Source organism: Apteryx mantelli, chromosome 4 (genome assembly GCF_036417845.1).
Source record: "Apteryx mantelli isolate bAptMan1 chromosome 4, bAptMan1.hap1, whole genome shotgun sequence".
NCBI lineage: Eukaryota > Metazoa > Chordata > Aves > Apterygiformes > Apterygidae > Apteryx > Apteryx mantelli.
Window position 1 is genome coordinate 77,972,924 of NC_089981.1, and position 142,790 is coordinate 78,115,713.

Sequence of the window (142,790 nt, forward strand, 5' to 3'; positions counted from 1 at the left end):
TGCTTCCAATTTTGTGGATTTAAATCAGACCGATTGTTGTGTAACGCGATGCCGCCCTGCAGTTTCCTATGCGGGGCCGGCACGCAGCCCTACGGCTTCGCTTCCCGCGGTACTCTTCACATGCAATGGGCACGTTTCTCCCAACGCAGGGCAGACACCAATTAACGGCGCTCATTAACGGGGACGCGGTCAACTTGGGTAACCTTGAAACCCGGCGCGTACACGGAGACGTACGCAGGAGAGGCTAACGGCAGATGACAGCTCGTTTCCTTTTGCTCCTTTGCCCAGAACAGCCTGGCCGTGCTCGCGTTGCATCTAGAGGCTTCCTGCGGTGGCAAGAGGGGCACCGCAGAGGCGACTTGGGAGCGACTGCACAGCATTCGGGGTTTCGCCCTTCATGCTACCTATCTCCTGGCTGGGGATCGGCCGTTTGCCCCGAATCCCCACAGCTCGGAGCCCCAACCCCAGCCGGGCTCTGCTTGCCGAGTTGGAAAGTCGAATGTGGGGCAGGTTAACTTAAAAACGTGCAGACGAGGGCAAGCGGCGTGTTTGGCGGGTGAGAGCCGCCGGGGCCCCTCCAAGCCACAGGCCGCCGCTGGCCGCACCGTGGCATTCGGGACTCGTGCAAGCGCTCGCTCGCCCGCCCGCCGCAGCTGCTGTCTGCTGCTTTTCGGTGCAACGCGCTGCGCCGGCTATTCGAGCCCCATCAGCATCCTGCTCGCTGAGCTCTCGCCTAGGCTGTGCCCCATCCGCGTCCTCTCTGCGGCAGATATATTTGCTTGCTGTAAGGAGCCATCTAGTGAGGGTTTACTGCACAGAAAATCAAACTAACCGTTTCTTCAGTGTTTTGGGGCAATACCGTAAGAAAACGCGAAAATGTGTTATTCCCCCCCCCCCCCCCCCCCGGCAGGTGCCCGTGCTGTACCCCAGCTGCAGCTGGAGCAGGCAGGTCCAGCGGGCCGGGCCGTGCTGCGCTGGGCGCTTCTCCCTCCGGCCATGCTCTTCCGTGCCCGGCAGCAGTGAAAGGCCTTAGCGCTACGTCCCGCTTTAGCTCGCGGGCGACTGAAGAACGGAGACATCTGATGAAGCGCCCCGGCCACGCAAGCAGTTGTGGCTTAGCGGGAACTTAGCTCGATTTGCGACGGGCCGAGCCGGGGCCTCGGTCGGCAGGCAGAGGCAGGGAGCAGCGTGCAAGCGGTGGCCACCTTTTGGCTTGCCTGATTTTGTCTTGATCTTTGAAGATCAACGAACTTCAGCGGCATGAAAACGCAGGCTTAGCGCTGAGAGCATCAGTGCATTACGGAAAAGGAAAGTTATTGCTCCTGGAGCATCAAAAGCACGGCTACACTGCAGACCTATGTTCTCCTTCTGCGATGCTCCTGCAGAGCATTGCAGAAGGTGCTGCACACACCGAGGCAAATATTAAGCACTCAAGTGAGCCAGGAGCATGAGGGCTTTTCTACAAGCTAGAAGGCAGATTTTGCATTGGCCTCTGAGGCCGTATGCAGCTGCACAGAGGGAGGGGTGTAGCGGCAGCATCACTCGTTTCGGTTGTCTTCAAGACTGAAGTGGTTTCCCAGATAAACCCGAGCAGCCCCAGGCAGCAGGTCCGCGTCGGGGGGTGCCCGGGGTGCTCCCCGGCAGGCGGCGTCCCAGCGGCTCCAGCGCATCCCCGGCGGAGCCGCTGCCGCTGCCTCCTCCTCCTCCTCCTCCTCCTCCTCCTCCTCCGGCCCCTTGCAGCCTCCTGGGGTGGGAGTTTGCGAGGGGGCGAGAGCGCGGCATGGCTGAGAGCAGCCCCACGCTGCGCTGGCGCTGGTGCCCTTCTCCCCATCTCCTGCCTGGTGTTTCCAGCGCGATTTTCCGTCCCCAGACAGCTCCGCTCGGGGCTCTCCGGCCCGGCCGCAGCCAAATCCCCCCGGAGCCAGCCCGTTCCCGAGGGGGGAGGCCCCGGCATGAGGGTCCTCCACGGGGCTGAGAAAAAATGGCTGGCACGCGGGAAAACGCTCCGCGATGTCTGACGTGGTAATGCACAATAAACAGGACAGGAATTTTTCATAGCTACGACACATGTCAGGATAGGGAAAGTAATCCAACTTTTATAAACAAGCCTTTTTTCTGCAGAACCCAGACACTGTTTCGTGCACAAGGCAAGGCTGTGAATTATGAATGTCTGTCATTTTACAGTAACTATTCCTTGCCATTTTTTTTTTGAAAATGCAAATAATGAAAAATATTCTTTTTTTGCAGGGACAAAAATCCGCATTCTTAGTAGGTGGAAAGTATTTGACTACATCAAAGATTAATAGGCTTAATGTAATAGCTGAAACTGAAATTTAAAAAGCAAACAAACCGAGCAGTGCGGAATGGATTTGTAATAATGACTTCATTACGGATTTTAAAAAGTTTGCTTTATCCTTGCAGTTTGTTGTCAGAAAGAATTGGCTGAATTCAGTCAAAATGGTTTGTTCTTTGTCTGGCTGTGGTCACCATAGCTACCATTTCAATCTGTTAACATATGTGGTATTATTTTGTTCCTTTCTCTTAACCTCTTTATTCACAGATGCTGTCAAGATTTTCCTTTGTACGTATCTGATCTGTTAGTGCCAGATTTGGCTCTGTGCCTTTCCAAATGAGAGACGCTATGATGAGGACTAGCTGGTTGCACACTCAGTACAGTAATGGAGATGGTATGAGAAGCCGGGGTGGGACCGGCTCCTGCTCTGCTGCCGTGGGGATCTGCTGAGAAATACCTGCGGAAGTGGTTATCAGAGGTGCATCTTTTTCGGGAGCGGTAGGTATTCGTTGAATGTGCTGTGCCAGATCCTCAGCTGCTGCAAATCGGTATAAATGCATTAATTTTAGTGAAGCTGTTGTGCCTGCTGATGGTCAGGCCTTTGATGTTGCTCGTTACACAGGTTTTTGGGGAAGGAGCCAAGAGATGAAGGGAGGCACAGTTAATACATTTGAATAAATAAGCAATAACATTTTATAGCCTCTATTCTCTTGCTTTTTCCAGCTTTAGAGTAGGTTCAGGTTGCCACTGAGGTTGGACATGTATCCACTCTGTACAGTGTGGGTGACTGGAATATTTAGTGGATATCAGATTATTCACATTTCACATTTTAATTGGTACTGAATGGAAAAAAAAAAAAGTAGTTTCTTCTACTGCTGAATATGAAAATGATTAAGACAACTTAGTTTTCTTTTCCAGCAGTGAAATGGGCAGGTAAATGTATCGATGTGAGTATGTATGTGGCATGGTTTGTAGTGGGGAGGCCATAAGAGAATTCAAACAGTCTGGAAAATACACTGTTCTCCTTCACAGCAAAGCTCTCACAGTAGAGAATAAAGTTATGGTGAGCCTGTCTTTTTTTTTTTTTTTTTTTTTTTTTTTTAATAAAAGCCTTTGTTTAAAGCTCTGTGGGTTTGATTTTCAGAGCTGCCGAGCACCCCGCACTCCTATTTCTTTTAACTGGAAATGTAGGTGTTCAGTGTTTCTGGCAGCCGGGGCCCTCTCCTAATGCCTGCAGAGAGTAGCTGGAGAAAGTGTGAGGAACATTATTGTAATGAGGGGATAATTCCGTCTCTCCTCCTGCCTTTCAGAGTAGATGAAAGAGTGCCTGGGAGTCATGTTGTACGCACTGAAAAAGGGGATTCTGCTGTACTGGTTCTGGCTCCCCAGGGGCGGGGGTGCTCTCCGATCACAACCCACACTAAGTCACATCTGCATTCCCAGTATAAGGCCCATTTTTAAGGACTCCTAGTTCGGCTATAAAAATTCACTTAGCATGCATGAATAGAAACCAAATTGACAAGATAGACCATAACCACTCTGAAAGGGCCATTAGTTCCTCTCATATGAAAAATCTACGTTTTAAAAAAGCGAGTATTGTTCAAATTTACACAATGGGCTGTAAAGTTCCTTCTGAAGCATTACAGCCTATCTGGAAAAAATCACTATTGGTACCTACCACAGGCACAGCAACAGCAGGGGGCAGATCCGTGTTCCTGGATATTAGCCTGATATTAATCCAGAGCCTTCCCGTGTCTCTGAGCGGGTCTGGAGCAGTGAAAACTCCAGATTCACACCGGTGTCAGTGAGAAGGGGCAGACCACGGTGTAAAGACCTGGTCTGAGGAGCGAGAAACATGAGTCCCAGCGGCGCGGCGGCTGTGCGAGGGCACCGGCAGGCAGAGCCGCAAACGCAATGTCCATGGAGAAACGTCATCCGTCGCCTGTGCTCAGCGCTATCGGGGAGGGCATGGGAAGCGTGACTGCGTTTGGACCTTGCGGTGTGCAATAAGGGAAAAGCCCGGTGCTGATGGGAATGCAGCTGTTGTGTTTTCTTGTGATTTTAGGAGGTACTAGGTCATGGCATTTTCAAAATTGTTTTTTCTCCTAGTTGGTGATTAACACTTCACTTGACACCAGATTAAACTTTCATTGAGTTTTTTTTTTTCTTTTCCAGGTTTTCTTGTGTTGAAGGTTTTCTTTAGCAAATAGCAGTGAGGAACCCACTTTGACTCTTCTCTCCTCCCCCTGAAACCCCTTTCGTCTGAGATTTCCAGGTTAGATTTGGGATAAAGGGAAGAGAGAGGGTAAAATCGAAGGTTGGCCCTAAAGTCCTGATGAGTCCTAATATGCCTTAGGGGTATGTTCATGGAAATGCTGGGCCTGATTCTTCTTGTGCTGGTTTTCCAGCGAAGGGAATTGCCAGGGTCTTCGGCTGAGTGACCCCCGCGTACGGCGGTGTGAATAACAGGATCGCCTCCACTCCCGCATATGTGTGTGGGCATATAGGCCTACGAATTTTCACTCTCACTCATAAAAGTTTCCTTGGACCTATGAGTACATATTTTGAGAGCAATTTCAGATGAATTTCTAGGAGTTCCCTCACCGGTAGGAATGGCAGTGGCCAGAGACCCTGCAGGACAGCCCTGGCTGAATTTTCCTAAGGGCAGCCCATGTCACGGGGAGCGCGGTGGAGTAAAGGGGGCTGTGCTGGGAGAAAGTCAAACCAGGGATGTTTTTCAGCGGGATTTTAGGAGCAAGCGGCTGCCTCTCAGCTGGTCCTCTCTTCCCAGCCACTAGGATTACCACAAAATCAGCCAGTCGGTGACAAATGTGCAGATGCCCCCGAGGGAGCCAGGAGACTCTCTGCGCACCTCTGTCCCCGGGCTGCCTTTGCAGCTCTTGCCAGCAGATCCCAGTGGCGAGGGCACCCGGGAAGCCTCCGCTGCGGAGGGTTTCACATGGAGGAGTTGTCCCACTGGATGCGGCCGGCGCTTCCCTGAGGCCGTTACCCTTGCCGCTGGCAGCGCGCTTCATAGGGAATAATGCCACAGTGCCGCCTGAGCAGCTGCTCCTGGGGAAAAGCTTCCTCCATCAGTCAGAAAATAAAGATTGATTTAAACACTGGAGCCTAAGGGATCGGATTCCTTGCAAAGCTCTTCTTTAAATTAATATCTACTGTTAGACTCCTGGATCTCTCTTAATGTACAGCATCCAGTCTTTGTCCCACCAGCTCCTGTGACACAGAGCTCCCCAAAGGGATGGTGTGGCTTTCTTGTTCTAAATCTCCTGTGAGAAAAAATAAGTTATTGGACTCCTGGTCACCCTGAAAACCCACAACTCTGCCTCTCCTCACAGACTTTAGCAGGGCCGGGATTTAGCCCACACTGGCTGCCCCACTGCTGAGACGATGATGGGGAGAAATGAAACGTAAGAAGTTTATGGACAGAGAGTGAAGGTCTCTTCAGACCAGCTCTGCTGCGATTCCTATGATGAAGCAAAGCCTGGGAGGAAACCTGAGTCCCCTTGTTTATTTTGTTAAGGAATGATGAATCTCTTCTCACCTTGTGTTTCTGTTCTGATACAGAGATTTTCTCCTTAAACACAGAACTGAGTGGAACAAAACCGCCCGCTACCCAAGGCTGCCTGCACCGGTTTGGGTAAGTGCCTCTTCCTGGTCCTCAGGAAGGGAAAAGATGCCGTCCTCCCCCATAACGCAGGGCTTGTTTTCTGGGAGAAGGCTCCGGCTCTGGAGGGGTTAATGCCACAGCCGAGCTCCCTAATCACCCCGTCTCCATGTCCTCCCTTCCCGCTTTCTGCTTCTGATCTCCTTTGCTGCTGCTCGGGGGTGTAGGGTGGGGAGAAGCATAAAGGAGGAAAGGCTTTTAAAAAAAATCGGCTTGCTTTTGGGCATCAAGCCAAAAAGAGGTATTATTAGCCCTAAACCGCGCAGGAGCTCACAGGAAAGCAGGGTTACTGCTGGCTGCCCCAGAGCGCCTTGCGTTTTCCCTTGAACGTAACCGCTGTGGGCTGGACCCGGGCAAAAAGAAAACCAGACAGCAGTGGTATTTCCTCAGCGCTTGCAGGTTGCATTTGCTCTTAAAACACGGCATGCAGGCGAGCTGCAGCAGGCGGCGGGTGAGCTACCGGCTCGGGGCGCCGCTCGGCGTGCGGGGTGACCCCTAACGCCCGGCCCCGCCGGAGGGAGGCGAAGGGGGGAGCAGGGCGCAGCAACGACCTCAGCTTTCATTAGCCGGAGCAGCTCTGCGGAGGGAAGGGAGGGCGGGAAGCCCCGCGGGAGCAGTGGGGGTGCCGGGGTGGGGGCAGGCCATATGCCCCGGGAACGAAGTCCCGCTAAGGGAAGGCTCCCGGTAACTCGTACGGGCGCGTGACCCTCCGTCCCCTCTGGTTCATGAGCTGTGAAATAGCTCCCAGTGCTGACGCCGAGACAGACTTCGCCGGCGTTTGCACTCGCACCGCGCCGGGATAGATGGGATGCTATCTGCAACTCGATCCCCGAGAAGGTCCCGTGCCAAAGGGAGGTCTCCGGAGAGCGAGGCAGCACCCTGGTCGCTGGTGTCCACCATGCAAAAGCTCCTGGGTCCAAGTATTTGTCCCACCTTTGCCCTGGCATCGCTGGTCTCTGCCCAGGCAGGATTTATTCCCATCCCCTCCCTCACCCCCAGGGCCAGCCGTTAGTTCGTTCCCGCTGGTGTCGGCCAGGAGCCACGCTTGGGGCCCAGCCACAGCATCCTTGGCTCCGGCTGCCGGGCGCTCCGCGGTCCTTCGCTGCGCCTCCCCGTCGGCGCTCACCCCGTCCCCCCAGCCTCTCTGCACCCGCTCGCTCCCACCAGCGCCCTCCCCGCGTTTCTCTGCTGGCCTCCTGCTCAGTACGGGATATGAGCCGTTCTCCCCAGTGGGAAATAAAGATCTGGATTAAAATTTGCCTTACTGTTCCTTCTCCAAAAGCAGCTTTCAGGCTGAAAGGTTACCAGGGAGAATTTTCAAAGGGCATAGGAGATTCAGAGACAGACTTTTTTAAGGTCTCCGTCTTAAAATGAAATTAGGTGCCCCTTGGAATTTTTATACAGAAATAGGTGTTTTTGAAAATTCCTCTTGATGTCTGTTTACATCTTTAGGCATCTAAATGCCTCCAGAAATTTGGCTTTTGAACACCTAAGTCCCCTTGAAACGGAGGAGAGCCAGGCATCAATTCCTGTACATTCCTTTTAAATTCCAGCCAAAACTGTTGCCGAACTCGGAGCATGAAGTTCTAATGTAGGAGATTATAAACCCGATTTCCGCTCTGCTTTAACAGCAGCTTAGCACCAGGGGGAAAAAAAAGAAAACACAAAAAACCATAGTGTTGACTGTATAAACATCTTGTTCAAAGGGCAACGTTTTTCTGATTAATAGCCTTTCAGTATTAAAAGCAATCAGTCTAGAGAGTGATTAATTGTCCCTTCTACTACGAGTAACCAAATATATGGATATATATGTATATACATATCCATGTATAAACATACGCACATTCTCACTCAGGTAAGCATTTTTAGCGTGTCTGTTTTCAAGGAAAATACAATATGCGTGAAGTGAGAGTTGCTTTTTACAACTCAGGCAAATGGGATCAGTTTTGGTTTTTGTAACCCTTTGCTGCAAGAACCGACAGCCATCTGGATGTGACACAAAACACGGAGGTGGGCAAGGAGGAAATCAAGACTAGACAAAAGACAGTTTGCTTTTCATCAGGAGAAAGACCTCTGCTCAGTTGTCTGGTATCTCTACTCCGTTATTACTTCCTCTGTATTCTACTTGTGGGACTGACAGGGTTAATGGCAGTAAAAAGTTTTCATTTAAAAGTTGGCAAGGAGAGAAGACTTTCCCTTGACAAAGATAACCAAATTTCAAGAAATTATTTAAAAAGGCAGCCCTGCCTGGTCCAACCTGTTAGGCTACAGTAAACATGTGCAGCAGTGACAGTGTCTTTATAAGGAAAAGACTTATTTTTCCCTTTTGCTTTGATAACTAAACTGCTGACCACATTAATCATTTTTAATGTTAAATAATCTAAATTACAGTTATGTCCAGAAGCACCAGCCAAGCTCAGGGGCTAGGAAAAACGCTGTCCTTGCATTGTGTGACTCACAGTCTGCTACTGATCGTGTATGAAACTCCTCCTACTGATCCTATGTGTGGCTTCATGAACCTCAGCTGGACATATGGGGAGACGGGTGCAGTCAGCTGTAGGATCACGGCCTCGTGTAGCAAACCGACATGTCATTCCAGGTAAACAAGACCCTGTGCCTGCTGCAGTCCCTGCTAGTGCTCCTGGGGTTTCCTTCTCAGCTGTCTCACCTTGCAGAATTAAGATTTAAGCACAGTAAAGTCTTCAAATCAGGTATTTCCAAAGCGAGTGGAACAAGCTGGAGAAAGAGCATCTGTTGCTTCAGACTTTGCTCATTTGGCACTTGCAGTATTCAGAGGCTGCAAAACGTGCACTCACTGTTGCTGCTGAAAAAATAAAATACAAAATACAATTCTGTATTTTGTGCACAGTCTCTGCGTACACCCTCGCCTGCACTCTGGGAAGAGTTTTCTTTATGGCCAGAGAAGAATTTTTCAAAGTTCAAGAACGACACCAAAATCTCCAACGCTGTGTTGGGGCATTCTCTCAAAGCTTTAAAATAATAAGAAAGCAGCCCAACATCATTTTTAAGGTAGCAAAACAAACACAAAAAACATCCTGCCCAGAGCCAGGGGCCAAAGTTTTAAGGAAAACAAGCGATTCATGCAGTGCCTGGTTCAACAGCTGAAGAGAGTCACGTTATATTTGAAACCTTCTGTGCGTGTGAATCCGGAGGCCTCAGTGGGTGACAGCTCTGAGCGCGGGAGGAGGAGGGAGGGAGAGGAAGTGAAGGAAGACCAAAATTAGGCCCTGATTTGCAAAGTTACACACACGTGTCTCCCTGTGAGCACGACTGCGGTCACAGGTTCAAGCGCAAGCTGAACACTCAGGTGTGCTTCAGTCTAACCCCTGGGTGAGCTCTCTTTTTCAGGGCTGGGGCCTGCAAAGTAGATCGAAAAACCTTTTGAATTTAACTCAAGCTCATTTTTTAAATGAAGAATTGGGTGCTAAGGTCCTCCCCTTGCATTTCTGAAGCAGAAGTATTGGATTGCAGAGCAGGATAATGAACGTTCTGCCATGTTTGCATTTCTGTCTATCATGAAAATGTACTCTGCGCTGCAGAACTAATACACTTTGCACCAGGAAATATTTGCAGCTGTCAGTGCTGAGGTTTAAGAGCATCACTAATTATTTCCATGATTTAGAATCAATGTGTTTAAAGACTGTAGAGTCAGAAGTTGCTATCATAAAATTCAGTTTTGTGAGCTACAAGTTATCTTTATGTAGTGCAAATAAATTTATTTTTTGTGCTGCAAATCAATAAATACCATATAGATTTTATATTCACATGTACATACATGTGTACATTTAGGAAAGCGATAATGCATCTGTCAGCATACATGCACGATATATACATACTGAATATAGAGGAGAATGGAAATATTGAAGAGAGCTAACATACATTTCAAAAAGGTTGATGTATTTCTTTCCCTAATTTTAACGGATTAAGCATTGCACGAAAATTAAGGACCCTTCCTGGTGAGATAGACTACCATCTAGAAGTAAAACCATCTTGATAAGAAGAGCAATACATGAAATGGACCCATAAGCCCAATATTAAAAACTCCAGCTCTTCACCAGCAGCCCTTTCCCCCTCCCCCTCTGCAAATTCCCTCGGATTAAAACGGCAGAGGGTGGAGGGGAGTGGCTGGGGACAGTTTGTCTGATATGAGATAACTGCTGCTAGTCAAACTGCAGTTTTAATTGCATTGGCCAATAATAAAAAAAAAAACTTGCTGCAGAAGTTAATTTGAATCAAAATAAGAGACACACCCCACAAGCTGCTTGCCATGATTATGCATTGTTTTACCTCACCCTACTGCACAGCTCAAGCAGGAAATAAAACCTAGCTGTTTGTACACTTCTGCTGTCCTTTTTTTCGTTAGGACAGGTCTGGTCCCCCCCCCCCCCCCCCCCCGCCCAGTCATTTTTACCCTGAAGCGTACATGGTTCACCGATAGGAGCTTCGTGAAACACGGACAGGAAAAGTGGTCTCACTTCCTCTTTTGTTTCGTTCCTTCACCCCTTTCACAGACCCTTTCCCCATTTTGGTGACTGCTGTTGTTTAAAACTGATCTTACAGGAGTAGGCACGTGCTCAGAGCAGACTCCGGGAACGCACAAGCATGAAGGAAGATGACTTTTTTCCCTCGACTCTTAAGAATTTATAGTCTGGAAGCCTCATTTTGCAACTGCAGCCACGCGGGGAGGTTTCTGCGCTGCGCGAGGCCCTTGCAAACTTCGGGGGCTCTTCCAAGGCGCGGGGGTTTCCCTGGGTGGTGGCGGGACCCTGCCGTGCTACCTGGCTCGTGGGGGAGCCCCACTCCTGGGCCGGGCTCCCAACACCGCCCGGCTCGCAGGGGAGCCCCACTCCTGGGCCGGGCTCCCAACACCGCCCGGCTCGCAGGGGAGCCCCACTCCTGGGCCGGGCCCCCAACACCGCCCGGCTCACGGGGGAGCCCCGCTCCTGGGCCGGGCCCCCTGGCTCGTGGGGGAGCCCCACTCCTGGGCCGGGCCCCCTGGCTCGTGGGGGAGCCCCGCTCCTGGGCTGGGCCCCCAACACCGCCCGGCTCGTGGGGGAGCCCTGCTCCTGGGCCAGGTCCCCCAACACCGCCCGGCTCGTGGGGGAGCCCCGCTCCTGGGCCGGGCCCCCAACACCGCCCGGCTCGCAGGGGAGCCCCACTCCTGGGCCGGGCCCCCAACACCGCCCGGCTCACGGGGGAGCCCCGCTCCTGGGCCGGGCCCCCTGGCTCGTGGGGGAGCCCCGCTCCTGGGCCGGGCCCCCAACACCGCCCGGCTTGTGGGGGAGCCCCGCTCCTGGGCCGGGCCCCCTGGCTCGTGGGGGAGCCCCGCTCCTGGGCTGGGCCCCCAACACCGCCCGGCTTGTGGGGGAGCCCTGCTCCTGGGCCGGGTCCCCCAATGCCGCCCGGCTCGCCCAGCACCAGCCTCGCACACCGGGGCGCGAGGTGGGTTGTTGGCACTGCTGATGCCAGGCCCAAACTGCAGATCTGCGCTGATGAGAGCAGATCCCAAGGGGCAAGGGAAGGGAAGGGGGGGTCGGGAATTGGCCTCCTGCGGTTACGCGAGGAGACCCTGGAGACAACCACCTTCCCAGCAACAGCCCGCGGAGAGAGAGGGCTGCGGCGGCTAATTGTGACTGTGCAAAACATCCCCGCGGGCAGCGCTGCCGGGGGGGGGGAGCTGCAGCACCAGGCGGCGGCGGGGGGGGCCTCGCCCCCTGCTCGGCCGGGGGGGCCGCCGCGGCAGGGGGGGGACCGGGGGCAGTTTCGGGCCGCGGCCCCGCTTGGCAGGGTCCGGAGCCGGGGGGGGCCCCCTTGGGGGGGTGAACTTGGGGCAGGGCCGGAGGGCCCTTCGCCTTCGCGGGGGGGTCGGGGCCAGCCGGGACGGAGCCGCGGGGGGAGCAGCGGGGCGGCCGCGGCTGCCCCGACCCCCCCCCCCGGGCCCGGCGCTTTGTATGAGTTCCCATTCAAACTGTTCGGCCGCGCCGTAACCTTCCGCCGCGCGCGGGGGGGGGGAAAGTAGTCCCTCGCCACTCTCCCTCGCGGCCGAGTGCCCAGCGGGGCGTTTGGACCCCTCATCCCGGCCCGCCCCCTCCGCCTCTGCCCGGGCCCGGCGCGGCCGGGGAGCGGCGCTCCGGCAGGGGCGTGCGAGCCCGCCTCTCCCCGCTGGGCTCCGGAGCAGAGGTATCGCTGGGCGGAGAGATCGCGCCTCCCGCACCACGTACGGCCCGGCGATACGCCTCCACCTAACCTAGCAAACGGAAGCGCCGGGCCGCCGCGATGGACGGGCCGCGCCGGCCAATGGGCGGGCGGGCTGGCCTCCCAAAATGTAGGTTCCGCCAATGGGAGGGGGCGAGCGCGGGGGAGGCGGGGCCGGGCGCAGGCAGCAGCGCAGGTTGAACGGAGTCCCAGCGCAGGGCTGGGATGAGCCTCAAAGTTCGGGGCGCCCGTCGCGGGGGATGTAGCGCTGCCGCCGCTGCCGCCGCCGCCGCGCCCGGCCCGCCCCGGTCCCGGCCCCCGCCCGCCCGCGGCTCGGCCCGCCCCCGGCGCCTCCCACGGCCCGGCCCGCCCGGCCCGGCCCGGCTCAGCCCAGCCCCCCCCCCCCCACCACCAGTTTTTAAACTCTGCTCTGCCTCTTTCTCCGCTCCCCCCCGCCCCAAATGCCAGCCATGATCGAGAAGGGCCCGGAGGTCTCAGGGAAGCGCAGGGGCAGGAATAACAATGCCGGCGCCGGCGCCAGCAATAACGGGAATAACAAAAGTTTGGCCGCGGCCCCCAACGGGAACAGCAGCAGCAACTCCTGGGAGGAAGGCAGCTCGGGCTCCTCCAGTGATGAAGAGCATGGTGAGTGCGCGGGGGGCGGCGCGGCGGCGGGGGGCGCCGGGCCGGGCCGCGCCGCGCCGCGCTAACGCCGCGTCTCCCCTCTGCTCCTCAGCAGGCGGCGGCATGAGGGTCGGGCCCCAGTACCAAGCCGTCGTGCCCGATTTCGACCCCGGTGAGTCGCTGGTACCGGGGGGCGGGGGGGCTGGGCTGGGCCGGGCCGGGCCGGGTGGGGCCCTCCCGTGTTTGGGCGGGGGGGGAGTGGGGGGCAGCAACTTTTTTGTGTGGTGGGGGGGTGCTCGCCCCACCGCCCGCGGGGGGGGCAGCAACGAGGGGGAGACGATTTGGGGAAGCGCGTCTGGGCCGCCCCCCCCCCGCCAGGGCCCTTTCGTGTTTCCCTCTCCCCCCCCCCCCCCCCCCGGTGAGGTGCGGAGGCTCCGCGCTCTGGTAACGGGGGGGGGGGCACAACAATACCCCCCCCTTCTCCTTTAAAATCTTATTTTTTTAATACTCCATTCTCTCCGGATCGGGGATCCAGGGCGAGGACAAGGACCCCCTCCCATTCCCTCCCCCCCCCCCCCCCGGAAAAAGCCCTAACACACACGGTTCATAAAAGAAGTCTCGATGCTTTCCAGAGGGCGCTTTGCAGGCAGGGAGAACAGGGAAGCTCTGGGCTAGGAGAGGCTGGAGATGGCAGTTAGGTTTCTTTTTTTTTTTTTTTTCCTTCTTCTTCTCTCCTCTCCTGGACTTGTGTGTTTGTGGGCTCGATCATATGGGTGGAACTAAAAAAGATCAAGTTGTAAATACCCATTTATCTATTAAATGTCTTGGTTTTGTATTTTTTCTTTCTTTCTTTCTTTCTGAGAAGCCATTCGGCTTCCAAAAATATTTCACATTCCAGCTATTTTGCTGCAGTTCTTTGTAAGCTAATTTAAAGTGGTATGGAAGCAAATTTTGAGCAAACAAAGGAATTGTGGCTGTACTGAAAGGCAGGTGCTTAAAGCATGTTGGTATTGATGTATCTCCGTGTATATCTGTGTATATAAAGACAGACTGTTGACCTCCTTAGTTTGAAATGTAAGCAAATTTTTTGCATTGTTCCTTTGTAACTGTAGGTTAAAGCTAGTGAAAACCCTCCTCCCATCTGGAGATCGTAGCGTTTGGAGTTGTCTCTTGCCTTGCCCAAACTTAATTGAATTCTCTGTACCTCTGCTGTTAAGACAAAAATAATGATTTAGAAAGCTACAATATCTCCTCTCAGAATAATTCTGAGAGTAACTATTGTGTGAATTCAGAAAAATGTTTCCCTTGGATCATGCTCATATTGTGCACTGATATGTTGGTGTTTTTTTTTTTATTATTAAATATAGTTTTTTTTTGTCTTAATTGTTGTAGTCTCTGGAGCTCAACAGGATTTTTTTTAACTTCAGCATTGCTTATATTTGTTTATAGAATCTTTTTCCCCACTTCCCCCCTCCCCCCTGCCCCATTCATTTTCTTGACAAAATAAGATACAAGGTCTTGGCACATGGGAACTCCATTTCTTGGTTGACCAGGAGGAGGAAGGGAGGAAAGGGGGAGGAGGGAGAAAAAGTGTGCTGGGGGGAGGGGGGAGCCCTTAGTTAGGCAGCAGTTGACACTGTTTTTCAATCGGTAGGTCAAATGCAACATTTCTGTAACACACAACAGGCATCTTGCTGGCTATTAGCCAGGTATCACAACAATACTTAGGCTTTTCATTGACCCTTGCAAATTGCACTCTTTTGTGCAATTCATTTCTCTAACATAATAGATGGGGGGGGAGAACTACGTGCCCCTTCCTCACTATTATGTCTTCAGCATGCATTGTTCTGGTTTTAACTTATAGAGGTACAGTGGCCTATGCAAAGGTTATTGCCTTCTTCACTGTGTCTGGTGGAAGGGAGGGGGAAGTGTGTGATGTGGCTGGAGAAACAAATTTTTTTCTGAGTAACATGTACCCCAACACAGCTTCAACAGAAGCTCTTGTTTGAGTACATGGTGTAATACCAAGCCCGCAGCAGATTGGCCTAGAGTAAATAATCAGTCTTCTGATGACCTGAATGGGCGTTGGATCCTTCTTTACCAGTCTGTCTGTCTCTCTCTCTTTTTTTTTTAATATGCTTGTTAATTAAAAAGTTTCAGGTGAACTTTTGTCTGCTCACATATTTAATTGAATGAATCTAGTGTTGGTTTCCTGGCCTGTGGAATTACTCAGGAATATTTTTGCAATGAAACATTATTCTTGAGTTCTGTGATCTCTTCCTGTTGAAAAGCATGGCTAAAAGGCCATGTTGTGTTTGATATGCCTCTTTTGTTTCCACTTTATTAGAATTATTTAGGATTTTCTTTTTAAAAAAAACTGCAGTGTAATGCATTTTCAATGCAACTGCTAAATTGTCCCATCTCGCTGGTAATTTCAAGGTTAAATTGATGGAACAGTGTTATCAAAGTGCACAGATGCTGTATCTCTTTCTCACTAGAAATTTTAGGGGTTGGTTGACCAAGGGATCCTAAAGCTTGGAGGTTTAGTGTGGAGTTCTGGAGGCTTTCACCTTCAGATTAGCTGGTTAATAAAATGCAAAGGGCTCATGCCACTGTAGCTGTATTTGAGCTGAAATAAGGCATGGACTAGGCCTTGTGTGTTTTTTTTTTTTCTTCTTCTTTTTTTTTTTTTTTTAATGTTCAGTTGTAGCTGAGGTTTGGCTGAGGTATATTTGTAATTGCTGATTCTTACATCAGCATTCTTGTGTGGGTGTTTCTCTGTCCCCATATATAAGGGCAGAGAAAGCATTTAATTTTGTTTCACTCCTAAGCCATAAGCTAGCTGTAGTAAAGAGCAATAAAATAAGGAAGGCTTTCCTGGAGTTCTTATCTATAAGGCTACAGGAATAAAGAGAGGTAGATACTCAAGACAGTGGTGGGATGTTGTGTTGGTTTTATAAATTTAGTATCTAGAGAAGACTGAAAAAAATACTGCATTTGTGCAGCCTAAAAGCAAAGAGTGCCTCCTTAATTGTCATTTAGATTTATGGAGGGAAAGGACCATAGTTTCAGTTAGCGTGAAGGAGAATAGAGAGTGGTTGTGCATCTCTTCTTGTTTGAGCAGACCATGAAGAAAACTGTCAAGGGTTGTGTTTCTTTGTTTTACTTAATTCTTAGAACCAGAAAATAGCTAGCTTAATTCTGGATTAAAATATCTTTGTGCAAGTTTTTATACTCTTTGTGGGATGCTTGTGGCTGGGAATCCTCTTTAGGAGGTGGTCATTACTTGTAAGCTCTCTTTATGGTAGGAAGGGCTATTCCACGTGCTGGCAGACCCTGTAGGGTCTTTGCCAAAATAACCATTGCTGCCTTTCTTCTTTCCTATCTTGTTCTTCTCTTACTTTGGAAAATAAGTTCTCACTGCATCCATCCCACTTCTAGTTTTATCTCAAAAATAAACATACACCTCTATTATTGGTATAGTAAGAATATACAGTAAAGGCAAGGTGTGTGCAGAGGCAACATTTTTGTTAAAGTTGTTTAACTGGGGAAAAGAACAGGCAAACTTTTGGGCTGAGAATTTTACAGCAGAGCTGAATAGAATCAGTAAAATTTAAGTTGTGCTTCAGCTATGTTTCACTGTTTGGCCTTTATTTCATAGATGTAATGTATTGTCTCTCCTATGTCATTTCTCACTAATGTTAAGAGTTCAGAGTGAAATATTTGACTGCTACATGAAAATTCTGTGTGACAAACAAAGGTCAGCATTTCTTGTGAATTCTCCATCTGAGAAAACTCTTAGAAAACTATTTTGGTTCTTCTAATCTGTACAAATGAAACCCACATGTCCTGTTAATGGAAAAACTCAGTGGAAGGAAACATTACATATCCTAAAGCTAAATAAAAATCTTTCATATGGGGAAGGACTGATATTGTACTTCACCATTTTACTTGTTGCTTATTAATTTAGACTCCTTTACTGTTGGAATGTTGAAAATAAGAGAAAACACTTTAACGTAGGTAGTGGATTTACATAAAGTTTAAAGCATTCATAATTTTGAAGAGTGTTAAATAACTCCCTGAAGAGAACTGCCTGCCCCAAATTTCTACATGTATTTATGACAGATAAGCCTTTCTTTCTCCTTCATACCACTACAGCTATAGATACCACCCTTCCTTGTGATGGCAGTAAAAATATGACTCAGATCTTATACCTGTGGACATCAGTTGTCAGTCATTTTTTTTGGAAGGAAGCTTCTGGGGGCCTTTCTTGTGGAAACAGATGAGTGAAAGTTGGTTTGATTCAGCCCTGTTGCAGAGATCCCGAGCTGGAGTGCATATAAGTTGGTGAAATTCAGCCACTTGTTTGCGGGGAAGCTGATCTCTTCCCAGTTTCTTATTTGTTGTATTGTAACAGTTAAAGTGGTGGAAAGAAACATTTTGTAGTACTTTCACCTCTAGATGCAGAAAAGCCTACTGGAAAATGCTCACTGCCGGGATGTCACTGAAATTCTTGAGAATCCCATTCCTGGTCCACATTGGTTGCGTTCTGCATCCTGCTGCACGAACACTTAAGATTTATTGGCTTTCCTGGATGGCAAGGACTGTGCTGTTTCAGTGTTACCAAAAAACCGAAAAACTTTCCGATGTAGTCAGAGACTGTCAGTGTAGTTGTGTCTAAGGGGGTGGTGGTGGGGAAATCACTCTTTGCTGTCTCTGATCTGGAATGTGTGATAGGGAGGTGGTGGTGATGCCCTCTCCTGGGGAAGGAGATGCCCAGAGGAGGCTTGGGTATGCATCCATCACACTGTGGCTGTTAAAATGCACACCTTGTCTGTCTATTTAGGACCAAAAGTGAAAGCATAATGGAACTGGTTGTAAAGCCCAGATTTCATTAGACTGTGTCATCTTCAGCTACCTCACAGGGTTTTCCAGAGGGATATAGCTGAATTGTGTCAATAGAAGCACCTATTGGCCTACACAATAGGGACTGTAACTCTTTAACAAGAGGTTGTTGAAAGGCCCCCTTATGACATGCGCTTGGCAAGTCTGACTCCTAGCCAGCTTGTTGTGTTTCTTTGTTTGCAAATAGTCCTGCTCCTAACAGTCCTAATAGTTTGCAAATAGTCCGAGTCCCCAACCGCAACAGAAAATGGTGTTTAGATTAATGGACTCATGAGGGCGGGGTGGGGGAGAGGAAGTGTACTCTTTCAGTGAGACTTTGGGACCTCCATCTAAACAAGTGGAAAAGTCAAAATCAAGCTCCTGAAACTGGAAATACTGGTGTCCTGGAAAGCTATCTCATTTCCTCAAATGACTTTGCCTTAAACACAACAGGCAGGAACTTCCTTAGTGCAACAGTCCTTTTGGAAAAGAGAGAGTAATGAGGATGCTTGATCTAATCAGAAATACCAAGCTGTAATGTACTAATTCCCAACATTTTGAGTGACGGAGGCTGTATGGTTTCTTGATAAACCAGGTGTGCCTTGATCCTTTTGCTGTCATCTGAGGAGACATGCATCATTCCTCAACAAAAATGTGGTTTCCCTATTAACATGGCGGATGTGTGATTGGAAATGGGAATGTGGGACTTTTGGAAAAGAGGGAGTGGGTAGAGAGCATTGTGAATTTCTCTAGAGAATTTATTTGGGTTATGGGTTTGATTAGAAAAGAATGGGAACTTGAAGCCCTGAAGCTGTGCTATAGCATAGTTTCCTGCTGAAATGGCTTTAGGTTTCAGATAAGAATTTCAAATACTAAATACTATTTATTTTATTTTATTTTTTTAAGGAAAATTTAGGCTCTATCAGTTTTCTCTTAAACTTCCTGGAAGAAGAGGAGCTTTTCCCTCTGCTTCTAGTCTGCTCAGCGCCTTACTCCCTTACAGGCTATATTTGTCTTGCCCTCTTTCTTCCACGAGTCAGAGCCTCTCTGTACTTGCTGTACTGCAGAGCAGATGTGAAGCTCTTAACAGGAGCTCCACTGAAAGCTGTTATTGAAACCTAGGTTTTCTGGCTGTCTCAACCCCATGGGAGCTTAGGTACAAGCAAAGGTGGTTCTCAAGGTCAGACTGGCCCCTGGCAGCCCTGAAAAAGGGGGAGATGGTTCCTGTGTTCTCATCGCTCTGCCAGTGTGTGGGTAAATCTTGGTCTCGTGTCTCGTTTCTTCACTGACGTGTGCTGTTGGTCCCGTTACTGCGGCAGGAGTGGGTGCAATCCCAGTGGTTCCACAGGAGAATGAAGCTGACTTGATGATGCTGACATTTTAGCTTGCACTGTGTTTTTTACATCCACCCTGGAGAAAAAGGAGAAGTAGAAGAGAATAGTGCTCAAGTTGGAGAGTTTATGATGTGTACCTTGGGCACCTCAGCAGGAATGCAGCTGTTGATTTGGTGCTGTACCTTTCTTACCTCTGAGCTGCTCGTCCAAGGGAGACCGTTTTTAAGCTTGCATGGCTCCTTAGTTAGCTATTGCCCAGTTTGTTTGCCCGTCCTATACAGGGGTGTGGGTGGTTGCTGGGGGTGAAGAGAGTTCCTATTCCAGCTTATTCCAAGGAATGGTTTCAGAGCTTTCTTGCTATTTAGCTAGTACATTTTTCTGAAACCTGAATGCTGTAGTAAACAAACAAATCTCAGTACAGCCAAAACCTGTGGCTTCCTTCCCTGCCTGGCACATGCAGTGTTTGTATGTGGAGGTAATAGCTGTCTCATGCACTGACAAATGTATTAATGGCTGGACTGGAATTAATATTAGGTAGAGTGAATGCTTTGTTCTTCATAGCTGGTTCCTGCTGCTTAATGAGTTGCTCTTAAAATTCTTGTTTTCAGCCCTAGTTAGTTCTGTGACTTGGCCAAGTGAAGGCTTAGATCTCCCTGTGATTAGTCATTATAATTAGCTCGGAAATCTTTGCCTCTGTGATCAAGGTGCACTGTATAATGCGGCTTATACTGGGCTCTAGAGTGGTCGCATGCCTTCAGTGTAGTATAAATGACAGTGCTTTATTGGACATCTGTATGCACCTTTTTTCTTTTAACCGTGCATTTCAACTTTAATATTAGTTTCTTAATATACATTAGGCAGGTAAATCTAAAATAACTGGCTTCGCAGAAACTTGGAGTTAATGCTAGTCACCACTTCCACTTCCCTCTGATATAATAATTGTTGTTGGTGGCAAAGGCTTGCCTTGCCTGTTACAAGTCTAAGGTAAGATCAGTTTGAAACAGTGTAACTAGTGATCTAACCTCCTAAGTGGCCAATTTCTTTAATGAGTATAGAGACCAAATCAGAAAGAGAGACCATGCTCCCTTCCTAGGAAATCTGTACCCCTTTCTGCACTAGGTGACCTTTTATTTTGAGTCTTTGACTTCACTGTGTAAGAAGATGAGCAATTCCACGTTCTTAAACTTTTAAACTTGAGAAAACGGTGTGAAATTCAGTTCCTAAGAATATAAAAGTTGCTTTGTAAACTAAACTTGTCCGGGGTAATGCTTTATAAGGAATCTAAGATCAGTTTTCATTCTCTTAAACTTTACAAGCTCTTAACTTCTAGTTCCATATGAAAGTGTTGACTTCTTTGTGCTTCTTGAAACTGCAAGAGATCCTGGATGTGTGAAGCCTTAGTGAAGGCAGTGAAAATGTTTCTTCAACATGGTCTAGAACTGCACTTTTGTGCTCCTATTGCTATTTGTTTTGAAATGCAGGAGATTGCGATGTGTCGGTCTTTAGTGGTTTTGACCTACAAAACGTAAACTTGCTTCACCTCTAAGTTTTTGAGGCAAAACGAGTGTGTTTAACCTACCTTGCCACATACCTTCAAAAATTCAGCTCTATGCAGCAGCTAGCTCTTTGAACTTCATAAAGGAAGTATTGGTAAATGTTGTCTCTCTCGGGGGGTGGGGGGAAGGAGGCTGCAACAGTATGATAAAATTGCAAAAATCCCCTCTCTGGAGGAAATTCTGGTCTATGCTTTCCCCCTTCAGTCCTGTCCTCTTATCATGCAGGTACCTCTAGGGGACATCAGCAGGGTCTTGTATATACTTTATCTCTGTGTTTGTGTGTGTGTGTATGTATATGTAGGTATATGTCTGTTTAAAAATAAATAAATAAATATTCTGCCCCCTTGCTATTAGTGGCAGTAGGATAAGGATGTGAGTTTCTGTCCTCAAGAAGTTATTTCAACCCCCTTACCTCCCCCTTCACCTGGATGAATTTCACAAATAATGATCATCTGAGAGTGCCTCTGGCTTATTTTCTTAGTGTAGCTTTCCTGTTAGAGGAGTCTAACCACATGGCTGTCTGTAGCAGCTTTTCAATTCTGCTCTCTATAGGTATCTGTAATAGCCCATCATGATAGCGTTTGCATGTACTTTTAGACAAGTAGATGTCTTATCAGATTGGGATTTAGTTTATATGGAGACTTGGATTTGGAAGTTGGGTATTAAAAGTAACTGTTGATGTATGTGACCTTGAATCGGTGTCCTAGAATTTATAACCTTCATGTGAAAGCCCAGCTTAACAAATGTGTAATGATAGTTTCTAGGCTTCTAGGTTCAGAATCCCTAACTAACATGTATAAACAAAACTTACACACACGCATAATGTCTGGCCTCCCTTGTCATTAACTGTTTCCTGGCGAGAATCCACAGAGATGACACTGAAGACTTTCAGTTCCATGGAGGGACTGGAAATAGTCAAAGGCTATGAAAAAGCTCTGCTAGTAGGAAATGGTCTTAATTCTTGAACTGAAAAGCTAGGACTGGAAAAAGCCTGTTTCATATAATAGTGTTGTTCTTGAAGCAGCCCTTTGCTCACAACTTGCACTGAAATGTAGTCTCCCCCTCTTCCCCCCCTCCCCCTGATTTCCCACCCACTTTGGGTGTCTAAACTTTGTCCCTCTGTTCTCATCAATAACACCAGTTTGAGGTCTGTGTGTGTGTGAATGGAGGCAGGGGAAGGATTTTTCACCTATTCCTCATTTTAAATGTATGAAAAGCTAGTTGCCCCACGTAGCAGACACCATTTGTCAGAGTTAAATATTGTTAATGTTTAGGTTGGTAGCAGCTGTGTAAGAAGCTAAAAGTGCCACACATCTGTAATTCAAGCTTTTTTGTGCTAACCAGTGCAAATGTTCTGCAGACACTTGCATGTGTGTTTATTCCCCCGGCTGACATGTCTCCATCCCTGGCTATCTTGGGCATTTCTAGGGTGGAGAGAGGGCTTGTGAAGGAAAGTGTACCAGGTGCAGCATTTGTACTTTCTTGGGTCTGTTTTCTGTCTTGGAACCTTAAAGATGTCCCTTGTGGGACCCTGTTCCTGATTTGTGCAGCTGCCACTGTACTGTTCGTGACAGTAGCCATGGGAACACAAGTAGGATGATACAAGTTTATAACTTCAACTTGTTGCTAGGCAGACCCAGCTCAATGTGAGTATTAAGTATCTTAACAACAAGAAAAAAACCCTGTTCTAATATTCTGCCTCCTATGTGGGGGAAGATAATTCTGCTTTCCCCAAATTCTGGGTTTTTCTTTTGTCTTTAGACAAGTAGAATCAAACCAGCAACAAAAAGGTCCTCTGAAAACAGCCAACCTTAGGGGAAACCCTTCTTGTATATCTGAATAATGAATACATAGTGGCTCACTAAGCAAGAGCGGAGGGAATGGGTGGTCGGGAGTTTCAGCAGGTAGGTTTCTGCCCAGCCTTTTCTTATAAATGAAGTGTTGCAAAGTAATGCGGTGTGTCATCCAATGCAAAATTGTTGCACTGCTCATATAGTCTAAAAGATGAAGCCTGCATTAAAATAGATACTGCTAAAAGTGACATACACTCTAAACAAAGGTCACGGGCTTAAAATATCACAAGATCATTTCTAAACTCTGGCTGTAAAAAACCTTAAAATTATGACTAAGGCAAGGTAAACATATCTTCAGAACTTAAAATGCCTTTGTGGACTCTGTTCATGTAGATGCTAGTATGTGCTGGATGAGCACATAGACCTGTTAACTCGAGCATTCTTTTGTTGATAACTTGCCTTGTCCCAAGTGTGTGTTTTGGCACTTCCTGTTCACAAAATAAGGGCAGCTCTTTCCCTCCTGTTACTTTCGTGGTTGATGCCTGACAAGAGACATGTGGCAAATTAGAGGGTCCTGAAAGGTGCTGGAGACCCAAGCTGCAAGGGAGACGTGGGTCACGGGTGCGTCTGGCGGGGTGAACTCCTGCACGCCTTTGTCTCCGCAGCTGTTGGGTTCCTGTATCACAGCAGTCGTTCATTATGCTCTGGCCACTGGCTTAAATGGATCTTTTTATTTTATAAACACTGTGCAATAACTGTCATTCCTGTTGGAATAAGTCGTTTTCTAGAGATGCTCCCAGTTACCACCTGCTCTTCTCTTTCTTAGCAAAATGCACTCTTACCTAGCTTAACCTCCCACAGCAGCTGCTTTGAAGTTGTTTTTTCCTCCTTGTGCTTTGGTTCTCTGCTACCCCTCTTCTCTCTGACCACCCTAACAAGCTGCAGCTATCCTTGCTTGTCCTTCCAGAAATTATCTACTGCTGTGGGTAAAACTAGTTGCTTGGTTTGCCCCAAACATTTTTGTAATCAATGCTTCTAAAAGATTGCTCTCCTTTAATATGTCCCAGTCTTTTTTTTCTATCCTAGATTGTTGTTGATGCTTCTCCTACTTTCATTATATTTTGCATACAGCTTCTAGATCCTATCTGTCCACCTTCTTATTAACTCAGCCCTCCTGATTTCTGCTCTTCTCCATGCTCCTAAGACTTCTTTCCCAGTTTGTCATCCCTCTAATGGAGACACCTCTTCTGTATCTGAGCCTTGCTGTGATTATTCTCTGAAGCTCCCTCTCAGACTGGAAGAAAGTGGTCATGATTTTTACTCTTTGTTATAATTTTCTGCTAAAAGAGGGGAAAATGTAGCAGAACTCTGCTGCTTAACAACCTATTTTACAACTTGTGTGCCTCTCTGTATGGTATCTGAATGCTTATCAAGCGTTTAAATAGCAGTGATATTTTTGCCTTTTCAGCCTGCTTGAAGAAGTGGCTGGCTCCTTTGTGCAGGCTTTTGTGCATCTCTGAAGAATTTGTGCCCCAACTTCTCCTGCCTCAAGAGAACAGCTAGGGCACTGCTAGCTTGTGTAGGAGCTGACCTACGCTGATTTCTCCACCCACCCTCCACTTTGCCGTGGTTGAGCACCCCTCTTCTTGGCCAGTGGCTTCACTCTTCCCCTGGACTGTTGCTGTTGTGAGAAAATAGAGGTGTGAGAAGGGTGAGAGATGGTTAACCTCTTGTGCAGCCAGGGCTGCCCTAGGGAACGGCTCGGTGCTCGGATAGAGCCTTCAGCCCGCTTTTGTCTGCTGGACATGGTTGGTCATGGAGTTGCCTAGATTGCTGTGAGTAGCTCTGTTTGCCTGAAACCTATTCTAGGTGGATAGAGAGGAGGGAGGGGAGGTGGTCTCATCCATTTTGTGAATAGAAGTGAACCTCAGAGTTGCTGTGTGACTCAAATCTGAGAGCAGGGAGCTGTGATAAAGTGAGGACAGGCAAGTATTCTAAAGTATTTTTCTGCTCTCTTTTCACTGTAGATTCCTTCTTGGGCTCAGCTTTCTTTGGGCATGCTAAGTTTGGTGGTACTGAGGGGGTTGGGAGGGGAGGTACAGCTGGATCTCATCTGAAGTTCTCATCGCCTCTCTTCTGTTAGGTTTATACAAATCTTGAATAATTTGGGGGAGAGACTAGCTGGTGGGAGCATGGTGGCAGAGGATAGCCCTGAACAATTCTCCCTCTGGCTTTCAGCCTGAGATCTGATTTGCTTGTCAGATTGGTTCTTTCTGTGTGTACTGGCTCTGAGAGGGGGGGTCTGCTCTCTGGGAAACTGCAGCATTGTACTCTAACTCCTTCTGAGTTTTGGGTGGGTTTTTAATCCTCTTGGTTTAGTTCTTAAGGTTCTCACCCCCTCGTGTGTGGGTGCATGGGATCAGTTTCTTTTCTTCCCAGGCAACTTCAAACAAAACAGCAGTCTGTCTTCCATACGCAGTTCATAAACTGTCCTTATGGTGCAAACAGGGCAGGCACAAATCCAGCAGTCCCCTCCATTCTTCTGAAAACTGGCAAGGTTATCTAGTCGTATGTTTGTGGATTTGAGTGAAAAATGACCATTTTTCAACCAGAGCAGAAGCCAAGGAGATTGTAATTTGAAGGTGTTGCTGTGCGTATACACAGCTGTTTGACTGCTGTGGTGCAGCTAGTGATTAGGGCACATCCATGTGCTGATCCAAGAGCAGAGATGGGCAGAACTCATTCTGCTGACAATCTGAGACTGGTTTCTACTGGTGTGAAAGAATGGCTGGATATTGAGAGGACCTTTATAAATGTTTAAGGTGTTTGAAGCATGTGTGTGAGTAGCTACTGTGGGCAAATTGTTGCGGCCTTTATTGTACCTGTCTTGCTGAAGTTATTTGGGAGGATGGGAGAGAAATAAAGACAGAACTTAAACCTCTAATAAAAATATTCTTAGAGGTCATAAAAAAAAAAAAAGAGGTGTCAGGGGAATTAGGCTTGACAGCAGTCCTCATTGCTCTGAAACTTGGTGGGAATGGGACTGTTTCATGTCCTCTTACCTAAGCCCATATGAAGAGGCTCTGGGACCAGACACTGGTCTCCTCTTGAATTCAACCATCTCCAGCTCAGTTTGGAGGAATGCTGCCCTGCCTGGATATCGCCTGCTCAGCGGCTGCTGCCGGGTTGCCCAGAGCAATACCCTCCGGAGCAGCTGTGTCTCCTTTTGTTACAGCTCAAGACAAGGAAACTACTGGGTGCAGTAGTGTTGCTTGCAAAATGATTTTGGTGTCTGCTGGGGGAGGGGGAAGGAGGAGATGTGGTGGAGACTCTTTATCAAAGATCTGGGTAGGCAAAACCTTTCTAGTGACTATACAGTGCCTGTGTAAATGAAAGCAGAAGGTTTAATTCATGTCATTAGTGCTTGGACAAAGCTTGTAGCAGGTGTACAGCCAGAGCTTGCTTAAGTTGGACAGATTCCTGCTGAAATGTTTATCAAATACGAGAATAAAAGGAAAAGGATTGTATTTAACCTCTTTGATGTATTTTAAAAATAACTTGCGTTTCTAAAGTAAGCAACAGTTATAACCAGGGTTTGAAAAATTGACTTGGCATGTAGAAGCCACAGTGGGGAAACACCTGTGCTGCAATATGCCCTGCGGCATAAAGGGATAAAATGGTTGGGTGCTGCTTGCTTACTGTGTGTGTTGGCCGTTGCAGTGGGGTTCTCCTTGTGTGCTAGCTTTGCCTTTGCACTCTTATTGCTACTCAGTTCTTGCTCTTCCATCAGCAGAAATAATCTGGCTTGATATCTGTATTTCACTGCCATTCAAGAGATTCTGAGCCTCTGGAGCAGGAAAAAAATGAATTTAGTTTGTCTCAGCTCTGTTTTGCTCAGGTAAAACTGTGGCATACAGAGGCACTGAAGCTGTCTTCAGACTGAGGAAGACACTACTGCACTAATGTGCTAATTTTATACTCTTGCTTGGCAGGTTGCCTTTGTAATCAAAGGTCTGGAAATTTTTCAGTTTGAACAAAATGTTCTAAGTAGCTGTTCTCTTGGTGGAAATGGATTTGATATGGGATACTGCCTTCAAAAGAAATCCATCTTTCCATATCTTTTTGGGCATAATTATTCTAAATAAAATTCTCTTTCCTGACTAAGTGAAGCTATAGTGAAAACCTGACTCAAACTTACCTGTGAAGTTTCATTAGCGGAATTGTATCTGATCAATCTCTATGCTTTTGTGGGGGAGTGGAGGGAGGAAGGGAGATGTTTTCAGAAAGTACCTGAAAGTTAGTTTAGGAGTGAAAGTTATAATGAAGTTCAATGGAACCATTATTATGTGTATATATATTTTTTCTCTGTTTTGGTTAATAACTGATATACAGGATTGTTAGAAAACATGGTCAAAATACAAAAGTTTGTTTTAAGCAAGTTTGGAAAGTACAGTCCTGGTTACTTGCACATTGCCTGGCACGTGGGGATTGTGGAGCCTAAACTTACAGATATTGTCATGCTAGAAGGAAGTGTTTGCTTCTCATCAGTATTGCATATGTCATTAAAACACTTTTTTTGATTCACTTGGGATTTTTGTCCTTTGTTTTAGGGAATCAATGAGCACTGACTAAAGAACATATGTATCCAGACTCTACTTCTTGCCACCCAAAATGGCCACTGGAGCAGAACAAGCATAGAGCAATAATATATTTTTAAAGTGGTTTGAAATGAAATGTTAATTCAAAGGCCATGTTGTGTTACTAGAAAGCTTAAAACAAACGGCAGAATTGCTTCCAGGCTGTATGAAACTTTTGCCCTTCTGTTTCCTTTAATTTTTTATTCTTCTTTCTGTTTTTTAGTAGCTTTCAGTATTCTTAAAGAATCTATATAGAATTTTAAATTATTTTTCAGTGAGCCTAAATCTCAGCTTCTGTAATACTACAATGAGAGCTGGCTGCTAAACTTTCTTGCTTTGAGTTTAAGATGAAACAAAACTCTGTATGCCATATGTTAAGAGGACAAGCAGACTTGACAATAAGAATGTGTTTTATCTTCTGGTTTCCTGCATTTTGGCAAGGCTCTGTAGCCTTGAAGGGCAGGGCCCTGTAAGAAGGGAGAAATCGGTGAAGATGCAAGAATGATGCAAGAAGGACTTGTGAGGTCAGCAGAGCTGGAGCCTGAGTGTCATAGATGGGGAGGAAACAGGAAAAGAACTGGCAAAGAAGGGCTGAAAAATGGCAGCAGGGAAAGAAAATCTTAAAAATCTCATGCTGTTAATGTCTGCTTCTGAAGATATTTGACTCTCTTTCCTGTTTTTATCATTTGTTTTGGTCATGGTACTTGGAAAGATTAAATACCCTAAATATTAAATTAGAATTTTTTTTAATATATATTTAAACTTTGGAGAGTGTGGAATTGAATTCCTGGGGTGAAAATAGATGATCAGGAGACATCTGGATACTGTTTAGGAGGCTGGCAGGGGATAAGAGGAGAGCTACATTCAAGGTAGTATCTTATTAGCCAGAGGCTGCTGCATCTGAAGACCTAACGCCTACATGCCAGTGCTTCCTCTTTTTCTAAAACCACCTGGATGGGTGTGACTTTGTACTGGTGACTTGGCTACTGGAAGGTTACTATTAATGTGGCTGCATCAAGACAAAATATCTTACATAGCTTATACCTTCTCTAAGCTACTGCTTCTGTTTACGGCAGCTGTTCTCGTATGCGTTGGGGGTTTACGTACACGGTTGGGTACTGCTCTGGCAACCTGGGCAAATATGCAGCTTGCCTGGTGATGGGAGAGCCAGAGCATGCCTGTCCTTTCCTGCCCTCCCAGGGAAGGAGAGCTGTGGCCTTCTCTGTTCATGTGCTTTCTGCCAGCCCCACAGCTGCTCAGGCCTTTATAAGCTGAAACCTTTCCTTGCTGCAACCTTGTTCTTGCTTGCTTAAAGGCAGTTTATGGTGGTCCCCAACTTCTGAGCAGTGGAACACAGGTTGGCTTTGGCACCTGCTGTCATTGCTCAGTCACCTGTAATTTCCTGGGGCCATCTGCAAAGTGTGACGTCCCTCCAGCACACTGTTTACTTGGCCCTGCTGTGCGAGGCCTGGTGAAGCTTGGTTGCTACGGAGCTAATGACTTGCTTGCCATAACCTGTGATAAAGGTGGTGTGGGCATTGCACATGAGCATTTGGCCATCCTGGCAGTATGTTTTACTAGTCTGTTGGTTGTCCTGTCTGTGTTTTGAAGCCAGGCAGTGACCCCTCACACCTCAGTCAGCTTACAGGGACCTTCTGTGTGATTACCTTATGCTGAACTGTAGCAGGCCACTGTAAGTGAGCGTGCCAAATGAACTGTCTGCTCTGTGGAGGGCATGTCCAAGACAGATGCAGGAAGAGCCAAACACCATGAGCCGTCATGCAGGCTGGTTCTTGGTACAATACTCAGCTAAGTAAAGTTGTAAGAATTATGCCTTCCAGGGTCTGGAGTCTAAATTCACCTCTGAATGGAACTTCTCAAATCCTACTACTTATTAGACATAGGCTTTACAGTATTGACCTTGTTCTTCTGTCTCTCTGCATTTTACTCCATAAAAGTTCTTGTCTAAATATTTGTTTGGTTTAAGAGACCCTCACAGCTTTCTCTCTTCCCATCTCTAACCTCCCGTTTTTTCAGGCTCCTTGTTGTCTGTATGTTGCAGCTGCCATTTCATCCCCAAAGTGGACAGTTGGCTTAGTGCTGTGTGAGATCGGGTTTGGATAGCAGCTCAGATGCACGAAGCAGCACCTCTTTCTTTCAGAGGTGGAAATGCTGCAGCTCCCTGCATTCCTGGACACCTCTGAGGATAGGACAGGCCTCGCCTAACTTGTGTCTCCTGAGCCATGCCAATTCCCGTTACTTGTTTCATGTGAAAACTCAGTCTCCCCCCTCTAAAATACAAGTAATACTACAACCACAGCCTGTTGCTGTGCTGCGTATTTAGAGCAGGAGTCTCTCCCGCTGTCGTGATGTTCTTGCTGCAGCAGGTGGTTGCTCTGACTCTGAATTTGGCCTAAGCGTACCCAGAGCACTGGTCAGTGAGAGCTGGCACTTTGTGCTGGAGCTGTTGTTAGGTGGGCATGACACCCTGCCATACTTGGGTCGCAATACAGTTACACCCTGTTATTTCACAGATGTGTCCATGTCACACAACAGTAGGGTGATAAAGATCTACTTGTCAAAGCAGATGTTTAAATGGCTATTTAACTTGCATTATAATAAACTATCTGCTTGTAACTACTATTGACTGGAGCAGGAGTGTTGGCTAACACTGGGAAGGGGGGGGGAATACTGCCTGCAAACAGCCGTAAATAAACAGTCTTTGGTTGTGGCTGAACAAAGTTAGAGAATTAGTGAAGCGAGTGAGGGAATGAACGAATGATCGTGGACAGACCGGGGAATGAATCGGACTGGGGAAGCTGTCGGCTCACCAGAAATGGCCCTTGTGTGCAGATGTCTAATTGGCAGTGATGGGGGAAAGAGCACGTAGGATGTTGGGACTTGACACTAGGCTCTGAAGAGCTCTCTGGGGCGTACTTGGCCATTGGAGGTGGCTAGCGAAGCTGGCTGATAGGTTCCTTCTGGGTCTTAGAAATGTAGCAACAGGAGAAGGTTGTGGGGGGGGCAGGAGGGAGTTTTTCCCTCTTTCAGTTTCTAGAAGCTTTGGACTCTGGCCTGTAAGAAACAGGCTTGTGTGGGATTGGGGAGAGTGAACTCTATCACTTGCAGTGTTTGTGGCTCTTGGCACTTCTCTGCAAATGGGGGGCTTGGGATAGTCATGTGCCACGGGGAATGTAGCCCCTGTTCCCATTTAGGGCGGATCTTTCAGTGGACAGCTAATCTGGGTACTACGGTAAGTAATTAGCACCTCTGGTCTGCATGTGTGTTCTGTATAGCTAGGCCTTAGCTGAGTTTTTGGGGTCTCGTGTTCTGTAAGCCCCCAGCTGGGTCACCTCCCTTAATGCTTTTCACAATAGAGTCTGAACTTAAAATGAATGAGAAACCAGGTGGGAGAAGAGCCAACCTAGTGTGCAGATAATATGTTGATATTTCCCCTTCTTTCCCCTTTCACTCCAGTGGCTTAAAACCTTGCTCTGAAAAAGCATCTTCTAGTTGGTTTACAAATGGGGAAACAAGCAAGTTGTCTTTTGATATGGACAGGTAGCCTTCTTTTGGGTTACTTTGCCCTGCAGCAAAGAATGCTGGCATCTGAAGGTGAGGGGAGAAAGCTCTGAAAAGAGCTTGATTTCATTCAGCAAAGTCACCTAAAATCTTGACACGTGAGAATCATTTCCACTTGGCGTAAACTGTGACAGGTGTTTCACCATAGGAGACTCATTGCTTGACTTCCAGTGTGACCTTGGGCAGAAAGCTGAACCTTTCGGTTTTCTCTATTTTATGTTAAAGCTAATTGTATTGTTCAGCATTGGGGTGAGTGTGGGGTGGAGAAGTGTGCATGTGTCAAGAGACATTAGAGAACAAACCAGCAGTGTGAGTATAGCTAATGCTTTGTGAGGCAGGGCTGGAATCCCCCTTGTCTAATTTGGTGATAAGGAAGATGGGATGGGGGGGAGGAGGGTGTCATTCTCTGGTCTGTTGTGTTAGCAGAATTGATGCATCTGAAGTCTGGCCTGACCAAAGTGTTTCATTCATGTTCTGAAAGTAAAACAGGAAGAAATCTTCCTTTGTGATCTGTCCTCCAAAAGTCAAAAGTGTTTTTGACTGCAGGGTAAATAAGGTGCAGTAACTATTCCACTGTAAATTCCTTGTGGAGATGGTGCACTCTAGCTTTACTGCAAAGTAAACTAGGTGCAGCCAGTGCTGGGCTTGCCTGGCTATCTCAGGGAGGGGTTTGCATGCGTGTGCTGTAGCAGGGAGGAGGGGATAGACGTCTCTCTAAGCAGGGAAGACAAGCTAAATGTACATTTTTGGAGTCACTTTTTTTTCTTTCAACCTGCTTGGAAGGAATATGTATATATAGCAAAAAAATATCTGTTTGGATTAGACTCTGTTGTTGCTGGAGCTGTGCTATACTTTAAGAGCAACATTGACATGTCACAAAGTTTAATTCCTTCCCTCTTCTCATAATGGAATGATGACAGACCAGCAGGTTTCCTGGACCATGCAGGGCTACTCGTGTAAGGACTTATTTCTCCAGGTTACCTTGCCTTCTAGTTCTTGATGCTCTCTCTCCCACTTGTTCCTGCAAGTGGAACTGTTCCCAGGGACCACTTAAGTGAGGGACTCCTCTGTTCTGACTGCTCTTCCTTTGTTCCTTGTTTCCAAAACGTCACTCCAGTGGGTGAAGGCTTGCACGACTGGAGCAGCTTCCGCCCTGGAGCAGGGGGGGTTCAGCAACTCTGGAGAAACCCTGTTCCCCCTTAAACAAGGGGGATTGGAGGATGTGACAGTCACAGAAGAAAGTGTGGAAGAGAAACTGCCGACTCACAAGAGGGTTTCTGAGAATCTCGAGGTCTGCTCTCTTAAAGTCTCAGAGGGGAACAGGAAATGTCTGAGAAAGTAAGAAAACTCTTGAGGCAGTGTGTTCTGGCATGCAGGATTCAAGCAAGTGCCTGAAGCCCAGAATTTCCCACACTCAAAGACGCCTCATCTACTGCTAAAGCTGGAGAAGTATATGCCAAGTGATGCTAACAGGAACATGTTCAATTCTCCTGGACTCTTCTCTAGCTGCCTAAAAAGCCACCCTCTGCATCAGTCACACCGCTGTCTCATGCCTCTGAGCTAAACTAATTTTCCCTGCAATGGTGTAAAATGAGGAATGAATTCCAAATCTTTATTAAATGACAACTCTGGCAGTATCCCCTGTGAAGAGATGAGAGGACAGCTGGTCTATGGAGACACCACAGCATTTGTCATTCTGCCACATGAAAGGTAGCCGGGGTGGGGGGTGCTGAGTGCCTGCTGCATCCATTGGAAGCCCTTAGTAAAGGCAGTTGTTCTGAATTGTTCCAGTCCCCTCTGTGCAAGGTGTCTGTAAAATATGCAAGTAGCAGTTGTTTGGAAATCTTAACAGAACTTGTATTCAGTCGGCTCTTGGAATGGAAAAACTAGAAGCAGGTACTAAATGTGTCTGCTGTGGCCTGTGAAAACCACCTCTATTGGATGCTGGAATTATTGTCCTATGCTCAGTTACAAAGGAGCCTTAGGGCATCCTGAGTGGAATAGTCTCCATGTGGCATTTTGTTGCTCTGATATGGAGGCATAATTTAAGGATACCCCTCTCAGGGTTCAAGGCCTCCTGATGACCTGCTTTACAGTTGAGATGCTGTCATGATATGGACCTACCGAAGCTGGTCCCAAGGCTATGACCAAGTGTGTCTTGGCAAAGTTTGACACGTGTATTATGACAGATAAACAAATAAGCGGAGAAGGGGATAAGAGGTCAGAGTAGCAATAAGAACTGATGGTGGAGCTAGCGGTCATCCATTGACGTAATCAGCACATCGTGGGAATGGACTGCGGGGACAAGGATGGCTCAGCAACCTGCTTGGTAGTGTGTGCCCAACTGTCTCAAATATCTTTCATTAAGGTGTATCGCTAGCTGTACAGAATGTTTTGCCTCTCACGTTTGGACTCTGCAGGCACTTTTTGCAGGGTCACACATTAATACAAATCATCCAAGTGCTATATCTAGCAACAAAAACCATGACTATTTTTTTCCTGTAAGCTTGCTTCAGAAGTGTCGCAATAATCACTGTGAATACTTTGCTGGGATAAGAAGTAAATCTAAAATGTGTGGTGCCAGCTTAGTCTCTACTTGGTGCAGTATGTTTGAGGAAGTCTGGATGGAGTCCCTGGGTTCAGACTACGATCAGGACCAATTGCCACATCCTTCTGGAAGCCCAGTTCTCTGCGGCTCAGGACTTGTGTCTTCTGCATACTCCAGAGTTATGCTTTTAAGCGAATGATCTTTCTAAGTAATTGTTTCAGAGACCTGGAAGAACGAGGTGTGCAGCACCATGTTCAGGCTGTAGCGCTGCATGTAGGGCAGTGAAGACTGCTGTTACTGGTTCTTGAGGCCCACTGTTCTTAAGCACCTAGTGACTGGCACTGATTGAGGGTTTGCAGGGCAGCTCTACATTGTCCAGGGAGCTCTGCCTCTAGGTAGCAATGTTCTTTCCTCATGCCTTTATCAATTACAGCCTTACAAATAAAATTGAAATTTCAGTATTGGTTATGAGCAGGCCTGCAATGGCAGCATACTCTGATAGCTCAGCTCTGAGTTAGAGGGGTGGTTAATCTGCTTGTGGGTAGAAATCCCTAGTGCAGATGCAGTGAGGCTGGCAAACTGCCCCCCTTCTACCAGCAAAACTCATTGGGAAGTGATTTGCTGTAGCAGTACAAAACACAGCTGTGCCAGTATAGCAGGATACATACTGGGAACACTGTGGTGGGAGCAGTTTTGTACTACTGCTGGACCTAATTGTGGAACAAGCCCTTTTAGGTCTGAGGACTGTAGGCTGGACCTTATATTGTCTTTGTCCTCCAATTCGTAATGTGAAAGGACTGTCTTTTTTTTCCTTCTCTCACTTTTGTATTTTCTTTATGTAGTCAGATTTAATCCACAGTATTGTCTTACCCTATCACTCACAATTCTCCAAAATTACATATTTGCAAGAGACTTCATTGAAGCTTAGAAATATGATAAAAACTGCTTTTTTGGTGCTCTAGGAGATTTTATAAGAGGAACAAGATTTCTAGAACCTAAATGTCTTGTCTTCATTTGTTTAGCTTTTCTTTTTAACGGCTGTCTCTAGCAATCTCTTTCAGCCAGTTAACCTGGTACTGGGGTAAGATTTGCTGTTTTGGACGATTCAGAATCATTTCTGCCAAGCCTGCCTCTTAAAGGCTTTACACTAGGTATCCCCCAGTGCAGTGACTAGTTATAGTAATTTGATATGGCACATGTGGAAGGAGGGATGGGGAAGTTGGGAAGAAGACTTGCATCCAAAACTGTAAAGGCAAACATACATAACATCCTGTTCTGATGGCTAGTAGCTTTTTTAATTTGTCAGTTTGTTCTTTCATTTAATTTCATCGCAATGCCTGTGCATTAGTCCTTGAAATATTTACTGCTAGAAAATGATAGGCATAGATGCAGTTTCCTCTGTTTTGAAGTCTAATGAAGATAGATCATTAGCTTCTCTGTAACTAATTTATCCTCCTTAACTACTTAGTGCTTTTTGTTCCTGGGTTGTCCAGAAGATCTTGCTGACTTGCATCAAAACAGGAAGTCTGCAGTGCTGTAAATAATTGGGTGGTTCACTCTGATTTTTTCCATCCAACATTTTACCAGCTAGAGTTGAGATTCCTTTTTATTGGCTTCAGTTATCCTTAGCTAGGTTTAGACTTCCTCAAGATACCCTCTTGATACATAATAACCTATCAAGTTTCATTATAGAGAAATATGTGGGGTTTGAGGGAGAGAGAGGAGTTGGTTCTCCCTTGCCTTTCTGTTGTCTGATAGTATCCCCTACAGAGGTACAATGTGTGAAGAAACTGCAGAATGTCAGAGCATCCTTGGACTCAGCATGAAGTTTGCTGTCTTTCTTACCTGACTGTAGAAAAAGAAGGCAGCTTCTGAGGAGGAACGTACCAGATGGATACAGAGGATTTCAGTTTCCTTGTGAAGTTCTGCTGCTGCTTTAAAAAGCCTTCTGGTATAGCCAAGGAATTCATTCTGGTATAGCCAAGGAACAGCCTCTGCAAGAGAAGACGTTCAATTTGGTGTAACTACTTTTCCATTGAGTGTAACTGCTCAATTTAACTTATTCTCATCTTGCATGATTGTACAGGGATTTGAGTTAATGGCATGATCATGACTGGGATACCAGCTATATAGGTGGGGTTACTGTGCTCTGTAGTAAGATCCCTGGATATAGGAACTTCATGAACTCCTTTTTGTAGCTCGAATATACAGGTATCATCCTCCTGCTATGTTCTTTTAGCAGTTTGTTTTAAGTAAAGGCTGAACTGTGTATTACAACTCTGACTACAGATCTGCAGATGTATATGATTCTAATTTAGTCCTTGTCTACACTAAAATTTTTCCTGTATGAGCTGAGGTATGAATTTATGGTGCTGTAGTTATGGTTATATTACCCTTAAGGATGAACTCCAGTCAATTGTGAATGACTTGCTTTCTCCTTCCTCTCATCTCCTTTCCTTGGGATCTTTTATTTAGGAAGGGGTTTTGCAAAATTTTGAATGCTTTTTGGGAAGCTGTGGGCTTTCCCAGGTAGGTAAGGCATCTCATGTCCTACTAGAAACAAATTTGAGGTTGTGATTCCAAGGACACTTTCCTTTCATGGTGGTGTTGGAGGAGAGAGTTTCTGCCCTACAGAGTATCCCATTCTGCCCTTCTTTGCCCTCTCATGCCAGTAACCATTTTACGCAGCCCCCTGGTATCTAGGTCACTGGAGTGGCCTGTTTCAGAACCAGAAGGGACCCTGCTACCAAGAGACTTGTCCAAGTAATAGTTCAATCTGCTGTGGAAGCTATTCTTCAGCAAGTATGGTGATCTGCCTGTGGTGGCAAGCTTTTAATGTCCAGAGATACTTTTAGATGTGGTGACTGTAAGCCTCCTATTGCTGCTATTACCTGCAGGAGGTAATTTTGTTTGAGCATCTGTGATCTTTTCACTTTGAAGAGTACCGTGATAAGAATTCCCCCAAAGGTGTCTCTTTCCCTGGTTTGTGCACGTGCAGCAATGTTTTCTGCTGTAGAGTCTGGAGGGCCACGCTGATGACCTTGCACAGGCTTTCCAGCACTCTGCATGTGTGCCTGCAAGAGTGCTGAGGATCACTGCAAGTTGGAAGGCAGGTGGCAATGGAGACATGGAGGCAAAGTGACTTGCTTCTGCCTCTGGGGAACAAAACCTGGGTTCCTGCATACCATCCCTGCTCCACATGGAGCGCTGCTGTAATAATCCATTTTTATACAGCCTTTTCTTCAGATTTGCAGTGCATGAGCATTGTAACAGACTGTCTAGGCTTTTGGTGTAACGGTGTTTGAGAGGAGAAAAACATGGGGCTCTTGGCTGTAAAGCAGCTTAGCAGGGTAAGGTATTCATAAATCAGTGATGAGATACAGGGATTCCCATTCCAAGGAACAGATCTTTAAGGTCCACAAGAAAAAAAAATATATTTTTTTGCTTGTTTGCTTTATTAAGTAAATAAAGTGGCTCTATGGAAGTCTTGTCAACTTTGGTGTCAAACAGGGTCAGGAGGTCAGACTAATGAAGAACCTAAAAACCAGAAGTAAATGCTACCTGGGGCTGGTTCATGGGTAATAGTGTTATGTTTCATGAAGACCATATAGTTCTGTAGGGCAAGATTCAGTACATGCAACAATACTTAATTTCTGTGGAAAAGTCATGGATAAGATGTACTAAATGTGAGGACTCGATAGGGGAAAAAGATTAAGTTATTAGCTCTCAGAACCCACTTTCCCCTTGCCAAGTCCAGTATGCAAAAATCAGAAAGGAGATTCTTGAGGGGGGGGAAAACATGTATACAAGTGTGTGTGTGTGTGTATACACATATATTTCTTAATGCTTTTTTTTAAAATAAATTATATTCTATATATATTTTATATACAAAGGTTTTCTTTAGGATTAACAGTGAAAAGCTTTAAAAGGAGATGGCTGCTGCACTTAAGTCCTTCAGAATGTTTTGTATAACTAATGAATTCAAATGTACTTTATTTAAAAAAATCTGTACATATGAATTCTAATTACTAGTAGAGTGGGATCAGATTTACTTACAGTCCTTGCAGTTACCATGTTACACTGAAGGACATTTTTATGTAGACAGGGATGTTGTGCTTGTTTCTCTGTTTGCATTATGACACTAGGTCTTTATTTACATACTATTTCAGAGCCCCAAGGATATCTAACCTTCTGCTTGAGTTAACAGTATTGATACTTTATTTTTGATGCTTTTTTCCTCCCTCCTTTGTCTCATTTTAGATATCAACTAGCAACAAATACACTTGCTACTTTAGTATGCTGTGACATTCTGTTCTTACTTTTGAATAGTGACAAATATACCTTGCATTAAAGAGTTTTGTTTGAAAGCATACCTAATGAAACTTGTTATGAGCTAACTCAATTATGCATGATACGTTTCTAATTCTTAGATTAGCAAATGAAGCTTAATAAGTACCTGCAGCTGACTTCTTCCAAATCTTTTGGGAAAGGGCAGGTAGAAAGAAAAGAGAACTCTTTTCCACTTCCTTTATTTCAAAATTTCAGGAAATATAACATCTTTGGGTGATACGCGTGATGAACAAGACTGATCTTTATACTACAATGTAACAAGATAGGTGTCTAACTTCTCAAAACACAGGTTATGGCACAAACTGTTCCAGTTGCCCTCTGTTTGTGCACCCAGTGCTGCCAAGGATTTGGATGGTTGGGGAAGTTCCCTTTCTAATTCACAATTATTGTTTTTAATGGCAGGGCGGTGCCGAGACTGATAAGAATATAGATGACCTTGAAATCACCAGAACAAAGAACAGAGGAACAAGGGAAACTCTCCATGTTTTTTGAATAGCAGCAGAAATGATAGGGTTGTGTGATGGTCCCAAATAAGTTTTCTACAGAAGAACTAAGCTTATGTAGGGAAGAGATTGCTGGTGTAAATAAATAGCAAACCTAGGGGTGATTATTGCAGCTTCTGTAAACAAACAAAAAAATTTGATTTTTTTCCCCCTTGTGGCATTATTTCTAGTGGCTGAAACTGATGCTTCTGTAGGTACACCAGAGGAAGAACTTCTGTATCAAAAGTCTGCTCTCCTAGCAGTGTTGGTAGCATATTCTTGACCTATACGTTTGACTTGAAACCTGTGTTCAGAAAAGTTCTGTGTCACAGGGTAAAGTTAGACATGACCAATCCTAAATTCAAGGTAGGAACAAGGACTGGCCCTGTAGAGGGTCTCTGTTTCACTTGACATTGTGATGGTCTGGGCCTTGATTTCAAGTGAGGGTGCATGCAGCTTGCTTGTTGGGGAGAGGGGCAGATCTGCTTTTGCAGTATTGTCTGTTGGTAGAAGGCTATCAGAAACAAATGTCTACGTTTTGTCTCTGCATACCATACCCTGGTGTGCTCCCTGTTCCTTTTGTCTCTCCCCTGCTCTTACAGGGGAAATAGTTTCTTGCAGGAGGTGCAGTACAGCAAAGGCATGGTGTCCTTGCCTTACCTGAGTTACTGCAGGGCACTAGCTCAGCTTGCTGGCAGGTGACCTTCTATTTGGGGAGAGGCAACCTAGAAGTTTTGTATAAAAGCTTTAACTTTCCAGCAGCATGACCCTAATAAAGGAAGTGAAGCTTAGAAGAAAAAGATGTAGTGATTCTGTCCCCTTAGATTGCTGGTGGGATCTTCAGAAGGGCTTTGCTCTCCACTAGGATGTTGGGGTGGGTGGTTACATCACCAATCAAGTGTCAGATGGAGACAAATTGTCCAGCCCTTCTGACTCTGCATTAAAAGAAATATCCAAGGACAGTAAGCAGGAGTTGTGGAATCTGTGGTGCTATGGTGTCATCTTTCCTAGAAATTGCTGCAGAGTTCTCTACTGATTGTAGTAGTGATATTTAAAAAAAATTGCTGTGTAGAGGGACTGCTATTTTTTTTTGGGGGGGGGGTGCTCTTTTTGGGTGTTTTACTGTAGTCAAAGGCGCAAGGTTTCTCAAAAAATAGAGGCCAGGTACCTTATTAGGCATTGCTTAGTTGTTCCTTTTCTTCTGCAGGAGTAACTTAAAACCTGCTCTTCCAGCTGCTACACTGCGGTCTCATGTGACACTTCCACATGCTGACTGGGTGGTTGTGGGGGAACATGCCAGGGATCTGGGTTCCCTTGATCTGGTGTTGGACTGATGTCTTTAGATGAGGCTGTTCCTACTTGAGGATGAATTGTGGTGTTCTGTTAAGGTAAAATACTGACTTTTGGAGGGGACTTTGTTTGCAAGTATGGACCAAATTCAGCAGGCCAGCAGGCATCTAAACTCTCCTGCATGTAAATTAATACCTGTGGTTCAGGACAACACCAGATGCGATGGGATCATCTTGTTCTGTAAGCCTGGAACAACTGCTAATGGATCTGGAATATTGGTATTGGAAATAGGACTTTTAAGGACTTGTGTAAGGAGCTTCCTTCTTTCTGTGTCCCCATAGAAAAAGGGAAGGCCACATAAGTCAGAAGCTTGGTGCTCTGAAGTACCATGCAAAAGCTGGCTACAGGTCTAAGGCTAATGTTTTGGGGACTGTGTTGCTGGAGGCCATGTGAGTTGATCTAGCATGTGGCTTACCTTCCTGGGCATAATGCTGGTATCTGTGATAACAGCTGACCTAAAGGAAACGAGCACCCCAAATTTCACAGGGCTTATTGAGGATACTTCAGTCCTCCTGGCTTGTGCCAAAACCTTGCAAACATGCTATCTGTAGAAGATACTGCTGAGTTGGTTTTCAGACCTTGCTGGAGCAGAAAAGCTGGTGTTTGTAGTTTATGCTGGATATACTGGAAAAAGTATCTGAATGCTAAGATCCAGCCTGGACCATATTCCTGCTGAATGACATGGGTTTTGAAGTTGGGGTTTGTCTGAGGCTTTAGGGGATCCCACCTACCTGCTTCTTCTATATCTTGTCTTGTGTAATGGCTCCTGTCATTACGGTTCTTGCAGGAAGTTTCAGCAGCTGTTGCAGGATGGTGGGAGATCTGTCTGCAGGAGTTTGGCTGGGTGGAGCATGCCACAGAGCTGCAGCTGGATGTCCTGCCACAGGGCCCTGTAAATAGGGAGGCAGAAAGTTTTAGCAAGAGTGAGCTTGGAGCATTGCTTGTGTTTAGGCCTGGTACTGACAGCTAATGCCTTGGGTGGGCATCACTGTGATGGAATCTTATGAACGAGTAGGATGTGCTTGTCATTCTGCAGGGTAAGTGCATGCTGCAGAAACCTGCCGTAGGGGAAGAGATTTAAATTTCTCGTTTGCTGAAGTAGGTTTACCCTTGAGTTCAAGTGATTATTTTTTAATAGAATTTGATATCGTTTGCAGGTTGTGGACTCTTCCTCCTTTGCGTACTCGAGCCAGCATGTTGTACAGTCAGGCTAGGTATTAAGGAATAAAACTATACCACAAATCACTGCCAGAATCTGAATGTCTGGCTACAAATAGTTGCATCATTAGAAAGTGCAATCAGAGCATGCCGTGAAGGGAGCTGAGGCTTGCAGCAGTGTCCCTGGCCTTGCAAACAGGTATTGGTTTAATATGCATAAGGCTTCTGCTGAAGGGATGTGTGCATGCAAGGCAGGGAGGTAAGACTGAGGGATTTTTTGGGGGAGGAGGAGAGATAAGAGGTCAGTCTGTGGCGTAAACTTACCCTGAATTATTTTGACACTCATACTTTGCTTTCGGCATACGTATAACTGGACTTTTAGCAATTCATATTTGAGTGGTGCAGGGGAGAAGGTATCTCAGGCGAGACTTTCAAATACGCAGGGTGAAATCTATATTGCAATAGCATCTACAAGTCTCAGTCATGGATCAGAGCTCAGCTGTGCTAAGTATGGTGGTTGTTAATCATTCTTTGGTCCCTGTCTTGTAGTCTGTCCTTTAGGTAGCAAACTCTACTTGAAGTAGCAGCCTATGAAATCCAGACATCAGGGAAAACTGTCATCTTTCAGTAAATGCCATAACTTGCTCTGGGAGTGTTGTGGAGAATGTGTAGGCCAGGATAGAAAAGAAGAGGAGACACAGCCTTCCTGGTGAGGAAGGTGTTAAGTGTCTCAAAATGCTTGGCAAAGCCCCTCTCCATGGGTAAATGGTGAAGCCTGCCTTGCCTGGCAGTGTTCTTCGACAGTCAGCTTTCCTCTCTGGTACCAGTGCCTCTCCGCTTTTCTCTGCTCCAGCCTACATCTACATCCTTAAGGCTGTTGTGGTCTCCCACGTCCTCTGCACAGAGTTTTCCCTTTGAAGGCCCAGTGACCTTAGCATCCTTTAGCTTCTCAGTCTCTTACAACTTTGCTCTTCTAAATACTGTCCCTCCTTGAGGCTCTCGGTTCTCTTTATTTACATCCTTGTGTGTTTTGTTTCCCCTGCTGCCTTGTTCTTGTTGCTGCTAAGTTTCTTTGTACAGATGTGTGAGACACCCCATTGTATACTTTTCTATAAGTAGGGGAGCTGAGGTTTGGATTTGAAGTGACTTCCTGGTGGCAGAACAAGAGAGGGGTTGCTTGGGTCACTGAAGTGGGAAGGTGATGGTGTGGAGAAAGTGCTCCAGAGCGATCAAGTTAGTAGCACTGGATAGAGGAGGACAGGAACAAGTGTGTAATGCCTCCTTCAGAGCCTGGAGCTCCATATGGTGCCATGAGCAGAGCTGGATGTTGCTTTTATGGAGATAGTGACCACTGGATAAAGAATATGAGCTTGGTAGCCACATTTTGAATTTGCCCAGTACAATGTGGGGCAGCATAATTGATGACTGAGGAGGCACAGCTGTATTCCTGTCGAACAGCTGCTGGGGACTGGCTGTTCCCATTATATAATTTGTGGGAAAGGAAAATGAGACCTTTAGGCACTTGCACAGGCAAGGATGCTCTGTGAGTTCTTTGACTCAGATGAGGGTTTTTGGAGAGAAGGAGAGGGGTTGTTTTGCCCTGAGCATGAATTAAACCTAAAAGGGATATATTTTTTTAATTGGAGAAAACTGAAGAATTTTCAGCCTCAGTAAAGAGGCATTTAAGTGCTGAATAGGATCTCAGTCCTCAGATTGGAAAGACTAATGGCCCTGAACACAGTAAAATAAAGTTAATTTTGTGTCTGTGTATCAATGTGTGTGTGAGGGAGGACCGTGTTGCAGTGGTGGAAGAGAGGTGCTACAGTGCAGGTAAATGCTGTGCAAACCAACTTCATTTGCTTTGCCTGGCGGCGGCTCCTCCTCCTCCTTCTCCTCCCCCTCCCAGGGTAGAGCCAAAGCAGGTTCCACCCTCATCTTTCTACCAAACCGCACTCTTCTCCTTCTAGCAGGGTCTTGGATCCTCCATTTATCCACATGGCCAGGCTGGTGTTCTCTCCGGTTTCTTATCTGCGTAGCCTTCCTTGGCCCCCTTAGTGCTCTCTTCCCTGTAGCGATGGCTTGGGAATAAGGCTTGGTTTCCCCTTCCCCCTTTTCCTGGCTGCATGGGCTTTTCCAGCCTTCTCCCCTCTGTTTCGTGCTGCCTGTTGGCTCTTTATGCAAGTTCTGCTCCTGATGCTCGCCACGTGGCTATTGCGTTTTAGAGTGCTTGTAGGGCCTTGCTTCTGCAAACTTCTACCCTCTTCATTAAATGAGGAGGGGAAGGGGATTGTGCTTTATATGTTTATAAGTCTTAACTGGTTTGCTTTTCCCCAAAGCATCTAAGCAGGGCAGAAAGCAGTGTGCTTTTTTGGTGGAGTGCCCCAAGCATTAGTGTTCTCTTTTTGTGTTCACCTTCTTGTGTCCTAATTGATTTCTTTGTAAATGCTGCGGTATGCAAATACTGGTGCTGCGGAAGGAACGCTCCTAATCCTAAAGAAAAGGCATCTCAGGAAAATCCAACATATTTGCAGGGCTGTGTGTCCCTCTTCTGTGCTTCTGGTCTGCTCTGAGCTGCTAGTGCCCTTGCTGCTGCCTGTTGGAGAGAGCATGTGTTCTCCAAGGTTTGGTTCACTGTAACTTGGTACCTTTTAGGGTCATTTATGTTCAGTGTGAGGTGAGAATATGAGGAGAACAGCAATGCAGAATGAGGGCAAGGCACCGCTTGCTGCAGAGCAATGATGAATTAAGGGTTTAGTGTCTCTTGTAGCTATCTTACAGTTTTCTTGTTCTGAAATTCATGTAGGTGCAAGACAAACTAGTTCTGAGTCTTTTGAAGGTGAGGGGAAAGAGAGGGAGAAGAACCAGGAAATTTGTTTTGGATAATGTTTGAGTTTTACTAAAAGACTAAAAACAAAATTATAGGGTCCATCATGATTGTTAGGTGCATTTTAAATATAGCCCTTACTAAAATGTCTTCAGGTTGTCAAAAATGGGGAAAAAACAAACTAACTTGTGAAATCTGTAGGAAAAATGTGGTCCAGTAGCTTTCAAGGGTTGCCTGCATTTCAAGGGCATGTTAAATCTGACTTTGTTTTGGGGAATTAATATTATCATTACAGCACCCAGTATCCTGTTGAGCCAAGCCCTGTGCAGATGGAACAAAAAGGGCCTGTCTGTGCCTTGGAGTTTGCGAGCTAATGAATACAACTGTCATTTCCAAAGAGAGCTGGAAGCAGTTTGGAATTTAAAAAAATTGATTTGTAATATTAAATGTGTTATTTATGGGTTCCTATTTGATTTCAGCATTTCTGAGAGTGGGATGATGGGGAAGGATGTCCTGTAGCGAGGGCACTAGCACAGGGCCCAGGAAACCTGGCTCAGCTTCCCGTGAGCCAGGCACTCAGCTTTTTAGTGCCTGTTGCTAATAGCTCTCATATGCTGGTAGGGGTATTGTGAGGATAAAGACCTGGAAGACTGTCATGATGGGGGTGAGAGGAGGATATATAACTGTCACAGATGTTTGAAAGTCGGATTTGTGTGGGTTAAACCGGGCATGTTCACAGCCCTGTTGATTTTACTTGCGCACTGCATTGGTGCATGACTCAGATTGCTGGGTGGGATTTGATATATAAGCTTCTCTTATGCTTATGTTGGCCTGAGCACAGGTGGCTTTTTCTGGAGACTGCTGCATTGGTAGAAGCCTGTGCCCCCTTGTCAGAGGTTACTGTCTCTACCACTCCGCCAGCTGAGCCACTTGCATGGGCTCTACAAAACTAGCTTCAGGTATCATTGGCTGGATTAATGTAGGTCACTCACCTTGTAGCATTGACTTTGCCAGCTGGGCCAGTGGATGGCTGCAGTGGTCCTTGCCCCCACCTCTCTACCCTGAGCTTGAAAGTTCCTATTTCTGCTGCTGCAGTGGTTGAACCACTGCAAATTGCAGCCCAAGCACTGGGGTAAATTTTTGAGTCTTTCTTAACTCACTGTTACATCTTATGTTTCAGCAGCTGTTAAGCAAGTGAGCCATCACTGCAGAGGGGGTCTCATGGGTAGCTGGGGGTGGGTGGTGGGAATCAGCTAGCCATTAAAAAGGTAGGACTTCCCTGAAGGCAGCTCATATCCTGGGAGTGCTTCCAGGGTCTAATTCTGCCCATCTTTGAGGGTGTCACCTCCAGCAAGGAAGTGCAGTGATGTTACTGTTCCTGGCTGTTCAGCTTCTTCCCAGCACAGAGCTGGATTTGGAAGATGCGTGTCTACAACTTCCATGTAATGGGTTTTAGCACTATGGCTTGTCTGGTTAGGGCCTTCCAAAGTGTTGGTATTTGACCTGGCTTTAAGAGAATAACAGCTTAGCTGATTGACTCATTCTGCTGTGTGAAGTGATTTGGTACTGCAAGAGTACAACAGAATGACATTTCTCTGTAGTTCGACCTTTTTGATGGATTCTTGTCCAGACTGAGACACCAGAGCATCCTATCTGCATGTCCTTCACAGTACTGTCTTTCCAAACAGTAACAGTGAATGATGCATTCCTCCAGCAGCCTTCATTTATAAGCCTTCAAGCACAGCTAGTTACGATTTTTCTGAACTCCTAAGATGCTAGGGAGGGGAGGAAGAGAGGTGCCCACACCCCATACTTGTTGGACTCCAGGATCTGGTTAGTCAGATCTGCTTTTGATTATCCCTTGGCAAGGATTTTTGAAATGTGATGAAAAAAAAAAAAAACAGTCACTTTTTGTTAAGCAGAGATCTGCATGTTATAACACTGGCACTTTCTAGGCACTCCTTACTTCCACTTATCGGTGTAAGCTATCTCAAAAGGATGCTGTCATGTGAACTTTGGAGGGGTGAGAAGGGAAGAGGTGTTGCTAAAAATACCAAAAAGTAATCTATCCGCTTTGCTAACACTTGAGACTACTGTGGTGTGTTTTTTTTTTTTTTTTTTTTCCCCCCCCTCTTGCATTGGGCAATAGAAACAGGCCAGCTGGTCCTTAGTGTGTGGGAAAGATGAGTAAAATGCTGCATGTTTGGGTTGCCAATGCTTGTGCAGGCCTATGAGGCCAAGTTCGAAGCTTTACAGGGGAAACTGCAGATCTGTTCTATGGATAAGGTGATTCAGTGCTTTCTAAAGCTGGGTGTATCTTTCCTGAGCAGAAATAAAAGCTCTGTTCCCCTCCCCCCAATTCCTGTTCAGACAAGCAGACTTGACACCCACAAATCCATGGGTCCTGATGGGATGCACCCACGAGTGCTGAGGGAGCTGGTGGATGTTATTGCTAAGCCACTCTCCATCATCTTTGAAAGGTCCTGGAGAACAGGAGAGGTGCCTGAAGACTGGAAGAAAGCCAGTGTCACCCCAGTCTTCAAAAAGGGCAAGAAGGACAATGGTATCCTGGGGTGCATCAGGAAGAGTGTTGCCAGCAGGTCGAGGGAGGTGATTCTCCCCCTCTACTCAGCCCTGGTGAGGCCACATCTGGAGTACTGCGTCCAGTTCTGGGCTCCCCAGTACAAGAGGGATGTGGCACTACTGGAGCAAGTGCAGCGAAGGGCTACAAAGATGATTAGGGGACTGGAGCATCAGTCTTATGAGGAAAGACTGAGAGAGCTGGGCCTGTTTAGCCTGGAGGAGAGAAGGCTGAGAGGAGATCTTATCAATGTGTACAAGTATCTGAAGGGAGGGTGTTAAGAGGATGGGACCAGACTCTTTTCAGTGGTGCCCAGCGACAGGACGCGAGGCAACAGGCACAAACTGAAACACAGACAGTTCCATCTGAACATGAGGAAATACTTTTTCACTGTGAGGGTGACAGAGCACTGGAACAGGTTGCCCAGAGAGGTTGTGGAGTCTCCTTCTCTGGAGATATTCAAAAGCCGCCTGGATGTGATCCTGTGCACTGTGCTCTAGGTGACCCTGCTTGAGCAGGGGGGTGGGACTGGATGATCTCCAGAGGTCCCTTCCAACCTCAGTGATTCTGTGATTCTGTGTTCCAGCTTTGCTGCTTTAACTGAAAAGGAGATGGGGGAGCTGCAAGGTCTGTGAAACCCTCTGACTTTTTGCTCCTTGCCCCATGTCTTCCTCTGGGGGAAGAAGTTCTGGGAAGCCAGAGGTGTCCTGGAGCCTGGGGTTGTAGAGGAGCCACTGTGCACTTCTCACTCTTCGAATAAAACAGCTCTTGTGTAGTCTCCATTTCAAATGACAGATCTTTTTTTGTTTTTTTTTGTTGCTTTTTTAAACTATTAACAGCTGGATTGTCCTTTTGTCACAGTGTAAAGAAGAAGTATGCGAGAGAGGGGAGGGGGTAATGGGGGAGTGTTGATACTCAATGGGGAGAATGGGCAGCTTCTTCAGTCCTGTGACAGCGTGGCAATAAAAATGAAAGGTGACACTTATGTGCTAAGTTAGTATTTGGGGGGGTGGGGGTGGAACAACCCTTAACTACATGTATACAGTAGTGGTCTCTAAATCAGCTGTTGCTTTTCCAGATAAAGATCTTGGGAGTCATATTGGCTTTTTCATCAACTTGATGGTAATAGTGAAAAGGCAAGAGTATTGTTGAAAGCTATTATGAAAGCATCTGAAAACAAAACAGAGCCTCATTATGGCATGTTTTATAAATCCTGTGGTGTACCCTCTTCTTGAACACTGTATGCAGTTCTGGTTGTGCCCCATTTCCATCCCTTCCCCACGCATACATGCTTCTCGGAGCTCCTTCTCTCTATAAGGAGAGACAGAATAGTAGTCTGTTTTCCAAGCCAGTCTGGGCTGAGATGAGTGTGGCAGAGGGTCTGCAAAGCAGTAAGAGACATGGAGGAGGTGAATAGGGCACAGTTATTTTCTGCTTCTCATAAGCCAGGAAATGGGGCCACCAAATGAAATGACTGGGTAGCAGCCTTAGAGCCGAGAAGGGAGTGCGTGCATGGGCTGGCTTTGTTCTTCTTCAGACAATAAACATATAATTAAATTGTAGCACTCTGCCACAGGATGTTGTAGATGCCAAAATTACAAATGGGTTCAAAAAAGGATTAGACAATTTGATGGACTCCCCACCCCCCCATGAAGGGTCGTTAAATCCAATGATGCAGATACAGTGCCAGGCTGGGGAAGTCTCTCTGTGCTTGTCCTGGTCTAATACTTTATTCCTAAGCACTGTCAGTGAATACTGGGCAGGACTGGGCCAGAACAGCTGCCCTTGCTGGGAATAAGGGAACATGATGGAGGACCCTGTGCAATGGGTAGGAAGAGCTGAGGGCTGGCTAGTAAAGAAACGGGAGACTGCATGAGCGTGGAGCTGCGTCTGTAGGAGTTGGTGACTGTCAAGGGACAGGGGAGGGAGCAGAATTAAAATCTGGTATGGTGGAAAGAGAGGAAGATGTTTGCCTTATCTTTGCTCCTTCATCAGTAAGCCTTTTGGCTTCAGATAGATTTGGCAGTGCCTAGATATTTGTCAGCACCATGAAACATGGCTCTTGAGGGAGACGTGCTATGTTATTGTCTCTTTTTTTGTACATTTAGACTCTGTAGTTGAATCTTTCTTGCATATGTGTAGCCATGCCTCTGATTTCTTGGTCACCTAAATGAAAGTGGAAAAGGATGATCTGGAGGGAAGGAAGGAAATCTCTTCTTGTTGGGGCAGGGTTATGAGACTGCTTAAACAGAAACCAACAGTTTGTTGCTTGGCTCCTGGAACGAATCGTGTGTGTGCACACTTACTTATTTTTAACAAATTTCAAAATGGCTCATCGCATAGCTCTCAAGGTCCTGCTTTGTTTTTCTGGCATGCGGTGGTAGTGGTGTGGGTGGAGGGGGGGGACCCACCTGCCAGGGCTTCCTAGTTCCTGCCCCGCTGAGGTGGTGGCAGGGCATGGGGCATGCGGGGCCCCACGTGGCAGTCGTGGGGTGTGGGGTGGTAGTGCAGCACCCACGAGGCCCTGCTCGTGGCAGTTTCTTTTGCTGCTGCTGCTGGCCGGTCTGCCCAGTCCCAGTTCATCTGATGGAGCTTTGGAGCTACTGCAGGTCCGAAGCACAGTCCAGGGAGGTTGAGGTTGCTCTTGATAATATTGGAGGAGGGAGAAACGCACTTCGGATGGGCAGGTGTGCTTGGTAGCTCCCACCTGATGTGTGAACTGCAGGCTTTTGCATGGTTCTGCCTGTGTTCTGTCTGTCTGTCCTGTTCCCTCCCCCCCCCCCCCCCCCATATTCAGGATTGCTGTAGTATACAGTTACTTGCTTTCCTCTTTAAAAAAAAAAAAAAAAGATGAAAATCTTTACATTTTAAAAGTCTTCCAAGGCCCATTATTATAAAATCTTATCCAGACATCCATTTTCACCTCTTAATTTTATCCTTCAACTGTCTCTTTAAACAAACTCAAGCCCTTTCCCCTTTCAGTATAAAATCCTGGCCATGTCTAGACAAAAGCGTGGTGTGATTAGCTGAGGTGTGATCTTCAATACAGAGGAGGGCATGCTCATGCTTCTGGGGTTATGATACTGTAATTCCCTCTCCCGTATGGGTTGTGGGGCTTGTGCGTGCAGAACTCGCTGCATGGGTTGGAGTTGCGTGCATGTATAAAAAATAATTTTACACACCTAGAGTACATATTGAAAGGCTTTTTGCTTGTATTGTTATTCAGACCTCATCTATGGCTGCACATTGGTGCCACCTGCTTGCCGGAAAGAATGAGTGGACTCATTCAGGAAAAAAAAAAATCAAGGCGAGGCCTCAACATCTGCTCTGGCTTTATTGTTCAGTCTGGCCTGGGCTGTGGGCAAAATGTAGGCCAAAGCTCTTGCTTTATTGCTAGCTCTTAAACTAAAAAGGCATCTTGGATCACATATGTTTTTTAAACAAACAAACAAACTTGAAAATGTGAAGTTCAGACTTAATATAGGCTGAACTTCTTTACCTTAAAAAGGGAAACCATTGCTATCCACTTTTTTCTCATTTTCTCTTGCAGCTCTTCTAACGGTAATAATTTTTATCACTGCAAAGTGACCTTTGTAATCATTGCTGGATGATTAATCTTTAACTGGGTAATTTTAAAGCAATATCTTTCACACTGTTGTAATGTGCAATACTTTTTTGTAGTGCAGCACCTACAGTTATTCTGAAGCAATAAGGCCCCTTTGGTCTGCATTTCCAGTGCTGCTGCTCTGTTTAGAAACCTAAATAGTAGCCTTTGTTTCCCTAGGCGGATACAAAAATGCCCTCAGAACTTTATTTGCATATAGATTATAGCATCAGTCGGGTGTATTCATGTATAGGAAGAGCTAACCACTGCTTAATTTATAACTTCTTAATTAAAAAACATTCCCTAACTTGCAGAATTCCAGTTTAAAATGTTCTGCTACATCTAATGCTGCTGCAGTGTGTACAAAGAAGGTATTTCAATGAGGTGCCAGCTACTAAATTGAGGCAGTTCTCAGCAAATACAAATGAAAGGGGGGTCACAAGCATTATCTGCTGACCTGGGGAAAAGTCACATGCAAAAGGAAGCGGAGATGTGCAGCGGAGTTCTCCAAATGTCATTGAGCTGCTGCTCGAGACACTCATGCCACCAACAGGGAAGGAGGGTGGAGAAAGCTTTTCTTCTCTCCCTGTTTTGTTTGAATTCTTTTGTGTCACATAGGCATTTTGCTGTAGTGCAGCTGGACCTTTTCAATTACAGTGTGAGTCTGAGTAATATCAATGAACCAGAGCAAGTTTTTCAAACTATGGGAGCCAGCGCCTCCCTTGTCTTATTTTGTTTAACAGTCATCATGGGTACTGTAAACAGGGGTTTTTACTCTGTGCGATAAGTATAAGGACTGCACGGATAAAACAAATAGAGTTGGGAATGGAAGCACTTTTCTAATCTCACTTCACTGGAAGTGTACGAAACTGCATTAAGCAATATTCAACATCTAACTTATTATACACTAGCTCCAGCTTTTCCCCAAACAATAAAATCCATGCACCTCTGAGTATTATACAATGCAAATTTTATATATAGTGGTGAGGGTTACATATTAAAATTTTTTTTTTTTTTAAACCCTGCAATATGGGATTTAAAGATGAGTTAATACCAGATGTGGAAGGATCAGTAAGTGCTGTTAGTAATGCAATAGCCTTTGTAGGTGGGAATCTTGCCACCATGTACCTTGAGGATTTCGATCTTAGTTGTGTAAAGTTTCATAACTGTTAATGAAATATATTGTTTATATTTGGAAATCTTTTTTTTTTTTTTTTTTTTTTTACTTGTTGCTTCCCAAAAGGACCAGCACCTACGGAATGCCCCATACTTCTGTGGGAAATGTTTTTTAAACTTAAGGTGATGTGCTGATGTTTGCCTTCCAAAGAAAGTATAGAAGTATGTGTCTGTATCAAGCACCAGACAGTGGCCTTGCTTTTCTGAGTTACCTTTTGCTGTTTTAACTGATGGGGGAACTTACTGGCTGCAAATTCCCGCTTTTCATGATGAGCATTGCAGTGCTCTCAAACAGTGATATGTGACAGAGTGTTCTGCCTTCTGTGGAGCTCACAGAGGTCTTCAATAGCTCTCAAATGCCTTGTGCAAACAGCAACAACAAAAAAAAATCGCATCTGAGACTCTTCAAAGGGCTTTGGAGAAGGAAGAAAGCTGGGAACCCTCCCGGCAGAGCTCCTCCCTGACTTCGCGAAGAGGGAACTGGGAATAAAGTGTGTCTTGGCATCGGCAGGAGACTGGGATCGTCTCTCTGAGGGGTCAGAATAGGTGCCAAAAGGGAAGTGCAGAGCAGCTCTTGAATGGCTCCCAGCCACAGCTGGAACATGCAGCATCCTTGGAGAGCCGCGAGACGCAGCAGCTCCCTCCAAGTACAGAAACTCAAGCGGGAGCTGGCACCGCTGTGTTGCACAGAAGCAAAACACAGGTGACAAAGTGATCGGTGGCTCTTTGAGAGGCCTCAGCTCTCCCTGAGTTTATTCTAGCATGTTTCATCTCTAACTTGGAGCAGAAAAGTGCAGCTGGAGGCATCAGCAGGGAGCCGGGCAGTGCTGGGCTCTGCTCAGGTGGCCGGGTTTTCTCGCCCTGCTGCCTGGCTCCAGGGACCTTCCTCCATCCTTCGTTTGTGCTGTAATTCCATGGGCAGCTCTTAAGGCAGCAGTGTGCACCAGTGCTGCTCTTGAGGGGAGGTGTCCTGCCTAGCCCTAGCTTCTCATTCCTCTTCCTTGTTTCTTAGGTGTGCGGTAGAAAATTGGGAACTGATTAAAGCTAACTGCTGTTTTGTTGGATTAGGCTTTTTTTTTAGCCCAGGTAGATTCCCTGCTCCGGTTTGTCACATGACTCTGTGGCTGTTTGTGCTGACATAAGGGGAAAGAGAGCCTCCCTCCCTCCCTTTGCAGTGGTGCTGCCTGAACTGTAGTGTCCGGGTGAAGCTTTGCGTTAAGGCAGAGAGAGGCCCCCATCTGCGTGGGCCTGCTCCTCCCTTTGCGCCCACTCTGGTGTTTGTCTGATCTTGTAGTGAGCTATATTTGATTTAGTAACTCAGAAAAATGCTGTTTTGCTTTTTATTTTGCCAGGTTAGTTTGGCTTGGGACAGATAAATGCTGGAGTCAACACAAGTTGGGGAGGGAGGCAGGGAGCATGTGTCAGGAGAGCAGAGAAACGCTGGCTGAGCGGGACCTCCTCTCCCTTTGGAAGCAGTGAGGTGCTGGATGGATTCAACCTGTGAAGCATAGCTTCACCCTTCGGCCTTGTGACTCAGTTCTTCAGGGGCTCTGAGTTCATCTTTCTGGGAAGAGATGTGGGTGGGATGAAGGGGATGGTACTAATGCCAGGCACCGCTTTCCTTCTGAACTGAGCATAGCTGCTTTGTGGCTAACTTGGTATTGGGAGGGGTCAGAAGGGTGAGGAAGGTGCTTTGACCTGGAAAGGAGCCTGAAAGCATGTGGCACAGCTTATGTGCTAGTGTCCTTAGGTAGCATCTGTTTGGAGGTTTGTTCACTTCCCTTCCCCGAACAGGAGCCTTGACTTCACAGCACCCTGGCGGAGGCTGGGAGAGAAGTGCACTTGTTGCTTTTGGTCCTGCTTTGTTGTCTGTCTGTGGAAACTCTGCCAAGTGTGGTGGCTGAGGAGCCTGCAGGGCGCACACGCATGTCTTTGCTCTCAGCTGGCCCTGGAGAGAGCCTGAACAAGGATCTGTGGTTTCATGTCAACACAAATGCATTAATGATGACAAACTCTGCTGCGCATTCAGCACTGTGCTTATGCTTAAAACCTGACTCCAGCACCAATACAGCTGAAGTTTGCCTAAAAAAAAAAAAAACTACAGTATCTGCTGGAGATCCCTTAAGATGCGAGATGCATGCCTATCTTGTTAGGCTGTATATCAGGTTTGGGTGCTGCTCAAAAGCGGTGGAGCCTGATCCCTCTGCTATTGAAATAGATAGGTCTTGTTGACTTCAGCTGGAGATGGTGTTCCTTGGTGTAGGAGGGGGTGCTGACTCTGGGCTGAGCCCTGGTAGACCAGGAGACGTGTTGGAGGATTCCCAAGGGCATTCAGGGCTTGGTGTTCTTAAAGTTCTTTGCAAGGAACTTGCAAGTGGCACTTTCTCCTCTCTTTCCCCAGAGGGCCTTGGCAGGGTTGAACCTCTGTGCTCTGGCTTGGAGCAGATGGAGCAGAGGAGTGTGCCTCTGCGAAGAAGGGATGGGTTTCATCGCATTGGCAGAAATCTCTTTGTTCTCACTTTATTTTTTGTTCTCTTCTTCCTGTGCTAGCTGGGATCGCTCAGGTATGGGGTCTAAAGTGAGTTTACCCCTGAGGCGTTAAACTTTATGGTTGGTGGTGGGAGAGCGGTGCTGACACCTTTCTGTATCTGTATGCAAGTGAAAATTGGACAGACAGATGTTTGGGAGTAAGACTGCTCCTGCTCTTTCTGCTGTGCAAACAGTGCGTTCCTACATGCAGTGTTACATGCTGTTGTTGAGATGTGACTCCACAGCTTTTACCAAAAAAGCTCCCCCCAACCCTTTCTTTTCCTCCAGGTTAATGCTGGCTTAATGACTTCCTGCCGTGCCTCATCTTGTCTTTTACCAGCTGAATTGTTTGTTGGCTGGGCAGTAAATCAGACCTGTAAATGGGCCCAACTCTCAAAATAACCTTTTCTTTACAGAGTTAGTTTTAACCTGGATCAGTTTCTTCTTCTGGTTCAGTGTACGGTCCCTCAAACAGCTGTCTATGCAACTGGAGAAATGAGGTAGAGGTGTGTTCTGGGGATGAGGGAGGAGAGAAGGATGGGAACTGCTCTGAGGAAAAAGCACTGTGGTGCTGCGCCCAGAGCGGGGGTACACCTCTGCTTGGGGAAGGGCAGTAGGAGCTTGCACCCCTGGTGAATTTTGGCACTGGGACAAAGTTTAGGGGATGCTTGTTGTAGCAGGAGATGTTTCTGTTGAGGTTGTACAAGGATCCACAATTCTTCCCAGATACGACTCAGGACAAGCAGGAGAGGCAGCAAGCTTGCAGGCCCTGATGTGAGCAGCAGTGAGAAAAGGATTCGGAAGTGTTTGTTCCCACAACACTCGTGATAGGGAACTGTTGGCTATGGCAGAGACTTTACAGGTACCCAGTGGTACTGTAGATGAAAGTGCAGGATTAACTGAAATGTCAGGTGATCTTATCTGCTAATATATGGCTTCTCTGAACACAAGTTGCACTGGTTTAACTGCAGCTGCTTAAATGAGCAAACCTCATTGATCTTAAATTGATCTGTTACTCTAAAAAAGAGTAACCCTTGCCCTCCTTATGTGAGTATTTTTATATAAAATGTATAATGGGTTATGTCGATTTAGCTTTCTTACTAAAATGTAGAGCGAGTTCACCCCACTGTGGTATCCTTTACCCAAAGCCTGGGGCCTGGGAAGGATAGCATTGCTCCGTGTTGGCATGCCCTGTGGCTTGGCTGTGCTCAGAAAGATATGGACTGTAATGACTGCTCTGCAAAACTGTGATATAAGCCCCCCCCCCCCTTGGGTATTACTCTAAAATAATCATTTTAATAGGCTTCCAAATTCTGAGCAAGCTCTTAAGCTGTTCCTTGCTGTGTCACGTAGCAAGAATACATGTGCGATGTGAATTGGGGAGCGGGGCAGCACTGGACTCCCAGGAAGAGAAGGCAGCTGAGCCTGTTTCGCTTGTCTTTGGCAGGGAACGCGGGGTCCGGGGGCTTGGGAAAGGGGCGCTGGGGAGAGTGTGATGTTGGAAGGTGGAGGAGCTGGGCAGCTGGGGATAAGTCACCTGTGATGTTTGGGGGAAGGGGGATTCTTGGCCTCTGTGGATGTTTGGAGGGATCCCCCACCACCACATACACCCCCTGTGCTTCTACCTTTGTAGGCCCTTGTATCCTTTGCAGAGAGGAGAAGCATGACTTTTAACTTAACCATGCAGCGTGTTTCACGCTGCCTCTACCTCCGCTGAGGTGGGAAGGCTGAGGAATGCATATGGGCTTGGGTGGGCAGGCAGGGGTGGGAGAGATGCTGCAGCAATGCCGGAGGTACTGTGATACACCCCGTTATGAACACTGTGAATTGGCTGGTTGCTGCTGCGAAGCTGGAGGAAGGTGGAGGGAAAAAGCTGGGAGGGAGAAGGGGTGTCCTGAGAGTTGCATAAAACTCTGCATCTGCATTAAGTTCTTGTTTAAGGGAGGCCCAGGAGAGTGCACTGTCCTGGCGCGTAGAGGAGATGTGAGGCTTGAATAGAGGTAGCTGCTGACCTGAAGTGCTCCCTTTGCAGAGGGAAGGTCGTAGGTGCTCACTGGGGACTGAGCTCTGGAGGATGAGGAGGGTGTTGAGCAACCATGGTTCCTTTGGCGCTGTGGGGCCCCGCGCACCTCTCCATGCTAGCCGCCAGCTTCCACGCTGAGCTGCTGTTCACAGCCGGGAAGGCTATGAAGCTCCCTTTGTAATGCCCCAGACTCTGACACGGTGTTTTAACTGAGCCGAAATTCCACGTTACAGGTGAGCCAGACTGACGGCTTCCCGCTCCTGATGGGGACAGCCAGGCTCCTTTGCCCTGGCCGTGGCATTTGCCTGACACCTTGGGGAGCCAGTTCAGCATGCTAAATTGGCAGAAGACCTTTTCTCTTTCCTGGGTTAGGTGTATTTTGCCAGTTTAGTGAGCTGGACTGGCTCGCTGAGGAGTATAGACACGCACCAGGAGCTGGGGCACGAGAAGCGACAGGGACGTGCGCAGTGGAGGAGGACCGAGGCGAAGCCTCACTGGCGACTTGCTGTAGAGCGAAGCCTTGCCAGGGAACGGGGGCAACAGGCTCCTAAATATTGTCTGGTGGATTAGAGGTTACTAGGGGTGAGGAAGCGTATTAGGATTTGTGTTGCAAATGTTTAACTGTTCCTGGAGACCTGATTGGTGATTTCTGCCTTTTCTTTAGGTATTTTTATGGAACTTGCATTATGCTGAAAAGCAGTTTCAAGGTGGAGAGTCAGTCTTTTCTCTCCTTGCACGTTTCAAATATGTTCAAATGCTAAGCTAAATAACAGGCCAAACTGTGGTAGGGAGAGTGGGGAGCCGAAGCTGATGAAGGGGAGGTTTGAGGTTGCCTTTTTCTTTGCATTTCTGATCTATGACTTGAATTGGGGGAGCAAGTAAAATTTAATCCCAAATGTTTCAAGACTTTTTTTTATACAGAGTTTGACTATTGTGATTTTTAAATTCAGACACTTTTTGCATTCTACATATAAACCTGGTCTCCACCCCCATCTTTCTCTACCAGAGGCTGTTGTCTTTTCTCGCTTCTGTTTTTCTGCCTAGTGTAACAGTAATGAAAATGCACAGTGCACAAAGTATCTGGTATGTGCAGTTGCTAGTCATTTAAAAAAAACCAAAAAACCACCCAACTATGTATGTATAAAAAATATATAATCGTGATGTTTTGCCATGAAAACTGAGAAATGAGTGAAAATAAACTTCCTATTTCATTTTGGTAAGGCTTGAGAAATAGGGTAAATTACAATGTTTAGGCAATTGGGAGTAAAAATCGTTAGTTTAATGTGTAAATAAGACCTGCTGACTGTTTGGTTGCGTGTGTGTGTGTGGGGGGGTTCCTCTCGCTCTTTTTTTTTTTTTTTTGTAAATACTATTTAGACTTTAATGTTAGATTATTTTCATCACCTTGCCCTGACTGCTCTTAGGCTGAGCAGATTCGGTGTTAAAAACAGTCAAAACATGAGCATTCATAGTATTGTAATTGCTAAGCTTTCTGATCTCTTTGGAGGACCGGAAGTTGGGTGGTGACAGGCTTCTGCCTCTGCTCCAGTAGAAGCATAAGAGCAGATAATGTTCTGGTTTTATTCTCTGTGACCCGAGACAGGAGTGTCCTGGCATCGCTCCCTTTTTGTTGCTAGATCTTTTCTCACTTGTGTTTTTTTAGGTAGCATAAGGTGATGGTTTCTAGTGCAGTGCAGAGAAAATAGCATCACACTGAAATATTGTGCAAGCCTTTAGCATTGCGTGAAGCTTTGTAGTGGAAGCAGTCATGTAGGCACCCATTCATAACCAGACCTGCAAGTTTCTCTTGGCCAGGGCAGGTAGTTGAGCTGGCTGTGCATGCTGACTCAACACAGCGAGTTTCTCTCTCTCTCTTCTCCTCCTTCTCTCACGACTGCCTTGTTCTGGAAACTCTCTTACTGTGTGTGCCTGAAGAGCAGCAGATTCGCAAGAATTTGCTGCTTGAAACTTACCTTAGCTTTGACATTGCTCTTTCAAGTTAAGTGCAGCTGTGCTTTTTGACTTAAGGCTTTCAGTGCTCTCATGCTGAAGAAGTGTTATGTTGGTTAAAAATGGACCTGTTCTCCCGAGTGTGTGTGCGTGTGCCCACAGAGGGTGTGAATGCACCAGAATTTCCCTTGGGCAGTTGAGCGAAGGACCCGATTCTGATCCGAGACCCCTGGTGTTGCTTGGGATGACATTCCTGCCTGTATGGGAGATGGAGGGGCAGGAGGGCTCTGTTGGGACAGGGGAGGAGACTCAAAGTTGAAATCCAGGAGGTTTGTGCTTGTGCTTATCCTGAAATGTTAACCTAAGTGCATGTTAAACTCACAGCATTAAGGGCTTGGAGCCTTCTGCCTGAGCCTAACTCCTCCCTTTTTCATTTAACAATGGCTGGAAGAAAAATAATCAAGTATGCTGGAAGAGAAACACCAATTAACTTTTAATTTAGATCTAACTTATGCTTCTTAGTGTAATGCATGAAAGAGGGTGAGTGTGCTGTATCTGTCATGTTATATATAGGGTGATGTATTGGAGAAACGAGGAAAGGCCTCAGGTCTGAATGGGAAGATGGGGTTTTGACTTTACAGATGGGTTTCATAGCTTGATTAAAAGCTACAGATGTCTAATAAGTCACTTCTGTATCCATTTTGCATCTGAAACAAGACTTTCTCTGTAACTTGGTCTGTATCTGTTTTCTCTTCAGCCAAACTTGGAAGGCGAAGTCAGGAGAGAGAGAATCTCGGCATGCTGGTCTGGTCACCTAATCAGAATCTGTCTGAAGCAAAATGTAAGTCTCTAAGTTCTGTTTCCCCTCCACTCCCCCCACACCCCTTCTCTTAAATGTATCATTTGAAGAATTTGAAGGTGCCACTTTTAGCAGAGGTTACCTCTATGACCTTTTCATCGTGCTTTGAAATTAATTTGAGTTGGAAAAAAAGAAAAGCCAACAAAGCAATCCCCCAGAATACCTGTGTTCCCAGCTGGGCACCTGCTCAGAATGCCAAATCCAGGGAAATGAGGAAAGCAGGGGAGAAATGCAATGCTTTTGCTTCCTTGGTATGGATTCTTTAAGATACTTATCCTTATCTGCAGACCTCCATGTTCACCTGCTGTAGAAGAAGACTGAAGTAACTGCTGAGAGCAAAATGAAAAGTATTTGGAGGGAGGGAGGAAAATCTGTGGCAACTTGTGGTACCTTTTTCCCCCCACAAAGATACAAAATGCACATCTGGAGCTCATGGAGATTTAAATGCTAAAACAATTGCAGTGCTGTGGAATTCCACGTGAGGGCAATTACCGGCTCTGTGCGTGTCTGGGAACAAGTCTCAGTGCTGTTGCCAGATGGCAGAACTAGTGTTTGAAAGGTTTGTCTAGCTACAGATCCCCTCATGAATAAGCAGGACTCCTTGATTAAAGGACTGCTGTTTGAATGCAGTAACTAAACCTAAGTGCTTTCGGGGAGAGGGAGTTGAAAGTTGTTTTTGACTTTGTGCTCTGCCCCCTGATCCTGGGACTAAGATCAAGAATTTTATATCCCTCTCCTCCACAGTTGTCCGTGGTGGCCCCATCAAGTTGACACGTGGTTTTCCCCTGGACCCTAGGGATAAGATGCATCACAACACAGGTGTGAGGATGTAGTGGCCTTTGTTAATTAAGGCAGCAGAGATTGTGTATAAACTGTCATGAAAGGGTTGGGCTCTGTGCTGGAGCATTTGTTTCACTGAGGAAGGTGCCCCTTAAATTGTAAAAGGGTGATGGTACTGTGATTTACAGAGTATCTCATACCAGTGGTGTCACTTCTGCTCCCTGCTGGCTATTGTATGCTTAACCAAATAAGACTGAGGAGAGGGATACATTTGACAGTTACTCCTCTTCAGAGGTTTAGAGAAGTAGGTAAGAGCAAGAAACTGTCACCTCTACCAAAAGAAAGAACTATATGGGTAGTCTGTGACACAGCAGAGGATTCTTGTAGCTGCTTCTCAAGTCGTAGTCTTTTGGATCTTAGTTGTGCTTTCAAACTTTAAATTTTTGCCTGATAAGCGGGTTTCTTGGAAAGGAAAGAGAGAATGGAGGGGGAAAAGGAGTGACAGTGTACGGAATTCAGTAAAATAGCCTGTGACTGAATATTTTGTAGCCACTGGCACAAAAGGATACAAGGATATTACAGAACATAAAAAGGATATAATGGCCTGCTAAGATGATGTCACAAATCTAAAAGATTACAGTTAATAATGTAATATGACAGATTGATTAAAAAAAACTAGATAGCAATTGACTTGTAGAATGCTAGTACGGCAAAAATGTTGGGGAAAAGTCCATGAATATGAGAGGGCAAAGAAGTGTTGTGTTTTTTTATTGTAAGACTCAAAAAACCCCCCAAACCAAACAAAAAAAACACTAAAACCAAAAAAAACCCCACAAAAGTGTAGGCCCATCAACTATTTCACCATCCACAAAAGATGCGGAAAATGTTGGATAAATATTTCATACAGTGTTTAGGGGAGAGGAGAAGGATGATGCTCTTGTGCCATGCAAAATATCTCCCAGGCACTTAATAGGAATAGAGGGATGTGGTTGCCATATTCAGCATCTACTAGTAATAAACATCAAAGGAGTATTGGAAGGGGTGGTTCAGGAGATCTTGGAATGGTAAGAAAACCCCAAAAGTGTGGGAGAGGGCAGCTGCATGGAATGGTAAGAAAACCCCAAAAGTGTGGGAGAGGGCAGCTGCATGGGGAGTGAGATAACAGCGTAACCATAGGCCGATGGGTCATCCTTTTGTCAAGTACTGACATAAAGTGATACTGCAAGAGATTTCAGTTATTCCTGTCTCTACCTGGCATTAGTTAAAAAATGAAATATGAGAAAAATCCTGCTGAAGAAGGCTGCTTTTTTCTTTTTGAGACTACAAATGGATTGATTGGTAGAAATAACCTCATAGCTAAGGTGTTCAGTCAGTAGGTAGACATTGATTTCCTGCTGCATGACAGTCTGACTCAATCCCCCTTCCTCTCAAAAGACATGATTGTCCCCCAAAATTCCAGAGTTCTGCAATGTCTGTAGAGCACCTCTTAAATGTATTATGAGCCGAGTTCCCTAATCTGTTCCATGATTTATGAGGAAGGAACATCAGGGGACAGGAAGTATCTTCGGCTGTTTTGGAGTTCACTGATAAGTCTTGGCATTGTAGATGGTGAATCCTAATTAAATGGGGTCCATGGGGATGTGCAGTAAGACTGATGATGTTCAACACTTCCATCAGTGTTATGGAATGGATATACAACTGCTGTTGAGAGAAATTAAGGATGAGCCATAGGTTGACAAGGTGGTAAATAAAGTGAATATGGTAGTCTTGTAGAGTGCTTTGGGTCTTAATTTGGACTGATGCCAACAAAATAGGTTCTTAATTGCATTAAATGCAGAGTTATAAATCTCAGTTCAGAAAGCTCCGGCCTTATCTTCTGCATCAAGGATGGTGTTTGGAAAGAAGTAGCTTGGAGAGGGATTTTTAGGGGCACAACGGGCAGGTAACTCCACAAGGCTTCCCAATGTCATGCTTGGACCAAAGGGTGATGGGGGTGTAAAGAGGGTGCGGCAGTCAGTGGAGCAGTCTGCTACCTCTGAAGCCAGCATTTAGGAAACAGAACGTTAGAATAGCGGCATCAGTGTTGCAAAGGAAAAATTGAAATACTGAGAGAAGGATAGAGAAGAGAGCTACTGAAATGTTTTGGAAACTGAAGACTAAGCAAACTCCATCTGTTTAGCTTACTGAAAAGAGGCTGAAATGGGACTACTAACAATTACTTTTTCCAAAGGAAATTTTGACATAATAAAGGAGACCTGTGTAATACAAATAAATGGCTGCAAGAAAAGTCCATGTGAACTGAAATAAAATGCCTGAGTGTGTGGGTTTTTTTTTTGTTGTTATTGTTTTTTGGTGATTGACTGTTGGAAGTTATCCAGGAAAGTGATGGATTCCCTATTTGTTCATGTCTTTTTAAACTATTGATTTTTTTTGTGATGTTTTACACTTGGTGAGGGTAATCATTGGCCATGTGAAGTGGCAAGTGGAAGGGCCTTTGGTCTCCAGGAGGCTGGTGTAGACCCTTGGGCTATAAATGCTGTGGATCCTAGCTAGCACATCCACTTTTAATATTGCTGCTGTGCAGGCTGAAGTGTGGGTGAGTAAATCTTTCCATTCAGCTGCATGTTGGTACCTGTGTCTAGTTGCTTTCATTTGCACTCCAAAGCCTTTAATTCATCCTGTGTCTGTTCTTGTGGTAAACTCTTTTAAAGTTGCAGGATTTTTTCTGTTCCTGTGGCTGGGCCTCAATGTGAAGACAGAAGTTAGCGCAGCACATGTTAACATGTGGTGAGCAGAATAGATTCCAGTGGCCACCTCTGTTAAAGGTGAACCTGTGCTGCTAAAACCTGTGAGCAGGTCTCCGATAGTGCTCAGAGAGCAGTGCAAACTGTGGTGTGTTCAGCAGAGGGCTGGCCAAACCAGCAGCGACGGTGGGAAGGTCCTCTGTAAGCTGATTCCTGGAAAGACCAGTGTATCAGCCAAGACCTGGTGGATATCTGTATACCTGATGATCCAGGCTCATACAATCAGTTAAAACTTGTTTAGGTCCCATGTGCCGTATAAGCTGGAGCAGTGTTTTAATCATGTTGGAGAAACCTATTGTCTGGGTGCCGTGAGATGGCATGGATATGTAGAGAGAGCGTGAAAAAAGAAAAGTACCTGTTGCCACATTGATCACTACTCCCCCCCCCCCCCCCCCAATCTTGTGCCTTGTTAATCATTAATCCTGGGTACAAACCACTTCCTCCCTTGCCCATATTAATGCCAAAGTTGAAAGCTGCCAGCGTGTTCCACATCTCAAAGGCAAAGGTTTGGCAGGAGGGGTCACTTGCATAGTAGTTGCCACCATCAGTGAGTTTGCGAAGGTAGCCCAAAGCCAGAAGTTTGTATTGCCTCTGTTTAAGAGGAAAGAAAGAAAGAAAAGTCATTGTGCAATATCACTGAATGTTTGGACTTGAAATAACTGTGCTCCTCTTCCAGCTGTGCTCCGTTAGGCCTGTGTGCTGTGGCTGGTGTTGCACCTCTTGCAAAGAGCTTGCTTTCCTGATGGGACTTCTGAGTGGTTCTGTGCAGAACTGGAGCGGCTGAAAGCAGCTGTCGTGGCTACGCTGGGAAGCTGTCAGGGATGGTGGGGAAGGAGACGAAAGAAGGCGAGCCAGGCCCTGGGCAAGGTTGATGCTGTGTAGCAGAAACCAGCTAGGCAGAGGAGAGGCATCCACTCTCTTCGAGTGGCAAGTGGAAACTGAGTGGGGAGGGGGGGGAATATTGAAAAATGCATTGTAACCATTCTGTGGAAATCCTGCACAGGACAGAGCTGGGCCAGCACGAAGCTATTTATAAAACAGCAGTGTCTATCTCTGTGCCAAGTACTCCAATGGGTGGAACCATAAAAATGACATTGGGTTGGTTTAGAAATAAGCAAGTGCTGGCATGCTGCAGCTGCCCAGGAATAGGGGCTAGAAACCAGGCGGGAGAATAGGATGTGGTGATTGCTTTTGTGCATCTGTAGTTCAAAGGTGAACTGCAAGAGGAGAAAGATGTATTGTTTTGCTAGTGATAAGCTCTGTTTTTGAAAGTCGTTTATCTGCCTGTGCTGTTGCTGCCAGAATACACGTGCCACTATATGAAAACTTTGGTTTCTTACTGTTATCAAGATATATGGATTTCTTAGTGGGTATCTCCAGTGGATCCCCCACTTATGGGGTGTCGCTGAAGAGGCAGGTGCTGCCCCTAATACCTGTGGGACCTTGATTACAGCTGGGTCCTCTGGTCATGCCCTGCTGCATCTGTCTGATGTGATGGTTGATCAGCGTGCCAACTTTGGACACCCACCAATCCCTCCATTCCCTTGTGGCATCTCTTCCTGTGAGACTGCAACTGTCTCCTTGCTTTACATAGTGCCTGTCTTAGTGCATTTGGGGAGAAACTAGACATCTGCCCTTTTGCCCTTGGCAGGGGTAGAAGTGCCCAGGGGATTTGGGGATAGAGGAATGCCGAAGTTATGTGAAGCAGTGAGTGCTCCAGCAGCCTTGTGCTCTGCTTAGCCAAACCCCATGGCTGGGGAGAAAGGGAGGGGTCCTTAAATTTGCTGCGCAAACTCATCCTGGGAAAGCAGCACTGTGCCAGCTGGGGCTCTGATAGAGAAAGAAGTGTTGGTTGCTATGGTTACGAAGAATATTAACCATGTGGTGTTTGTGCGGGCAAGGTTTAGAGTTAACTGTGCCACAGGCTTTGGTAACAGTTAGGGAGGAGGAGGAACAGGGTAGCACTTCTCCACCCTAAGAAGCGAAGAGTTGACACTTGGGAAGCCCAAAGCTTCCCAGCAAAGCTGTCCCAACAAAATCGGTAAGCAGATCCTGGTCATTAGTGTGTCAACTGCCTTCTCATGGGTGGAAGAAATAATTTTGGAATGTCTCCTCTGTCGGACAGGAGAGGTGAATCACTAAAACTTCTGACGAGAGGTTGCCTTTAGCTGACCAGAGTCTGTCTCCACCTAGTTCAGGGCTAATCTTTGCACAGAACAAGCTGAGATTATTCTGCCATTTCTCTTTCAAGGGGGTGAAGCTGGGTAGTTAAGAGCTTGAAAATCACCTTTGCCTGAATTTTCTGACCTAAAATGTCTGACAGATTAGAGGATGGGAAAATATTTATCTTCTCAGGTTGCTGAGCATGTCTGCTAGCACTTTGTGGCTGGTTTCTCTGTTTTCAGTTTGTAGGTGAGCCATAATTTCTGTAAGAAGGGCTTCTGCTTGGATGTGTCCTTTCCTTCTGGGCTCACTGATTTTGGTCTGTGAATTCTGCATGGATGTGTGACTCCATAAACTATCATCGATTCTCACTTCCATCGGGGCGCAGGATACCCTAACAATAAATAAATGTGAATGGAAAACCACACATAGGAGGGACTAGACTGAGGCAGATGTTGATCTTAATCTCTCTCTCTTTTTTTTTTAATATTAAGATTCTGTTTAACAGAATGTATTTGAAATGGAAGGAATTAACCCTTCAGAGATACCCAAGAAATCCCCCCGCCTCTGCCCTGGCACGGAGGGAGGGAGGGAGAGAAAGAGAGAGAATGTAGTTTGCATGTTCACCATCAGCAAAGCTGGTTTAAGCCCTTCCTCTCGTCCAACATGCTGTAAATAGGATTCTTGAAATGGCTGGAGTTGTGGTTTTATGTTTGTTCTCCCTTCTGCCCCCCAGCCCCTGGGGGAAAGACCCTGTGGTTGTCTTTATAACCTAAGTCCCTGAAAGGTTGTGTTGGCGTGCGGTGAGAGTGCAGCTGCTGCAGCTCGGGCATGGGAGAGTGAGAGCTTGGACTGCCTTTGCCACCAGAGAGGAAAGTATGCTTGAACTCTTAGCTGAGCTCGTACTTCTTTTTTTTTGTGGCTGGCTGTGTGCTGTGGAAGGACTTGAAAGACGGTGTGTATGTAACATGCTTTTCTTGATTTGTTTTTTCTGCTTGTTTTTTGTCTGAAGCTTTATTTTTTTTCTAATTATTTTGTTTTGAGGAAAAAAATGTTATCCTTAGAAATAGCTGCCAGGTGGATCCAAGGCTTTGAGGGCTTCTGGGGTGGACTTCAGGGATTATAGTTCCTACCCACAGCTGGATGCTTACCTTTTGTTGGTAAAGTGAAGATAGCAAAAAAACCCAACCCCCAAACCCTTATGACTGTGCTGTTCGTATGCTCTCCTCCCCTAAAAATATCAGTTTATTTGTCCCAGTGACAGCAGAAAGGATTAATGGAAAAGTAAAATTGGGTTTATGTTTATCCCTAATCCAAATTTCATACTATGCAGTGAACCTGGCAGCTGTGAAGCTTGGATGCAAATACAGTAACTAAAGAATACAACTCCCTGAATCCAAAAATGAGATAACTGATGTTTAATTTAAGATTCTGTTTGAATTTAGCTGTAGAAATAATATTGCAGTCATAGCCAATTCTACCAGCTGCTGGGGCTGCTGCACTTCAGAAAAGACTCAAAAGATGAAGGGATGCATTTTTTTTTTTTTAGCTGGGGCAACTGTGCGATGCTTGTCATGGCAATATGGCAAGCAGCAAAAGGAAGATACTAGGCTTTGAAGGCTAAGGGTGTATCCCAGAAATGGCTGAGTTGCCTCAAACTTAGCTGCAGTTTCCCCTTTGTCAGCTGCTGTGCGAGTTGCTGTTGCAACACTGTGTGGAAATCTCAGAGCAGCTCTTTCATCATTATTACTGCAGGTTGATATTTCTGGATCCTGAATGCATATTTAAATTAACATGAGGCTTTAACCCTTTCACAGCAGTGATTTGTACTGGAGCCAGGAAAGCAATTGAGTTGGAGAGAACTGGTGTGCTTGTTTGGAATGGATTCCACCCCAGGCACAGTGGACATGGAAAAAAAAAGTTAGAAGAGTGTGTTTTGGAGAGTAGCCAGGAAGAGGATGTCTTATCTAAGGTAGCCGTGTTCTCCTGGAGGAATTTTTGCTGCTGTGCTGGGAGGGGGAGCAGTCAGCAGCTCCTTCATGTGCCTTGTTCTCTCCTGCCACCTGTTTGTTCCTCCTTTTTACTGCAGTGTGAAACAGGCCTTCTCCGAACCTGTCGAGATGACCCAGTTTAAAAACGCCAGCTGCCACTACTGTTGCTACTGCAGGGATTGAGCTAGTGCTGGCACTAGGAAGAAGCCCCCCCCGTAAGAGAAGTTTTGGAGACAGGATGACGTGGATGTAATGGAGTGATGATAGCAGTGTTAAGAGTTACCCTGGCAGCAAGCCTTGATCTGAAACACATTTGGGAGCGGTCCTAGCTAGCCTGATAGGCTCTGTGTAAGTTGTAGGACCAGTATGATGAGAAGCAGCAGGCTGCAGCCACATAACGCTGTTTGGGCCCAGCCCTGGGACAGGCTGAGCGTGCTCCAGTCTAGCTAGTCTTGGTAGGAATGGCTGGCCCTGAGCATTTTGGAGGACAAGGTCTTCTTCTTCCTGAGACTTCATGTCTTACTGTAACTGTAAGGGGAGAGCAAGAAGAACCTGGGAACTGGAGGATAACTTTATTTTTTTCTGCTAAAGCAAATTAGTCAGCAAATGCTCTAACAGTGAACATTCATAGGGGTGCAGTGGGGACTGTGCACAGGCAGGGAGGAGCTCCTCCAGGGTAGTGCTCAAGGATGTCATGACCATAACTGTTCACTGTGATGAGTTCATGCTGCTGCTTAATATGAGCTTTACAGAGGTGCTGGTGCAGGAGGCAGAGCAGCTGGACTTTCTCAAGGACGTATGCCAGAGCTTCCCTCACCATGATGCATTTGCTCTAGCATTATTTGCTCTAATTAGGAACCACTCCCACTAATTATTTTTCCTCTCCTCTTATTTTTTTTTCCACTCCCCATTCAAGTTATTTTCAAAACATGTGCTTTTTATATGTAGATTTGTATTGTTGTAGGGTAGTAGTGAATTCTGCAGCACTGCAAGGATCAGTAATAATATCTAGTAACTTCTCAGTAAGGACTGGGCTTCTATATCCTGGCTAAAAGCAGTGACCACCTACCTCTGATACTCAGGGATCTAGCTAATGATGTTGGTTTAGAGTAGCTTTTTCTGCTCAGCTTCTCTGGATCAGCCCTGAAGAGAGGGCCTGTATGTAACCCATGTTTCAGTGAGAGCTATGTGTAGATCTGTAGCTTGGCTTTTTCTTACTGACTTCATCTTGTGTTTTTTTTTTTTTTTTTTTTTTAAATACCTTAATGTCTGTCAATATAATACTAATCCTTTGGTTTAGAGGCTACTATAAAGAATATGTTGTCCAAGATCTGGCTATGTAAGTTTGCTGTCTTGCTGTGATGAATTCCTGGAGGAGGCAGAAACATGTCCTTACATCTTCTGGGTTTCAGACCTGTAGGAGGTAGTGCATGAATGAATGAGTTGTGTTAATGTCTCCTGAAGGCCTGTCTACAGTAGGGAAATCCATATGGGTTTGTCCAAAGGTAGCTTCTGATCTCTAGTAGAGACTAGTGCTCTTCATCTAAGCCTCTTGCTTATTGCTCATGCTCATGTTGTGTGGGGTGAAGTACAAGGAATTTCATGAGCCTCTACATTTTAACTGGCAGTAGGCACTTGTTTGCCTTGCCTTAGTTCATGACCTGCCATATTAAGTGATTAAGCAGCTGCTTAATCAAGCAGCTGAACAGTTCCTACAGCAAGCAGGAGCAGGAACTTTAAAGAGATTGGGGCAGACAGCTGGGGGTCAGAGCCACAGCTGCTTTCAAGAGATAAGCCATTCCCTCTAGATTAGGTAGTACTCTTTTTCATTGGAAAAGTTTGTTTTGTCTCTATTGTTCTGCTTCCCTCTAACTTGTTCACATCCAACTGATGTGAAAATGGGGTCTTTCCAAGAAAATTTGAGAGACATAACTTTTGATTCTTAACAGGCAGGTGCAATAGTGCAATGAGTAGTGGTTGTGGAACAGCCCGTGGATTCTCGGAAGGGCCTGGCCCCAAACATCATCTGCAAATGGATTTTTAACTGTGGATGTAGAAGGAGCAAAAGCTTCTCAGTAAAACTTCAGAAAATATGACTGAAGGATTAAACTAGTTTCTCTCCAACATCAAGCCGCCTTCACTTGGTCCCCGTTGTTCTTCATCTAATTTTGCAGGGAATAGGTTTTGTTCAACTCTTTGACCACTTAATTGGGTTGCTGAGAACTATTATCATCTCCAGACCCTTTTCCTTCATGTAGCTGGGCTTGGAAGTGAGGGGACAGGCTGCAAAAAATAACTAAAATAGTAAGTGGTGCTTTTGTGAATAGACCACTCACCACTCGAAAATACTGGGTTCTCCTGTTCCAGCTGCTCTGGAGCTGGAACTAGGCAATTACACCTGGAGACCTGGTCTGCATGCAGCAGCCTGCGATGTGCTGCTCTTGTCACATCCACTGCTTTCCAGCAGCCATAGCCATGGGCAGCTCCTCGGTGTGACTCTGACTTGTCCCTTTGCTTTCGCTATCCACTGCTTTGGCTGATACCTCCTTTTTGCCTAAGTGACATTCCTCAAGGAGGTAGCCAGGGGACAAATTGTTCATTTCTCTTGCTTTTGTATCCATTATAAAGGGGGTCAGCATGGCTTCTGCTCTCTTGTGACGGGCTTTATTATCGGTAGCAATAATAACGAGCTGTAATTTAACCTGATGTCTGTTCTGCTCCCACATACCCCTTCTGCGTGTGTGCCCTCACGCTGCACAAACGCCCCGCATCGTGAAATTACCCATGGTGTTTAGGAAGCCTGGATGTGATATGGTGCTTTTATTAGTTTGCATTCCTAGTACAACAGGGAATCTAATAGCTTTGTTTTTAGACTAGAGGTTTCAAAATCTGTCTGAGGGTGGAGAGCAGACCTTGGGGAAGATTTCGCCCTCTTAGGGGGCTCTGACTTGGGATATCCGTTGGTGGCTTCTGAGGCTGGCTGGCAGCAGCTAGCTTGACCAAGCTTTACAATGGTATGTACTAACTTGGAGTGGATGTCTTGGTGGAATTTTTTTTTTAAAGTTATTTTGCTTATTTTGCTAGGTACCTTGTTTGCTTGTTCCAAAAACTCCGTTTGCATAACTTCTTATTCTTTGGCACAATACAAAACAGTAATGCCCGACTTTTTGTAGACTGAGAACTTCTGTGTGTACAGTGAGCTATGTGGATGAAGCCAGGATGACATGAGAATGTTTGTAGGCAGAGGACAGAAACCTTGTACGAGACTGATAATAGTGGAATCTGTGGCTTCACATAGTGACTCTCTCAGCAGTGTGTGTCAAACTTAACTTTTTCAAATTAGTGAAATCCTGTGGGTTTTGGAAATAATGCACTGGATCAGGCGCATTCCAGATGTGCAAAAAATAACTTCCATAATAAAACCTGCACAAGGGAGGCTTCTTCTAATCTATGTTATTGTCTCCTTCATTGAACCACCTGACTAAATATATATATATATTTATTTTCCTTTTTTATATATATATAAAAAATAATCTATCCATTGTGACAAGTGTATTGATAATGTTGCTGCTTGCATTGCTTGGGCATGTTGCTGCCTGTAATTGAAGTATATAATCCAAGGCTATAGGGTCACTGTAGAGTTAATGCAACCCATGGTTTGACAACAGAACAAATCTGTCTTTAGGATTCCTAGTACTGAATTAAAAACACTGTGCTGAATAATGCAAAGAACTGTTCTGCTATAAACTCACTTTGTTTTTTCCAGCTTGTACTCTATTCATTTATTCTGTCTGTTAACTTCTTGTACTGGAAGGTCATATGTGGGATAGAATATTTCCTCCCTGCCAGTAGCTACTGTGTGCTGGTTTTGTGTTCTTAGATGGGCTCCAGGCCCAATATCAAGTGCTCTAGCTAATTACATAAAACATAGTCAAGTGCCTTTGCCTGATTTAAGGTCAAATTTGCACTGCTGACTAATCCAGCCATGCTCAGATCCAGTATGGTCACTGATCAGGTCCTCAAGTAGTTTGATGTGGCTCTGTCTATTTTGCATTAGGTCCCAGAGGTACTGTCTGCTCATTGCTACTGCCCTGCCAGATCATCTCCCTCATCCCTGTCTCTCCCGTGATACATATGGAGACATCTGGGCTCATGGTACCAGGGCCTTGTGGATGCAGAAGGATGTGCCACTCAAACTGGCATTTGATGCTACAACTGCAAATTCTGGCTGATGTTTGAAGTGTTGCACATGTAGGAAGCAGTCTTTCTTCCCAAAGAGTCCTCCGTGTATGTCCTTATGGCAGGCATGCTACCGGCCTTTCTGAGGGAGAACGTGGCAGCAGCAGCAGAGAGCAAAAGAGGCAAGCGAGTTTCAGCTGCCTTTGCTTATGATAATCCTCAGTAATCTCCCCTCACATGTCCCATACTCTAGCTATACCGAAAACAGCAGTTGAGCCTTTTCCTGACGTGGTGGTGTCAGCTGAGGGTGCAGCTTTACTAATGAGCCTACATTGGCAAAAGCTTTTAAAGAAACATATGTATAGTACAAAAGGCCTTTCCTAGTAAATAATTTAAGATAGTTTTGACAAGGTACAAAAACTGTGCTAGATTTGTCAGTACACCCATCTCTGCAGTACAACCTTCTTGCTGATATAGCAAAAACTAAAGGCGGATGAGTCAGGTCTTTAAGGATCACCGGAGCTTCAGCTTTAGACTTCCCCTTAGATGCAGGCCATGCAAAGAGAAGTACTTTTTAAAAAAAAAAAAAAAAAAAAAGTATGTTTCTTTGCTAGCTTGTTAGTGTGCACTGTTTGGGTCCGGACTGGCTGAGAAAGGAAGCTTTTGGTTGGTGTCAGGGTTTTTAAAAGAAGATAAATTTCACAGCAATGGGGCTCTCCATTTTATTGCTTTCTAAGGCTGCAGGTTCCTGGCTCCAGGTGTGGTCCAGTGCCCAGCGCTTTCCTCCTCAGCGCTAGCTTATGCAGCCGAGCCTGTTCCTGCCCTGTCTGCTCGTTCCTGCTGTTGTGCTGTGCTGGGTAATGCAGCACGAGCTGCACATTTGGCTGAGCCAGTCTCATCGCTCACTGACACTAGATGTGCAGGCCCAGCCATTCAGACCTCTTCTGACCTCCTGGTGAGGGGATGCCATGAGCTGACCTGATATAACACTATATAAAGATCAGTGTAAAACTCTTTGGCTGTGGTGGTGGTTGTCTGCTATTCTACTTTCTGGGGTGGTCCCCTGAAGTCAAATAAGTACCAGAGCTAGTGCAAGGGAAGGGGAAAAGCCCGTCTGGCTTGGAATGGGAAAAGGAGGCTCTGGGGTTGCCTCTTCTGGTGGCAGCTATCCGTGAGAGTCTCTACTGTGAGCTAGCAACCCTCAGTGGTTGCGTGGCTTCCCTGCCGTTTGGGTTGGGGAGATGATGCAGCTGAAGAGGGCTGTTTTTCAGACAGATCAGTTTTCTGAGCCGCTTCCCTGTGCGCCTGCGCAGGTGCTGGTGCCAGTGTCCGGCAGGGTAGCATGGAAGCGGGGTGGGTAGCAGGGTGTAGGGCAGTGCCCGGTGCTCGCACTTGTGCTGCTGCAAAATTTCTCATCACACTGCACTCCCGGGTGGTGATACGGGACTAAGTGGCTGGGGGTGAGGGATGCTTAATCTGGCACTGCTGCCAAAGGAGATGTTTAATGAAATGACACCCTGGGGTCAGAGGTACACAGGCAGGAGGTGATATACAAGGAAAATTTAAGCTTCTAGGAGGTTGTGGGGTGGAAGCTTGAGAGGTAATGTGCAGTCCTTTGGCTCAAACTTCCCTGCCCTTGCTGCAGGGTATTCTGTTGTTCTTGTCCCTACTTGGGTTAACTTCTCCAGGTAAGGCAGGCTTCTCTTTCCCTTGTAGTTGCATCCAGGCTTTCGCCTCATCTGCTGCAGAAGAGCTCCTTCAAAGCAGCTGAGGCCTAAATCCTCTTGTGCCTCTCTGTTGCTGAAAGTTTAAGTAGCCTTTGTGCCCATGTACCTAGTGCTCTCTGTTCCTAGAAATAGTCTGAAAGTTACCCGCTACGAGACCACGTGCCTGCCTGGATGGGTGCAGCAAGGGGTACAAACACAGCTGTGCCCTGGCTCTCCATGGCTGCTCCTGCTGCTTGTCAAACACATCATGTCCTGCTCAGAAGAGGAAGGGGAGTTTTTCCAAGGCAGAAAACCTGTTTAAATAGACAGGTATTGGTTTCCTTAATACATAATTTTGTCCAGAAAAAGTGCTCAAACCTCCTCGCTTTGATCTCTGCCTGCTTCTCCATTACCTCCTGTTGCAGCTCACTTTTGTGAGACACTTGTCCAAACTCGGTGCTTTTCGTGGCTTCCCTTTTCTGTCCGATGGCCGCAAGGTGGCAGAATTGTTCCACTAATGCTCAGCGAAGGCAGCGAGACGGCGATGCAGCTGCTCATTTTTATAGCCAACGTAAAAGCTATGGTTAATTGTTTGTGTACGGTCACCATTGTGTTTTGAAATTTGGAGGAATTTTGCATGTACGTGTCTGATCGATGTTACTTATTTTCTCTATATAACATTGATTTGTTCTGGGTCTTGACTTTTTCATTTCTGAAAGGAGAGGGAGAGGAGGGGGAGATGTACAGTAACATCCAGACTTCCTCACAGGTTCCAGCATTGATCAAACCCTGTGAAGCACATTACTGAGGCCGCTTTTGTCCTTATTTCACCCTGTTCTGTCAGGGTATTGCATCACGTAATATGCAAAGTGCTCAGAGCTCCTGCAGTACCCCAGTAATAGGGGTGAACTGAGGTTGCAGCAACAGCTCTGCCTCTGCATTCCTGTTGCTTTCGATAGGCTTTAGCTCTCATTTCTGCTGCAGACCCTCCTTGGGGGTCAGTGAGTCCACTAAATATTATATGATATTTGTGGGGTCATAAAGAAGCAATTTGGGGTTGCAGGGGGGGGAAATTCTCCAGAGAGATCCACTCAGAGGGATCGTTTAATCTGATCAAATGGTGAGGAGGGGGGGGCACTGCTCTCAGGCGTTTCTCTTTTCAGAGTTCTCCCACCTCCCTGAAATTAATGTTCCTGTTTTACATCTCTGAATTCACTGTTCTAGGATGCGGGACTGAAAATCAGCAATGCAGTTGTTTGCTCCTGTCTCCTTCCTTCTGTCAGCCGAGAGAGTCCCTTTCTTTTGCCTCTAATAAGGAATTCTTGTAGGAGGAGGATTAGCAGAATAAAAGGGTGTATGAGAAAAGCAGCTGGAAACAAGACCACAGAATTCAGGGGGATGATGGCACCATTTTGATCAGAAACTCTTTTCCTTTTAGATGGCGGGGGGAAGCATCTTTCTCTCTCCTTCCTTTCCCACTCCCCTTTTGTGTCCCTTGTCTCTTCCTCTGTGTTATTGCTGCACTAGGGGTACTTTGGCTGTCCTTTTGCACATGTCACTTCTTGCACTAGAGTCATTTTTTTAGTGTCTGCGCACTCTTTGCTCCTGTTTGCTTGCAACAGTATGTATGTGGGGCTCCGTCCCCTTCACGTCCCTACCTTTGATACTGCTCACGCCTTCCTGAGCATGGCTAGCTGTAGGATGGGGCTCTTTGGGCAAGCGCTCGCTCCACTGTGGGTATGGACAGGCAGGACCAGGGAGGGGAGTCCTGCTCCCCCCAGCTAACACACAGATGTGAGAAGAAATGTAACCCAATATGTGAAGAAGTATCAATTTGTGATTCTCTGCTGTTTCTCTCCCTCCCCCCTCCCCCGCCCCCCATCTGGTTTCTAGTAGCAACAGGAGCCTTCTTCACAGGAGCTGTGCATCTCCTCTGTCACACAACTGTCTGTGTTCAAACATCGCTGTCTCTTTGGTCTGGTCCACGCCAAAACATCTTTGTAGCATAGATAAATCAGTTGGGTGGGAGAGGAGTGTGTTCTCATCTCCCCTGTGCAGGAAAAGTTATGCTGGCAGGAAGGACATGTTGTGGCAGAGCTTATGCTGGGGGGAACAGGAGGGGATCACTTTGCTAGTCTTCCTGATTCTCTTCTGGAAAGCAGCTAAGCGCCGTGCTGGCAAACTGTCTCTTCTGGTGTAAGCAGAGCTCTGCCCTAGGCTCCTTGGGCTCTGTGAACTCTGTCTAAACAGATTGCTGGGTTACATGCTGAGCATGACTGAATGCCACTGAAATGCAGCAGAGCAGAGTTTCACGTGCCTGCTGCCCTGGGCTTTGCTGGAGGTGCGCAGGAAGGCAGAGATGGAAGAGAGCGCTTATTTACCTGGTGTGGCATGTGAAGCATTAAGCTTGTGGCAATTCCAGGCTCTACTGGTATGGGACACTAAAGAGATCCTGTGACTCAGCTGGTGCCATGCTCTTTCTTGCCCCCTTCATACGAAGGGTGATGGTAAGGAAAGAGCAATCAGGAGGATTGCTCAAGGGACTGTCATACCTCCCAGATGGTGCAAGCATCGAAGCCGGCGAGGCCGCAATTAACCAAGAAACGATGAGCAGAATCAGCTAAATTGGTTTGTTCCCTGCGCGTTTACTGATGGAGTGGAGTAGAGTACGATATTGTACTGCTTGTCCTTCCTCCATCCCCAAACACCCTTTTAGTACATGGACGCAATATATTGGTGTGTGTTTCTGGTTGGCTTACTACTTTATTCTCTCTTTCTTTCTCTTTTCTCTTCCTCTACTTGGAGGTGTCACAGGCCCCACATTGACACAGAAACCCCCCCATCCTGCCTCCTTGCATGGTGTCTGACCTGCTGGTAGTCCACTATTTGGCTCTGTGGTGTCTTGGCTTTGTATAAATAAAATCCTGTTGATACTGATGTGGGAGATCCCTGCTGATGTTCTCCTAACTGGGTTAGGAGAAGAAAGGCCTTGATGGTCTTTTGGGGGAGGACTGGGGGCGAGGGGGAAGAAGGATATTTTTAACTGCTTATAGTGTCTGGTGTAAGAAAGATAATATGCTGGTGAGGAGAACTACCTCAGCTCTTCTCTGCATATATTAAAGGATAAGATACTGAAGTCAAATCAGGAACCGTAGATCCTTCCACAGTGAAAGTGAGCTAGCTAATGCAGCAGTGCTTAGCATTCAAGAGCTTAATTCAGCCTTGGACTTTAGAGAATTCAACTTCCTTCCCTCCCCCTTCCTTCACCTCTCTCTTAGGCAAAATATACAACACACTGCATATGGAATACCTGTCCTAAGGAAGCTGAGGGCGTGCAACCAAACACTGGCACTGGGAAATGCTGCATGTAGGGTTTCCTGGCAGCTTTTGCATTTGGTGTGGTTATGAAGTCTGGAGCCATCTAAAGTGGCACTTTTGCCTGCATCCTGCTGATGTTCCCTACCTTGTTTGGGGCACAGAGGGAGGGATGGTGTGTGGGGAGGAGGCGGTTCCCTTCTCCTCTGTCCCTGTGTGGTCCTTGTGGATCATATTCTCCCCTCGGGGTGTGGTTCTGCAAGAGTTTTTTCCCATGATAAAGCTGGCTTCAGAGGCTCCCACCTTTTTGTAACCCTCAGGATGTTCATTTAGGCAAAGCAGCAGTCTGAGAAGCTCCTTTCACTACCCCCATCACCTCCACTGTGTCAGTTCAGCTGTTCAAGAGGTTGCATTGTGCAAGAAAAGGTCCTTTGCAAGAAGGGATTGTTTTCTGCAAGTTCAGCATGGTCCTTAGAAATGATTTGTTGACTTGGAGAGGGGAGAGACCTGCTTGTGTTGCAGGGGTGTAAATGAGTGGCTGGGGCTACACCTTTCCCTAAAGGGCTAATAAGAATTGTACTGAACCAGTGCAGAATGTGGTCCCCCAAACAGGTTCATCAGCCCTTTGGGGGTGCCTGCTGTGTGCAGGGTGTGTGGGGAAAAACAAGTGGGAGCTTGGAAGAGTAAGAACCTCAAAGACACCAGGAGTGTCCTTGCAGCTGGGGAAGTGCTGACATAAAACTACACCTGTATTTACTGCATGATCTTCTGCTGCCCCAGCTTACAGCTGCATTATTGTTCTCATGGACTTTTCCATGGCACTTATCCCATATCACTAGCCTTAACAAAACCCTCTTTGCAACACCTTCGAGGAAAGGAGATGTATTAACTGAGTTTCACAAATGAAGGACTTGCACTGGTACAAAATGCTGTCTTGTTTAGTAAGATGGGACATCCAGTTTAAGTGCCTGGGGTTCTCTTCTTTCCACTGATGACAAGCTGGAAATAAGCTGTTGCTCTTGTGCTGTGTCTTCTCTGATCCATCCTCTCTGCTCCTCATCATAACTTTTGAGCCCACTGCCTGGTTTGCTGGGCTGAAGAAAGATTTGAGGAGTGTCCTAGCTGAAGGAAGCTGACTGGTCTTAAAGTTCAAAATTTTTACAAAATAGGGAGAATTCTGGCTCTCTGCCTGTTCTGCCTCTTTGAGCATACTTGCACTTCAGTATTCCTACATACAGCTGATGTTTCCACCATGCTTCCACTTGGTTAGGTGAAATGAGAACCCCCCTTTTAGCTTGTTTTTCAAGAGTATTATCATCATTATGGTGCATTTAATAATGCCCAAGCACAAGGACACAGACTTAGAAAGAACAAGACTGGTACTGACTTTGGTCCAGTCCTTTCAAATGGGTGGTGCTTGATGTAATGCAAGGTCATTCATACCGAAAGAGATATTTGAGTTTTAGTCCAAGCTATGCAAAGTATAACTCCTCAGGGCATCTTTACATTGTAAAGGTTAAAAGCTCATGTGGGCCTAATAATACATAGAGGTGGGATTTGGTCCAAGATGAAAGTTGCTGAGGCATAAAGGGCTGAAAATTTGCCAAGATATCTTCAGTGACTGTGCAAGATTGTAGCCTTCTGGCAGTATTGGAAGGTGTAGATTGTGTGCATTTGGGTTTTTTTTGTTCTTAAGAAAACAGCTGCTTTAGGGGATAAGAAAAGGAGATGAGATGTAGTTGAAACACTCATGTCTTTGAGGTTTTGGTGAAAAAGGTTGGTATTAAAAACTTTGAAAGAGTATATGTGAGCAGATTGTAAGAGAAAGGCTTTCTGCTTTTAACAAAAATAACCGTAGTTCTGAAATGTATCTGTGCATTTCAGAAGTACTGAAACTGGTTTGGATATCATGCATTATTTAGGCTTGTTAAAGAAAATATGTAGTCATTTGTCTGGTGACTGTTTTGTTTCCTTCCTTTCTTGAATTGTTGGAAGCAGCAACTCTTCACAAGAGTTCTCTGTGGAGGGTGTAATGACCATGGCTGAAGTCAGAGCTGCAGAGACTGGGTTTAGCTTGGAAAGGGGAAGGGAAGGGAGATGAGATCGTTGTATGAAATGCCCTTATGCCTTCTCTTTGTTTTTCAGTGGACGAATATATTGCCATTGCTAAAGAGAAGCATGGATACAATATGGAGCAGGTAACAATCCTTTTAATACTTCATTTAAAAATTTTTTCCAGCAGGTATTAAAACATGACTTAAACTGATTGCCTAGAAGTGCTTCTTCCTTTCTGCACTGTCTGTGTTCTTCCTCTCTTACTTCTCCCCAAACTGAGTGTTTCTAGCAATGACCAGTGCTCTGGGAATAGAGAGCTCATCCTGAGTTTGTCGCTGAAAGTCTTTTAACAAAAAGCCCAACCAATCAAACAAAAAAACCCCAAACTTCATTTTGGCCATGAGTGTTATGCTTCCTATGGTGGTTACCTCTTGAACACTTTCAGAACCCCAAGCAGTTTTAAAAGATTGGCTAGTGAGGGCGACTTGTCTTTGGACAGCTGCTAGCATTGCAGTTTCCAGTTGACTGCCCCGCCTCTGCTTCATGGATGTCTTGGCTGTTATTAGTGAGTTACTGAGGTGTCACCTTCCTTTCTGAGGCAAACCAATATCCATGGCTGTTTACCATAAAATTATGCTGTAAATTGTTTTCCAGTTTTGTAGATGAGCAGCTCAGATGTCTGTTAGAGGTGGGGTGAACAGTAACTTCATCAGCTATTGCTGAGGTTAGTCAGTAGCTTTAGCCTATGGGTAGAAATCCTAGTTTGAGTGGCAGATCTCTTTTTTACTCATCTTGGTTTAGGATTTTTTTACTTATCTTCCCTTTGTTAACTAGCATCGATTCCAACACTCATCCAGGGAGGTGAGAGACCTGTGCATGGGAAGTTTCTCTGAATTCTGTATAGTGTCTCCATATGTGCTAATAATTACCTGGAAAGGGAAGGCAGGCACTCATGCTGGCAACTGAGGTACTGTCCCTAAAAAGGGATTCCATGAAAACTTGAAATTTTGTTTATGAAATGGTTCAGGCAAAGGCCATGAGCACAGAAACAAATTATTTGAACGGGGAAAGGTGTGAAGTTAGATGACTATGCTGTCTTCTTTGAGTCAGACTTTCAATGGTTGATACTCATTCTTGAAAAGGCATCTTGTGGAACAAGAGCATTGAAACCTGCAATAGCCAGCAAAACTTTCAGCAAAATCAGGAATGATCAGAGTTGATATTTATAGTTTGTAAGAGCAAAAACCAGCAGTAGAACAAACAAAAAGGTGCCAAAAGGCTGTAAATTTAAATCCAAATAACCCCCCGGGTGGTTCACTTCTGTTGAGATGGGTGTATCTTATTACTGGAAACTGTGGGTAGTATTGGCCAAATAGATCATCTTAGGCTAAGAAAAAAATTAACTGCGTGATTTCAGTGGCAAAGTGTTTGGAGAGTGCAGACTGATCCTGAAGACTGATCAAAATAAACTTGTGTTTTTTGAACAAAAAGCAGATGAATTCTTGTGTTTTGAAAAACTTAGATTTGACTAACAGATTTGTATTTATTTTTAATGTTGGAAGTAGGCCCCCTCCCCTCTTTCCTTAAGCACCTTCTCTCCAGCTGCCTCTTTTCCCTTCCTCTGTGTGCAGAAGTAGAAGTCATGGGACTCTCCAAGCCAGGCCATAGACTGGCTGAGCTCCTTCTAAAAACTTCCCTTCTAAAAATTTTCTAACTCCTTTCCTAGCACTCTCACATAATACCCTGAAGATAAACGTGTTTCCTGGGTCCTTTGAGATTTCCAAGATTCTCGAAGCTAGGCACTTCCAGGAAATAACTGGAAAGGATCTTTCTTGCATTGTTCTGCAAGGCACGTACTCATTTCATATTATAGGGAGTTGTATCAAGGCTTTTAAATCAGGATGATTTATATCACCCAGGGGCACTTTCCCTTCAGCTGGTATCATCAGATTCACTGTTGGCTGGGTAATTCTTTGGAAAAGCTGCTGTGAATTCTCTGGAAGCCAGTCAGAACTGGGCATTAGCTTTAGCATTTGGCCACCATCTCTGGGCTTTACTGGCCAATGTAGCTCTTTCCTACACGCACATTCTCTTGACAGCCGGTCTCTTAGGGCCGCTGTGCGGATGGCTTGATCAAGAAAGCTGTTGCATGCAGATCCCTGTCCTTCCATCTGTGCCCCAGAGCCTACCTTTGCAGATGAAGATGTGCCAGTTTGTTGAAGTGAGTGGCAAGCTCTCTGGTGGGGTGAAGGGGGCTCACGTGAGCATTCCTAATCCCACCAGGTTTCCCGTCCAGCTGGCCATGTGTGTGTGGAGCGCAGCTCCTGTGTGCTTGTCCTTTCTCTCCCCTCACCTGTGACTGGGTTGCACGGTGTGGGCTCCAGCGCTGATGGACGACTGCTGGAGGCGGCGGATCTGCACTAGTGGGAGTCCCTTCAGTCTCGCCAGCTCCAGGCTTGGCAAAGGGCTGTAGCAGGCAAGTGAGGTCTGTCAGGGCAAACCCGCTTTAGCTGGCACTGGCAAACTGCAGTATGTTGCGCTGAGCTGTAGAGGTAACAGGCTTGGGAGCCCTGCACCAAGTCTGGCCGAGAGCTGTGCTCTCCTGCCAGCCTGTATCACGCCCTGGGAGAAACCAGGCTGGGGAAGCTGTGTGCTCACATGGGTACAAATGCAGAGAGCTCTCCTAGGGCAGCATGGGGCTGGAGGAGTGTGTAAGAACTTGAGGTATGCTGGTGTTGTCAGCTGGATGTAATAAGCCATTATGTTTTCTCCTCATAGCAATACTGCTTTCCTGTTTAAAAAAAAAAAAAAAAAAAAAAAAAACCTTAAAGGAAAGTCTTTTTGTTTATCCTTCACTTTGTGTAAAGCAGCTGTCCCCTAGTCCTTTGCTTGTGGCTTAGCAATGTTTAGGATGATCCTGCCCTCCTAAAATGTCTCTTCGTCCTTGTCTTTGCCTAGCTTTCTCGCAAAGATACTTGGTATAGCTCATATCTGAACCTGGGAGGTATGGCGAGGAGAGAAAACTCAGCCCTTAATCACTGCAAAATAGTTCCTTTGGCTCCACGCTCACCAGGGTGGATGGCGTTAACGGGCTGTGTGGCTCCTGTGACATCTCAAGCAATTGTGTGGCGACTGAGGCTCTTCCTCGTTCTGTATCGTGGCATAAAGGAATTCTGCACAGGGAAGGAGAAGACGCCTAGGAAGCACTGAAAGGCCAGTAGCATCAGGAAGAGATCTTGGATAATGTTAGTATTTATGATCATACCTTTTGCAGAATCTCAGTGGAGCAAGAACCCATAAAGGAACTGCTTTTTGCATAGCAAAGCATAGTGGGGAAATCCCAAATTCAGAGGGATTTTGTAGCTCTGAGTGGACAGGCCGAAACTGCTAGTTGAGGGTAACTGTGGCTGCAAAACCTGCGCTGAGTTTGCATATGATGAGCCGGTTACTGTGACGTTTTACTCAGCAGCTTGGGGATTGTTTTCACTTTACAGCCATTGTGAAAGGCTGGTTTCTAGCTCTGCAGAGTCAGGCCTTCCTAAAATGACTTGTGGTGGTCACTGGCATGCCAGATGTAGTGATGTGTCATAACGCGCACGAGCTGTGCACCCCTGGGAGAGGGCTGGCTCTGAATGAGTGTCGTGGGGAACGCGGGAGGAGGACCGTTCGCAGGTGGCAGAAGCGCAGCGCATGCACTTTGTCTGTGGAACTGAAAGCCGGAGACTGCAACAGTGAAACGAGATGTAGTTGAAGGGGACAAATGAGCAGCCCCCAAAATGAGTGAGATTTATTTCTCCTTTTGGCCAGACATCTCTAAAGCAAATCAAGGTTGTGTGTGCCCCTTGCTCTTCCTTCTTCCGATTGTTCCCTTATCCTCTCCCACTTTTTCTTCCCTTCCCCCTCCAAAAAAGCCCCCAACCAACTAAAAAAAACCCAATGAACGAAACCATCCTCCTAATTGAACAGGAAATGATGGGACTTTAACAATGACAAGAAGCTTCCTTCAGTCTAGTCTGATATTTTAGGTAGTTTTCCCACATCTTTAACTTCTCTTTGCCCACCATGATCAGTAAAGCGGGAATCATTTCTTCAGTTTTCTTCTTTCCCTTTCTGTTGTTACTCCCTTATTACTTTACCGCTTTCATGGTCTGGGTTGATTTCAGACTGCTCTGCAAAACCCAGGAGGACATGGGTCAGAGTGCAGGTTTCTTGCACCCAGAAGAGTGTCTCTGATGTAGCTGAGAATTAAAACCTTGGCTCTCCAACATGTGTTGTCTGAGCATACTGCTATAGCTCTCTCTCTGCATGCATGCAATAATATTTCTTGTAATTACAATTGTCCCCTTGGTGTCCTTGTTACTTCTAGGCCCTTGGGATGCTGTTCTGGCACAAGCACAACATTGAAAAATCTTTGGCAGATCTGCCAAACTTCACTCCGTTCCCAGATGAGTGGACAGTGGAAGACAAGGTCTTATTTGAACAGGCCTTCAGCTTCCATGGGAAAACCTTTCACAGGATCCAGCAGATGGTAAGTGGTATAACAGCAATGAAAAGGCTGAACAGACAGTTGGACTGTCATCTTCAGTGCTGCTCATGCTGAACTCCTGTCTAACACTCTTGGGAGGAAACAGGCCAAAGTGGATGTTAAAGGAAAAACAGTCCTATGAACAGATAGAAATAACATCACTTCTGGAGTATCTGTGGAATTGTTTTCCTGAAGTGAAATCAGACTGCTTTATCAATTCAGGATAAACTTTGACTGTGCAATTTTTATTGGTTGGAAATTACAGCTTTCAGTCCCCTGTGTGCTATGGTAGTGTTTGTCTCAGCTGGAGTTCAGGCGTGGTCTCTGCATGCATGCCCACCCACACACAGAGTAAAAATCATCTCTGTGCAAGGTTCATTTCCTTTCTTACAACCTGCTTTTTAGGAATCTGTTTTGTTTGAGTGTGAAGTCTGTATTTAATTTGATTTGGGACTGTCAGTGGATGCTATGATGAAAATTTACACATTTGAAGTATTCAGTGCTTTGCTATTAATTGCTTGTAATATTTCCAAAACTTTTCTTTCAATTTTCTGTGATTGCAATCTTCAAGAGTATGTCTGCCTGAAAGCAAAATGCTGGGCGTGGGGGATACAAGGAGGTAGGAAGTGAAGAAAACTGACTTCAAGCAAAAGAAAATGTGATTTTCTTTTGAAAGATGGAGAAGGTGGGGCGTAAAATTATTAATAAAATCTTGAGTTTTTTCACATAGCTCATTACTTGGGTAGGAACCAGATTTTGTTCTTTGTTCTCCTTCAGTAAAGTACCTCTCAATGTCCCAGTACATCCTGGTTACATTGGTTGTGACCCTTTGAAGTAAGCCTTGCAGTTGCAGTCTGTTCAGATCTGCCTCCAAGTATGAAGGAAAACTGCAGGGCTGCAGGAAGAGGCTCATTCTCTTGTCCTCCTTGAGTTTTCCTTCACTGGTGTTCATTTGCAAATGTTCTTGGAGTCCTGGGGTCTCCACCTCCGTAGGTTTGGATGACAGGACTTGTACATGCTACAGACAGTTGTTACAAACAGTCTGGAGAGTTGTGGATTCCTGAAGAGTGAAGCTCCTTTATTGCTTCTTTATTGCTCTGTTCTTAAATGAAAAATAAAGAGGAAATGTCCCAGGGGAAAAAATGGAACGTAAAGCCCTTCCTGTTGCTTGGTTAAACACCAAAGTAAGAAATTCACAGTTCAGTTTATCTGCAGAAGCATGACTCTGTCCTTATGTGAAGTGCATTCCAGTATAGGGATGCCAAGCTCATATACTGTTCCCTAGGTAATGATATTTTACTGTTGCTCCCAAAAAAGCCATCCTGCATGAAAGGAATTAAATGGCAGGAAGCTTTGTGTTCACAGGGGGCAGGAATGAATGGCTCAGGAGCCTCTTAGTTGTTCCTTTGTATCTGATGGCCCATTTAGCACTGGTGCAGCTTGGAACTGAGGGGAAAATCATTGAAGCCAGAGAATGGAAAGTAAGTTATCTGTCAGAGCTGGTTCTGATATTTTGGCACTCTTAGGGTGTTTTTATAGCCAAGGTAATATTTGTCATGAACAGCCTCATTCCTGAGTTTGTTCTGTGGAGCTCTTTAATCTCAATATACCAGCCTGCTGGATGGATATTGGCAACTCAGCATTGAAATAGCTTACTGTAAAGGCACAACATGTGTTTGACAGGGGATGAATTTATGCCTGTCTGTAACTTGTTGGCCAGGATGATATTTCTCATGTGATTATTAGTACCTAAAGTGAATCTGCAGTCTGAGAACCAGGCTTATCTCAAGTGAAGACTTAAACTGTAGTGTCTGAATGAGAGAGATCTGGCTCTTGCTCACAGTTTTCTTTTCCTCCCCACCCATTCCACCCTCCAAGCTGAATCAGACTCTTATCTAAAACATGTCTTATTGAGAAAGAAAGAGGCTGGGCTTTTACCTTGTAGAAGTCTGGTTTGAGAACATCCACACTGAGTACCTCTAAGAAGTGGAGAATTAGTCTTAATGTAGTTTTACTCTTTTTTTTTTTTTTTTTTTGAGGCAAGTTTTCCATTCCTAGCTACAGGGAAATGACATGTAGTACAAGAGGACAAAAAAAAAATACTATGATTTGTGTTTTCCTATATCCTCAGATCACCATGCAGAAACGTTTCACCTTTTGAAGCCATCTTTTACTGAAACCTTTGAATAGACTTCATGTGAATGGTGTGAATAAGCCTTTTTAACCAAACATCAAAGATGCTTTTGGGATGTAGCCTGCAATTCAGCAACGCCTACATTTAGTACATTTGCCTGTGTTGGCTTTTAAAACTCTGTTACCTCAGTTTCAAGACCCCATTCTGTATTTGCTCTCACTAGGTTCCTCTATTCTGAAGGGAACCAGCTGCCTACCTGGTTAGTAGGGGCTTGCTGAGATGCTGTTTAGAGATTTTGATGTCCTAAATAGTAGGCAGCAATCTAAAACAGTCCCCTTTGAAACATTTTTGAAAAGGCTGCAGAACTGCCTTGCTTGAATCTTTGAGAGAATTCAAAGTAGAGAGTTTAGCTGTTCCTTGACAAAAATAGACCAATTGTATGTGAAATCCTGGGGATACTTTACATATAAACATATAAAAGGATACATGTTTAATTTACAGCTTCCTGACAAATCAATAGCCAGCCTGGTGAAATTTTACTACTCCTGGAAGAAGACAAGGACTAAAACTAGCGTGATGGACCGTCATGCTCGTAAACAAAAAAGGGAACGTGAGGAAAGGTAGGTTTGCAAGCAGAAAGGCTGTGTATTGACACACACTGATTTCTCTAGAATATCTGAATATTTCAGACATTCCTGTTAGTCTGTAAGAAACTAGGTGTAGGATTTTCCCCCAACTGTTTCCTGGTACCACACCTTTTTTCCCCACCCCTCTCTTTCTTCCCTGCTGTGCATGTTTTGCTTTGCTTAAAACCAAAAGAAATCTGTCAGCAATTAGGTGTGCTCCCTTCTTCAATGCTATGCAATTCCTGATTGCCTTCTAATGCGGTGGTCCCCAGCCCATCACTCTAGATACTTTTCCTCTGATACTGCTTGAGGGTGGAGGAAATGAAATTAAAACTGATGTCTACAAGTTGTTTGGTACTGTTGTCAGCAGAGCCAGAAAAATTGATGAGCAGAACAGTAAAAGGAAATTATAAAAGAACTAGAAATCTGCCTTTATTTCCTCCATGTGATGCTCAATAGAATGACAACATGCATCTGGTGGGTGACAGGCTCCAGAGCAGCACCAGAGGCCTGTGCACAGGCACAACCCCTCTTCCCCTCTACCCCGTTCGCAGAGAAAGCTGTCACCAGTATAAGGTTTCAGGCCAAGCTCTATTCCCTGTTCAGAGATCAAGTTAGACTATTTCTTTGAGTGACTGAGAAGAGGGGAAGCGGAGGGGACTTTGGATGAGTAAGTACCCTGGTAGAGCTCTCCATAGGAGTCCAGGCCACTTTAGGATTTGGATGGGGGTGGCGTTCAGGAGGTCCCTAGCTGCAGAGCTTCAGCACATGACTTTAACTCCTGCTTGTGCAACTTTGTCTGTAAGCTCCCCCTTGTGGGTACCCATGCATACCCTCTGAGAAGGTAGGTCAACCTATGGCCTTGTGTGTATTCCTAGGAACATCTGTACCATTAGAGCTGCCATTAAGTGACTTTGCCTAGTTCTGGAGCTGAGAGGGCCTCAAATGTGGTGGCCTCAGGTCTATGAAAAGAACCTCTAAACAGCAGCAAGTCTGTCATCTTGATACAGGTGTCTTCACAGCCTGCCCTATAACACAGTTTAGGTCTTTGCAGACCAAACTTGCCCAATTTTGAGAGCCACCTGGCTTTGAAAGACTCCTAACGTAATTGGGCAAAGTTCTGCACAGGCTTTTCCCTCAAAGGAGTTGTTGCTCCAGCGCTTCCCAGGGAGCGGTGGGCTGGCTCCAGTGCCGTATGACTGAGCCCTATTTGGGAAGGGGGAAGAGGGTGCGTTTCCAGGGTTGAGCCATATTACACCAATGACTCACTCAGCCTCTCCCAGCTCTCTGCTAGAGCAACAATGCTTGCTTAACAGGCAGGGCCATGGAGAATACTACTAGCCAATTTATCCATTATTTGGATGGCTTTCTTTTACCTGAGTCTCTTTTTCATTATGTTCTTTACCCTTCTCTGCAAAGGCTGTCTTGGTTTTCTTCTCCCCATCCTGCTTGTTTTTTGTTTTTGTTTTTTTCTTTTTCCTACTGATTTATGAGTGGGGAGGGGGGGTATCACTGATAAGGCATGTATGTTTGTGTCTCATACTCTGCAGTTTAGGATCTTTTAATACTACCTCTCTAATCTTGTTCTGTGCTTATAAATGAAATTACTGCAATCTGGAAATACACCTCTGGTACATATCCCTGTTTCCTGGGGTAAGCAGCACCTCAGACTGAGGTGACTGGGAAGGAACTATATGAACCGCCATGTGCTGTAATTTTGTAGCCTTTGGAGAAGGCAGTTGAATTGCAGATGCACAGTTTGCTTTACATCTGCAGCAAGTTAAACACTAGGCCTTTGCCTTGATGTTTGATTTCCCTTCTTCCCCTCCGTTATGTAAAATAGTTAAACCACCTGCCCCCAGGGATTTGTGTCAGTGCACCCATGCGGGGTGTGGAAGCAAAGCTGGGTGGGGTTGGGGTGCCTGAATTTTGGGGTCACACTGTGCCATTGGCATTTGCAGAACTTTGAAAATGTGCTTAGGTTAAGTGATCAATATGGAAAACTGCAAAAAATGAATGAGGTTTTGATCTAGCTCCTATCTAGGGAACTTGCTGGAGTGTAAGAGCAAACTACAAGCACAGCATAAGCCTATGGGGGTTTGGCCTTCAAAGAAAGGCTGATATTTGAACCCAGGTGAAAATACGAGGGAGATCTGCAAATAGGACTAACAGAAGAGGCAGTCTGAGGTATCTCACTCAGGTACTGCTGTATCTCCTCTGTGGCTAGGCAGGGAAATTCCCTGACCCCTCAGATTGCCACTAAAATAGCTCCTGGTGCATTTGGGACCAGGTTTTCAGTAGCTGTTGTTAGTTGCATGTGAGGGATTTTGTATGTGCAACTCTGGGGGGGTGCCTGTGAGTGTTCATTCCCACGATTACACAAACTAAAGAGCTTGTGAATCAGCTGGTGAGCCAGGTGGCTTGGGCGAGCAGGAACGGCTTGTCCAAGCAACTGCTCTTGTGGAGACGGATGTTGGCTACAGTCACCCTGCAGTATGTTCCTTAGGGGACGTCTGCACAGCTGCCACAGCAGCGGGGGGGGGGGGGGGGGAGGAGGACTGTGAGCTGGTATCGCAAGCAAGGTATGCTCATTAGCACCTATCTATACCTGCTGCACCCCCTGAGCCTGCTGTCCCTTGCTCCTGGGTGAAGCTGTCGAGACTGGTTCCAGCACCCAGGCAGTGTAACGCAGCTTGCACTAGGTTTTCTCTGTGCAGCCCTGCATCACACTGTGTTGGTGTGACATACCTGATCCAGCTGAAGTCCCTTATCCTAGGCTGTAAAGTTTGAAGTAACAAAATAGGTTTAATATTTATATAATAACTAATTTTAAAAAAAGCTTTGATCAGATCAGGTTATTTCTTCATTTTCTGGGCATCATCCCAAATGGTGCAATTAACTTTAGCTGTGTACAGTACAAAAATTCTAAAAGGTGTGTGAAAATATATTTGATTTAATGTCTGATTAAAATTCCAATAAAGCCAAACTGGCCAGGTGTGCCAAGGTCACTTTCGCTATGGCCCGAATTTCATGCCCATTATTATTCTGTAACTGATACCTCTTTTCTTTTTCAGGAGAGAATTAAATGTGAGATTACGTGACTGATAAACATTTTTATGCTTGTTCCTGAGGGAACTCATCTTGTGCATGTCTCTTTTGCTAAATGTTAAGAAGCTGTATGAAATCCATCTTAGAGCTCCTTGCTGCAGTTCTGAGTCTTTGTTTCTGTCTGGGTTTGCCTGAAGTTAAATGCTCAGTGTCCAATTTTCTTTAAAAGATGACTTGAGTAATTGATTTTATGTATCTTGCCTTCATCTGAACAGACATATTTTGCCTAAATACACCACTGAAAAGTTTATGTAGAAGCTTTTACAAGAAACAGTCCCTAGTATATTTATGATTAAGAAGTACTTGACTCTCTAAAAACAAAACAAAACTGAAAAACTACAAAGCAAAGCTGTTGGACTTGCTATTGCATCCATGCATTTCTTTCAGCATGCTATTTACAGCAAAACAGAGCCTCACAAAATAATACAGTAGTGCTTACTTTTGTCTTCCAGTGAGGATGAAATGGAAGAAACGAATGGAAATAACCCTATTGATATTGAAGTTGAACAAAACAAGGAGAGCAAAAAGGAGGTATATATATATATATATATTTTTTTTTACTACTATACAAATGGAAGTGTTTACTTACTAACTACTTTGTGTAGAAGCTGACAGTATCTAATTTTCTTTATTTGTGCTTTGTGTAGTTGACATATGGGAATAGAAGAATTGTCTTCAGAATTTTTATTAGATCAAGACAAGTATAGACATAAGTTATTATGGATGAAGTTAGGAAAACTTAAGACTTTATCATCACATGAGAATATATTATGGGAATGTTTCTAGTCTTTTTGGTTCAAGATTGGCTGTGTTAGCTTGAACCACCTTCAGTGATGGTTTAAGTCAAGCTAACTGCGCACTGAAATGGAGTAGAACCACTTACGAACTGTTGTGATGACTTGGTTGAGAGGGGATGTGTCCTTTAAACTGCTCTAGGTAGAGGAGCGAGAGCATGTTTATCTGCAGCCATAGATGCTAAGGTAAATTCCCGATCTTTTGAAATCCTCAACAATAGTACGGAGGATTTCAGCAGCACCAGGATTGCAGCTACAGTGGTGAGCAGTGAAAGAGAAAGTTTTTGTATGGCCAGTTTATTATTGTCTGGCAGAGAGGCCTTATCCTGTTACGTGCAGAATATTTTATGTATTTAAAACATAACACTTTCATCCCAAATACTTCATTGTAAATGGGGACACAGTTCTGAATGAGAATAGAGCCACAAAAATCTAACTGGCACCTTTGAAAACTTAGTCTATGATGCTTAACAGGAAAGTGTAGGTAGTATTTTCATTAGTATAGCTTGCAGGTTATCTGTTTCTAAACAAAAACCCTGCAACGCAGCAGCATGGGTTGTGTGCGTGAGTGGATGCTAAAGGAAGTTTGCCCTAAGGCCTTCTCTCCTTGAAGTAGCTCCCTCTCCTGATTTCTCATAGCCTGCTTTCTCTCCCATAGTCATTCTCAGCTTCGGATCCTTTTTTTTTTTTTTTTGAAAATTTTTAAGGTTTTATGTAGAAAAAACAACACTAGAATTATTTTAGACTGTGATTGCACAATAGGCAAAAATAAGGGCCTAGAGCAGCTTTTTTGTTGGTCCCTGTCAGTGAGAATAGTTCCTCTAACAAATTATTCTGAATGGAAAAAAAAAAGATAAATCACAGCATTCTGGTCTGTTCGCCACCCGTGCTGGAGTGCTCTCTAGGCTTCCCAGAAGGGCCCAGCTGTTGCTTGCCCTGAGGAAATCTGCCTACGTGATGACTTCCTGGGAGCCACGCAGGTGATAGCAGACACTCCTATTCACCCTTACAAGAAGCTGAGCTCTTGAAAGCCTCAGCAACACCCACATGGGAAGGACTCTCCCTTGGCAAAGCTGCAGAGTGTGCAGCTCTCCAGTGTGTCTTGTAAATAATTAATGCTATAATCTCATTTCCCATTATTTTAATTTCACCCTAAGCCCTTTGAAAACTTGCATCTGTAAGAGAAGTCTTATCAATCCCCTTTATTGCTGCTTTCTTCCCTACCATGCTGGCATGCCATGGGCTTGCTGCAGAAGAGTGAACGGTAGTTCTTTGCAGACTTAACTGGGCCTGTTTAAGGCCAAAACAGAGCAGATGGCAGATAGCTACCATCAAGACATTTCTTTAGAAAAAGTCTTGTATGGGAGGATACTGTCTGCCCTCCCTTTCACACTAATATGGGCCGCTGCGTGCTCTCACCAACCTGAACGAGAGCACCAAAACTCACCAAGCGTGTGTGGTCACACGCTGTGTTTGCAATGGCAGGCAGCCTTCTGGGGGCTTTTCTGGACAGCGATTGTACTGGAGGGTAAAATGAAGCTGGAAACCTGCATAGCCTGTGCAGAGTTAATCAGATTAGATTTTGCAGTATTTGAGCCTGGGGCTGATTGAAAATCCCTCAAGAGAGAGTGTGGGAATCCAGGAGAGGAATAAGTTCCTTCTTGATCATTACGTATCTTTTAATGATGCGGTCAGATTTGCAGTGGTGATGATGCACTGCCAGCCCAGGACTGTTACCGTAAGGAACCTCCTTGTCCCACCCCTGCAGAGATGGGTTTCCTGGCTCTGAGACATGTCAGTTATTACTGTATGACTTGTTGGGTGATACTGGGATTTCTTAGAGTATCTGAAACCTCTCATCTGTGTTTCCTCTTTTGGGGATCATTGGAGGGGGAATCTTCCTTATTTTTAGTAGTTTCAGTGTTAGTGCAACTATTCAAGTTTCTTCAAATGGTGACTCCATGATACAAAGGTCATGAACTAGAGCTTCTTTCTTAATATCTTCCTTCTTCCAGAGACAGTTGTTCCTGGAAATGCCTCTTCTTTCATTCTGTGTTTCTACATGACTTAATCTTTTCTTTTTAAACTGTGAAACCTGAGGAAGGGGCCTTGTTTCTATGAAGGGGGTTTGTACAATTAAAGTGTTCAGGATAGCAATGGCAATATCTAAATAAACAGAAAAGCACTGCTAAACCCCTCTATTGGCATTTTAATTCTGTGTGTGTGGTGTTGTGTGTGTGTGTGTGTGTGTGTGTGTGTGTGTGTGTGTGTGTGTGTGTTGGTTTTTTTTTTTTTTTTTTTGTGAGTTGATTTAATTCTATAGGGATACATGGGTGGCCAGGAAGACAAGAGTTTCCACATACGGTAGACTTTGAAATTCTCAGAGCTTGAGCAGTATCACTGGGGCTTAGAGGCATTTGGAGTTGTCAAAAACCATTCTGTTGGAGTTCGGACTTTTTGTCAACAGTGCAGAATAGCTGCACGCTCTCTGAACTTGGCAAAACGGTCATCTGAAAGGGCTTTCATTTATGCTCTGTGTTGAGGCTTCTGGGATATTCTAACTATAGGCATTGTGTGTTTGTCACCCGACAGCCTGAACCTGTTGCAGGGCATTACTGCGTGGTCCTGTGAAATTCTATATGTAGATGAAATATGAATAAATCTGAAATGTGTATCCATGCTGAATAATTTACCTGGCTCAGTTATCAAAGCGCTTGCTTCTGAAGCAGAGTGCAGAGCTTGCCTTGCTTGTTCATAGCTCAACCAGTCTGGTTTCTGCTGCTTGCCCATCCCACTGCAAAAAGAATTTGGGTATCTGGCCCGCAACAATAATAGTTATTTCTTGCTCTTGGGCTTGCCTTAGACACTGCCTCTCATGAAGCCCTGGGCAGTAACGGAGGGAAGAAGAAAGCTGGGAGCAGACAACTGTCTGCATTACTGCTCCTGTATGGCTTTGGCTGTTGAGCCCATGCAGCCTTGTTTCATCTACCTGCAGCTATACTGTGGTTCTCCAGTCTTTGGGAGGCAGAGCCACGTGCTTGCTTGCGGTTTTGTGCACAGCCTCCTGTGGGTTTGAATGTGTGAGTGTTTTAATGCTCACTAATGAGTGAACGCTGCAGACTGTGTAGAAGCTACATGTAGCTGCAGATTAGGAGGGAAACAATAGCACAAAGTGAAGCCAGTGTTTTAAAGTTGGCAATGATCAAGTACAGGATTTCAGATGTGCAGCCTCCCCTTTCTGCTTTCTCTCCCCCCACCTCCTGTTTTATGTTCTTGGCAATATTCTAGCCACTGGATAATAAATTAATCTTGGGTATGAGTTGCTTGTTGAAAGCAACTTCTGGAAGAGGTGGTTTGGTATTAAAAAGAATTAAATGTGTTCTTGAAAGCATCTATAGTGAATCTTAGCTAATATATCTGCTAGAGGTGTGTGCCTAATTCTTTGCTTTAAAAGAAAAGCCATGAAAATAATTAGTGGTGTGTGAAATATTCCCTTTTCCAAAAGAGACTTGAATTTTTTGGGGGCAAAGCTGCATCCGTTTAATGGAACAGCTATATATCCGTCAGTGCTATGCAAGGAAACTTAGCAGCTCCCAAGAAACCATATAATGATATAAGAATTACTTTGTAGTCACCTCACTCCGTCATCTTTAGCCTTTAAATAAGTTTGGTTTATCCCCCCCCCCCCCCCCGACACATAGAAAAGTGAGTCTCTGTAAACTTTCCAGTTGTGTTCTTCCCCATCTCCAAATTCTATTTTTCTTCCTTCTGATGTTCAGTTAAACTGATGTGTTGAGACTGGGTGATGAAATCAAGAAAAGGGGTTTAGGAGTGTTTGCAAATTACTGGAATATTTAACATAATGAAAATTGGGCATCTGTTCCAGAAATGAAAATGGGGCTGAAAAAGCAACCAGTATCTCTGTGAACATTAAAAGCTGCCTAGAAAGAAAGACAGGTTTGTAGAATACAGTGTTTCTATGACATGCTGCCTAGACCAAGAAAGTTTCTTCGTGTTTGCAAGCTACCTTTTACATTCTCCAAGCTTTGAGGATCCTGAAGATGAATGATTAAAGCATCTCGCCAATCTCAGTGTAGATCCTGGTTTGAAAAGTGATTTAGGAATGTAGAATTGGATTTCTTGATCACTGCAGGGCTGTTGAAAAGAGTACCCACAGCATGAGTTAACGTTGTGTTTATTTGGTCACTTAAAACATGCCATGCATTTTGTAAAATGACTGCTCTTTCCCAGATGCCACCCGCTGAAACTGTTCCTCAGGTGAAGAAAGAAAAGCACAGTACACAGGCCAAGAACAGAGCGAAGAGGAAACCTCCTAAAGGAATGTTCCTTTCCCAAGAAGATGTGGAGGCCGTTTCTGCCAATGCAACAGCTGCTACGACTGTACTCAGACAACTGGACATGGAGTTAGTCTCAATCAAACGACAGGTACAGATGGGATAACTCAAGAATAACTTTGTTTGCTACTTCAGGTGATGGTGTCTGTCACAGTCTGCAGTGTTCCCAGGGATTCAGCTTGACTGTGATGATTCTTATCATTGTGTGGCTTAATAAGCTGTCAGCCTTGTGCTATCAATTAATGCAGTCCTGTGCTTTACTTTTGTTATGCTTTAGTTCTGTGGTAGCCTGCTTTGTACCTAAAATGAAGTGAGAAAAAGTCTATAGCTGTGATCTGTGTGTCCAAAAAGCTGCTGACACTTCTGAAGGAGTATCTGTTGGCTGTCAGTGTGTCTTGCAGTCTGGAGTTCCTCGTGGTTTAACTGTGAACTTTCTTCAGATGGCATTGATTTCAACAGTATCTAGTTTCTATCTGCAGCAATTAACTTCATTTACCTTTTCCTATGCTGCTTTTGGAACAGCCAGAGCTCTCACAGGGAGCAGATACTGTGCTGTCATCGTTACTGTGTGGGCTTCTTTTCCAGCCTTTCCTATAGCCATTTGATTTTAAGTGACTCCCTGTCGAGGCTGTGCATGAACAGAGTGCCAGGTAGTGCATGGTGAGGTGAGGACTGCGTACTCATTGAGTGTTTATTTTTAATTGGATCTTAGCATTTATAACTTCATTTCTTTTCCATGTGAAGTTTTGATATGTGTTTTTTTTCTTCTTTCCTAGACAGGTATCATGCAAACTTTCCTGTGTAGCTTTTGCCTCTCTGATGGATCTGTCTTTAAAACAGTTATGGACAAATGTTTTTTCAAACATGTTAGCAAAGACAGGTTTAGTACTAGACTCTTTCCTAGATCTGAACATTTTAACTGTTTTTAGAGCACAGATCTGGCTGAAGCTCTTTATTAAACTTAATAGAATTGGTATTTTGGCCTGAAACCGCCTCCTTGGAACTCTGGGAGAAACTCTCTAGCAGTCTTGATTCATTACATGCTGTGAACAGGACCTTCCTTCTTGTACTGAGCACTATACAGACCTGAAAGCTGGGGCAGTTCTTGATCCAAATAACTTGCAGACAGGATGGAATAAATTTATGGGTCTCCTGATGTCCCAGCTGTTTTTACATTCCTTTATTGCAGTATAAAAATTTCTTTAGAAAAAAAGAGGCTGTAAGGAGAACTGGAATGCTGAGCTTGAGGGGTTCTTGCCAGGGCTGCTGAAAGAAGGCTTGTTGAAAGATTTTTATCCTTGTTAAAGGGATGAAACTTTATTTTCAGATTCAGAATATCAAACAGACAAACAGCGCTCTCAAAGAAAAACTTGAAGGTGGGATAGAACAATACAGACTTCCAGAGGTAGGACCATTTTCTGACCTTTGTTTGCTGTGAAGATAATTGCTAATAATTGCTAATTTACACATCAGTGCTATTTCTTTTGCTGATAACTAGAACCAATATACTATTAGTTGTCGTAGTGTGAATCCAGACCATTGCCGTATTCACTGGTGTTGCGTTATGGAGATGGGAGGTGAGAAGAAAGTAACAAAGCAGTGTTTAACTTGGGAAATCGGTTTCTAACAGAATCATTGGTACCCCAGGCATACCATGTTCTTTTCAGAGTGTTATATCCAAGTGTCTCTGTGAGAGAGGTCATCACTGGGCTCTAAATGCTAAGAAATATAGGAGAGATGTTAATGGCCTATCTTTCTCTCGGCACTTGGTGCTTTTCCTCTTTTCCTTCCAACTCTGGCACCTCAGGCTGGAAATAACTTGACCAAGATTACAGAAGGTGTCTGTGGTAAAGACAAGCATGTACTTCTGAAGAGTTTGTGGCTCTTGATCATCTGCTCAGACCATTCCCTATCTTTTTGCATTGCCAGTAACTGACAGACTTAATGTATTTCACAGTTAACTGGCTGGATGCCCCATACAGTTCTTTAAAAACATTGTTACTACTAAAAAAAAGATGTGGCTTGACTAGCAGTTAATTCCTTGCTGTGTTGTTGTGATGTTTTTCTGAGCTCAGATACAAGTGAAAGTTGTTGTTTATGCAAATGGAATTACCTAATTATTTTTGACATCTAGGTCGTTCAGAAATTTAATGCACGTTGGACCACGGATGAGCAGCTTCTTGCTGTGCAAGGTATGGAACTACAAGTCTCATTTCGGAGCAGTATTTCCCTTCAGTGGCTACTGAAGGCTTTTGACATTGCTGGATATTAATGCCCAAAGAAAGGAATTGAACAAGGAAACAAACCCCCCACCCTCTGCAATGTAAATAGCACCTTGAGTGTTTGCACATAATCTCTGGTTGTCCAAGTTTTTAGAAAGTGAAACTGCTGGGGTCACTGTTATGCTCTTTGCCAGTGTAACTTCTCAAGTAATACAGACAGGTTTGCTGTTTTTCTGCTTGTCTCATCCTACCCAGCTCTTCTAGATTTGGCTCTGCATGTCTTCACTACACTTCCATTGCCTTCTCTTTTCTGGAGCTAGTGTTAACTGTGTCTCATGACCAATTTACAACCTTTCTTGCTAGTTTAGTCAGAGAGAGGCTTGAAACTGTGAAGCTCAGCTTTGGATCCTCATGCTGTGATTTGAGCTTGATCTGTGGTCTTTGTGGAATTATCACTTTGCTTTTTTTTTTTTTTTTTGTTGCTTTCAGCAATCAGGAAATATGGCCGAGACTTTCAGGCAATCTCTGATGTGATTGGAAACAAATCTGTGGTGCAAGTGAAAAACTTTTTTGTAAATTACCGACGTCGCTTCAACATAGATGAAGTTCTACAGGAGTGGGAGGCAGAGCACGGCAAAGAGGAGACAAATGGAACCAATAGCCAGAAGCCTGTAAAATCCCCCGATAATTCCACTAAAATGTCAGAAGAGGAAGATGAGGTAAATCCAATTTAAAAGCCACCAAAAGTTCCCAGTCTGAGCTTAGCTCAGATGTATAGACTCCCTGCAAAAGCCATTTTTCATAATCTTCAATCAGCCTGTTTTTACTACTAAAATATGCTCAAATATATTTTCATTTTATTTATTTCACTTCTGCTGGATATACAGATCCCAGAGCTGATTTTTGGGAATTCCAGGCATAAATGAAAGTGGGAAGAGAACACTTAATTTTCAGCCTCTGATGGTATCTCATCAGCACATGGACGTTTTCATGCCTTTTACTGCTGAAACACAGGTGTTTATCTCAGTTGGATGCTTTCCCTGCACTCAGTTCTCCAAGCTGTTCTAGGTTTGGCTCTGAGAAACCTCAGACTTCTGAGGAAAAGCTCCTTCTTTCATTTGTGATTATGGAATGGTTTTACTTAGGGGAAGGGAAGAAAGCTATAAACAGGGCAAGTGTACAAAACTGTTCACCCTGGAATTGCCTAGAGGCAGAGTTTCCTTGAATTACAATGGTTTCTGTGAAGGCAGAAATTCTAGGCACAGCCTTTTCTGCTCTCCTTCTTGAAGGAGGTTCACTGAGATAATGCTTCTCCAAAGACTATGTTTAAAGTTAACTAAGAGACTGCAGAGTATTTAAATATGGAAGTTACAAAAATGTAATATTAACACAGTGTTGCAAAAGAAAAGCCCAGCCAGAGGTTTGCATGTGAAAATATCTGATGTTGGGGCTCCCTTTGGCCTAATTTTATTAGACGGCTTGGCACAAAATCTGCACCTTGTCAAATGCAAGCACACTCAACAGCAAAAGGTGAATTTTGTTCTCTAGTGGATTAAAGGTTGTTCCCTGTAAGATTTCTGTGTACTGTATATTTTTTGTAAGTTGCCCTGACTGTGGCTGGTTCACTTGTGCATTGCCATGTTCAGCCATTCAAAGAGTAGGACTTCAGTGCTTCACAAATCCTAGGGATATGTTCTTCAAAGATGCCTGTATTTGGGGACTAGGGCCAATGATAGAAAAATGAACAAAACTAAACTCAAAAAAACCTTGCATTCTCGGGGGGAGGGAGAGGATTCAATTGCCCTATTTTTCCAGACTTGAGAGATGGAGCAAAGAAGCAATCATACTAGTACCTAGACACCCATTTGAAAAGTAGATGGATAACGTCACTGCCTTTTCTGGTGACTGACAGAGTTGTATCGGTCAGCAGTGCAGACTTCTTCCTCTCTGACCCCGCAGAGATTCTTCCTGGCTTCAGATGAACCCTTTCTCCTGAAAGTTACAGTCAAAGGGAGCTTCACTTGAGACAGGAAACAAGTGTTGGGGGTAGTAGCAGGAACTGGAGTTTGCTGATGTGGTCAAGTGCTTGCATCCTGGTGCAGTGAGGATCCCTGATGTGTTGACAGAGGAAGAGGGAAGAGGTGGCAGGGAGAGTGGAGGTGTGGGAGCACGGTCAGGGTGAAATGGCTGGTGGAGCAGGAGTCATAGTCCCTAAACTAGCAGTGGGGAGTGCCCAGGCTGGACCTGAGCAAGCACTGAGTGGTGGGAAGTAGGCAAAGAAGATAGGCCAGTGGGAATGGCTGCAAAGGCCAGAGAAAAAGCCGCTACTGCAAGAGTAAGGCAGTTCACGGTGCCCTGCAGAAATGACAGATGAGGACCAAGCCAGGCTCGGAGCCTGCCTGACCGTGCTCTGTGTAGCAGACCAACACGGGGAGGAGCCAGGCAGGGTGGCAAACAGCTGCCAGCCATGACTTACCATGTTTGCCTTACGCTAGCACCGTGTGGCTTGCGGTTCTTGATGAAGCCTATTCTGGACAGTAGGAACTGGTGTGTCGCGGTTGGGAGGAGGAAGGTGCTGGCGGCATGGAGGGGGTTTTAACTACTGAGCCATAGCTTTTTGTACAATTGCAAGAGGAAGGATGTTGCATAGTTGAAATCTGATGGCCATCACAGTGCCTGAGCAAATCAGACAGAAATGTTGCCTCCTAGAGTGACTCTAGATGTGGTGTTCCTGCCTTCAGAGGTAACATAAGCACAGTGCTGTAGGCGACTGGGTGCCTGGTGCCTTTTTGAGTACTTTTGTGGGCTAAGTGACATGTGATTGAATTATCATGTAGATGATCTGTATAGGCTAGGAGGGGAGTGCTTGGTCCCTCCTGAGCTGTACAGTGCTGTGCAACTGGGGTCTGCTGCTGAGAGCACTTCTTGCACAGGCTGTTGAAGTTGCATCAGCTGGGCTCCATCACATGGTAGCCAGGCAAAGGCTTAGCTGGTCTAATACACAGGCTCCTCAGGTGCTCTTCTCTGGCAGGCCTTTATGTCTGCTTGGCTGCCAGCCTACTAAAAGCTTTGTCAGCCCTCTGACAGCTTTGGGCTTTCCCCTTCAGTGTGTTTTCATGGCGAGTGGCCACAGTTCCTTTTTCTGAAGCGGGGGGAGGTGAGATTGCTGATTACAAAGCAGCCTCAACTCCGGGCTTATTCTTGTTAATGTTCCAAAGAAATCCCATGTGGCTCAGAATAGGGGAAGCTGCTCTGATTCCTTACCGTATGCCAGGGTTGTCTGTCTTGTTGCTTTCAGTACCTTGGATCTAGGGTGAAGCTTGGAGATGCAAGAAAGCATGTGTGTATTCATTTTTAAACTAAACATCTCCTTTTTTTCCCCCTCCCCCTTCCCTCCAGGCTACTTCTGTTCTTGATGTCAGATATGCATCTGCTTCGTGAGAAGGTGCTGTAGCCTAGAACAATTTGTGTTGACTACTGTGTTATCCAGGATATCAGGTATTAGCAAACCTCAGACAGCCATCTGCATCATATCTGTGGACAAGCAGCTATTACCAAAAAAAGGCAAACGCTTCCAGTCCTGTGCTACATCTGCCTTAATCTCCCCTCATTCCTCCATACTGCCTCCACTTTCTTTCAAAAGCTCCCAGGTAGCTCAGCTCTCCATTTCATCAATGTCCTGCTTAAGCATGGAGATTTCTAGAACCAGTAACACCTGTCTGTAAATTTTGACCAACCTGCAAAGCAAGGAGCTCCTTAGCAGCCCCACAGTAACTCTACACATTAGGAGTTCTTATAATACTTGGTCCATAGGGTATAAGTATGTATTGCTGCATGGCCTTGTGGTCTCCGCTTCCTGTGTATTCTTACGATGACACTATTATTAGTGAGCTTTCTATAAAGGAGAGGCCTGTGCACATGCCAGTGGTGTCAGGTTTGTTCTGAAATGACAGGGCCTGTTAACAAGCAATCGTGAATAATGCAAAGTGGTAGGAAATGTTATTTCTGAGGTTGGGTCAGTCCAAGGTTGTAAATGTAACTGATTACACTTCTGGTTTGTGCAATTCTTTGCACTGTATTTGTGTGTTCTTGCTTCATAGAAAGCTCCCTAACTGAGCATTTTATTCCTGTATATTTTAACGGCTTTTATTTAGTGCAAAAGGGAATACGTAACCTGAAACTGTTTGATACGCTATTTAACCCCTGGCATTCAGCATTTGCATTGTAACTTGTTAAATGAGTGCTACACAACTTTCTTTTTCCTGATCCTCTGTGGGATTAAGTCAAAACAAACTTTCTCTGGTGCCTCTCCTTTTGGAATATGTGCCTTTTTACATTTGGCTACCATAGGTCACTCTCTGTCCCAGTGTCTCGTTCCTCTTCAGAGTGCTGTTTGCCAAAGACATCAAACTACTTCTCCCACTGGAAGCCTGGACAAGGGTTGGAACACAAAATTCAGCTTCAAAAAAGTAGTTTTTGGTCTCTTGGAACTTTAAATAGAGGAGAACCGGGTTAATTTCATTGGCAATTTTAACCCTTGTGAAGCACACATCGCTTTCATGTTCTGAACCAAAATATGCAATTTATAATCTAAGAGGTGCTTTTCCAAATACTTGGTGCATGCAGCTTTCAAATCCCCAGCCCTCTGCTCAGATGACCTGTGCTGTGGCCTACCTGGCTGGTTTGAACTGGAGCTGTTCTTGAAAGTCCTGTATTCAGGCTTCGCACCTTGACCAAGATGTTTGCTACTGACTGCCAAGCAGACAGTACTTAGAGAAGCTCAAAGCAGCAGTATTACTTTTTGCCCAGTGGAAAGCTGCAAAATAACACTATTCATTTTAAAATGGTTAATTTAATGATGTTGGAAGAAACCAAAAGCTGTCTTTGTGGGTGCAGAAAAGGACCTTCTTTGCCTCTCTCCCTCTACAGAGGGTTTGAGCCAGGATGGCACACAGCAGTGTGTGGCACCAGCCTTTCTTAACTCAACCTGAAATGAGCTAGCCCATGTCCTACAGCTGAGGTGCTGCAACTTGGAGTCTAGCCCCACACTTGGTGCTGATGTTTGAGCAGCTGGGCCACGCTGTGCTCTGTGCTGTGACGGCTCCTTTCTCTGTACCTGAGCTAGCTAGCTTAAAGCCAGCCTGCTAACATGCACAGAGCTGCTATCGCACCACCTTCAGTGTAGGCATAACCCCAGGAAAGGCAGGGGAAGTGGCCTTGTTTATCGCTGTGGTTGTCTCCTCCTTGGACCTTGTGTGGGGGAAGTGTTTCAACATCAGAAATCAAGTGATGACATGAAGGAGCGGATAGGCATTTCCTAGGGCAAGCTAGAGTGTGGAGCCCAGAAAGTGCTCATTTCAGCTGCTTCTGTGGCTATTTCTGATCACCTTCATTCTGGTAGCTCCAGACAGAGCCTTTTAGGTGCTGGGAGGCTGGAAGGGAGCTATTCCCTGCTCTCTGTATTAGAAACCTGTAATCCCTTAAGGCAGCCCAAGGTAGTGGCAACATCTCTACAGCTGTTTATGTGAACTGGCAGCTTCGGTGGTGGACCTGCACGCGCTCCTCTGGTCTGTGCAAGCTGGGGATGGGGAGTCTCTAGTGAGAAAGGACAGTAGTTGCTAGTCAGTGTGAATTAGGATTAAAGATGGGCAAAGAGCATTATGAATTCAGCTGACACTTCTGGTGTAAAGCAATGACGCTCATTAGAAATACTCTAGTATAAACTTCCTGCTGGTAGAAATGTTCTGAGAGAGGCTCTTGCCAGTGTGAGAGGACCGCGTAGACTTGCATCCCAGCTGGTGAAATTCATCTGTAAAAGTTTCTACTGGCTAGTTAGATAGCTGTGAGGACTTGTAGGTTTTTGCCCTCAAATCTGTCCATCTTATTATCAGAAAAGTTGTGTTTTGGCTTCATCCCCAAAGGGTGGAGGGAAACATGTATAATTCATGATATTAGGAAGAAAAAAGTTGTTTGATTACTTTTCAGTTGACTGCTATCTTATTGTAGTTGATACATACAATATAATAGCACTGTATTTTAAACGTTTAGTTTTTTACATTCTCTTTAACTATTATGTTTTTAAATGCGATAAAATCATTTTAGCTTTTAAAAGTTTAAATGGTTTGGTCTTGTTTAAGTGAAGACCCTTTTTTTTCTTTTTTTTTTAATGGATCAAGCATTAGATATACCAACTGGTTGCATTCTGATTAGAAGGGTCCACAAAGATTACTGCATAAGATATAGAATACTCACTTAAGTTTTGTTTCTTAAACTATCAATGTGAATGTCATAATTATATATATTTTGTGGAAAATGGGAAATTATTTCTCCTAAGTATAAGTTATTGTGCAAAATATGGTATCGTTAAAGAAAATGATAGTTTAAGTTTTAGTTTTAGAAATCTTAAAGATATAAAAGTGTATTGCATATGCATAAACAAATTTCATTTGTTCTATTTAATTTTTATGTAGCTGTGTAAAGTGCTAGGTAACTTCTTTTTTCGCTTATCCATTAAAAAAACCTTGTTACTTGAATATTCGTGTTTAACTGGTTTGAAACAGTGATCAATTTTTGTAAAATAATCTTATAACCAAGGGAAAAAAATACATGCCTCAGTTGTGCTTAACAATATAGCAACAATGTACAATCAGATGCTTAAGACCATAGTAGCCATAACTGGTAATGCAACCACAGTGGTTGTGTCTTGATATATTTAATACCAATGGGGATAATGAATTCTTAATATATTTTTACAAGTTTGCAACCAGGAAGACCCCATAAATATTCACTAGAACACTTTTGTAATAGCTAATGTAAGAGTGAAACTCTTATTCTCTTAAAGCAATGTCCTGACAAACATTTTTCTTTCCTGTACAAACACATCTGAAACATTATGTATTAAAATACACTCATTGTCACTTTAAATTTCAGTTTTTATCCTCTAAATCGCTAATATGCTGTTGGTATTCTTGCACACCAAATATGAGCCAAACAGTGCATTACACTAACTTGATCACTGGATTTGTGAACATAAATCTCCAAGTCAAGGAACTGCAAAATTGTCATGAGATTTTTTTCTGATCTGTGTTTTTTCAAATCTGTATAAAATTATGCGTAGCCCATTCAACAATGAGTGGCCTGATATTTACACTTAAAAAATCATTTTATTAGCTCCAACTTGTCTTCAGCAAGTCAAAATCTAGTGATCTTGTGCAATGCCCCTAAAGCAAATACTTTCTGCCACTCCCTGGATTAATGCAGCTTTTCCTGTTGATAGTAAAGCACAATTGCAGTGAAAGTTACAGTTCAGAAGATGGAAGGTCAGTATAGTCTATGCATGTTGTATAATAATGAGTGTTTACATTCATATTCTCCTAAAATAAAATTTATACTGGAGTGTATAGTATTCCATTATGTAGATTTTATCAATTTTGTTAACTGCTTATAGATTGCTTAAAAAAAGTTTTTTCAAGATTTTAAAAGATGTATAAGGTTAAGTTTGCAAATATAATGGAAATGCTGTATAGCTTTTGAAGTGATAAAATACTCGTTGGGATTTTAAAGAAAGTATGTTGTAATAATGCTGTTGTAAGTAATATTTTAAATGTCTTTTTTGCCTGTTTTCTATTATTCAGCACACTTACTGTGATGAATGTTCATAGCATTATAAAATTGCTTAGCCACTGAAAAGTAACATTTGGTTTTGAATTATTTTACTGTATGAGGAATTATAGTGGGGTAAATTCCTTTGTGAAATTCTACATAATTCATTTTTCTATGATTTCCAATGTTTGCTGACATCAAATAAAATTTTTTCAAGCCATTGATGTAATAAAATATGTAGTAAAATGTTATTGATGTAAAATGTTATTGATGTAATTGATCACCTACCTTTTGAATTTTGCTCATCAGAACCAACAGCCGGACGCCCTGGGTGGTGCCCCTTCCTGTATTGCATGTTCTGTGTTTAGATGTCATTGGAGCACAGACTAACGGGAATTGAAGCTGGTGGGTAGAGTCCTAGTCTTTGAAGATGGGATCAGGCCTTTAATACAGTGATAGTAGCTGGAGTTGCCTGGCATGCAAAGGCAGGCAGAATCCATGCCAGTGGTCTTGGAGAGATTGCTGCTGCTTTTTTCGATGGTGTAGCATATTCCTCCTGTTGGCTGTGCAGCCGTGCTCTCTCCGCAGTCTCACTGGTGTGTGCGTTGCTTTTGGCCAACTGGCAGCACTGTGGCGAGACAGATTTTGTGTTTGGGAAGCACTGGCATTGGGATCCTGGCTGCTCTTGGATGGGGGTGGCTGTGCACTTTCAGCGTAGAGCCAGAATCTGGCCCGTAGGATATGTGTGGGGACTAGCTGACAAAGTAATTGCTATTGTAATGAATAGCTGAAAAATAAACTGTTGCCTGCTGTGTACAAAGGGCTAACACAGCTATACAATTTAACAAGATTATCATCTTTGTCCTACAATGAAAGAAACCCATTTAAAACGCATGGAAAATTCATTTTACCCTTCAAGCCTAGCAGTGTGTCGATGCTGCTGTCTGTGATGGTCCAAGTGGTTGTAGATTGCACTGGGGGTTGAACCTTGTTGAAGACAGAAAATACTGTCCTTTTTGAAAATCCCGCAGAGGGTTGCGCTGGATGCAACTAAGCACTAAATGCAGAAGCACAGACAATACATTGTAGGGTAATTAGGGGAAGCTGCTTTGCGTCTGTCTTGTTACATTGAACAAGCAGGTTACCAGCAGTGCTTTGAGTTAGGGTGTTGGTGTGGGACAAATAGCAAGGCATGCTCGGGTTTGGTTGCGTGTGTTGCATCCGGCAGAACTAATGTGGCAAGATATTGTCGTGGTTTGCAGTGCTAGTTGTGTATGGAGAACAGAAATTAGTCATGCCTTTATATATTGTAAAGTAAGGGGGGGGACTGACTTAGGGTTTTGGAAGCATAGACAGCATTTTTAAGAGTTGAAGATTTTATTTATTTATTTTTATTTTTTTGCTGAAAAGCGTCTTTGTAATCTTCATGGTGGTGAAAAATACAGTACCAGCACTGTAAGGTAGTGATCAGCTTTTTTAGCAGAGTCATTTGACTCCCAAGATTTTCTCAGCCCTTAACCTTCAGAACAAGCAACTTCTTCCCAGCCCCCAAAGCAAAACAAGGTGAAATATAAATAAAATAAAGAAGGAACTTGGCGCTCTCCATTTCAATCGGGGAACATCATCAGATGAAGGAACTGGGACTTACTGTGCCCAAAGACATACCTGAGGAATCTCCAGAAGGGTCCAGGAAGCAATGGTAAAGTAGTGGTGGTGATACTGCCATTTTTAAATGGCACGTTTCTGCCTAGGAATGATATTTATTTGTAAATGGAAATGCAGTATTGAATTAATGTTGAATGAAATTAAAAATGTTAGACTTCAACGTTTAGATCTTAACTAAGACAAATACGTATGGGGAAACCTTAGTTTCCAAGCACATGCATGTGTACTCCAGACCTTTCCTGTCTCTGCCAGCCGTGGATTATAAATAACGCAGGAGCCCAGAGAGCTTTCTCTCTTTGAGAGAAGAGGCATTGCCTTGCAGGATGTGATATGAGCTGGAGTTCAGGCTGAAACTGAAGAGTTCAGTAATGGTGCTGTTGTGCCACTGAGATCTTAATCTAATGCCCAAGTATCAACTCTGTGAAATAAAACAGTGTAAGGGTGGGTTTTATTACATAAACCAACTTCTAGTCTGAAAGACAGCATAGGATGTTAGAACTAAGTCCCAAATCTGCGATCACATTTTCCCCCTGAGCTGTGCTGTGGCTCCTCTGGTACTCGAGGTCAGTCTCCATCACTGTCTTGGGTTACTTTGGGAGATGAGGTAAGAGGTCCTGCAGTGGGAATCTCCTGTAGATAGAGGAGATGGGAGAGGTTTGCAAGAAAACTGTGGATTTGCTGTTAGTTTGCAGGTCTCCCATGCAAGAACTTAAATGAGAGAATAGTATCAGTAGTGGGAAGCTCGTTATTCTTTGCTGTGACTGTAGGCTAATTTCTTTCCACCAAAATAGTCTTTGAACCAATAAGAAGAAATGTGATTTCTGGTCTTGCTTTTGGCAAATAGCAAGCAAAATGCATATGTGGATGTATGTGAGAAGAATCTCAAGAAAGGGCCTACTGAAAGAGGTAGAAAAATTGTTTGCTTTTGCTGAGGAAGAGATAGAGAGGGAGTTACTATAAAATATTAAGGTAATTGGTTTCTGAAGTCATCTAGGTAGATCTTGAGCATACAGGAGGTCTGAACTTTTCTGCACCTTCGGCAGATCACTTGGAAGTTTTACCTACTGGAAGAAGGAGAAACTTGTATGGAAGAAGGCGGTAGGCCTAATCTTTAAAAAAAAAAAAAAAAAAAAAAAAAAGTATCAGGGAGCAAGACAAGGACTGATAAGATGGAAGGAAGATTGATCAGCCAAGAAATTTACACTGGGGAGATCATGAAATGGAAGTAAGAGCATTGACAAATGTCGAGCTGACTTATGTTTGCTTCCAACATGAAAAAACAGTGAAGGACAGGTAGAGATTTGTGTTCTAATTCTGGATGGACATTTTGCTGTAGTTTTCACTAAGGTAGTTTGGAGCAGGAGATGTGGGGAAGGTGCGTGACGTGATGGAAATAAAAATGTGTACTTGTGAGATGGGAAAAATCTTTCTTCATCTTCACACTTTGGGGAAGCAGATATACTTTGTCTGAAACCTAGCACATGAAACTGCATGCCTTAGCCAGACTTTTTGAAAAAGGTTATAAAATAGAAGATGGTGCTATGTGACAGAAAAAATGGAATTGATATCCAAAAGAAAGAGATGAATAGGAAATCTAGACAGCCCACAGACTTGCTGATACTGCTTTGTGTATGCAAGGTTTAGAATAAGTCATGATGGAATGGAGAATTAGGCGAGTTAATAAAATTGAAGAATAGGCACAATGGGTTTGCGAAAGAATTGTGCCCAACTAGCCATTCACGAGGTGTGGGATCCATCAGTGGATACGGATATCTCTGCCTGAGCTTGTTGCTCAGAATCCCATAGGGAGAAATAGGCTTTTCTAGGGTGTAATTAATTTAATACTAAATTAGATGTTGAAAACTGATCTAATTATTCTGTCCTGAAAGTGCTTATTTCTCTCCTTTGATTATAGACAGAGCCTAAGGCAACTGCCTCAGATGTAACTTTCTCATACCAAATAGCTGTAGGTCACTGAAGTTAGGAGTTAACCATACCCAGGTGTGGTTATGTGGACTAATGCCAAGAGGGGGCCATGAGAAGGACCCCTGCACTGCAATGTTGCCATGCTATTTACAGTTAATGAGCAAACGTTAATACCATAGTACAAGGCCCTTGAAAACCTTCCCTGGGACATCGTGTACAAAGCTGGTTCATCCTCTTGAAGATAAGTCAGGCTGACCAGGAACAAGTGACAGGAAGGCACTAAATGAATTTGTTTTCTTCAAGCAGGCAGAACAAGGGCTGGGAGCTGTGCCTGTTCCCTGTAAATGCCATCACAGAGGTCACCATTTAGGGACAATAGGCAGTGCTGGTGGCAGAGAAGCTTGGCTCAGTTTTAGCCTGCTCATAACCATAGTGAGATGTTTCTTCCAGTTTTGGGGCAAATCTCTCCATTAATGCAACACTCTGCCATCAGGCAAAGGTGGTGTCATGATTACCAAGGTGAACTCCAAACAGCAGAAAACTCTTCCCAACTGAGTGCTGCTGGGTATGGAGGAGTCCTGGGCAAGCTCTGGCTGCCAGCTGGGGTCCACCTGAGCTGCTGACTGTTTTTCCTCCCTCAGGAGAGCAATGGTGTGGAATTGCACGAGGCAAGTGGGATGTATAGTGTCTATGGGGCTGCAAGTTTTGGTGCAGAGGTGCTCCAGAAGGTGTACCTTTCTAATTGTGATTCCTCCCTTGTTCTGGGCACCCAGCTGCCTTGTAGAGCCAGCTAGCGCATTGCAGAGGAGGCCAAACAGTTGTCTGGTATAAAAGGTGAGGAGAGGCAAGGGCAGTGTGAGTATGTAAGAGGGCGATGTTGACTGTGGCTGTGGATTTCTCTTCTGAGTTTATACCAGGATGCAGCTGCTTGCTGACAGCTGTGTGTGAGAGCTGGAGCTGTGGGGCTGCCCAGAGCTGTCAGATCCATAGCTATGCCCTATGTGCAGCCTGCAGGCTGGAAATAAAAGGCTTGGGGAAAGGAGGAGAACTGGGAAAAAGCTGCCCTTGGCCAAGTAAAAAACTTGTTGTGGCACCCTGGTCTGGAGTTTGCATGTGCTATTTTGGATGCTGAAGCTGATGCAGAGAAGTCTGTACTCACTTCAGAAGCCTTGCCTGCCTTGGCCCACAGCCTGCAGCAGCTGGACCGCTTGCCACTGGGATGCAGTAACTGCTCGTTCTCCCAGTGTCAGCCCCGGAACTCGCTGCCGGTGCAGAACCCGTCCTTCTTCCCGGGCAATGCACCGCGGGAAGGGTGTGCACAGGCACTGCAGTCTGGCATGCCCTGTAGGCTTTACAGTCTGTTGTTCACAACTGAACTGCTTGTTTTATTTTCCACTAGGAAAAACTTTTCAGTTTTACTTTCCAGAGGTAGTTTCAGTTTATTTCACTTCCTATCTTGTGCTCTTTTGTAATGAAGGAGGGTTAAACCTGCTTCCTGCCACCAGATATAGTGGAAAGTCTGGGACAGAGTTGGAAACTTCTGGAGTCTCCAAACAAGTGAAGGTCCCAGATCCTATACTGTTTGCTGAAATGTGCCCTAAGGGCAGAAATGACTCTCATGTGACTTGGTACCTTTGAAGTACTCTATAAAAGTACCTGTATTAGGGGGGGAAAAAACTCTTAGGACCCAATTTCCGTCCTTTTGGACCCTGTGTCCCACTTGAAGTGAGAGCTCAGGTTAGAAGAACTGACATCGTTCACTAATGCTAAAAATGTTGTTCCTATGTTTCCTATCATTTTGGCCTTCCCAGTTCAACTTAAGAGACAGCTTTTCTGATGCCAAAGGTAGCTTAGCACCTCTGATCAGTATGTTGTTGCTGTTAACATTCTACCTTTTAAAAAAGCAAATTCAAAACAAGTATCTACATCATTCTGTTATTAATGAAGCTGAGAAAAAAGAACAAGCAATTAATTGGATATTCTCATTTAAGCTAATTTCCTTTTGCTGCATGGCTAGTTCTCTCTTCTCCTTGCACTATCAAATCTCACTGGTACAAATATTCTTAGAAGATAACTTTTAAGCTTGATCACATTCTCTATTAAAGGTATTTGTATAAAGGTTCTACTTTCCACAATTAATCATGCAAGGTCCTGGATTCAGTGATGTTCTCTACTCGGGGAGCAAACAATACGCCGTGTCTGTGCTCTGTCACAAGAGCCTTTTGCAGGCTGACTTTCAATGAGTGACCCAGGACCACAGTGGAATTCAGCAGTAGAAAAATAATTTGAGGGAATTGTGATATGCACACAAAGAAGATGAACTAGTCAAGCAATTTGTTATGAATGGCACCTTCAGCCCTAGGCATGGATGTATAACTTTTCTTCCTCCAGGAGGAATTTCTGTTTTATTTTTGGGCCTTGTTAATAATGAATGCTGGGATCTGCCCAGGGCTCCAGGTTTGCAGTTCAGAATCCAGTGTCAAGAAAAATGATCCATAGTAAATACCTTTGAACAGACTTGCATCTGCGCTATCCTCAAAGGTACCCTGCCTAATGGCTCCATAATGTGAGATTTGCACAGTTTCCTCTCACCAGCGTGTCTCTTAAGCTGCCTGTAAAATCTCATATTAGAAGATGAGAAAACTTAAAAAAAAAAAAAAAAAAAAAAAAAAAAAAAACATGCCTTCCTAGCTTCTGCTGGGTTTCCCAAGATATTTTTGTATTAATGCTTTAAATTGCAAGTCCTCCACCCTAGGATGCCCCTGCTAAAGGCATTGAATAAACAGTATGGAGCCTAATCCAAGACTTGCTAGGTGCTCTTCCATAGACTGCAGTAAGAGTTGGACCAAGTGGATAGTTAATAACTTTATAAGTTTATAGCTAATGCAATTTTAAATGATTGCCCATCAACGTTTCTCATTAAGTCTGGGTGCGAGCAGAAACTTGACAAGGAAAGATGTGCCTGCCTAACGAAGGACCTGTTGGCATACTGTGAAAGGTAGCAGGATTTTAGCAATGCTCTGTTGACCAGAGCGAGCTCCTAGCGCCTCGGAGTTGCTGGTGTGTGTTGGTTGACGATATCTGAAAAGGGGAAGCTGTTCTGAGGGCTTTGTGAGGAGGTAGATATGTTTGCATTCAGAAAACTTCCTGCTTTGTGCTTTGTCTGCTGGAGATGGCCTTTTCCTGGATCAAATTGGTTTAATCTGTAAAATGAAGTAAAGAGGGTTTATGTCCTTTTTGTTGCTGCTTTCACATTTGAAGGTTGTCTGAAAGGCAATGGAGTCATCTCAGTTTTGCTTGTAAAGATGCATCTTTTTCATTTAGAAACTTGCTGTCTTGTTTCTACATCCTCCTGGGATGGAGAGGTCACAGTGCTGTGTAAATGAAAGCTGAGTAGTTGAGGTGGTTTTAAATGTTTTTACATTTTTACTAAAAAGTTTAATGTTTGCTTAATGCCCCGTAAACACTCGGGAGAGAACATCTTTGTTTGAAAATTCAGAACCTACAAAAGGCTTCAAACAACTGCTGTTCGCTCCAGGGGATTCACAGCACTGCTGAGAGTCATTAATATGCTCACAGAGGAGGAGCAAAGCTATGATATTTGCTAATTGGTGCCCAGAACTAAGCCAATGTTGGTTAACTCACCTGTGAGCGCAGTGTAAAGATTAGTAATGTCAGTGTGAAAGCACTGATGTCTGCAAAGGGGAAGTGTTAGGATGTGGCCTTCCTACGGATAAGTAAGTCCTCGAATAATACCTGGTTAGGGCTTGGATTGCCAACCTGGGTGTGTTTGGGAGAAAAATCCCTGAGCTAATGTTGCACAGTTGTAGATGAGCAAATATCTGCATAAAGAAGAAGGTGTTTCCGAATGCTTGTGACACATATAGCTATCAAAGGCCCCACAATGTCAGAATGTTGCTTTAGGCAGTGCATGCAAATACGTAAGTGTTGCACCAGAGATTTGAGGCAAATGTCTAGTAGGAAAGGATTATTTTTGACTTGTATAAAATAAGCCCTATGAAAGCTCTTGGTGGTGGTGGGAAGGGGATTGGCCTACGGGTGGTTTTGAGTATGGCCCTGTTTGAGGAACCACGCGGAGGCTGAGGTCGTGTGTTTGAATATCAAACTGGAGGGATGAGTTCCTGGTTGGCTGCAAGAAACTGCTGGGAAGATAAGTTGCCGTGGGCTTAATTCTCAAGACTTAACTTCTGTAATGCTAGAAGGGCCTTTAAGTGTTGGCTTGCTCCTTGGTGGATGCATGTCAAAAAATTAGTAATGGTAATTGTAGCAGGCTGTTCTGGGAACTCCTAGCCAGGGCACCAAAGTACAGAGTAAAATCCTCAGATAACCCTGTGTTTGAGAAATGTAACTTAAAGAATTTGTTTAGTAAAAGGGCAAGTGTCCCAATAGTGAATGCATCAATAAGATTGCTGGGCTCTGTTCCAGCTATAGATTAGCGTGGACATCCAGAAATCAACAAAAGGTACCTTGAAACTGCATTCAAAGTAGTAGAAGCAACGTCACAGTCTGTAGGGGAGAGGGACTTGGGACCTCTGCCTTGGTCCCACCCCTAGGACCATTCCTGAGTAATGGGTAAACAGTTCGGTCTATTTTCTGTGCTGGGTCTGGCTGCACATCATGAGATTCATTTTTCATCACAGCCCCTTATAGCAGGATGTTTTCCTAGAATAATTGGAGCTTTGGAGAACTCTGTCCTAATTACTTTAGCATGTGACTATTTTGATTCTAAAGGAGTTGTTTTGTAGACAGACCCCAAGGGCCACTTGCCTGGGTGGCTCTAGCTCAGTTTGTTTTATTTTTTGTATGCTAATTCCTATGAGATGCAGCTTGTAATTTCTATTCTGCTGTTAAGGTGTCCCAGTTGTGAAGACAAAGTAACATGTCATTTAAGTAAATTAGTATGTGAAAACTGTGTGTCCTTAAGTGGCTAATGCTTGCAGAAGTCTTTGGAAGCCATGTGTTTGGGGCTGGAAGCTAGGCAACGCGTGTGCCATTGTCATATATTACCTATAGTGGGAGCTTGGGAAGAAATTGTAGACGTTGCAGGAGGAAGGGGCATGGATGTGTCCTTGCATTTCCTCTTCCTTCCCCCCCTTCTTAAGGAAAAGGTCACGAGTGTGGGAAGCTTGGTGTATGTTCATACCATTGGAAAATACTGAAATCTACTATTAAAATTTTGAAGCAACATTTTCTCCAAAAAATCCACTTCTCCAGTTGCAAAGCTGAGGTTTCAGAAAGGTGATGGCAGAAATGGAGAGGTGTTGGAGGAAGGCAGTACAAAGTATTTGCAGACTGAAAAAAGGCACTTACTTGACACTGGGGAAGCTGTGAGAAGAGCTTGGAGCCCTGATCTCAACTTCCTTGGGAGAAAATTTCTGACGGAGGAGGGAGGATAGTTGGGTGCTTCAGCCCCAGCTCTGATAAGGCTAGAAATTAGTTCTTGACAAATGAAGTCTTGGAAATGAGACAGCAAAGGGAATTAATCATTAGCGCAACTGAGTGACAGCTGCATCAGATTCTTTCTTGCTGTGAAACTTTGAGTTTGGCTGTCTTTCCAATCAAACTGCTTCTTGATACTTTGTGTTCAATACAGAAATTGCTAGGTGGCAATTCCAGCCTGTGCTTTGCCAAAATTGGTAAAGTTTGGGGGAAAAGAGGCCTAAGAAGGTGTTCCCAATGGCTCCTGAAAGCTATTACTCTTGTCTGATGACAATCCAAGCACTATGTAGCCCAAAGGACTGGGAACTGCTTGAATAAATTACGACTCTCAAATGGTTTTTTGAGGGTCTTTCTCTAAGGAGAAATCTCTGAGTATAATTTGAAGGGGAGGTACAATCTGTGCTGGAAAGCATGAAGGACCCACACGTCTTGTGATAAGTGATCAAGTGAGATGAATTTCTGTAGATTTTGAAGGCCAGAAAGGCCCACAGTGATGATTTGTGTGGATTATCCCACATATTGCAACTCAGACTTCTAATAGCCCTAATATGTTGCAGACTCTACCTGGTAACTTGCGCTGAGACCCCTTTTGAAACTCAAAGGTTGGTTGTCCTCCCAGCTCTTGTGGCCCCTCAGGGGTGCTTCTCTAGGTCTTGAGGCATCTCTGTCCCACATGCCTGTCTCTCCAGGGAAGGGTTTTAAAACTGCAGCTCCTTTCTGATTTACTGTGGTGATTTCCATGCATCTGACTTCAGTTCAGCCTCCCCAGTTGTGTCAAAGGCAGTAGCTGAGGTGACAGCCCCAAGCCATCTTCCCCAAAGCAGCAGCGTGTTTGTTTGGGATACCAGGAATACAGTGGGAGCGTACTGCACAGCAGTGCATCGACTGTGCGCCTGTGGCACCGCCGAGGTGTTGCCAGCTATCCCTGCAAGTGGCTGGCGTGTACTGGGCCCATGCTTGTCATTTGGTTCCAGAGTGACTTGGTTCCTCTAAGTCCCAACAGTTCTGGTATTTAGCTTAAGGGTCTCATCTTATGTAGGTAATTGTGGGAGCTTGCCCTAATTATCTCTTTCTCCCCTTTCCTCTCCCACACACTGCAGCAGCTCCCATCGGGTAAGGAATACCGATTTATGCATAATGACCTCTACTTGATGTGACTGCTTTGGCGGCCTTTGTCATATCTCTGGGCTGCCAGAACATCAGCTCTGTCACACCTGTAATTTATTCCTGAGCTGTAACATATCTTTTGGAAAGATGCCCAGGTCTGACTTCAAGTGATGATGAATTCACAAGGTCCCTAAGCAAGTTGCTTCAATAGTTAGTTACCTTTGCTGCCTTAATTTGTCCGGCATCTTTTTTCTGCCTGCTTCATCTCACTGCATCTCTTTCTGCTAGCTTAAAGACTATTATCAGAGGCTTCTTCCCAGGTAGGTATTTGCGGATGAGGAGCTGGCTGCATTTTAATCTCCTCTTGGATAAACTGAGTAGAATGAGTTTCCTACCACTTTTACCTTTAGAGAACTCAAATCATTCCTGTCACCCTCTACTCACGTCACGGTGGATCTCCCTTCACCTACATTTTGTAGTATAAACTGTCCGACAGGGATATTATCAGATAGGTTTCTGTTTGAGAGTTGCATTGAAGATATTCTGGAAGTAAGAGGACCTTTTTAATGTGATCCTATTTATGAGGCTTCTCTTTTGCAAAAGCAAATTTCCTTTCTGTGCATGTCAGCCACAACTTACAGGGAAAATAAATGTATGCATGTGGCAATTTTGCCTGCTTGAGGAATCTGGCAAGAGCCCATCTCCCAGCATGGTGGAGGATTCTGCGTGCAGAAGGTGATTAAATGTTTGTATAGCAAGCAGAGCAGTATGCTGAGCTGCCTGGAGGAAAAGCAGGCTGGTGGGACCTGAGCTAAGCTCATTCATTTTCTGATCCCTGAACTAATCTAACTGAGAAAAGAAAATACAAAATGAGAGCAATCCTGCAGCCTCTGCAACTATGTCTCTAATTGGCAAAGTCCAGGCCAGAGGCTTCCTGTGTTAAAATAAATCCCTAGGAAAAATTGTGGTTTGCTATGCAGGCCTCGGGGCACTGAGGTCTCGAGGCAAAACTGCTCCGTGGGGCAGGGATCGGGGTCCTCTGAGCAGGAATGACGACAGTGGTGCTGATGCGGAGCGTAGCAGGTCATGTGTGCCTCTCCGTGTCGTGGAGACGCTTCTGGATGTTGCCTTTAAACAGGAGGCAGCGCTACGGGGGGTCTGCTGCCCTGGGGAGAGACGGGGAGAGCTCTGACGGCAGCCGGGACGTGCCCTGGTGGCAATGCCCGAGGTGGCTCGTTAGCATGCCCGGCAGGCCAGCTTCAGCGTTTAACTGGTTGTCTTACTCCTCTGCCGTCGCTCTCAGACCCACCTGTTGCAGACTGATGGGAAAGCGGGAGAGCAGGCGCCGAGCGCGTGTGCGCGCCTGCACGGTGCCTAGGAAAACTGAGCAGTGCTCCCCAGGCGCAGCTCCTCTGAGCAAATGCTGAGCACTGCAAGAGGACATTAATAAAAGCCCCTATGTAGACTTGCTAGGTGGGAAATGCCGGCTGCAAAAGAGTCTGGTATAACGTTACGGACGCTTGTCAGTATGCAGTAACTGTAACTGCGTAAAAACAAACACATACTAATGGTGTTGCTAAACGGCTCGTAAATCTTACCCCGAGCACACAACTTGTTTTGCTCTGACTCCAACCAAGGGCAAACTGTTGAGAAGGAAGAAGTGCACCATGGTGCTCAGTTTCCTTCAGAAGTGGCTGATGATCCTGTGCTGAGTCTTGCTAAAGGTAAATTTCTATCCAGAGATGATAACATTCAAATCTCACGTCCTCATGGAGGATTACTTTGCTCCCAAGTTGATGAAAGCATCTCTGGGGGCTGAAATAATTGGAAAGCTCTGGGATCTGTGAAGGAGGCTAAAGTAACAATAAATGAAACTACTGAAATTACCTCCCTTCAATGCAGATCTGAAAGTACTGGTAACTTTTCAGCTGATGGATTGGAAGAATGATTATGTAGATACTTGATTCTGACCAAGTGGGATTTATTGAAGTCAGCCTGCTGCCATCCATAAGCAACAGACAAAAATTATGTTCTGCACTGGGAGAGAAATTTGCAAACCCTGGTACAAAATGAGTAATAAGGGTAAATCAATTCGAGATGCGCTGTGCTTATTCTGGGAACGGCAGAATGTGCAGCACAGCATTTAGTTCAATTGGTAGTGTTAGATAAAATGCTACATTTCACATGTAGATGTTCACTGGTATTTCCTTTATTTTTAGAAGTACACTTGGCTTTTGTAATCCTGCTTCATTTTGGTGTTGCAGCAATATTATCAGGAAGAGAGGTAGCAGTGGTACAAATGCTGTATTCCTCCTTGAGCCCTGTCCCCATGTTTCTTTAGGTGTCAGTGGCAATTAGAGCCCAAAGACCTGCATAATTTACTGCAGCCTGCATGGGTTACTCAAGGACAAATATACTGCACACGGTGCTCCTCACTGCTGCACTGCTGCCTGGAGCCTCCCATGTGTCCAGATCCTTTCTCCACCTGGTCCCCAAATCTGTCTTCAGCCTTCCTCGAGGTGCCGTTCGGCAGGCTTCATCCCCCCCCTTTTGGGCAATCCCTTTGGGAATGTGCCCTCTTACGGCGCCCATCTCTGGGCCTCTGCTTTCCGCAGGGAAAGCTGCAATTCTTCTTCTCCAAGCCTGCGTCTGGCTTTGGCAGCTCGCTCCTCCCTGTGGCCCTTTGAAGGGGTCCAGAGGGGCTGGAGCTGCCTTGCAGACATGCAGCCCTCGTGAGCTGGGAGCCAGCAGGTGTTTGCAGGAACACAGGCAGCTTTCTGCAGCAGGACAGCTTCTACCAGTCCATCTGAATACTGCATTATAAGTGCCTTTATACTGGAGTGGAAAAGTCAGCTTTCCACGCATGTCAATGCTGGCAGCATCTCCTGCTTCCCAGCCCGCCAGCGCCCGGTGTTGCCTTCCTCCGTGCGCTGCTCTTCCAGGAGCTGCTTTCAGCATTTGGCCCAGCGTCTGGTTGCTGGTCTTGCATGGCAGCTCTGGGCATCGCTCACGGAGGCAGGGCTGCTGCGAATAGCAGCCCCAGCTCTGTCGTGTCCGGGAGCCCATGGGCTTCGGCTGTTAGCAATGCCAAAATGAGATTAAATGGCTGTGTGTTGAAACATGGCGAAGATATTCTCCACTTTCCACACTTGTGGAAGATGAATTAAAATTATCTTTGCTTTTTTTCCTTATAACAAAAAACTGTAATTACATATCCCCTTCCTTAATGTTTCCTATGGTAATTTGAGACAACTTATTGCAGACTTGATTGCTGTTGCTACTGTATAGCGCAGCCTAATTGAGCCCAGCACCGCAAGCAAGGTCAGGGGTCTGGTGTGTGAGAGGCTGCGCTAGTATACGTCAAGATGCGACTCCTGCTTAACGACCTCATTCGCAGAAGATAGTGTCTGTGAACTCCCGAAGGAACTCTTTTATAGAAATTGTTCCTGAAAAATAGGAATTACAAGAATACCATAATTCTCTGTGATTGCTTTTAAGGGGAAACAGTAAGTTGTTGAGAATATTACATGTTCCTTTGCCAGTCTGTGCTCGGGCGTGTTGATACGATGGACCACAAGAGAATAAGCTTTGTTCGGTAAAGCAGCCTTACTCAGTAGGAAATTTCCTATATGAAAATCTACCCAAATAAGGGCAACAGCATAGAGATGAAGTGTCAACATAAAACTTCAGCTGTGGAAAAGAAAATATATTACAGCTCCAAGGAGAAAATGGAAAGAAGTTCAGCATGCTTTAACATGCATACTTTGCTAGGACTTCTACCATTCAGTCGGACTGACTTCCCTTAAAACAAATTGCTGTCAATTTAAAAAAAAAAAAAAAAAAAACAACTATCCCATGTGTATGAGTTCAAGTAACTGGGCTGTTTTTTTGTTTTGTTTTTGTTTTTTACTCTTTACTTCATGCACTTACACTAATTGAAATGCTAGTTATATTGGATGAGTCTCTAAATGTCCTGACCTCCCTATATCTTAGCAAATGTCACAGGAAAAGGACATTTAATTATAGCCAGATTCAGGGAGAGGAGGAAAAAAAAAAAAAAATCAAGATTAAATTAATACTAGTATGTGTCTGAAAAAAAATATAGTAAATGTTTGGCTAGTTAAGGAAGCATGAGCAATCATTTGAAGCTTTGAAGGATACTGCTTTTGCAAATACACAGAAAATTAAAATGCATTGGTGTCTCAAGTACACTGTACATAGACAAGTTGTAGTTATTCCCTTGCAATGGCCTGTGCTGTGCCCCGGTGGCAATGCCTGTGGTGGCTCGTGCCAGGCTGCGAGCGCTGACCGATGCCTGCCTTTGCCTTGGTCAGGTAGCGCTGGAAAAGGCCGTGGTACTTGCCTACACCTTCGTTCTCACCGAGCCCCCTCGGCTGGGGGCACTGCTCCCTGCCACCATCGCTAAATCCCTCCTCGTTTGCCATTGCTCCCGCTGGGCTCCCAGCAGGTTGCCAGATTGGGAGAGGAGCCGTGTGCCGCGATGGTGAGTGGCGTTTCCCTCTCTTTGGGGATAGAGGTTTCCCGGAGCTGCAGCCACGACATGAGGGCTGGAGCGGGAGCACCACAGCCCGGGTGGCCTTGGTGGCTTTCCCGGAGCAGTGGGAGTGGTGGAGCTGCTGCTTACGGTACCCCGGGGAGGTGAGAGCGCAGGTTACGTGTAGCCCTTAGCCACCTGTGACATAAACTTGTTTCCTTCGTGGGCGCTGAAGCAATAAAACATATTGGAGCAACCAACCCAGAATGCCTGTCAGCCTTCAGGTGAGTTTGTACAGGAGCTGCTACGTAGCCAAAGTGGGAGGATTTTTACTGCTATTAGCAGTGTTGGTGGCTGCCACTCCAAAAATGTGCTTGGCTATACATCAGCTTTTTTACCTCTGCAAGATTATTTTTTTCCTTTTCTGGTTTTCACTGAGCTCAGAACAGCATCAAATTCTTCTCCTTCCACCCCCTCCACTCACCCTCTCGTGTGCCTCTGCCAGAGGCTAAAAACCCCCAGTTTCCTAAAGTGACCTTAAAGCTTACAGAAATCCCTGGGGATGGCGGTTCTCTGGACACACGGCAAACGGCCAGTGACTGTGGCTGGGCCTTAGCGATGCCCTGGAGCACGGGTGCTCCCTTGGGCACCCTTGGCAGGGCTGGGTGGCACCAGCCCCTTTCTGCGGGGCAGCTCAGTCTTGAGGGACGGCCACAGTGTTGGGTTGAAATGATGTAAACCTCCAGGTGTTTCTCATTGCGGTCTACACAGTATGTGTAGGTGGTGGTTACTGATGAGAAGTTTGGCTTGGGGCAGTGACTCAGCTGCATCTTAATATAAGAGGCAAATTAACAAATATTCTTGCCAGCTGGGGAAAGGGATCTTTTGTCTTTCTGCTGGCTGAAAGTATTTACTATGCCCAAAACCGCTCTGACCAGGGTGCTCCAGGAGACTTTGCATTTCAGCCTTAGTGTCCTTTAGGACTGCTTGAAAGGAAAAACGTGTATAGCATTGATAAAAGCAAATGAGCAGGACTTGGTTGTACGAAGGAGTTGGTCTCCTTACTCTTGCGCATCTCGGGTCTCTGCAGTGATCCCCGCTGTCCCTCTCACTGACATTACCTGTGCTGCGAACTCGGCCAGAGCCTGGGTCATGCTGGAGCTTGGCAAATCAGAGCTGCCGTTTCCTCTTTTTCTTGAGGAGCATGACGTAGGGTTTCCTGTTTCTTTTCTAGGTCTGTTCTCTTCCAGGCATCCCTTCCGAGGCCTGAGGAGTATGGAATTACACCCAGACTGATGTCATTATATACCTGAACAATACATCACTGTACACTTGTATACCAGGCTGGAACTGGGAGCATCTCTCCCCGCGAGGCGGATAAACGGGAGATTCCAGACTAAGCCAAATTGCTTTGGACTCGGAAGAGTTTCTTCACGAACCCTTTTTCCCCTGAAACACTTAAGCTCATAACAATCAAGTTATGTGGTTTGTTATCTGTTGTTTCCATAATTCTTATGCTATGACTAGCAGAAAGACTTTTATACATGAAATCCTGTTGTTACTTGTTTGTAATCTTTAATAATGCTATTTTTGGATTCTAAGAACAGTAGTCCAAAATCAATATATATTTTTCTAGCATAAAAAGGCCTGTGCCAACCTTGGACTGTGAATCTGATTTCCTTATGTTCAGAAACACTGTTTTACATTTTTCTTTTTATTTCTGCCTCTTCATATCTGAACACTTTATTGCCTTTGCCTACTTATTGGGCTTTTATTTTGCTTTCCCCCCCCACCTTGGTTATGCATCTCTTTATTTTTTATCTTTACAAGTTTCTGTCCTACGTTGTGAAGTCTCACTCAAGAAGGTAAGATGAATCTCACTCTAATTTCAGGTGCTGAAATGAGCTCATATGTAGATACTTGTGTTGTAAAGACTCCCTTTTTAATCTCATGGAGAAAAATATGCGCTTCTAGGGTACAACTCACTTTGTAAGATAGATCTAAGATAGACTCTAAACTAGCTCAAATATGCTGCATGCCCATTCTTCTCCCTTGACCACAGAGAGACTCTAGACAGGTGGTTCAGATGTAGGTTTTCATATTGGAGACTCCCAAAGTTAGAGGGGATAAATTCAAACTCTGATGCTTAACACATTTTCAGCCCTGGAATAGGAACTCTATTATTCAAAACAAACTCCTCAATATTCCATTTTACTCTGACATCTACCTTGCCTGTATCTACTGTGGAAATGATTTTCCCACTGTGATACCTGAGTTCACTTGTTCAGCAATGATCATGATTACATTTTCTTTTCAAGTCCTTTATCAAAACTGTGGATAATCCACTCTCACACAAGTGTTCAATTTATAAGTTGTAGAAGATCTTCATGTTCATGCTGATGTTTCCCTGGCGGGGTGCCCCTGCTACTTGAAAAACCCCCATGAAGATTTTTCCTCCTATTCTGTTGCTGCTTGTCTTTGCGCAGAGCTGCTGAAGTCTTCTGCTCCATGTGCTCTGTGCACCCTTGGGATTTTTTTTGAAAGTGTATTCTGTTCTTTTCTGTAAATTCTCACAATATTCTTATGAATACAGCAGATTTGCCTAAAGGGAAAGGCGCTGTAGAAGCTTATGTTCACTTTTCCAATGCACAGGAAAGCCTTTGTGCTCCTCCTTGCAAGTATGCTGGATTTTGCAAATCTTTTCTTGGGTCTAGCAGATTGGGCTTTGCAGCTTGGTTCCTGTGGGGCTGGCTCTGCTAGCTCAGTCCTCAAGGGCACTGCCTGGTTTTCTCCCCAGAATTTGCAACCTGGCCTTGCTGCAGTCTACAGCAGGGTAAAATTTCACTGCTCTTCTGAAGATTAAATCAACTCAGGCCCTTTTAGCAGACTTTTTTCGGCTTTGTGTCTCTGACACCCTTGTCCTTCACTTACAATCTAGTCTTAACCTAGGTGTTTCACTAGGCTGCCTGTTTGATTCAGTGGGTTCAAATCCGCTACCTCAAAATACCTCAGAAGCTTCTCTCTATCTATATAGGAAATCAGGATCCCTCGAATTTTTTCACAGGCTGCAGTGTTCTTCTGTTTCTTTTCTAGTGTAGTCTAATAACCAGCTTGGTCTTCCCACTTAACTGTAATATTGAGTAAAACTAATCTTTCTGACTGTGAAAAATTACATCTATTCGAGAGCCATGTTTTGCTCGTCTTCATTTTCGAGATGTCTTCATAAAAATAAAATCTTGCATGAGCCTTTTTTGACAGTACTTCTGGTGCTAGGCACCTTACTGTCTCATATCTTCTAAATTCTAGCAAGGAAGAAATAAGTGTTAAAATCCATTATTTAATTTTTTATATCTTGTTTCGCCTTTACACTTTGTTTTATGCACTTGATACCCTGTGTTCTTAAAGCTTTGTGTGCCAGTGGCTAGCTTTCCAGCAAATACAGGCAGGCGATGTCTTTTCTGAGGAAAACCAGCAATTTTAGGAAGCTGCGTTGCCTTGGTCTTGTCTACATCGTCAAACTTCACAGCCGTATTTCACCAGTGTTGCAATTCCTGTCTCGTCTAATAAGGTTTTCCTGTGTCTGGTTCAGAAATGCAGTGTATGACTTCTTAAAGGATTTCTGCCTCTGAGAAGGGAGAAGAGTCTGTGACATCTTGGGATATTCAGGTGCTCCAGAAGACCAGAAGACTTCTTCTGACCCAAGAACTTGCAACCAGATCCTGTATTTCCAGAACTAAGTGTACGCTGTTGTTTTGAAATGCCCCTTTTTGGCAAACCCATTCCTTTCTGGCCTACTTAAAACAATATACCTCGCAATACTGTTACATGGTTTACTTCCTAGATGATTTCTGTGAGCTGCCCTGACAGGAATACAATGATTCAAGCCTGCAGCTGTATCCTCTGGTATACAAAATCCTGAAATGACAAATTAAGCTTTCAAAAATGGGCACAATGTAATTCCAAACCAACTATGGAGCATTTTGTGAACACGCTGTTCCCCTGCCTGATCACCCATCATGTTTTATGATTCTTTTTCTTCCCTTTCCCTATTATGTGCAGTGAAAAAATGGATTATTCTGAGCATTTGAACAGATAGTTCAGCCCTCCTAATCCACAGGAAAGAGACGCTGTAATATTTATTAGTCTGTCAATAAGGATGCCTGGAGAGAGAAAAAAAGGGGAGGTCTGAAATATAAACAAGGAAAAACAAATATATATATCAGAGGAGGGAAATGTAGTGTCAGATCACTATATTCTACAAAAGGTAGTATAGACAAAATAAAGTGGTGTGTCCGTTGTCTGGAAACAGCCCACTGCATCAGAAGCAAGGGGAGTATTGTTGTGTGACACCCCACCAAAACTGCAAAGCAGCATAGCTAGCAAACACAAAAGAGGCACCTCTACATTCTGTTTCTAAATTAATTTATGAAAAGGCAAAAACCCCCCGAACATGCCAAAACCCAGACAAATATTTGGCCAGCTCCAGTTAGCATTTCAGTGGAGATCACATCTAATTTTCTGTAGAATTACTTGGGGCCAAAATGTTATTTTAATGCTTTTTGCTTGGGTTGAAATATTCTGTAGCTCATTTCTTTCCTTATCCTCCAACTCAGAGGAAGCTGCTCTTGGAGGCTGTCTCCCCCCTTCCATGATTAATTGTTTCACATCCTGGAAAATGCAAGAGAAGGCAGCAGGTAAGGCAAAAACAATAACTCATTATTATGACTGAGGCAAGGTCACAGGCTCATAAGCTCCGACGCACTTCCTCACATTTATTAACAGCAAATCTGAATTTCTTGGTGGTTAGGTGTTGGAATAACGTCCAGTCTTGCCCTGCGTTAGCACTGCAGATAACATGAGGAATTTTGGGGTGGGAGTTTAATGAAAAGAAAGAAATTCTTGCTTTAGATTAAATCTGGAGAGCATCTGCTCACTGTTGTATGGTAAAATTCTGGGCAGGAGGGATGTAGGTACCTCTGTGACTGACTCGCAGTGAACGCCGCTCGATTTTGAGCAGCCAGCAGCGGTGGTGGCAGAGCAAGGGATGGCAATGGGGGCAGAGACGCCAGCTTGGGAGGGGAGAGCTGCAGGCACTGCTGGGCTGGTGCTGGCATGGATGCAGGTACAAAGTGCAGATTTGGTGTCCCAGCTATGGCATCCATAGTGCTCCAGTGACCTAGCAAAAGCGGTTTGTTTGGAAAAGGATGGGATGAATTGTTTTGGAAAGTGGCATGAATTCGCCCAAACAGGTCGTGTCCTTTTAGACGTGTGGTTAAAAGCTGGAGAAGGAAATGGAGGTGCAGAGGTTTGGGACCAGTCATGGTGGGGCAGCTGATGGTCTTTTCCTGAAAAAAAACATAGCCTAGAGTTCAGTTTTAGGCGACTGTCCCCAGGTTTGCGTAAAGGCCAGAGGGAGGCTGGACCTGTGGACCCAGGATGCCCCAACTTAGGCTTGGGGGAAGCAAAGGAGGTGTCCAAACCGAGGCATGGATCTGGATGGAAAGAAAGGAGGAGGAAGAAAACAGCAGAAAAGACAGAATAAAGGGCAAAGTAGAGGGGAGAAGAACTCTGCTGTTTTCCCACCTCCTGAACTCCCGCGGTTGCCTCTGATGCAGCTCTTGGTGGCAGCTGCGTTGCCGTACGCCTGAACTGCATTTGCACCGTGGGTACTGGGGTCAAAGTGATCGCTGAACTTCCTCTGCTCGGAGGCGACAGCTGAGCATAGTTGGCTGGTTGAGCAAACAGAGCATTTCAGAAGGGTAAAACAGAAAATGAGAGTCTGTCGTGAGGGGATTTTTTCAAAGCCCAGTTGCAGCTCTAACCTCAAGCGAGAGGGGTGTGGGGCTCGCAGACTGCAGGCTCCTGGTACAGCTCGGTGCTTGATGAGAATATCTGGACCACAGCAACCGCAGAGCTTGGACTCCAGCTCAATAAATTGAACTATTACTTGAAATTTGAACATCCTAAGTTCAAGTTTCACCTGGGGCAGATAATCCCCCACTGATATTTGGAGCATTAGTCAGCTGGGGAAGAGAGAGCAAGCAATTTGCCTAGTGGTATTGGTCTTGACCCTGGCTGGCTGCCGTTTGCAAAGGGAGACCACAAGGCTCATACGAAACAACCCAAGCCAAAAGGCAGTGACTCAGATGCAGCCAAACGTGATAGTCATTACTGGAAATTAGAGTGACTTCACTGACCTGGATCCAGTTTTCCTTGCTTTGTGGGGGAGAGCAGGGCACAGGCCAGCAGGTCCCGAGCATGTGAGCATCAGGAACGCAGTAGCCTGAAGCAGCAAGGTCTCTTCTTATTAGTTCCCAGACAGCTCAGCAACCGGCAGGTAAATCTCCTGCCAAACCATGATCTACTGCTTATTGCAATGTATGTGGTGCAGAGTGCTGTTGGCTGGATCTGGTCTTTGAAGGGCATTTAAAATAGTATTTTGAAGGAACTTCTCCCGCAAGGCCAGGTTCCTTTGTGTACAGCAAATAGGTGTGCTCTAATGAAGGAGTGCTGGGACTGGGCGTCTGGGTCTTCCTGTAAGAGCGCGCTATCAATTTTACATAGTGAAGACGATTCTGTGTGTGTAACAAGCGATACCATGGCATCCGCTTAGGTAGAAAGCTACATCATCATGTACCTTTTGCTCATTTGGGTTCTTCAAATATTGTCTGAAGCGTAATAGAAAGCAGATAGTATACACAAAAGGAAAATCGGATTCTTATTACCCGTGAGCTTGAAATGCATAATAGAGATACTAATTTTTTTTTCTTGTAACTATATACAACTTTAGCTAAATTGCTGTTTATTTTTGTGTGTCTGTAGAGTGTCTGTAGCTTCTGGAGTGCTCTTTCTCTCAGTATGTGTAACATAAGTTGTAAGTGATTTTAAGAGAAGCAGCTGGTTAGTGAAATGCTAAACTAGTGCTCAAGTTGACTACATTTCATTTGGGTGTCTTTTGCTTCTCAGTTCTGGATCACCAGCCAACTGTGACTCAGGTTCCAGATAAGAAGCTAAATACAACAAGCTATTGTAAGCAGCTTGCCCTCAGCTTCCCCTGCCCTCTTTCAGTAGCACTAGGAGCAGATGGTCCAAATAAATAAGTTTGATAACTTTACACATGAGGGTGCAGTGATCCAAGGAACTCTTGCTCTCTTGGCTGGACTGGAATCCCTTGTCTTCCATTACAGTCTAAAACCCTAAAAGTTATTGTGTATGTTTTTAACCTGGATGGCTGCATTGCTGTGCTGTGCAGAATCTCGTATAATTCACAAGTACAAATTAACCCAAGAAACCTAATTCACAGGTATGAATATTTAAGACCTTTAAAGTTTCTTTGGTTTTGCACCAACTTTGCTGTGAGTGTACCTTCAAAGGGAAGTTTCAATTTTCTCCTGTCTAACTGGGCAACTTAGGTGGTATTTAATTTTGTTTGTCCTGATGATGTGTATGATTTCATTTTGTCTTTTACATAAGATTTATCTCCTCATTTTTACAGAGATAGTAACAGGAAATAAAAAATAAGCATAGCCAAAAGGTGCCAGACCTGTTTTTCACTGGGATTTGGGTAGTGGTGAGAATTGGTGAGGCAGGAGATGTTCCAGATGCCAAGAAAGGCAGAGGGCTCTTGCACAGGCAATGGAGAATGTGGGGAATGGGGTCGGCAGGATGGAAGTGGCAAAGGAGGTCTGTGACATTTCCTAGGTACCACCATGTGATATTTAAAAAGAGAAAGGTGTGTTGAAGTGGCTCCAAGACCAAACGGGGCAGGTAGAGTTGCGGGAGGACAGAAAAAAGGCAATCCTACTCCCTTATTTTTGATAAAGGGGAACAATACATGTGCTGAAGACCTGCAGTTTGGAAGGGAACATGTTATATTTAAGATTAGAGGTAATTTCATTAGAGTTGCTATAAATAGTCTTTCTTATAAAGACTCTTATTTCTGTGGAATATTACATAGAAACTGTTACTATGTACAACACACTAGGAAAATATGGCTTCTGTCCCACAGAATTCACAATCTGCTTCTGCAAGTTAAATATGTTGACAAAGGTTAAATGGCAAAAGATAAAATATTTGAATCTGAATCATCAAATAAGTGGACAATGAAATCAAATGGGGGAGAAGGTCTAGCTGGGAGATGAAATCTCCTATGCTTGTATGATCATACTTTGGAGGAGGTGAAGGCTCCCACAGGCATCAAGGAACAGAGCTGGACTGGGGACCCTGTAGAAAATATCATTTTTTACACAGAAGAGGAGGAGACCTGCAGCAGTGGTGAAGGTAAGAAAGATAAATCTCTCTGCAAAAGCTGTGTTTTAATTTTCAAATGTTGACTGACACTTAATTCCAGCTGGTTTGGCTGTTACCAGTGGTTGAGCACTGGAGCAGGTTGCCCAGAGAAGTTGTGGAGTCTCCACCCTTGGAGATGCTCAAAATCTGCCTGGATGCAGTCCTGGGCAACCTGCTGTAGGTGACCCTGCCTGAGCGGCAGGCTTGGCCCAGACGATCTCCAGAGGTCCCTGCCAACCTCAGCCATTCTCCGATACTGTGATACCTCAAATCACCCCATCCACGCAGAGCTCATTAAGTCCTCGGTGGATGCGTGCACAGTCCCTTTGCTTCTCTTGCTCCCTCCTCCTGTTTGGAGATGTGACTGCGTGTAGCAGCCCTGCTGTAAAGCTTGAGGAGGTTGCCCTGAGAAAGCAATGTCCTTGCAGCCTGTTTTTCCTAGGCACAAGCCAAGGGAAATGGCAATAGACTGGCCCAGGGTGTGTTGGGAAGCCAGAGGGTTAATGATGAGAAACATGCGCCTTTAAAACTGGCACCGAAACTCGGTTCTCAGCGCTTTCTTCTCCCCAGGGGAGTGCGTGCAGCTGCTGCTTCCCGTGGGGGCCTGCACACCCATGAGCATGGTGCCCACCGGAGGAGGAAGCTCCGCTGAGGCTACGCCTCAGAGCCCCTCTCCCACCTGCCCTACCTTGAAACGGGGCCTCCACACACGTCTTGGGCCCCCTCTCCCCCAAGATGGTTCAAAAACCTTCGAGGGACCCACGCCAGGAGCTGACGTTTCAGCCCTGGGCAGAGGTGGCCTGCAGGAACTCTCCCCGTGATGGGGGAGAGGACGTGCGTGGCTTCTCCAAGTGCTGTAGGAAGAGCAGCTGCTCTTCCTTCAGGTGTTTTGGGCCTAGAAAGCCCCAGGGTGCTGTGTACTGTTGAACGTCAGCCACCAGCATACTAGCCAGCAACAATTAATTCGGAAATTACACCCTGAAGTAGCCTTGAAGAGGTGGAGGCACTGAATTAGCTTTTTGGGGCAAGCTAAATCACTGCCCAGGTGTGGAGGGAAGAGCCTGATGGAGAGCTGCTCCCTGCCTGCATCAGCTGGGAGCTGCCTGCGGGTCTTTCCCTGTCCTGGGGCGGGGGGGGCAGGAGGAAGGGCACCATGAGAGGGAAGTTTGCTGGGGGGAACTGCAAGCCCTTTGGGGAACGTTGAGGGGAGGACGCTCTCCAGAGGGTCCGTGCCCAGGGCTCAGGTAGCTGTTTTGTCCTGTGGGCGCCCTGGTGCTTTCGGACTCTGAGGTGCGTCAGGGAGGAAGCGGAGATGCCTCCAGGCTTCGCACAGAAGGTAAGCAGTGAGAAACCACTTCTGGCGCAGGCTCTGCAGAGACTGCCTCGCGTTGGGTGGCGTGGAGGAGAGGCCTGTGGGTTGCTTTCTTTTTAAAAGCAAGCAAGCATTGCCTGGAGATGTGCCAGACTGCTGTAAGCTGAAGGAAGACCGTGGTGCCTTCACTGAAGGAAGGCTGAGCAGCAGCAGCTCCAGAGTCCCACCGGGGCTGCCCTGCTTTCTCTCCGGGGAAGCCTTTGGGAAGAGTCGCCACTGGAGAGGCGGTGGGGCTGGGGCAGCCCTGGCGGGTCTCAGCAGGAGACGTTTCTGCATGCTTCCCGACAACGTGGCCTTCAGAATTGATGGATTTGGGAAATAATGATTTACGACTCAGAATGATTTTTGGAAAGAGAAGACAATATTTTTGCTAGGAAAAAATTCCATCTCTTGCTCGTCTGAGGCAGGAATGCTCTGAAGGAGGCTTCGGCTGCAGTTTTGGCAGCATGTCACTGCTTGGTCAAGGCAATTGGAGATGGTGGGCGGGGAGGAGCCATTCAAGGTGTCAAATGATTGCAATGAGCTAAGAAATACCACAGGGAAATTATTAACCTCAGCTATAAATGCGCTGTTAGATTGCCATAAACTGGCTGCAGTCATAGCTTAGGCACTGCGAACAAATGGTCACTCATTCAGCTCCTGAGCGTGGCTCCTAAGCCACAATTAACAGAAAAATGCTGTACCTCAAGGAGCCAGAGTTTTATCCTATCGTTTGTCTATTTATAGTAATATTCTGACGCTGGAATGTGCCTCACTAGCTTTTTAGCCATTGACTATAACAAAGAGCAGTCGTATTCAGCATGTGTTAGTAAGAGCAGCTTCTTAGTTTTGTTGTCACCAGCAGAATCTGAATACTGGGGAGGGAAATTCCTGTGGTAACAGCCTGAATCTAAATGAGGTCATTTCGGCTCTCACTTCTAAAAGGAAGCTTTTGCAGAGTTAGTTGCACTTTGCTTTTTTATCTGGGCCCTCATGTTGCCTAGTAATGAGAAACCTTAATGAAAGGTGAGCTAGAGGAGGAAAGCACTGTTAGGAGAGGCTCACGGGCTTTATTGCTTGTGTAAATGGAGCTGTGTGCTCAGCGAGGGAGCAGCAGCACGTTAAGCTGTCACCGGTGATATGTGTATCCCGCAGCGGGAGATGCCAGAGATTCCTTAGCCAATAACCTCAAGTCTGGGTGACTGATTTTTTTTCCTCTCTCAAAAATCTGTCTTTTTCAGGTCTCCCCTAAAATTGTTCGGTTTTGGTTATTGGTGCCTGCAACATGCTACAGATCTGCACAATTCTCCACTTGCTTTAGCTTAATGCTTTGAGTTTTCTGTTGCCTGTGTGTAGACTGCGTGGCTGCTTACCTAGTAACCAGAAGGTGGATCTTTCAAAGCACGAACATTAAACAATAACTTCTTCAGATTCAGTTCCCCGCTGTATATTTATCTAGTCCACAATTAGATTTGCGTAACATTAGAGTGGGATGACCACTTGATGTATTTTCTACTGAGAAGCACCTTTTCTAAGAGAAATGCTGTTCCGTTTATTTCCAGCAAGTATCTGAATGCACCCGATTTGAGTAGGTCTTGATTTATGTGTGTCTGCATTTGGTTAGCTGGCAGCTCAGGTCTTTGCATGGAAAAATGCCTCATCCTGAAGATCGTTGTTTTAATTTCATTCTCACACTAAAGGTAGAGGATATTAGAAACCAAAGTCTTAATGGATCATGATAAAATATGGAACAACAACTACCCATTACATTTGTTATTGTCTCTTTCTTGTGTAAGTCAATATAATTGAATTTTTGCTAACTTCTCCAGTATTGCATGCAGCCGCATGCAATCACAGGGGACACTGCACAAAGATGAATAAGCACAACACCATTTTGAATAAGAAAAGCATGCAGTAGCCTTTACATGAGATTTGCTTTGCAGCACGCTCACGTTCTCTCGATCTGTGCTGGCTCTGTTGTAGAGGGAGGGCTCCTTTCCCTGCAACAGCTGCATCTTCTTGCATTATTTAGAAGGAAAACAAGAACTTCTAACTGCCAAGATTGTCCTAGGTGAAGAGACCCTGTACTGAAGAGGCTCTTTCAGTGTAAGTGAGCTGATTCCTGCTTGGAGCTTGTTTCTGCCTCAGTTTCTCCAGCTGTGTGACTTGACTAGCTACCTTGCTTCTCGGCTGATGTTATTCATTTCTTCTCCTGTTCCCAGGGATACTCTTGTTTTCTAAACAATCACAACTGAGGAAGTCAGATGCTAAGGTCTGTTCTGCTGTTTCGGCTACATGGCTGGCACATCTATCTGGCCCTTTTCACCTTTGGCAAGCTCTTTCCTGGGTCTGTTCCCATCAGAGGCTCTCCCTCCGGTGCGTCTCTATCGCAGAGCCTCACTGCAAATGGGCAGCTCATGGTCTTCTTGCTCTCCACCTGAGAAGGAGTTAAGTGTGTATGGAGCCGTGGTCAGCATCCTCTCTCCATGATAGGGCTCAAATAGTGCTTCCCCTTAGCACCTTTCAAAGCTCTTATCAGAAATGTGGGTGTTACTCCACGTTGCAGAGAGGGAAACTGAGGCATGGGGAGAGGATCACTGGGCAGGTAAAGGCAACGCTGGAAATAGTGTGTTTCCCGAGCTGTACATCTGCACTCTCACCACTGTGTCACTTCTTGCTCGGAGGCATTTCACCAAAGGTTGTGCCCACTCTGGAGGAAGGCGAAGCTGAGGTACAGAGGGCAGATAGTGAGCTGCTGGCCGAGCTGGGATACAGCCCTTCCAGGGGATAGAAAATCCATGTTAAGGGACCAGCCTGCCCTCTCTATCCGACGCATAAGCCAGGTTTTGCACTCTGTCACAGACATTTATAACTGCACAAAAGCTCCTGAGGGACCTCAGGAAAAGGCAAATGGATGCCTCTTGCACACTGGGAGTTCCCAAAACAGTGTCCGAAGTTATTAGCTAAAATGCTATTGTTTTTCTTTTTTGAGTATCTTCATAATAAGGCTGTGAATCCTCTCCTGTTTCTGCTGCTCCTGCCTGGCAGAGACTGAGAGCTCTCGACTCTCCACTGATGAACCCACTGTGATAATCTCTTCCTATCAGGACAGTACACATTTCCCTTAAATAATAACAGATGGAGACCGAACTAGATTTTGATCCTGAGCTTGTCTTTACTGATGTGCTAGTCTTTGCTGAACATCAATATTGTTCAGATCTGGAGCCTCCTTTCCTCTCTTAAGCATTGCAAACCATTCAGATCATCTCCGACATCAGAGTCTGTAGCCAAGACTCATCTTTAATCACAGCAATGAAAAAAGACAGGACCTTTGTGCTTGGCAAACACCGATTAGGCCCGCAGGTGCGTACCCCGGCCGCTCAGCAGAGCAGCTCTTGTGACGCATGGGTCCTCCGGCGGGGGCTGCAGTGTCAGCCTTGCTTGGAAGTCAGCGAGTTTGAGCAACAAACTCCCTGTTTGAGTCCTGCCGTTGCAGGACAAGCAGCTGCTATGCCCGGGACGTCAGAGTAAAAATGAGCTTTGCAGAGCATTGGCTGAGAATGCGGCTGGGAGCTTTGCTGGGTCGGCGTCGTGCCGGCTCTCTGCGGGGTTAACCGCGCTCCCGGGACGTGCACAGGATCATCCTCCCACACTTGTGGCCAGGGATGATGTTACCTGCAGACACTGCTGCCTGCCCTAATGGGCAGACTCCTCGCTGCAGTCAGTCCCATGCAGCGCCTTGTGGAGCGGCTTCCCGGAGGAACTGGCCCAGACCAAAGCGCAGACGGGCTTTACTCACCCAGCGCACGCGGTGCAAGGGCGCAGACTGCAGTCTGCTCTCCTTAAGTGCCGCGAAGCAGGCTAGTGTGTGCTTATCAATCGTTAACCTCCTCCCCCATCGGCAAGAAACCCCCTAAAACTCCCAAACCACCATAAAAATGTGTTGGCAGAATAGGAGCAAGTCATGCAGTGATATTTAGAAAACAAGGTCTTGTTTTCAAAATAGATTAATGATGGGTTTGGTGCCGGGGAGTCTGCCACCTCCCCTCCCTCCCTTAGAAAAGCATTACAGGCAGGTCTGCTGTCCAGCAGTATAAGTTCCTAAAAAATAAATAAAAGACTAGCTAATAATAACAGTGCTGCTACTATTGCTACTAATAGCGCACTTCTGGCTGGCAGCGTCTGTGCTTTTATGAGCCTGCTCTGAATGAGAGGAGCTGCAGAACGAGGAGGTCGCAAGACCAATTAACTCGGCTCCACCCCGGCAAGGGCAGCAGCATTTGCAGATGGAAACTTAATGGCCGAGGTTAAACGGATGCGCCGCTGGATCCTAATGCAATCTAGACCCCCCCGAGCATGAGCCAATTTGACAAATCTAAGGCTTTTCCTTTGCGTCCCCCTTGAGGCCAGGCTCTGGCCTTGCCCTGCTGTTGGCAGAGGTGTAACGAGTTGCAATAGATGCTTGGCACAATTTTGTTGGAAAAAGCCCCTCAGATAATACCCAAAGCAGCTCTTTGCCTACTAGGGCTGTTTGGGGGTAGGGGTAGAGATGGAGCAGAGTAGGGGTTGGGAACATTTATCTGGCAAAAGCTCAGTTTTGCAGATAGAAACGGCATCCACACCCAGAATGCTCTGCTGGCTGTAGTCTGGTGTAGTTACCCCGGTAAAACCCCACTAGCGCAGCTCCAGCCACTGTCCAAAATGTTCCTGGCTGCCCCAGCAGACTCTTGCTCTGCAGTATAATCTGGACTGGTACTAGCACAAGTGCTGTTTTTATGGATCGCTGCTGCGTCTTCAAGTGAAGGATGTGAACTCTCTTTGCTGGGCGTGCAGGACGGCCCCAGGGCCGTCCCTGGCAGCCCGGCGGCTGCGGTGTTGCAAGCAGTCACATGCTGTTACTGCAGGGCTGGAGGAGAATTAGTAAAATTTGCTGCAGGATTCGCACACCCTTGCAGTAGAGATTGGTGCTGCATCCCAGGCACCTCTGATTCAGCTTTTTCTCCCGTTGGTCTAGATTGCCAGCAATACGTTTTTATCAGATGCTATGGACTATAGAGTGATTTTCCTAAAAGCTGCTATTCAGACCAATTTCCCCCCACCCAATGCTATTATTCAGTGAAATCAATACACAATGTTGTTACATGTAATATTGTTCGTAAGCTTTAAAATCAAGCTAGGTTTTGTGTCAACGTTATTCAAAGCCTTTTGAATTCACCATTCCTATCAGCTTATATGTTGGTGGTGGTATTTTGCCCAAAGAGCATCAACTTGCTAAACCATAAGAAAAAATGTAGATATGTTAACCAGAAGGATTAGAGTCTGTCTACAGGATTTACCTTAAAGTCAGCAGAAATATGGCTCCATGTACTTTGTTTTGGCTCTCTGTTGTTCAGTTTGCCTGCATGCACGTGTAGCTAAAGCACAACTTCTTTTCAGGCACTGTCAGCCTGGAACAAGCACTGTTTGCTAAAATAAAAACCAAGGTGTGAGCCTGCAGAAGCACTGGAATTTGGGTTCAGGCTGTGCCAAGTCTCCTGTCACTCACTGCTGTGCCAAAGTGCCACAGTAGGTGCTGTTACATGTCAGAGTGCCCTCGCCCAGAGAAACCCACCTGCGTCACTGCAGCAACATGTGCAAAAGGGCTGGACTGCGACTGCTGCTAAAACAGTTACACAGCTTCCTCTTTTTGTGATATTTTTTTAAACTGTAATTTTGCAGTTGCATTAGCACAGTGTTCGATATTGTACTCCTCTCCTTTTTCAGATGAGGCGGATGGGGGGGAAATGAGCTCTGCTTAATAATGCTATTGATTAAATGGGCCCGACTCATCTATGAAGTTCACTGCTTATTAAAGTGAACAGGCTGCAGCTGTGTTTTTGGCTGGATATTTCTTTCAGCAGTGGTCTACAGGTGAAACAGCAGCGCTGTAGCTATCATAGACATAATGGTATCTTTTTGCACAGAGAAGATCATTCAAACTATTTTCCTTTGAAACAAAAGCTTTGTAGTTTGCAATGAAAATTGCACAGACACAGCGGGGAAAGGGGCTCCATGAGGGCATGACTGAATGACTGAATGAATTAGTGAATCGACTTGCAGCATACGGCCCTGAACTCCCGCAGGGTCTTTGTATTTGTTTACACTAGACATTTTGTCTTTAGCTTCACGATGAGCTAGCAATATATCTCTTCTCTTCTTGGGCAGGCAGGAAGCTGTGCATGTAAGTGGTGGTGGGAGAAAGTGGGGATGGAGAAGGGAGACGGAGGAGACAGATACCCATTAGAGATTGGACAGCCTGTGCTTCTGAGCTGTGCCAGCTTGGTTTTGTTGGTTGGAATGGTGGCTTTTGTCCCTTCTTTGGCCAAAAAATAGCTGTGCTGGCAAACGTCCCCATGCAGATGCAGCTGTATCACTTGACAAGAACTTTGCTGGCACTGTTTGCTCTCTTCCAAGAGCCAGTCTGAGATGCTCCAGCTAAAGCAGGCAAACGTCCCCATGCAGATGCAGCTGTATCACTTGGCAAGAACTTTGCTGGCACTGTTTGCTCTCTTCCAAGAGCCAGTCTGAGATGCTCCAGCTAAAGGACGCTGCCATAAGCTGCATTTCCACAAGGGTGTTCAGAAAGGAAAAGATATCCTTCTTAAAACAAAAGTCAACCACTAGCAAACCTGTATATTTTTCTGTTACTGAAAAAAGATGGAACAAACCCCAGGTTTTGGGGATGCTCCACTACATGCTTTTGAACCTCTGCAGTTACTGTGAGAGCCAGGCAGATGCAAGCAGGAGAAAGGGAGTAGTTTTATCTTCATAGGGATAACCAAAACGCAAAGACTAAGGGCTTTGTCAGAGGAGCACCAGGAGATCTAGCGGCAGTGGTTTGAGACACGGCTGGTGCCAAGGTACCAAGACACCTTAGGAGTACATTCAGTGTCTGAGAGTATGCACTGCCAGAGTGAACTGGCACTGGTACTGATGCGGTTTCACTGGTGCTGATGGTGCTCAAAAGGTATCTGAGGGCTGCAATAAGGGAACAAGGTAGTGCAGGGCCCACTGAGCTCATACAGACACATGTATTTCTGGCCCCAAGTGGACTTAAGATCCAATTTCAGATCTGGTTCAGCCACTAACATGTGTCTGTAGCACCTGGGAAGTGCTTCTGCTTGGAGGAAATCCTGATCTCCCTGGGCTGGCATGGTCCAGAGCACATGTGCAAAACATGGATGGAGCATGATTGTATTTACCGGAGTGCACTTCTGCAGGTTTGGCAGAAATAACTCATTTCTCTCCTTGCTTGGGTAGACAGACAAGGTAGACAGGGGCTGAGTCCAGGTCCTTTGGGTGCTGGAGGAATTGCTTAATGGGTGAGCAATGGCCAAGGTCCCTGCACGGGAGCATCGTCTTCGAGCTACTGGGAACCAAGGGAAGGAGAGGGAGAAGTGGGGAGCTCCTTCCCTGCTGTCGCAGGGACCCAAAGGGAAGGGCTCACCCCAAGGATGCCTGTGCGAGAAGTCCCCTGGGCAAGGGCTCTTCCTCTGCCACAGGGCTTCATCCAGACAAGAGTGACGCATTCCTTTTTAGACAGGGAAATAAGAAAACTAAAGAAGGTCTTTTTCTGCACAGGGGCTTAAAAAAAATACCATTCAAAACACAAATCCAGACACAAGTCCCAAGGTGGGTGTTACAACAGAAGTTGTTTTCCCTTAGTAATTTGGTGGCTCAATTCACTTTACTGCGCTCTAATGTCATAGCATGACAGTACATTGGCACAAATGATGTATTTCAAACAGAAATAAAATTTGCACTTTGATTTTTTTGTTTTAAATTCATCCTTTGTTTTTGTACCACAGGTTTTCGTGTAATCTCCTGCTTTCCTTAATAGAAGTGAAAAAAAATCCATCTTGGTGATAGAGGGAGGTATATGTATCTTCATTAAATGAGAAAATTCCATTACTTAGAGATAAAGAAAGTGTTGACCCCCAACACAAACTGTCAGCTTTTGTTAATGTTGACAGGATGTTAACAACTGCAGCATCACACTTCTGCTTATTCTTTTACACAAAGTAACTAAATTGTCTTTATTTTTCTTTATTTTGAGGATACGTTCTGTATAATCAGTTTTGGTGTTACTTTCATGTAAAATCAGCTACATGGTTTCCCTTGTAGTTCTGGATAGCTCTCTTGTAGAGTGAAAAGGAAGCTAAAAATGAAACTGCAATTATATATCCACAACAGCATTCACTGGAGAGGAAAGGGTCAGGTGTAGCATGTGAAATTGCCACTATCAGGCTGAAAATGTCCCAAGAAATTTACAGACATCTTAAAATAAAAGGAAAAATCCTACAACATAAAGATTTTCTTGCCTTTGTTCAGACTTTGGTCAGGTCAGAGAACTGTATATTTGCACTATCCATGCTAATTTTTCTGCATGGAACAAAATCTGTACAGAACAATGTTGGGGAATTTTTTTTCTTTGGGTGGCTTTTGTGGTAAGCGTAGCGTTTGCCTCTACAGCACATTTTTCTGTTCATTTTCATGTACTTGCATAACTCCTACAAAAAATGACTTTTGAAGGATAACATAGAACAAAGTCCTACTTACTTTAATGATATTTTTCATGGCACAAATAATGTGCACAGCTCAACCACTGATGAAACTAAAGGCACTTTTTGAGCTGCTGCATTATTCCACTTTAATTACGTAGGCCCTAGTGAAACTTGCTTTGAAATAGTCAATAAAGTGAAAACTTGAATTATCTTTGTTTTCACACATTTGGGAATGCTGATAGAAAATTCAGGTAGCAATGCCAAGGGAAGCAGCACACATCTGCACTTAGCCCTAAACAGTAATCTCGGTTCAGTTCAGTGGCCCTCATAGAAGCTGTGAAGAGACCAGGCGTTTTTCTCATTCATTAGATAGTGCTGGCCTGCATATATTTCTGTGGAGTACAATGTTAGGATTAATTGAGATATGAGACCGCTTTATGTGATTTGAGCTCTGATCTTACACCTGACATTACTCTGTATGTGTGCTGCAAGGCTGCAGAATAGACCCTCAGGGTGTGAACTGTCAAGAATCCACAAATTTAATAATACAACTGCATGTATCCATGAGTAACTAGGAGAAGGGGTGAATTCCCGGTCCCACTGAAGTCGGTAGGATTTTTATCATTGACTTCAGTGGATTTTACTCTGACTGTCTGGTTCTTTGGCTCCAAAACACACATTTTTATCTCTTGAGCAGAAAGAGAGTTCCTGTAGCTGTCAGTAGTAATAGGGCTCTTCAAGTCAGTCACCAGGGAGCAACTTCACTCGTTTGTACACACAAAGCCAGTGTAATGCAGGATGTCAAAATGCGACTGTGGCCAGTACCTGCAGACACGCTGAAAAAGTCAATTCTCATTGACTTTGGAGAGGCAGTTCTGTATTGACTTGCAAAGAGTTTTCCCTGCATGAGAGTTGTGGGGTTTGGCCTGGAGAAGGCGAGAGCAAGGTAAAGGGAAGTGCAATTATAGCTGCTGGCTGTAGGTGGGCAGTGTCTGTCAGGACCCCCCTTCCTCCCCCTTCCAGCCCAGAGGAGTAGCTTGGACCAGAAAGCAACCAGCTTGGGGAGCATGAAGTGGGCTTAAACTTAAAGCGTGTTTTAAAGGTGGCCAACTATAACACTTCATGAAGAGATGACGCAAGGTTTTGTATAGTTCTTAAAAAAAAAAAAAGAGAGAGAGAGAGAGAAATGAGCTATTTCTTTTGTTTTTTGAACAATTGAATATGATGGCTTTTTACGGAAATTAAGAACAGATTTTTTTTTTTTTGAATTTTTGAACAACTCCTAAACTAACATTGTTGGCAGTAACAGAGCTTGTACTAAGTCAAAAGACAGCAAAGATGCCCATGCTTGCCAGGAAAGCTCCCCAGCACAAAAAGTTTCATGTAGTTCTGTATATCTATGTGTATGTATATTGATGTGTGTGTGTATACATATATATATATATATATATATATATATGAGAGTTTAAAAAAATATATAGACTAAAGTCAAAGGTGCACTAACATCATGGCAAGTATCTGAAGAATGTATTGAATTTTATGTTGGGTTCATGGCGTGGTGAAGGGTTGCAGTATTACATTTTCGCTGGTGCTATGATGAAACAAAAAGCTGTCCCTCTCTCTGTGTTTTAAGTGTGGGACAGAAAGAGCTCTGTGAGTGCTACTTGTCAATAGGGTTGAGTTTTGCTCTGCGCACAGTGAAGTTTTTCTGGCATATGATGTGGGAGGGAAGGGGGAGATTCGTTTACTGGCTTTGTGCACTTTGGCCCTTTAGCACGTAATAATTAAAGTGGTTTGATGATAGTTGGAGGTACTATAAGGATCATCTGTTAGTCAGGCTTTGAGTTAATTAGCCAGCCCGCTCACACTGTAAGGGACTCACGTATGATTATGAGTCACTCACTTGGGTAACTGATATTTGTTTATTTTTAGGCAGACTACGAGGCACCCAGACGCTACGGCAATGGGTCCCAGATCAGTACTTTAAATATATGAAATATACTGGTGATTTGGACTTTGCAGATGAGAAGTGTCTGCTTGCTCATAACCGCTCCCTTTGTAGCTGATGAGGTCAGACTCATCACATGAAGATAAATTCCTTATCCTAAGTATAGTTAAGACTCATTCCTGAAATATACATAAAGCATTATTTTGGGACTGATCTGTGTGCTCTTTTGCAGTGCTTGATTGGCCCTATATTCATAAGTGAAAAAGTTGGTCTTATCAGTGCAAGAGTATAAATATGTATGGCATTACATTAATAGTTTCTAAATTTATTTTACGCCTTTGTCCTTTATTCTTCAAGCGTGGTGCTGCTGAGGCCGGGAAAGCACAAGAAGTTGGCAAAAAGGGAGGCTCAGAAAGCTCAGTGGGATTTGTGGATATAGGTGGGGGTCTCTGGGGCTGTTGAGACAGGTTCCTTGCCTTTGCAGATGATCATGCTATATAATCCCTTTAATGAATGCATCCAGCTCCATTCCATACTGAATTAAGCTTCTGCCCCTTGCGGCTACAGAACCTCACTCCTCACTTCCACCTTAAAAGCATTCGTGGCCAGTTCAGACCCATTTGTTCTTGTGCCAGTGCTGACTTTTGCTTCAGTAGCTTTTGTTATAGGGCATGTTCCAATTTGTTTGGTCGGGAGCAGAAGGAAAATTGTTCTCGTCCACATTTCTGTACAGGAAATTTTGAAGCTGAAGGAAGGTTTTGTCTAAATGGGAGTCTTCCAGAGATCAGTGTCTTCTCCTACAATTGAGTAAGCGGCTTTCTTTGTTCCTCCTTCCTTTTCTCAGTTTTTGCCTCCTCATGCCTTTCCATTACATCACATCTCTCCTGTCGGCTTTCTGTTTTGTTTCTCTTGGCACCTAGTGCCTGCCTGCCTGCCTTGTCGTTTCTGTCCTTTTTCGCTTCTTTGCCCCTTTCCTCTCCTCCGCCCCTTTGCCTTCCGGCGAAGGGCTCCTGCGCCTCGGTGGCCATGGGCTCCCCTTTGCGCGCAGGGCGGGTGCTCCTGCCTCCTGCCTCAGCCCTGCTCTGCCGAGGGCCAGGCGCAGCTTTGCCGAGGTGCCCGAGGACATCTCGTGCTGGCAGCTCGTGTCAGCGTCGACCCTGAGCAGGGGCGAGACGTCGCTCGGAGTGGCTCGTCTCCCCCATTTCAGCGAAACCATCACGCTCTCAGCCCTTGGCTCGTCCCTTATTGCTCGTTTTCCCCGTCAGGGTCTGCCCCGGTGCTGCTGGGGTGCGTCTCCTGGGGTGGCCTCGAGCCCTGCAGCGGGACTGCTGCAGGCGGCATCTGCGAGGCTCTCAGTGCCGCCCCGAGCCCGGGCTGCTGCGTTGCAGCACGTGGGAGAGAGGGCTGGGCCGCAGACCCTGCTGCTTGTATTCCTGAATCTCTCAAGTCCCACGTATTTAATATATCTGTGAATGTGAAATATGTAGCATATATTTAAACCATGTAAATAATCACTTTTTTCTTCTTACTCGATGGCCTGGTGCACAGAAAGAAAATGTGCTTGGGAATAAGGTATCTTTTTGCAAAAGTGACATTTCTGTAAGAATTGCATTAAGAAAATAGTTGACAATTCAGAACTCCCCTTTTGTGGATTTATGTCTTAATATTGTAATTTTAATGTTGTTTTTGTTTAGTGTAGTTTATGTAAGCAATCACTTAATTTGCATTGACCTTATTTCATTATTACAAAGCTGATCTCCATATTTTCTCATACTTGTTTTAGCATTATAGTTATGTAAGCACAGTCTTTCCTTTAGTTTCCACACTGAAAACCCTGCATTTTCATTTTCCTGAAATGAGATCTTTAAGGTTTTCTTTGAAACTGTTTTGCTGTATACATTTTATGTTTGGTCATTTCCACAATGAAATTTTATGAGCTTTCATTTTAATAGTTTTCAGTGTAATAGCACTCCAGCACAAGTCCCACGATCTCGATAAATGCAGTGAGGAGAGGAGATTTTTACATGGACTCTTCCTATATTGTGGTCATGATAGGATTTGGAAAACGATTTTTGACAAATACTGTGAAATTATAGATAAGACTCTCTGTGCATTGGCTCTAGAGTTTAAATGAGTTCAGACTCTGACACAGTTTCTCACAGCAGTTTCATCCCAATCTGGTGGGGGCACAGTAAGAAGGTTTCATACTGGGTGATCAGAAAGGAATTTTCTGCAAGCCATGGAGGCTTGGCAACAGCAGTGTGGTGGGGAAAGTTTTCCTACATGCCTTCTGGCTCTTGGCTCAAGCCAATAGCACAGATCTCTTGCTATTCCAAACATTCAATTAAATCACCGCTGTATTTAATAAACAATTTAAAAATATCAGATATGGCAAAACAAACAGGGAAATGACAGAATCAGTTTTGTTTTTAGAGGTGGTGGAGAACAGCATGTCCTTTTCTCGGAAATACTACACATCCAAGAAGAAAGCTGCTCCATTGCAGCTTGTGTACCTCAGCTTCTCAAGGCATTGCTTTCAAAGTTTTAAGCAACACTAGCTCATTAAAACCTAGGTGCCAGCATTTGTAGTAGCATGAGCTCCCGAGCACTCCCTGGGATTTTGGTTCTATCTGTCATCTAAGTGAAAAATCACTTTTGCAGGTCTTGCAGATGAGGACTAACAAGTGTTGGTAAGAACCTAGAAAATAAATAATTTGGATAGAGAAGAAAAAAAAGTGCTTTTTACTTACTTAGAAACAGCTGTCCATTTTGAAAGTGGGGCAAAAAATCATACCTGAGCTTTGTCTTGAAATTTATGTTATTTTAAACCGGCCAACAGGAAGTGAGCTGCCATGCTTTCCACCTAGACAGCTGCAACTAGGGGCTGGATATGGCTGGCTGATGTGCGAGAAGGGAAGAACAACCTCCCATTTCAGGTCTCAGGTTGTGCTGATGTTTGGGTAGTTTGAAAATAAACTAAAGACCTCTTGTTTTAAAAACTAACTCAGTCAACAGCACTTGAAAACCCAGAACATCCCAAATACAGCACAGTGTTAAATCTTTTCCCCAAAGTAACCTTCCCAAGTTGCGCTGCAGGCTCTTTTGCTTCAGTGTCCTAATATACCTCTTCATATTCCTAAAGCATTACCAAATTTTTGAGCTTTTGGGGCTTAAAGATGCATTTCTGAGCAGGCTTGAAGGCCTTCATGCGGGTTGCCCCCTTGCTCACGTTTCATGCTTGTCTGCCATGTGTTGAGGAGGCAGCCTGGTGCCATCTGTCCCCACTTGTTGCTGTGCTGGGCCAAATGCTGGGGCAAGGAGAGAAGTTTACGATTCTCCTTCATGGAGGTCCTGAGGGACTCATTTATCTTGCAGCAAGTTTGGAAAGCTGCCTTCACTCATATGGGTGCCGTATTCATAACGGGTGTTGCAACAGCAGAGAAATTACAAGATAGCATGCCCTAGCTGAATTCCTTCCTGCTCCTTACCCCCTTCTATGACTGGATCTAGCTGCTCTGTGCTTAGGGTAAAGATCCTCTCTGCTGGAGTCATTCTCCAGGAAAGCTTTACAATCCTTTCACACTGACTTAGCAGCTAAATGTCTTGCAGTCATGGAGCGTCCTGAGAGAAGGTTTTTATATCTGCAAGGTAGAGCCGATCCTTCTGAATGGACTAGATGACTAGATGGATTAGATGACCTCTCAAGCAACCTTCAAGCCCTTTTTTCTGTGATCATGTTCCTCAAAGAGATACTCCTAGTGCTGGGAATGGGACTAAGGTCCACCTGAGGGGGTGGAGACAAAAAGACTAAAAATGGGTATTTCTGTGGAAGGGCAAGAACTCTCCCTGAGGAGTAAAATAGAGTGGTGTCCTGTGAGTGTATGCAGATAAACTCCTAGTATTACAGCTATCATCTGTGTGGGCTAGGGGAGAGCCTAGAGAGACCAGTAAACTTTTCGTTCTGGATAACACTGACTTAAGTATTGGACACTTTACCTAAAAAGCAAACAAAGAAAGAAAAAACAACAAAAAAATGCATTCAAAAATCTAGTAACTCTACTAAGATGAACTTCTGCTTCAGTAATGATTAATTTTTGTCGAGGATCACTGGTTTCATTCTTGGGTCCATGTGCTCTTTTTACTACCTGTATTCCTCAGCTCTACCAGCCCTTTAGCTCCTGAGATTTCTCTTCAAGCAACGGATTGTTCATAAAAATGACTGCCCCAAAGCAAAAGCAAAGACCAAAACCAATTCAGTGTATGAAAATTTATGGGGGAAAATATCTCTTTAGTTGTTTTTCAGTTTTATTGGCATGAAACTAAGAGGTATAAAACCTCCTAGAAAACAACGTCTACAATGCCATTCGTTCAGGTGACTTCATGCAGGTGGGTCACTGAGTCAAGCGGAAACTCTGTCTGGGTTTGTTTGCTTCCATCCCTTCTCCCCTGCCAGACCTGGTGGCATCCTCAGTTTTCAGCTCCTTGGTCTGTATAGTCAGTCTGCAGTCCTGAATCCTGGGCCAAGGTATGGATAGGCCCTTCTGCCAGACTGCAGAGATGTTTCTATCCTCCTTTCCTCAAAGAGGAAGCAAAGGGAAGAGCAGAAAGAGAAGAACTATTTGCCTGGGCAAACAGTTCACTCTCTGGTGTCTCGAAGTCCTTTTTATTTAATAAAACACAGCAAAGGAGGCTTTCTCAGGAAACTCTTTACTTCACTCAGAACTTCAGGGTCAACATTTTAACTTATTTTCCCTCACATTTACACTTTTACAATAATTATTTCTGATGGCATGACTCATGTGGGACTGGTCACACAGGGAGAGAAGACTTAGCAATTGGGATCTTTCAAGATCCTCAGCCTGTCACATAACAACAGAATGAACAAAATGAGACAAAAATATATAGCAAGCACAGGCATCAGGAAGTCGCTCAAGTACTGCTACACACCTTATACATAGAGCACACCAACAGTGAGGGGCAGACCCATGCACGGGGAAGTGGAAAACTGTGATCTTAAAAGTCCTTGCTTAGTTAAAACCTAACCAAAAGAGGAACCTGGATTTTCAAAATGAAAATTCCCTGGATGCCTGAAGTTTCTGTGTGTGTGGAGATACTCCAGGCCAACGTGACGCTAAGACCATGCCCATGTGTCTCCCCTCCGAGATGCTAGTCTGACGCGTGCCCTGGAAATGCCAACAGGATCCAACCTGCGTACAACACTTCGGCAGCTGTGCTTTCTTTCAAATTAAGGTGAGGGGACATTAACTTGACAGAATCTTTGAGTGCTCCCGCAGGGACGGGGTGAGGACACGCAGGAGCTCTGGGATGGTGGCAGCTTTTAGTCCGCTACATTAAGTTAGAACATTGAAACATTTTTGATTTGAGTTTAATAAAACAGGCTGGAAATGTGGAAATCAATGCCTTTGAGGTGTTTGGGGTGATACAAGGTTGAAGTCACTCTCACAAAAGATTTTTTAAAAATAAAAGTAATAAAAAATTAAAAAATAAATGGAATTGATTGGAGCAACAGACCTACTGTTACAAGCCCAGGATTATGTTAAATGGATAAACTCAGGATATTATGTCACATGTGGCAAATAAAAATAAGT

At 45.1% G+C, this 142,790-nt stretch overlaps 1 protein-coding gene across 4 annotated transcripts; it reads left to right on the forward strand.

Annotated features, from left to right (window-relative positions):
• Positions 1–12,614: 12,614 nt before the first annotated feature.
• Positions 12,615–102,632, forward strand: RCOR1 (REST corepressor 1). 4 transcript variants are annotated; one of them, XM_067295003.1, is made up of 12 exons: positions 12,615–12,839; positions 12,931–12,990; positions 57,937–58,020; positions 77,122–77,174; positions 81,398–81,559; positions 84,192–84,310; positions 87,877–87,955; positions 92,470–92,664; positions 93,901–93,978; positions 94,708–94,765; positions 95,285–95,514; positions 98,195–102,632. In XM_067295003.1, exons 1-12 carry the CDS (start codon positions 12,656–12,658, stop codon positions 98,234–98,236), a joined length of 1,344 nt encoding a protein of 447 aa, XP_067151104.1. In that variant the 5' UTR covers positions 12,615–12,655; the 3' UTR covers positions 98,237–102,632. The 4 variants fall into 4 exon arrangements, with proteins under 4 accessions (XP_067151104.1, XP_067151105.1, XP_067151106.1 ...); XM_067295004.1 differs by having other exon boundaries at positions 12,934–12,990; XM_067295005.1 differs by lacking the exon at positions 98,195–102,632 and adding an exon at positions 95,683–96,626.
• The last annotated feature ends 40,158 nt before the right edge of the window (positions 102,633–142,790 follow it).

Coding starts and splice junctions, on each gene's coding strand:
- RCOR1 (XM_067295003.1), top strand. CDS start 12,656: ATGCCAGCCATGATCGAGAAGGGCCCGGAGGTCTCAGGGAAGCGCAGG. Junction 93,979..94,707: donor AACAATACAGACTTCCAGAG/GTAGGACCATTT, acceptor TTTGACATCTAG/GTCGTTCAGAAATTTAATGC. Junction 95,515..98,194: donor TGTCAGAAGAGGAAGATGAG/GTAAATCCAATT, acceptor CCTTCCCTCCAG/GCTACTTCTGTTCTTGATGT.